General features: G+C 43.1%; 1 protein-coding gene across 1 annotated transcript; it reads left to right on the forward strand.

The window, feature by feature from the left end:
* Positions 1 to 16302: 16302 nt before the first annotated feature.
* LOC122712215 (transcription factor hamlet-like) lies at positions 16303 to 80699 on the forward strand. Its single transcript, XM_043931662.1, has 8 exons — positions 16303 to 16389; positions 53480 to 53863; positions 54344 to 54540; positions 68777 to 68908; positions 70273 to 70399; positions 76270 to 76369; positions 78420 to 78576; positions 78675 to 80699. The coding sequence occupies exons 1-8, from the start codon at positions 16353 to 16355 to the stop codon at positions 80697 to 80699; spliced, it is 3159 nt and encodes a 1052-aa protein (XP_043787597.1). The 5' UTR covers positions 16303 to 16352.
* The last annotated feature ends 63480 nt before the right edge of the window (positions 80700 to 144179 follow it).

Here is a 144179-nt window from a genome sequence, read left to right on the forward strand (position 1 = left end):
TGAGGAGGCGGAGGAAGAGGAGGAGAGAAGAAATGGAACGAACGGTCGCAGTTAAGAAACGGATCTTTTGTTTCTCGCCGCTCTCCTGCTCGAGATGGTCTTTTTAAGTCACGTCGAGTTCTCGTGAGAGGCCAGGTTTATGTCCGCTATGACGATCGATTGTTAGATCACTCGCGCAACGCACGTTTGCCCCTACCTTTCGATCGTTCGCAGACAGAGAGAGAGAGAGAGAGAGAGAGAGAGAGAGAGAGAGAGAGAGAGAGAGAGAGAGAGAGAGAGAGAGAGANAGAGAGAGAGAGAGAGAGAGAACCAGGGACTCTGTGGAAGTAAATCGAAACACGACTGAATCTAAATACGGCCGATAATAATTCCATCCGGAGGAGTCTCAAAAATTTCTCTGCTCCTCTCGCTCAGAATATTTCGGAATACGAAAAGAGTTTCGAAACAGCCAACAAACTTTCCAACACCTCGTTCGATACTTATGAATAAATATATATAAATATATATATATATATATATATATATATATATATATACACGTACGAGAATCAAACGGTTCAAAGACGAAATTCGTTACGAACGAGTTCAGCAACGGCGGCAACACAGGGAGAAGGTACTTCAGAGAAATTATCTCGCGATGCGTACCAGGTAGCAAGTACAGTCTACTCACAGATAAAGGGAACGCGTACATACACCGATATTCCAAATGGGTAGGTAGGTATCCGTACAGGTGTATGAGTGCGTGGTAGCTTTGCCAGAAGTCAGTGACACCTCTCGCATCGTCGGTGGCGGCGGCTGTGGTTTCTGGTAGCCATGGTAACCACCTCCTGCTCCCCTCATCCTCCACCTTTTCCACCTTCTGAGGGGCCTCCACCACCACCTCCGGCCCCCACCAACCATGAAACAGCGCCTCCACCTGCGCTACGCTCTTCTCTGTCTCTCCTTTCCTTCTGCCCCCAACCCGTTTCCTCTTCCAATTATCATACTATCTCGCTCAGTCTCACCCCCTTCTTGGATGTCACTGTGTTCTCTTGAACTCCGTGGGTTCACAACGGAATAAGAGAAACGAAGAGAGAACCGGAACGAGGGACCACGGGGACCAGAGAGGAAGGTGGAACGTGGCTGAAGTGGCCACTGTTGCCAAGCTTGTCTTTTTCTTCCCTCCTCCTCCTCCTCCTCCTCCTCCTCCTCTCTCCCTCTCCCTCTCCCTCTTTCCTTCTTCCTCCCTCCCTCCCTCCCTCCCTCCCTCTCTCCTCCTCTCTTTCTCTCACTCTCCTCTTCCCTCGACTCTCCGTCGCGGTCTTCCCTCGTTCAAGTTGGATACACGCAAGCTGCGCGCCGTCGGCGTGGGTGCAGCCGCTTTCTGTGTATGAATAGATGCAGGCAGCGTGTTACTGGCGTCGCAAATGAACGCTGCCAGTGCATTCTCCGTTTCTCGTTCCTCTCTTCTCTTCCGCCACCCATTCTCCGCTGCCTTCCTCCTCGTAAATGTCTTTACTCTCCCCCGGGTTTCGTTCCGGTCACGGTGCACGTATCGCTTCTCTCCGCGTGTCTGCCATAATGGCGTTGGCCCGTCACAGACGCCAGTTATAGCCCGATCTACGACGGGATGTATGACTAACGCCTCCTTCTATTCTTGGAGACGAGCCCGATCTTCGAAGCTGTGCAACGGAGGGCACTTCTCGTTTCCTGTCCGTGAAATGGAAAATTATCGGCTTCTTCCTTTCTACATCGAATTTCGCCATCAAAAAAAGAATCTTCCGTTCCGTTGAACTTCGTTCCTTCAACTTTCTTTTTCTTTTTTTTTTTTCGCAAATTCACAACTCAGAAAACACATTGCGAAATCAATTCAACTTGTCAATCTTTCGATTCAAAATTTCTATTCGAGGGAGGGGAGACGATATTCGATATTCCCCCCTCCTCACCTACCGATCTCTTTTTTTCTTTCACAGGAAAGAAAGAACGAATCTCAAGATCCGTCCACCATTTTGGATAACGCGACGGGAAGAGAATATAAACAGGGAGAGACACCAGGGATCGTGGGTAGACGCGCAAACGCGACGATGAGCAGAGATGCTCTGGACTACCCAATCAGAAACGGAGGATGCTCCCCTCGGCCCAATCGGGATAGCTCCGAGGCGCGTGCACACACGCACAAGCTTCATATCCTGAAGAGACGGGTTTGGGAACACGCAGGACGGTCACGATGAGCGAGGGAGGCATCGCAACGAGTGGGAAGATCATCGACCAATGGGGAGTCTCGTTGTCGGAGATAACGATGGGTCGCAGTTATAACAGCGTGGGGCCGCGAACAGACTAGAGAGAGGCGACCAGAAGTCGAATCGGAGTGGGAGAAGATAGCAAGCAACTTTTGCACCAATCGTAAACTCACGTTCATCGCGTGGAACTCGCCTCGTTATGGAGGACACTTTGATTTCCATACATAATCTCCATAGATAAGATCACTCGTATCGTTATACAGAGATAATATAAAGAACGGGTGTCACTCGTAAGAGAGGGGAGGGGAGAGGGGATGGGGGGGGGGCTAATTACAAGGAAGAAGTCGTAAACCTTCATGAAATGAAGGCATAGTATAAGTCGTAAAGCTAATGAGGCTAATACATCAAAACTGTCCAACTGATATTCCAGTGATATATGAGCGAACCGTAAATACCGCAAGTGCATTGGTCCACGCGTGTTCTCGCCTAAGAATGTTAAATATAAACATGGCGAAAACGTGTCTCTATCGTCGATCAATCATCTCGGGGCGAAAGAGTTGTTTATCCACCTTGATCAAATAAAGGGCGATAAAGATTGAGGATAAATTTTATATATATATATATCGAGAAGAACCGATGTAAAAAATATTTTCTACGCGACACGAGTGTTGTAACAACGAATCGAATCCCTCTTTTTAATCGCGAGATCGAATAATACAACGGAATTTGTACAAGTAATTGGGAATACGCTCGATTACAGGACTTCCGGTGCAAAGATGAAAGGATCGTTTGATCCAGACACGCGGCAGCTATACACAATTTAATAAAATGCATGGACACATGGAAAGCTGCGTTCGTCGATGCGTTTTCCCAGGCTTGCAACACACAGGTCGAGCTCCAGAGAGAACTGTTCTCTTTCCCTCTGTCTCTCTTCTTCTCCCGTCAACTACATCCTCTTCCTCGTCGTCGTCGTCGTCGTCGTCGTCGTCGTGGTTGTCGTCGTCTCTCGGAGCGTAGGGTGGTATTGAGGATGAGGTGGGATGGAAGACGAGGTGCGCGCGGCTCCTCCTCGGAGGATCAATAGAGACAGGGAGACGAGACCTCTTTCCCTCCCCTCCGCGCCTCCTCCTGGCTCTCTCTCGTCTCTGCTCTCATCCCTCCATACCGGCACCCTCGAGAACAACCCCTCCCGCTTCTCTGCAGCGTCTCGACATCCCGGTATCCTCCGCCTCTTCCCTTGCTTTGGTGAACCTCCTCCATCCTGCTGTGTCGAAACCGAAGCTCGTGGGATGAAAGAGGATAACGCGAAAAATGGAGGATGAGTAGGTAGAAAACCAGAGTGCGTCGCGATACGAGCTTCGTCTCTTTTTGTTTCCAGTTGGAAAATTGTGTACAGCGCAATGGATCGTGCTTTCTTTTTTTTATCGGAATATTCATTATCTTCAGTTTCAAGAGAATGGAGGAATAATGGTGTAAAACGTGGGTGGATTAAATAAAGATCGGTAATGTGTCTGGGTCATGGAAACGAGTCGAATCCGTTTCGAAGGAGTTTTAATATTCTGAAAGTTGAAGCGGTACTCTGTCCACAAATAAAATAAACTATGAAAAATAGGGAATAAAATGGAGGAGGAGAAGGAGGAGGAAGAGGAGAAGAAGAAGAAGAATTGCACAGAGGTCCGAGGAAAAAATGGAAAAGAGAGTAGGCTTGATGTTTCGGTGGCCAGGATGCAAGGGGTTCCTGTCGGTGGTCTGGCTATGCGGGTGGGTTGGACAGAGGAAGGGGATGAACGAGGGTGGAGAAAAGCAGGAGTCGCGGAGGCTTGTGGGTAATGTTGCGTGATGAGACGCCTCGCGGATTCATCGAGGAGAGGAGAGGAGAAAAAGAAGAAAGGGAGAGAGGAGGGAAGGAGAAGAGGAGGAAGAAAGAGGAGGAATGCAGAAGCTGGCTCTGCTCTAATTCTAAAGAGCACTCTCGGCGGACTCTCCCCCCGCTTTTTCTCCTTTCCTTTCTTCGTCTCTTTGTCTTTCTCTCTTTTTCAATCCTGCGAAACGGGGGCTCTGCAGCGCGGCGAAAAATCCAGCAGGCCACCGGTAGTCGTGTCATGGGGATGAAAAACGCATTTTCTTCGTCCTTTCTTCTCCTTTCTTCCACCGTCTCCTCCCCCTTTTGGTTTCTTTTCTCCTCGACGAGTCTTCGAGCTTTTTTTTTTCACCCCCCTCTCCTCCCTCTTGTCGTTTAGACGCCGATGGAATCACAGCGAAAATGATTCCACGCGATTTCGAGGCACCTTTGTTTGACGAGCTTTTAATGCCCGTGCTCTGCACCGTGGAACGCCGAACGTACTTATGTTACCGCAAAAAAAACTTTATGGAGGTGAAAAGCCGTGCATTTGATTCTCAGTTATTGTACCAATGGAAATCATTCCCATCAGGATTACAACACACGATCCTAGGAAGTTATTTGCCGATTGAAATCCTTAATCGATTCTCCGATCGTGCGCCCGGCATCTAAGAATTCTTATACTATTTACGTCATTGCTTTTATGATCCTAAGTAAATATAGTTTTAGGAATTATTTTTAGATATATGCTTTTTCGTACATGAAATATATCTTTAGATGTTGTATTGTTCTTCGTATGCTCCGTATTATAATGCTTCCAGTTTTATACATTTTTTTTTTAAATGTTAACTTGACGTGAAATATTACGTATAGGAACATATGTATAGGATCGTTTAAAATAAGTTGGAAAGGAGAAGTTAAAAAACGCAAATGATTTTTTTTTTTTTTAAATATTCGATAAGGAATAAAATTTGATTGAATACAGAATACAAAATGAATTTGTCGATAAATTTTTTTCACGAACTATGAAAAATTGTTCGAGCAATCAAAAATGTAACTTGACACGAAAATTTTATAAATTTTCAAAAACGACGATGAGACGTGAAATGGAAAAACAAGGATGTCGAAGAGAACGATTATAGGTGTTTGCTCCATCCGGCAGATTGTTGGTGCTTTTCAACCGGAGGAGGCAGGATCCAGAGGGTTGGGCAGGCTACCTCGGCTGTGATTAATTTGAATCAGCAAATGCCTTCGAGGGTTTACACTGACTGAACTGAAGGCACTGCCATGCCGGTAATATGCTACGGTCGAGAAGCTGAATCGAATGAGAAGGAGCAAGGCGGATGAAACGGTGAACGAGGGAGGATATAGCGGGAGAAGGGAAGTCTATGGATATGTTCACAAGGGAAGGAAACATCCCCTACACAAACCGCAACGAAAAGCCAACGGCAGCCACGAAACAACCCCCTGCTGCCTCTCCTCGGGGACGATGCATGTACATAAGGATGGAGAGAGATGGAGAGAGAAAGAAGGAAAGGAGAAGAAGGCGGGAGCAGGAGGGAAAATGTACAGAAAGGGAGAGAAACAGGCGAAGAGGGTGGAAACCATGGAAGTGAAGACAGAACGGAACCAGAATCACGGAAGGTTGGAGAGACCGTCTTAAATCATTTCTCTCTCTACTTATCAAATTCTGTTTTTGTACCACGATCAACTTCCACATAATGGCATATTGAATCGATCTGACGATAAACCAGTTTGGTAAATTTGATACGTGGAATTTGGATTTTTAGAATCGAATTGTTTTAATCTCCTTTATTATTTTTAAGGTAACTTTTTTATGTATATTAAAATGTCCGAACATTTTTAGGCGATAACGTAAATTTTTGAGAATATAAAGATTTTTCTTCGGGTCTACGGAAACTTAACGGTTAGAAGGATTTTACGATCACTTGGTTACCGTCGAGGCATGTTGGAACACGTATGATAGCGGGTTCATGGTTGAAAAGAATTTTGTTATGGAAACATAAGTAATGAAATTCGAGAGGTTCGGTTTTACTGACCGACGTAGACAGTCTTCGTGGAATAAGGACGGTCATTGAAGAATTTATCGTTTCGAAGTCTGTTACTTGGAAATGAGAGCACAATTGACGATTTGAAACAATCGATTCTCTACGCGAGACCGAAGGCACACATTAACAGAAAGTATTTACGCAAAAATTCTGGAGCGTTTACCTTTTGTTGTTAGTCGACGGATCAAAAAGGGAAAAAAACAAGGAAAATCTAGTAAAACACAACGGGGATCGGTTGCATGGAGAAATTTCTCTCGTTGGCGAAGAAAAAGAATTGGAAACATATTAACGATGACGACTGGCGCTCACGTTAAACGTGAAGCAAGGTTTGACACGAAATTCTTTTTTCTCTTCTTCGCGAGCTTCGAAAACTCCGCCAGGGCAGCAGTTAACAAATTTAAAAAGATAAAACGAATCCTCTAAAAATTATCGTTTTCGAAATTATTATATCAATACCATAATTTACTAAATACAATTCTTTTTTATATAATTTCATTTATATTATGAGAAGAAATCAACTTTAAATTTTATCATTTTATTCATTGATTTCAAAACAATTTCTTTTATCTAATCCCATAATCCTTCACACATGCTTGCGAATGTTATGAGATAAGTGGCGCCACCATCACGCAATAGGATGAACGTCGTAAATAGGAAACTCGATATAACAAATACGAAGTAAACATTCAGAGGAAGTAATAAACGGGCATGGATTCGTCCCTGGCGGAGCAAGGGTGTCGGCAGACCCAGTGCCGGCTCGAATGTACCCCCCTTGGGCTTCCAATTACTCGCGTTTAGTTGCGTTTTTCCGCTCGAATGCCCTCTCTATGATACACTCGCACACTCGACCCGCGCTTGGCTTTTAGTTACCCAAACCCACTTACCAACACGCGCGCTAGTTCGCTCGCTCACTCGCGTACACCTGATCTGTATATATGTGTATATATGTTGAAACGGTTCGAGCACGTACATACGGACAGAAAGACGAATGTCTGTACGAGCCCGGTAATATGACAAGGGGTAACGATTGACTGGGTGCCACGCCAAGGATTACCAATCAAATTCTCACTACAAAGCTCATTCGAGTCTCGACTAACCTTTAAATAGCGACGCGATAACTTTCTTGTCAATGAGATTGCCGGTAATCGTAATCTAATGGTAGACATTTTCCGAGGAGAATAACAATTTCTTACGAGTCTATATTGATTGAGAATCGATGATTAATAAATACTATTATAATAATAATATTATTAATTATGAAAAAAATTTGTTTTAAATTACAATCTGGAAAAGATTTTTCGATGTATCGAAACTGACGTGAGCAGAATAATATTAATGACAACATAACATAACCTCACACTGATACCGATCATGCTTTGAAATCTTATTGATACTTGAGATTGAAAAATATAATATAAATTCGCGAGAATAAGCACACATTCATATGATATGTATTTGCGTGAACGAAAAAATATATTCGAAAGTAAGAAATAATACGTGTCGAGATGAATCGACTTACCTTCTACTGAAAGATAGTAAGCCATGGTACACTATTATAACGAAATAATGAAAACTATCTTTCTTTCGTGATATGTTACATATATGAAACACTAAAACTGCACTAAAAACTGAAGAAAACGGTTACGATAGCACTATTTTTAAAATTAAACACAGAGCATTATCTATCATGGCTTTACGTGCACTTACCGGAACAATACTACAAAAAGACGTTATACTGTACCATGATACTACGTTTATCGGTAATTATACAATTTTTGTTAAGAATTATTTATTTTCTTTTTATATTTAACTAATGACCACATTATAAATTATCAAATTTTTTTATTAGTTAATGAAACATCAAAATAATTTATAGATAAACATTTTAATTATTGAACCTTTCAATATTTAATTCCGATATTGATTTATGTGTGACATCTTGCGCGGTAAACCAATTGAAAGGCATCCGTACATAAGAGCTGTGACATTTACAACACATGTTAATTACATACTTTTACTTATATAGTGAAAAGTTTTGAGTGATATATACTATATTGTTGAATCAAGAATAATCTTTCTTAGACAGTTTCGACATAAAGAAAGGATCTAATCGTTTCATCGCAACAAGCATCTATAAAAAGGCTACGTGGGACTACGTTAAAAAACTTCGATAAGGTAAGGTTATGATATTCTACGTAACATCAAATCTTCTTAATTCTTTTTTAAAAATATCGAATACTACATTCTATCGCGATCTAAGACAAATTCCTTACCGTTTTCTCGCCAGTTGTGCACACAGATGTAAGTTGAAATGTCTGTAAAAATCAATGATACGGTAGCATATGCTGATTCTGCGAGCAATCGATCAAAGATTTGGAACGCGATCGTCGAAATAAATCTTCAGTTGGCTACACTTAGATAGAGCACGTCGTGTGTCTGGTATGTGATACGATAAAAATAATATCCGAACGATAAATATATAATTCTACTTGCCATCCAGCTACGTAATAATATAATAACGAAATATATTGTCTTGACCTGAAACGTAGAAGTCACGCTATACTTCTCTGTCCACCTTATTGAACGCGCATAATTTGTGCGGTGAAATAACTGAAAACATTATGCCATAATGTCATGCGGGCTTCAAACGTAAAAGGTAGTTAGGTCGAACGATTTGTCGAGTGACGAAGCTCGTGGATATCCATTCGTATTTATCGTTCAAAATTTTCATCCAGGCAAAATACTTGACTTTTCAACTTACATCTGTGTGGGCAATCGAGTTGATATCGAGATACGAATTCTTAATCAAGAGGGAGATTCCGATTCAACGCGAAATACGTTTTGTTTTATATCGATAAGCTATCGCTTCCATCACCCTTGTTTGGTTGGAATAGTAAACCAAGTAGACTTATTAATACGCGGCAGTAAAGGTCACTCTGTGTATCTCGTTAATCATTCGGATTTAATTTAAAATGGTTAGTCGACGTTCTAGGCGTCTCGTAATTATCGTGAAAATTTATAAATTAGTCCTACATTTTACGATCGAATTACGAACATAATCCGAGAGGATAGATACCTTTTAGATCCTCGCGATGAATAATACATACGTAAATATGACGGAAACTTTTATTGGATCAACGTTGATCACGATGCGATTACAGAATGACAAAGACAATTGCTTTTACGATTGCGTTCGTTTCGCGATTTTTGCAGTCGGCGCTCAAGGATCCGGGATAACGAGTTAATTTAAATACGAAACATCAAAAGCTTTTAATCTTTGCACGGCTTAGCCAGCCAGGCAACCTACTTTTTTTCCCCGCTGATACACGCCACCCTCATTCATATACATTGTTACGCGAATATCCACCACGTATATCTGCGCGATTATTGAACAATCAGATACGTTAACGACAGAATGAAAACGGTACTTAATCCTGAAGAACGAAGGAAGAAATCACTACGTGATCCCCTCGTGATTTCCCTCTTTATTCTTCTTCAGAAATGCCTCGTGTATTTTCAGATGAATGTTCCTTTCCGTTTCGTGTCCGTTATCCAATATGAATTTCTTTCCTCGTCGCGATCGCTTCGAAAATCTTGTATCGATATTATTTTAACGGGCGAGCAAGATTATTGTACGCAATTATTACGCAAAATACGTTCGTGTATACTACCGGGCAGACGCACGTTTCGCAGAAGAGAAATTGTATAAACTGTGAGTTAAATACGTAAAAACCGCGATCGAGGAACATTTATGATATTTTTTTGCGGTCTTGGAAGGCGATACAGAGTCTCTCGTACAGGTCGGTTCGCATGTCTCGACGAGGCGGTCTCCGTGGTCACATCAGTCTCCGAGCATGCGAGGGCCCTCGAGCTAAATCCCCGTAATATACACACAGAGGCACCGTCGAGGTACTATCGCGGCATTATACAGACATACCTATATCCCAGTCCGATGACTGCTGATATGACATGCGACCGTCTTAGATATAGGCTGCACGACATGCCTCGCTCTCTTTCTCCCTCCATCACAATTTCCTTTCCACACTCCTTGCAACCCTTCCCCACCTTTCTCACCCACCTCCGCCATCAAGTTTGGAAAACGCTTCGCTCGAACGAGGCGTAATCAGCTCGTGTGGTCACGATCTTCTTGAAATGCCAACTCCCATTGGTTAATTTTCGAACGAGATTCGTCATAGTGTATTATTATTATTATTATTATTATTATTACTATTATTATTATTATTATTATTGATAACACGATTAATAAGAAGAATGGAAGGAGTTGATCAGATAAATTGGACGGAAATAGGAGAGCGGGGATGCGTGAAATTAAGTAGCAGTTTTCGTCTTCGAAAACAAAGTGCAAGGCGCTTCTTTGCAATTCTTCTTTCCCGGCAATTATTGCTGGTACTTTACCGCGGGTAAATGCGATTCGATTCGTCTTGCTCGGTGTGCTATCCCGGCTGCGATCTGCATAGCTGTGCGTCACGCACTCGAATAAAAAAAAAAAGTTATGTACTTATGGTACTCCAATGTTAATGGATGTTAAGAGTAAAAGCTCATTCTTCTTATTCAAAGATACTTTTAAGATAATCGCTTATACACGCATGAGAAACATTATTTCATAATCTGAGCCGCATTACCGGCCCCGACTAATAATATATTGCAAAATTACAACTTTCGAATCGATGCGGGAGATCTCGCTTAACTTGAAACGTTGGGAACGTAATTGAAAAACGTGAGTCGCGAGTCTGAGGCATGATACTACTCCCCGTACAAGGCGGAAGGAGTGAAAAAGTGGCGAGTAGAAATTCGCGATGAATATGGAGAGTCGCCTCGATAAAACTTTTAAGCGCGAGAACGGTGTGTACAAGCATTTGGCAGTTTCACACTTCCGCGAGGTCGTACGGGAGCGGAAAACACGCGGATGTAAACCGCCTCCTATGCAATCTTCGTCGGCTAATGTCTCAAGCGGTATCGATTAGCGGTGAAAGAAAGCGGACACGTTGAAAAAAAGCTCGGTAGAATCTGCACCCAGATTTCCCACCCATTTCGTTCGTGTTCGACTATTAATTAATCGTTAAAGCAATTTTAAAATTCACGGAATAATATCGTGCATTAGATCGAAATTATACGTTTAAAAATCTTGGTTCGCGTTAAAATTATAAAACACTTAAAACACTTTTTTCAAAGTTAATATAAATAAATTTTGTCTTCCGAGTGTTGATCGATATATTATTAATTCTTTCGAGGAATTATAGAAGAAAATTGTAAAAGTATCTGTAAAAAGTTTCATTCTAATCTATTAAATTTTAGCACGTTACAATGGGAAAAAAGCGGTAGACCGTTAATTACACTCGCAAAGATGAATCTATAGGAGACTATGGGGGGTACAGCTGGGTGGTCGCGCACAAGAAGTCGGGATGAAGAGTAACCGAACAGTTCGTTCCTTTTGGATCGATAAGGGTAGTAGGGCGGATTGGCCTTTTAGCTGAGGGTCGAGAAGGAAAGCGAGTGGTTTTTATAGCCGGCAAAAGGACAGGGAGGGTGTTTGGTATCCTCGGGTGCCTTACTCGACCAGAGTATCCCTAATATACGTCATCCGTTAGCGGTACTTTCCTACATCCCTCTCTCCACCGATCTCTCCTCCTTTTGGTCAGAAGTGGCCAAATCTACTTCCTCCTCCTCTTTATACATTTCGAGATCTCGAGTAGCCTTGTACAACTACTACACCCATAGATTGGTCCTCGGTTTCTTTTCCCTTTTTATATATATATATATATATATATATATATATATATATATATATATATATATATATATATATATACATATATACGAACATTACATATTTTTGCTCGATTTTTGTCATCGTTCATACGCGAGATCATTGAGAAACTTTTAACTCCCGATGGAGACGATCGATAAAATCGATCTTACTTACACCTCCCGTTACGCGGGTTTATCGTTGTACGCGAACAACGAAATTGGAAAACGTTTCCCAGACGTTTCGTCACTCGTTCAGAAATTCTCTTCTCGAAGAAGTCGGCCGAAAGAATCGCTACACTTGTTAAATCCGCATATACTTACGAGGTTATCGTCGGCTCCTACGCCACTGACAGGCACGTATTCAATTTGCGCGGTGAACGTATGCACGTTCACCTCGCGTAGATACGTACAACGTACCGCATGCCTCCGTTCCACCCCCTTTCCCTCTTTCGTTGACCCTCGCCAACCAGAGCGGCCAACACCTGCCCCGCGTTACCGAGCGTAGCGTAACGCGAGCTTGCACACTCGCGTGAATCCGCGCGAGAAACACTATATCCATTTAAACATGGATGCCTTGTGCGGAGTCGCGCGTATCCTTCGCCCGCGACTCCGCCACTTCACAGGCTGTGCTCCTTTTTTCTACTCCTACCTACCTCTTCCCCTCTCTCCCTCCCCCTTCCCTCCCTCCCTCCCTCCCTCCCTACCTCCCTCCCTCCCTCCCCTCGCGCTTGCTTGCGTTTTTATGCGTGTGCACAAACGCGGGTGGAGCACGTGCAGCACGGGAAACAAAGAATGTCTCGTGAAAGAAGAAGGCGTTATTGGAGGAGGAAAGCTGGAGGAGATGAGGCGGGTGCCGGTTAGAGAAACTGCGCGGTGAAAAGAAGGTGACTCCGAGAGAACGAGGGGAACGAGGAGGGAGGGAGGGTGGGAGGGAGAGAAAAGAGGAGGAAGAAAAAAATGGGAAAAAAGGGAAAAAGAATGGAATGGAGAGCGAAAAGGAACGTTGGAGCGGGGACGGATGAAAATGCGCGAAACGGTCCCGCAACGCGTGCAACACGCGGTAGCGTCTAAGAAAATGGAGCGGAGGTGAGAATAAAGGGCACGGATCGTCGCGAGAGAGCGAGAGAGCGAGAGCGAGAGAGAGAGAGAGAGAGAGAGAGAGAGAAGAATTCGTACGACCCGGCGCGCGTAACGAATTGTAAGCTTCGTAAACTTGGGTTTGAGTGTCGGATACGATGAAGACGGTCAAACGAGCGTTCGATATCGATCCGGGATTGATTTGTTACGCTGTGTTACGACTCTCTCGTATCGGGAGAATTGGTAACGGAGAATGATACGTGTTGCGCGATATTTTTGCGCGAGGAACATAGGGCGATCCTTTATGATTTCCCGTGATGAAAATAAACGTTGGACTATATTGGCGAGCGGCTCGCATGTATATAGTGATATTTCTGCACTTCGCAGACGTCGTTACCAGCGTCTTGAAACTTAGGATCTTTGGTTAAACCGTCACCAATAGGCAGATCGCGCGAGCTGCACGTAGATGTCATTAAAATATTAGTTATTATTATTCGAGTTGCTTAGAAGCTAATCAATTTCGTAATGAAGAAATTTTCAGAAATATGAAATATTTAGTTCTTTTTCTTATTTGAAAGAGCACAATAAGATGCTCGTTCGTTTTTTAAAACTGTGACGTGTCGTGACCTAATTAACGGACTATTCGAGAAACGGAAGGATATCGCACAAAGGATGGAGAATGAAAAAAATTCTTGAATCGCGTTTCCAACCGAATCGTATTCCGTTATATCGTTGCTTTTTTTTCTTTCTTCGCGCGTGCCGCCTAGTTTCCACGTTCCACGCGTATACCTACCTACGATGGAAACGCGCGTGTTGAACAAAAAAGGAACGAGAGAGAAGAAAGAGAGAGAGAGAGAGAGAGAGAGAGAGAGAGAGAGAGAGAGAGAGAGAGAAGAAAGAGAGAGGAAGAGGTGCCGATCCCGGTTTCGAAAGGGCGAAGAAGCAGGGCGGAGCTGCGCTCGGAAGGGTGCGCGGGCGCGTTTCACCACCATCCGTGGGGTCGGAGGTCGCGTTCAGGTGCGACGAAGACGGAAGAAGAGGGGCGCCTAGTCGAGCGAACGCACCCAGAAATGCAAAGTCGAAGTGTCGGTGTGAACCGAGTTGGCAGCCAGCAATCCTCCAAGTCGACGCGCTCGCGGGCCACGAAACGCGTATTTCCTCCTTCGTCGATTTCCACTTTCCTTCGGTGCATACGTGTGGCCCTCGCGGCCTTTCTCGCCGTCCATCGAGATTCGCGCTCGAAAATCTCGAACAGCAACTCTCGAGAGTCTAAATCGATTCGCGGATCGATCGTTCGTATACGCGCGATATACGAAGTTATGAACGTGTGCTACGAGTGTGCTACGAGTATTTGGCATGTACGGTACGCGGAAAGTGTTCCATCTCTCTCTCTCTCTCTCGTTGATCGTGATATCGATCTGGCGCCATTCGTCACCACCACGTGTTTTCGGCAACGTGGTTTCGGTGATTCGGCTGCGCCCCCACACCGGCCTCGTAATCTTTTTTAAACACTGTTTGTTGCGGTCCGAGTAATGTCAACGATCGGATCGAATCGTTCGACCACCGGTGGAGAGTTGCATAACGATCGTTCCGAATGTTGAACTCAGGCCGAGACACAACCAAATTATCGGACAAGAATGTTTATAATCGGTGCACACGTTAGATACCTCGTATCGAACCGCTACAGACTACACGTCAGCAGCAGGATGCGATAAGATCACGGCGGCCGGGACAAAGTCCGTGAATCGGTGGATCAGCATAGTCAGCGAAAGAGACCGAGCGTGGCGAACACCTGTTTCTCTAAGGTGGCTCGGGATCGTATACCTTCGGATGCATTTTTTCAACGAGCGCTGGAAAACCGTGGAACCCGCGGCATCCGACGAATTAACCCCGAATTCGGGTAACACGGTGGCGGGATGTTCGAAACGTGGCACGTTAGATCCAGCCGGTAATCGAATTACATTGCCCCATCGCCGTATACACAAGTTCTTCGAATTATATAACATTATACATCGATAAACATTGGTATCGAGCGTCCATCGACGCGTGTTCGCGCACCCGAAATTCTGCATGGGAGGCCACGTCCGCTCGAAGCCTTCCACCACCCTCCCTCCCTCCTGCCTCCCCGTCCCTTCCACCAAAGGAGCATTATCCACTCCGATTAATTAGAATGCCCATAAAGAATTATTGCAATTACGACGAAACGTATAGTTTTATCTTCGATACACTAGGCTACAGTAGCTCCGGCTAGACGGAGGATTCGATAGGAGAGGAGCCCAGAAGCGAAGAAAACGAGAGGTTGCGCTCTCGTAGGAAGAGAGGAACGCGGTGGAGAGACAGCGGCTGATCATTGGTGGACAGCGGAGCCGGATTGCTTAGGTGGTGGGGTAAGCGTGCAGGTCGACTCGGCAGGTGGGGAAGACCAGGAGGCAGAAGGTGGAGAAGGCGGAGGTGGAGGCGAAAGAGTGTAGTCGGTAGTAGTAGTGGCCCGTGGCGGTGGAGTAACGCGAAGCAACACGGCCGGGAGAAAGAGAGGAGAAAAGAAGGGGTGGAAGAAGCAAGCGGTGGTGTAACCGGCGGAGGTAGCGGCGGAGCGAAAACCGTGGCACCGAGGGAGAGACGAGTGAAGAGCCGAGGGAAAGAGTAAAAGGGTGAGAGAGGAATCGTGCGAGAAAGAGAGACGGAGACGGAGAGCGAGAGAGGAGGAAGAGGTGGAGGAAGAGAGAGAGAGAGAGAGATAGAAAGAGATTGGAGGGAGTGGAAGGAGAGAGAAAGAGAGGAAGAGAGAGAGAGAGAGAGGGAGGGAGGGAGGGAGAGAGGGAGAGAGAGCGAGCGAGGGTGGAGAGGGAGAGAGAGTCGCGAGGGTGGAGGACAAGGTGGTGGAGAAGAAGGAGACGCGGAGGACAGGAGAAGCCTCCACTGTCGGAGGACAGATCCAACGCACGTCAGGATCCCAGTCGGACGGACTGACGCTGCCGTCGGATCACCGAGGAACCGGGAACCCGGTGTACCGGAACTCGCGTGCCGGGATATGGACTCTCTTTGTGCCACCCTTCGAACCACGAGTATGATAGCATAGTGTACGCTTGGAATCACGATCGGGTTACGATTCGGGTTTTATCGTCGATCTGAAGTGAACAAGAAGAGGGAGAGAGAAAGGAAGAAGGGAGAAGAAGAGAATTTGTGGCAGAGGGATCAACGTTGATCGGTCTCGATCGGGACTGTTTTTCTTCGGAAACGGGGGAAGGGGGTGGGATAGAGTGAGATATAAATCGAGAGGATAAGATAGAATCGTGCATAAACTCGCATGGCTCGGAGGACTGTCAGCGTTCTTACAATTAGTGTTTTGTTTTTGAATTCGTCACCCGCCGTGCAGCGATGAGATCCAAGCCGGTGGCTAGAAGATTGGCACAGGGTGAGTAGTGAACTCAACATTTTTTTTTCATCTTCGTTTCTTTTTTCTTCTTCTTCTTCTTCTTCTTCTTCTTCTTCTTTCCTTCGAAAGTAATTATAATTTTTACAATTAACGGAATGATTGGATTTGGAATCCGGTATGGAACTCTCCGATATGGAACTTTAATTATCTTATTAATGATAATTATAATACGAAGCACGTGTTTGTATTTGAATAATTTTCGAAGCACGCGAACGATACGTTATTATTTGTAATAATTGAATTTATTATCGATCTCCGGTTTCGATCTATGATTCGAGAAATAATTTTTTCCTGCGAGATGAATGTATTGTCTGTTTGTTAAATTCATAAGGAGAATTCGCAAAAGGGAAGGATTCGTTACATCATATTTCTGGAGACTGCCATATTAAAACGGAAGACATTACGAGTTTTTCCGCGGAACTTACTTGACGAGGCTATAAAACTACAAGATTACGGCAAGAGTCTATATACACTAATTCTCAGGATTATCGTTTTAAAACGTACTTGTGTCTTTGCAATTCGCAATTACCTGATGTTAGCATCTATAATTCAACTTTTATTTCTACCGGATCGCGTGACCAGCCTCAAATGTTAATATTAAAATGTATCCCCAATTTGTGCTTACATTGTCCGGTAATTTGCAGCTACTCGACCCGACTCCACTGCCCATTCTTTTGAAATTTGAATTGTGACGATATTTAAATCTTAAGAAGTTGGATATTTTTTTTGAAAATTTTAAATACAATGAAACGATGCCTGAACATTATCAGTTGCGAGCATTTAACTGGACAGAAATAAGTCGAGCAATTATTGTGGCACGGTTCTGATAACATTGTCACATGCTGTTAACGTGTCATTGTTCACAATCGTCCGTGTCGTTGGAACGACACAGGAAAGACTAGTAGGCGGTCCTCGCGCTGGCGCACTCGCAACGTCGATATCATTTCTTCTTTTCCTGTATTGTCTAGTCACTCTGCTCGTCCTCTGCCTCCACCTCCTTGTTATCTGCTTTCAAAAGTCCCGCCCATTCTTCCCTGTCACCATGTTTGCCATTCTACGCATAGTCTCTCGCCAATATTACGCGCAAAATTGATCACAGATTGGCCTTTTTTATTCTCGCTTCCCTGTTTTTTTTTTCCCTTCTTTCAAAACAAAAATTACCCAAAGTCGAACTCGTGTAACTCAAAATTTGTAACTCTCTCTCGAAAAAAAAAAAGAAAAAGTCAACAAGTTCGTTCGGTACCCGCGAAACGTGGTCACAGGATGTGTGCGTCCTTTTTAATCAAGGGTCAACATTTTGAATAGTTTTCGAACGGTCAACGAATATTTCCTCTATAAGAATCGCGGATCGATCTTCTTTTGTTCTATGGTTAACAATACAAAGCATCGCTTCCCGCATAAAAGATTCGACCGTACAGGCGAGCCAACGTTAATTTATTGTTATATATTGAATGGCAGCTAACTTTTTCGACTGTGGATGGGACGATAGGTAAATTGGTGAAAGACGGTTGCGCGTCTCTCTCCCTCGTGCACGATATACTTGACATTGATAGCTCACTTTAGGCGAACAAAGGGTGTACTTTAGGTATTTCTCCCTACAATTCTCCACATTGTCCTGTATTTACCCCGTAAGATCGATCGATAAGAGAGATTATTCGATTTTCTCAACGAAGAGTATCGTTCGAGATTCTTCTATATATATATATATATATATATAAAAAACCCCATCAATGTCGAGAAATTCAGAACGAAATCATTGTCGAGGAACAAGGAACGGCGTCGTTGATTGTCTGTCACGATTGTCGGGGTGAGCATTTTGCACGGGGGATGATTTATATCGTGTTCGCGATTTATAATAAAGCCCCCGCTTCCCACGGTCTGCCACGCTTCAAAGACGGTAGGCACTTTCAAGGGATCTAGTAATCTGTAAGACAAAATCCGTTAACGCTTGACTCACGAGTCGGCGAAACAATAGACCATCCATCCACCAACTTACCCTCTCTGTTCCTTCGAGACACGGGTGGAAAGAAGTGGAAAAAGAGTGGACTCGGGGCCAAACGTACGGGGACAATTGACTTCTCACCGTGTACTTTTTTGCTATAACCAGCTTATGCATGAAATGCATCATCTCAATAGAGAAAAGGAGTTCTTCTCTCTCTCTCTCTCTCTCTCTCTCTCTCTCTCTCTCTCTCTCTCTCTCTCTCTCGTGAGAATCGCGACGAGGGAAACGACGGCGAAGGAAATCTTGAAGAAAAACCTTATCCCGTTAGGGATAGATTCGATATTTGATCTATATTTGGTTTCTGGATCTATCGTAGTTTCTTCATCGTTGAACGGAAGGAATCTCTCTCTATCTTTCTCTGTCTTCCTCGAGAGACGCATTGTGCTTGGAAAAACAGGCAGGAAATTTTCGAAACTGATAGGGAAACCGGGAGGGAAAAAGAAGAAGAAGAAGAAAAAGAAGAAGAAGAACAGTCCACGGTCTTAGAGCGAACCGCAGGAATAATCGCGGAATCCACCTACCACGCGTTTCAAAGGCGCATCATCCCATTGAGGGTTTGAGTCTAGCCGCGGCACCGGAAGTCGTATCCGAGAGGAGACAAAGCCAACGAAACATACGCGCAGAGTGGCGTGTAATGGGGTAGGGTGGCGCGGGGGAGAAAGAGGTTCTGTTTCATCGGTGCTTTTGTCTCGCATCCTGAGAGAACGCGGTTGAATAAGGAGCATGAATAGATCGGATGATCCTAAGGTAGGTCAGTCCATTCTCGTCTTGCGGGAGACTCCTGCTACCTCCGATCCCACCTCTTCTTCTTCTTCTTCTTGTACTCCCGTGCAGTGTGTATTCCACCCCCGGACAGTCCCAATTAAATACGTCTTCCTCCTCCTCCTCCTCCTCCTCCTCCTCGACCTACGTCGGCAAATAATAATAAGATCGCTGTATCTCGGAATGTCGACTGAGAAGAATTTCCTTTCGCATATTTCTGTTATCGCTGCTGGCTAGCTAGCTGGCTGACTGGCTGGCTGGCTGGCTGGTTGGCCAGGTTGAAATAGCTCGGCACAGGGGATGGATTTAAGGACACGTTATTAAGCATTACGGTTTCTCTCGAGTGACATAGTATTCTAATAATTTTCCGTCACGTACCTATGCTTTGCATACAAATACAACATATGCATAACACACGTTTGGAAGTCACGCGAAACACGATTTCAACTCGGTTTTAAATTTTTTCCTAACGAACTCGACGGTTGATGAAACGATCGCTTCGTGCGACCAAGGTATTGACCGTTATAAGTTAATTAGTCACGATCGTGCACAGAACGTACACAGAGAAGGAAAGAAGGAAGGAAGGAAGGAAGGAAGGAAGCGTAATCGGACAGTAAGAGGGTGCGAGAATGACAACGAGATCCTGGTAGAATCCTAAATATATCGTGATGTGACGTCACGAGTTTGGGAAGGTAGTGCACGGTTATTGGACGATTGGACGTGATCGATTCGAATCGTATGAATTAAAATGCCAACAATAGCCTGTGAACAACTGTGCACGCGGCCATGCAAATCCGATAACAGAAAGTAGGGAACAATCGTCTCCGCTCCTTCTTCGGTTTTCCTCTTCACCCTTTTCTTCCAGGCCCCCGCCTCCCCCTCCCTCTCTTCTCTCCCTCCCCCTCCTTCCTCCGCCCCCTCCGCCTTCCACCAACGCGGCAATAATTCCGCAAGTCTTCCTTGACTCTTTTCTTTCCCGCCTCTCGCCTCCGCCAATTAACGATAAGGTCGCTGTGTTTGTCATTTGTTTGTCGTTTCCGGTGGAATGCAATCAGGCCGGGGTGAAACAAACACGGCCAATCAGCCGCGACGGACAAACGCATCGAGAGCGGCTAGATCCCTCGGCATCGAGCCACGTTTCCACTCACGATAATGCCGATAATTGGTCGTTCAAGGTAGAATTGTTTCCCACCAGAATTTCACCTCTTCTGCCCTACGCCGAGGAACGAACAGGATTAATCGATATATGTATAATACAAACCGTGTAACCCGCCTCGATCTCGCCTGTATATACGTATATCCCGCGAATACTTCTCGATCGAGGAGTGTGTGTACACAGTGATAATTTTTTCCCTCGATCGAATCGAATAAGAGAGAAAAAAAAAAAAAAAAAAAAAAATCATCTTCCGCGCTTTGCCGCGTAATTTAGGCTTCGACCGAGCGTGTGTTGCCATCCAAAAGCACGCTCGAGCGATAAGCGTTTGCCATTGTTGCCGGAGCTGGCTATTGAACGATTAATCATCTAATTAGGCATTCATCGTGGCCGACCGGTATCACGATTCCTTTCCACCACAACGATCGTTTCCCTTGATAAATATCCACCTTCTTGCCCCTCGCCGGGAAGAGAGAACTTCTGCCAATTCGACGTCACCTCGTCCACGATTGGTCGACGTGAAACGAGCGAGGAGAAATCACGGAAGAGCGCGCCGCGTTAACTCGCGCGATTGCAAATCGACTGGTCCGGCTCCCCTGCGTCGAATCGCGGCGGCAGACAGGTATACTCGCGCCGCGCCTGAATACGACTGACACGTCGTGCCGGCGAGCTACGCGATCGCTAGGGCGTTAGAGCGAGAGCTAGAGCCAACGTTTATCCGCCTCGATATTTCGAGCTTGTACGAAAGGGAGCCGTGTCGAATACAACTGCTTCTTGTCCTTTTCTTTTTTCCTCTTTTTCTTCTTCTTCTTCTTCTTCTTCTTCTTCTTCTTCTTCTTCTCTTTTTTCTTTTTTCGATTCGAAAATTATATATCGGAACGGGCTAGGATTTTATTGGATCACTTTATATCTCTTTTTATCGTGTTACTTTACGCGTGTGTTTCTTCGTCGAAAAGAGATCGATATGAAGATTTTTTCGAACGAAGTCTCGGCCACATCAAATATTTCTATTAGAAATGAGATTGTGATCGCTTGAATTTTTCTTGATAATTTATCTACGTACAATGGAGAATTGAATCGAATTAATATTATATATTATTACATATTATATCACTATTAATTCAATTGAATTTTTTTTTAGAAAAAATATTGTCATAATTAAATTATTCGTAGATTGGAAAACAAATTCAAAAAATTTTGTAGATATTTAGAATGTTAGAAAGATCTTCTCGCGTGTAATAATATTAACAGTGTATAATTTCCTAGCAAATTATCAATAACTTCACAGACTGTCTTTTCCAAGTGACCGCATTTACGATGGAGATACTAAAGCTAATACTAAAGCTAAAGCTCCCTTTATTTCGTCGGTTCTCGGTACTTCATTCGCACGTGTGAGGAGAACCAAAGAGAAACGAGCGTTTGGCGGAGGCGTACGTACGCGAAGCAAGAAAGACTCGAATACCGTAACGGATGAGCACGCGTGTTCACGCATGAACTTTCATACATTAAGAACCATCCTCGTCGTTTTTGTCTTTTGCCGTAACAAACGTCCCTTCTTCTCGGTTTCGCACGATTTTTTTCGTACTCCTCGTCGCCCGACGCGTCAACTGATACTCCTCCTTACCTCCGCTATAGCCTCCTCCTATCTCGCTCGAGGATTCAATGCGTTTTCTGCGTGAAAGAGAAGATTTTTTTTTTTTTTTTTTTCAGTCAGTAGAGTCGCATTTATATACGTGTACTCGAAATGCAGAAGGAGAAGGCCGCACGGGGACACGCAACGCGAGGATCACGATGATAAATCGATAGGACATTAATTATTGTCGAGGACACTCGGGCCGAGATGATATGAAACGTAGATTCAGAAGCGAGTTCGCGATCGCTGGAAGGGTGAACTCGGGCCACTTTCTCGAGGTGTTCGCGTGTCTGGCATTGTTTTACGAGACTCATTTCCCGCAACGTCATTCCGCTACCACCACCACCACTACCACCACCATCACCACCACCTTCGCTCCCGTCAACGTTACCATCGCTTTTTGCCGGTCAGTTCTCGGCGATCTCGGCTCTCATTGAACTGGGACAGAATTCCAGGATTATAATCGATCTTTATAACGCCTCCCGTGTGACTCGTTGAAAAATTCTCGTTCGAGATATACAATTCTCTTACCTGCCGTAAATTCGTCTCGCGGGTTGAGATTCTCGAGGTTGGAACGTATGCATGGAAATATCATGGTATAAGCGAGATAAGCGAGGTTAAAAGGGTATATATTTCACTTAAACGAAAGCACAGCTAAGCTACGTTAAAAAACGTAGCGTTCCATCCTTTCGATGGAAAATATAAAATATTACGAGGATAATTCTCGGGTATCTGTGAACATACCGGTGCCCGTAATTTAGACGTAACATTCTTTTCGCTTTGAAGATAACTCGAACTACAACGGTGGAGAGGCGGCCCTCCTCTTCCATCAGATAACAGTCTAATGAATCTAGTATTAAAGGGAATCGAATTCTCGATAACGTCAAGGCACCACCCCCCCTGTTCCGTAACATAATAACTTCCATTCTCATTTCCTTGGTGTCCAACGTAAGCGTAAGATTTTCCCTGATGACAATCGCCTCTCGACCATGTACTCCGCCGGTTCTCGTGCAGCGCGAAAGTGTCCCTACCCCACGTGGGGAAGGGGGGAAGGGGAGAAAGAGAAAAAGAGAGAGAGAATACACACGAAGTCACACGAAGAGCCCTTACTCCTCGGTGTTAGTTGGACTGAGAAGTAGGTAGTCGATGTAGGAATGACACGACCGGTTATCTCACTGGCCACGCGATATTGTCATCAGGGGTGGGGAGGGGATAAAAGTAGTTAGCGAGAAGGAAGGAGAAAGGGGTGAAAGAAAAAGGAGGATGGAAGGAAGGGGAGTGAAAGGTAATAGTAGTAGTAGTAGTAGTGGTGGTGAAGCGGAGGAAAAAATGAAGGAGGAAGGACAGGAAGAGAGAGAGAGAGAGAGGGGAGAGAGCGAGCGCGATAAGATCATCTTACCACCCCCTGGCATAAGTCGACAGTGGCCTTTCCCTGCCCTGGCCAACCCCCTCCGTGACTCGACGGAGACCATTTCAACGATAGCGCACACAACCTTACACGGCCACCGCGTTATCTCGCACGCGAATTAGCTCTACAGATTTCCTTTTTTTCCTCTCTCTCTCTCTCTCTCTCTCTTCCTTCTTTCCCTTCCAGCCTCTTCTATCTCTCTTCCTCTCGCCACCACCCCTCGTTACCTTTCCTTTCCGTGCACCACGACTCTCCCCGTCTTCGTCACCCTCGCGCTGCCACTTTTAGTCGACGACGACGACAAGGAGTCGAAGGAGGAAAACCTCTTACACACGACACACGACACATCGCGCACGACCAGCAACCCCTCCTACCCGTCCTGCACGTCTATCGCATTAGCGCGGTGCCACGTTGTTGCCCCGCCACGTTGTACCGCATCGGTTACGAAATGCATGACGTGTGCGTAGGTATGCGAATTTTCATTGGAGCAGGATCGACGCATAATTTTGCATAAAACCCAGACCTGGATCGTAACGACCGCGAGGCAGGCGATTAAATTACCGGTCGCGGGTTAAAGGGAAACGGTTATCCCTCCGCCTTGTCCTTGTCGAAGCTGGGAGCCACGCTCGGGAGTGGTTCGATCACTCGCTCGCTCCACTATTCCTCGCTCGAAGGAAAAAGAAGTGGCCGCCCGCGCTCGCGATTGTAGATCTTGTTTAGACAACTTGGAAAGATTTATCGATAGCGACATTCGGTTTTACGATCACTCCCCGGTCAGGCGGCGTACAATAGTTGTGGCTGTGCCCTCGCCTGTTTGTGTATCACGACCCCAGACACTTTGGCTTTTACGATCCTGGAAATTTATAAGCGCGAAGAGGATGTTACGCTGCCTTTTTAAGATTGACAGACCTCCTTGCCTTTAAAAATCGATACGGTACGATTTCTTTAATAAACACCGGTCTGAGTCTTCGGCTATTGCTTCGAACGTTACGAACATTATTTTTTTAAATGGAAATCGTAATGGTATCCCTAGTTTCTCATGCTCACTTCTATCGCGATCTCAAGTACTTGGTTTATTACCCTCGAGGAGGATATACCGAGGGAAAAGGGGAAGACACGATCGAGTTTCTTCGAAAAAAAAAAAAAGAAGATCCTCGTATCTTTTCTTTCGTTTTCGCTTCAATCCTCAACATTCTTTTCATCCTCCCCGCCCCCCTTTTTTCTCTTCTGCCAATTCACGCACTCTCTCCTCGAAAGATTATATAGTAGTAGCTCGCAGTATTTAAGCCAGTGTAGAGTGACAGAAGAAAGAATAAACATGTACCGAGAGACATGTTGCCATTTCAAGGCACGTACGGCTGTTGCGTTTATTTTGTCCTCCCGGAGGTACGTGCACGAGGGTAATGCTCCTCCTAAGGTAAGGTGGATACGTATGTACAATGGAATTCAATTTGATTGATCGGTTGACGGACAATTCTCTCCTCGACGATCCATTTCCAAATTTATTCCAAAAAAAAAAAAAAATTTCTCGTGCACATCGCCTCCCTTCGAAAGGAATAACATCCATCTCGGAATTTCTTCTCCAAATTCAAGAGTTCAAGAAGTTCAAATTCGTCCACTCGAATATATTCGAGAAATCAATCGTACGTATATATTGTCATATCGTATATATATATTTTCTCGTGAAACGTATTAACACTCAGGATCGACGGTTTCTTACAAATAAGAAGCCCCCTGAGAGAGGAGTAACTTATACAAAAGCGGGTTCATTATCTTCTATGTTTGGTGGATGTCTTTCGGCACCGAATGTCTTTCTAACCCTCTACACCACGCTTCTATTCTTCCCTGAATGGCGGCCTCCTTATCTTCGCCCGAGATTCGCGGAGACCGCTCGTACAATTGAATTCCGCTCTGGGAATCGTGATCACCCGCCTCTCGCAGTTTCGTACACCCGTATGCATGCGTGTTCACACGCAGGCCCACCGAATACACACTCATCCCGTGTATTTTTCGCACAGACTCGCCGTCCCAACCCTCCTCGAACGTGGGCGGGTGTTTTCGTCCACGAGTTCCTCTTTACCAATACCACAGCGATTCAGTATTTACGCATACTCGTACGTGCACCATGCTTGCACGTACGCACATACGTGCTTCTGGATTCCTATACGTGGGCACACATCATCGGTTATGTAAATTCCTGTATATATATATATATATTTGTATATATATACGTGTGTATATATGTATACGTGTTGTTCTGTCGTTTGTTCTCCGCTTGGGAACGGGAATCACGGGACAAAAACGCACAGTTCGCAGGAGAAAGAAGGGTAAGGGTGAGAGAGTAGAAGGAAGGAAAGGACACGGAGAAGAAGAAGAGGATCGGCTTGTGGCGCGAATCAGGTTTAGGACTGTGTCAAATGACACTGGCCAGGACACGACGATGTTCTCGAAAATCCTCATACCTCGACACCTCTTCCTTCCTTCTTTCTTTCTTCTTTTTCTTCCCACCTTTTTCTTCTTTTTCATTCTTTTTCTCTTCCTCCTCTTCTTTTTTGCCACTTGTTCGGAGCCGTGATGGGACTGTACGAGAGATTCGTGGAGGTCGTAAGTCGCGTGGGAATGAAGAGAGCACCGTGAGCCGAGGCTTCGTCGCCAGATTACACGGCCTTACATGCTTCTCTCGCCTTTTCCTCTTAATTTTTACGTCTTTTACATCGGTGTTTAACCGATAATGAAATTCAAAGCATCTTTGGTGGTTTCGATAATCGATGGTTAATTTTCTTTAGATTTACACCGACAAGGGATGGCGAAGAGGGGGAAAAAAAAAAAAGAAAAAAAAAAAAAAAAAAAAAAAAAGAAATAAAAAGTAGGAACTCGTATTTTCGTGATACTTTTTCTCTCTCGTTCGCTCCCCTCGTCCAAGTAAGATAAAGCGGCGCGGGGTGAAAACCAAGAAAAAAAATATGTGACTCGAAGGGGACACGTGTGTGGGACGAGCTCGCGCAGGACACATGTAGAGCATTACGTAATCGTAAACCGGCGAGGATGTGGGCGGGATCTTCTTCGGAGGAGCAAGTAGCCGTGTCTCGCGCGTGTTCCAACGATCAGATGGACGGGACTTGACTAATCGAGCGGGACATCCGAGCAGATGTTACCATCTTCCGTCAACCGAGAGAGGGGTGGGGGGGGGGGGCAACTGTCCGGCTCGATCCCTTTTCTCGATTTTATCTCGCCTCGAGCATCGTTAGCCGTTTCCGGAAAAAAACGAAAATTCGAATTCCAGGAAATCGTGGAGATCGCCTCGAATAGGAGAAGAAAGAGGAAATCGGGGGGAAGGAATAATTTTAAACGAAATTCGAGCGAATTCGTTCTCGCAGCAAGCGACAAATGTTGTATTAATTTGTGCTCGTGGAATAACGATCGTCGTCGTGTCTTCTCTCGACGCGATCATTCATCGGAACAGTCATAGTTTCATATTATGTCACGCGACACTGTCGACTGTCAACCGTGAATATAGGTGAATGGGCACGAAGCGGGCGGACATGTGTGAAATTAGCTTAATCTTTCAGCTCGGATGACAATGGTGATACAACAAACGTGGTCCGTGTACGACACGTATCGTCTCGTGTACGGGGTGACAAATCTCGTCCCGTAGACGTTTCTCCCCCTCCCTGCCTTCACCCCGTGTAAATACATTAGAGGATGATCCTTGCATTGGCGTCGAAACCGTTCCCCCTATCCCTGGAACGCTCGATATTTTCACGAGAGATCGAATAAACCACATTATTCTGGAACAGGAACTCGCGAGAAAAAAATCTCGTCGATCTCGAGAGCGTCCTCTATTAAATTCTTCGTTCCAAAAACGGCGAGGTTCGAGGATTGGAATATTTAGGGTTGATGACGTACGATGTTTAAGAAGAAAAAAAAGAAAACTTAATGGACGACGCTCGTGTCGCGTTATCGTGCTACACAGAAGAGGACAAAACTGAGTTAATAAATTTTTACGAGCTGGAGATTCTACGCCGTTGACAAACAGATATCGGTGGGGCCGTAATTTAACAATGAGCCAGCTGGCGCGTGCTACGGGGGAAAGGTTGCGACCCCTAATGTAGTTATATAGTGTACTTTCCTACACGCAGACCAACGTATCCGGGCACGCACACACGCGTGGAATTTCACGCGGTGCTGGCGACAATAAGCGGGGATGCCTCAGCCCCTTTGTCACGGTGGTTCTCGCGTCAATGCTCATTCAATCTCCTGGCCCCGTTTTATCATCCCTCTGTCTCGTTTCCTGTCTCTCTCGATCCAGCTTCCATGTCTCGTGTCGCGAAACGGCAACACCACGAGTCACCCCTCCTCTAACCTTTCAATCGGGCTAATTGAGTTGTTCGCCGTTTCTTTTTCTTTTTCTTCTTAATTCTTTCAAGGGCGAGGAATACGCGTTTCGGGACACCGAGTATATATCTCGCGCGAAAATCACCCCTCGCGACTCGTGGACGATTCGATTTCGCATGTAGGTCACGAGTTAAGGTAAGAATCGTTTATTGTGAATGTTTATGCAAATTTAAATTTGCATCACTATGAGCGAAGAAGAAATTAAAGGTTAAATATAAATTTGATTCATCGTTTAATTATCAATTATGACGAGTACGAGTATTTTGTTCGAAATATCTTACATATTTTTGCATATATTTTTCTAAATTTTGAAGATCCTTTTTTTTTTCTTTTTCTTTTTTTTTTTTTTTTTTTTACATTTAAATTCGCAAACATTCGCAATCTGATGATCGAAACATTTTTTTTAACGAGCTTTGATTTTTTTCTACTTCCGCAACGACGAGAAAAAAAACTTAGTTAACTGATATTAACTAACGTATCATACCAGTTGTATCGATCCAGGATCTACGAGTATCGCACATACATCTTAAATAGAGATAGAACGGAAAGATAGAATAATTTTTTTTCTTTTTTTTTAGAAAATAAAGATTACAAGAAAGAGAAAATCATGTAAATCCTGTAAAGCGCAGGTGCAGGTAATAATGAAAATCGTACATTAGCATATATAAGTATATTACCATCGCGGGTAATAAAAATCCGCAGTGAAATATGTTAAACGTAACCACGAATATTATAATTTCCTCTTTATCAAAACTAGGCTCTTGAAAACATTTACCTGCAGGATGACCTAATATAAATTAAACTCTTGCGCGTTGTGTCCGCGTTGTTCGTGCCACATTTTCCTCTTATCCCACGAAATATCTCTCTCATGATTTATCGAGGACCTTATCCTCCTACCCTCCATTCGACACGTGTGAATAATCAGGTCGTGGAATAATAATAATAATAATAATAATACCAACTATTCTCACCCTCTCCCTCCCCTCTCTTCTCCCTCCCCTCCCCTCCTCCAGTTTTACGCTTCCTCGTTGCCTCTCCTCGCGCCAGATTCCACCTCGAAAAAACCCGCCCCCGGGCGTTATGATTAAGTAATAAAACATTTAGGCCCCGAACTGAAAAACATCCCTCTGCTTGCACGAATTTGATATGCATGTCGTACGAGAGCACGTCGAGCATGTGACTTCGCACGTACGAGCGCGCGCGCACGAGCACCAACACGTGCACGTACCCGCGAATATATATGACGGACGCTTATACAGGAGGAACGGGAACAGGGCGTGACGACAGATGCAACGCAACATATCTACCCTCCGCTGGGCGGTTCAGATTCTCCGCTGATTTTTTTCTCTCCCTCTCTCCTTCTCTCTTCTCTCCTCCTCGTCCTCGTGCCTCCTCCATCCACGATCGTATAGATAGCCGCGCAAAGCTTTTTCAGACTTTGATCGTGATCGTAATTTACGGTTAGACCGATCATGAGATGACTCCATTGTTGGCCGCGCGCCATTGTTTATCGGGAAAACGTGCGCTTCCGGGGAACGGTGGCGAACGGTTACCCGATACCGTGAATCGGGAAAGATTACGTAAATCGTTTTGAAGAAGAAATCGAGTTTTGAATTGTTTCGTTTCGAAGTCCGAATTCTCTGGTTTATTCTCTTTCATCGTTTATCGAATAATCCAGAATTTCTATTATTATTATTTTCTTCTCGAATATGATATTTCTAATTTTTTTTTTTTTTTTTTATATCATTGTCACTTTTTTCGATAATCCATTTAATAAACAATTGGTAGTACAAGTTTGATTTATCTATCAAGAGTTATATCTTTATAAGGTGTACGATTATAATGCGATTAAGGAAGGTCAGCCATCCAATTCCACGATCGAGAGAGTTAAAGCAAAGATATATACGCAGGAATCGCGTGATAAAATCGGATTTTCCCGAAAAACGTCCCTCGACTTTTCCCAATCCGATCGTTCCAACATTTTGTCAGGCGATATTGGCCGAGTCGAATCGGATCGAATCGAGTCGAGTCGAGTCGAGTCGAGCGATTCTCTTTCTCTCTTTCTCTCTTTCTGTTGCGTGTGCCGAGCCAATGGCACGAGCAGCCGGATGCTCGTGCTTCCACCCTTGATTTATCGGTCCTTCGAAGCTCGCGGATTGCCCGTAATTCCAGTTATTTCGTCCTAATCCGAAAGTTCGTTCTTGTCCAGTTATCCAGAGATTCCACCCACACCCCCTACTACCTCGAATCGCGAATTTCTTTTCCCCGTGTCTTTCTCTCTGCTGCGCGGCGAACAAATTTCATTTCACCCCGTCCGCGTTCATTTCACTTTCCCCTCCTCCTCCTCCTCCTCCTCCTCCTTCTCCCCCTTCCACTCCCCTCCCTCTTCGATTCCAATTGGAAACGAAGAGCGAAATTGTGCCGAGCTATTTACGAGCTATCTCGTTGAAATGCCTCGTCCGAGGAAATTGAAATGTTGATGAGCCAATAAGGCGCTGGAATTCGAGGCTCATTTTCTCGTACGAGTTGACTTTAATTGAATTCCATTATCGACAGCTGACGAAGAATGGGAAATTACGCTTGAAAATGATACGTTGTGCATGGTAGCTGTTAACATATGCGATCCTTTGTGTCAGGCACGTGCCGTTTTTAAAGAAACGTACTTTTATTAGGATGGCATGGAATTTGAATTTATCGTCTTATTGTTAATTCTCATCAAGTAATTGAGTTATCAAGAGAGATTTGTAAATAAAAATAATTAAAATATTTGTAAATTGTTAGTGGAAACTTGAAATTAGCGTTTGAAAAGATATATATATATATATATGTATATATAAGGTTATAGCCTCTATTTATATAATTTTTTATCTATTCTCTATTTATTAATTGTTTTACAAAATTTGGAAACTCTAACGAAACCGTTCCCAATAATTTCTTTGCGAACAAAAGCAAAGTTTCTTTTATTTTATCAAATTGAAGAAAAGAAAAAATATCAGATTGAAGATTGCAAAAAACGAACTTCTCTCTCTCTCTTTCTCTCTCTCTCTCTTTCTCGCAATAAAGCAACCGTTACATTATTTTTCGTACCCCACGATATCCAGTTTCATCGTGAAGAAGGACTCCTTCTTCGAGTCCCCCGCTGATCTCTCGTGGGCGGATCTCTCTCTTTCTCTTTTTCTCTCTCTCTCTCTCTCCTCAAGGGTACACGCGACTCGGTTACGATAACCTGAAAGATCGAATACAATGGCGTATGGTTACCAACATCTGACCTCGCTCACAATGTCGTCTTATTAGAATATGAATGCGGTTGAAACTCGCGTGTCTCAACGGCACGCGACGCATTTCGAAATATCAATCGGCGGACCCCGAACAGATCTCCGAAATTTTCCTCGAATTTGTCGAGTCGGTGTGTTTCGCGGCAAACGAATATTTACGTTCACCAGATGGAGAGATAAAGAGGAAAAAAAAATATTGTCCAATAGATTCGAAATCGTTGGAGAAAACCATTCCTTTATTGTCTCCTTTGTAAACTTTTTCCCACCTTCGGTCGAAGGAGGAGAGATATTTTCCTCGGCGAGGAAAATTGTCGCCAATCCACGGACGATGGCCGACCGTGCGAAAAACAAACAAGTTTTTTCCCTCGGGGATCCGCACGAAAGAAAATGCAATCAGCGAAACGGAATAGATAGTGGCGTGATCGGTATGGTGCCGTGCCGTCACTTCCGGCGCGGACGATAGGCTGACGCATAATTTCCGGTCCGAGGCCCGACGATCCATCGATCAAACAAGTTTTGCAACTCGAAGAAGCTACAAACTTCCCGAGCAGAGATATCCCAATGTTCTCATTAACACGATCGATCTTCCTCGAGGAAGATAGAAATCGATAGGATGGGGGCGGAAAAAAAAAAAAAAAAGAGGAAGGAAGAGAAGGGAAGTGAAAATTTTCCCCTTCTTTCCCTTTTTTTTTTTTCCAAAAGATTATCGATTTATCTTGTTTACCATTTTTCCAAGAGCAATTGCCGATCGCGAGGTTTAATAAAACCGATCGTTTCTCGGTTTCCCTTTTACAAACGAGAATTTTATTGGCCGATGTTATTGACTTAGGATCTGATATATAGCCGCTAGTCAAGAAGGAAGGCTCTTTTTCTTCGAGGAAAGGGGAAGAAAAAAAGAAAAAGAAAAGAAAAAAAAAAACGTTTCAGTGACTTATCACCATAGCTGAGGTAGTGCGCTCCTTTCGGCGACTCGTACCCCCCCTTTTCGACGACCCGAAGAGTCGGTAATTATTTGGAACCCTTTGATGGACGTCCTCTTGGACTCGTTCGTCTCTACGGTCTCAGGTTGCTCCATAAAGAACTCGGACATTCATTGGCCCAACGAACTACTGTGTCACCGAAGAGGCCAGCACCACGAGGCCCTCTCAAATTCGAAGCTTCATTTCACGCCTGCCTGCCGCACAACTGCCCCGCCAGGATCACTTCGAGTCCTGCGTGTCCTTCGCATAAATCACCGAGTAATATCGTACCCCTCAAACGTGACTTCGACACCGATGTGTTCGAAAGTGTGCTCGTCGAGCATACGGATGGACAGACGGCTCGTGGATTGTTTCCAAAATTATTTTTTTCCAGCAAATGTTTGCCTTATTATAATATGCCGGTTTACAGGAATATCGTTATCGGTGTTGGCGCCGAAATTTTTTATTTTTATCTGCAGGAAAACGGAAGTCGATTGTCCCAGAGCGAAGATATATTTCCTTAGCCACGATTCCGCTACAAAAAGATCGATAGAGATAGACTCGATCAATTCTATATTTCGAAGTCTTGCAAACGTATCGCGAAACGACATAAGCTGAATAAATTTGACCTTAACTAATTAGCAAAGTTATGATAAATATTACAAGTATTAGAAATTATCACGAAATATATCTTGTACGCGTGAAAGCTTTAACACGGTTCTAATCATTTTTCAACGATTAAAATTAAGAAAGGTTCTTGTGGAAGAAGTAAGGGAAACCATTCGAACCATGAAACGAAATTGTTGAAAGAGGAGAGGTGAGCGAAATTGCAGACGCGTAACAGGAAGCCGCACGATATCTCCAGACAATGCAGGTCATTAGGGGAAATAATCAGGAAACCGGACCGATGTCCACGAAGATCCCCGGATGTCACCGACTGTGGCCTCTTCAGCTTTTATCTGGCGGCGCAGTGCAAACAAGGGCAACGAGTGTCTCTGAAGGCTTCTCGGAGGCGCACACCAGTCGGTGCTTCTTTATCTCGCGATGTCGGCCCGGTTGTTTAGGCTGGTGGGGCCCTTGTGACACATTCAGGAACATCATACGAGGGAATTCGACTATCCCACGCTGCACAGGTGGTCCAAGGATTAGAGGTTCTCTTTGGAGCGATTCATTTGAAGCCGCGAACGTTGGCTTGGATTATCGTCGTTCGACTGTTTGCTCTAATCTTTTCAAAGACACACTTCCTCTGGCTCGAATACACCGCAATACACAACCACGATTACGCGCGTCGTATACGCGATTGTTTTATTTTCCCGACTAGCGGCAGGTATATTGTTGGACTTCGATCGATAAATACTCTCTCTCTCTCTCTCTCTCTCGATACGATCTAGATATATTTCTAGATATATATATACATGTATATATATATCTTCATTTTTTTGCGATACAAGTCGTGTTCAGTCGATAGAAATTCGGGTGGAAAGTGTGTTGGGTTTAACTACGCATCAAAGAATGATATCAAACTGATTCAGAGATCGATATCTTTTCCCATAGAGAGAGAGAAAGAGTGTATTGTACACAACGTAGAGGTTGAGACGTGTTGCGAGCCACTGACACATTCGACTCGCTATCATATCTCGTTCATTAGTTGCCATTAGCATACGTGTCATAACAAGTTGCGGTTACGACCACACCACCGCGATACAATTTATCTTCACGGTCCAGATTCTTCTCTGAGAAATTTTATCACTACCGTGGCAACTTATTGAACGTCTCTCTACCTCTTTGAGTATATAAATTTCATTTCAATATCGACGAAAACCATTCTTATATTCTTATGATGTTATATATATATAGATTCTCTTTAAGGAGAGAAGTTAGAATCGAATAACTCGTTATAGATTTATATATATATATATATATATATATGTGTGTGAGAGAAAATTTTAAGGTTGGTTTTTCGATATGGTTTTCTTATCGAATCTTTTCGTGCAAACAATAGAGGAAAATTGGTACGAAGTCGGCGATCGAGTTACACAAGAATTCTTTTTTTCGACTAATCTAATATGACACACGCGTGAATGACGTAACACCGACGACAGGTGTTATCAATCATCCGGTTGAGCGTCATTCGATGAATTTACAAATGGATGGAGTACTTATGTCACCTTCATCGTGTACCGAGCCGAAACGAAAATGATATGATGGCAAAGGGTGGCCGAAAAGGTGGAATCAGATAACGCGAGCGTGTCGTCATCTCGATTCGATTTCGAAGTGAAAAAACGATTTCGGCTGATTCCCCAGTAAACATTTGAACGCTATGCACGCCGTTCTCGTATCTTTTCCATCGGACACACCTGATTCCAAGTGTGCCTCCAGCTCTAATAGACCTTACGGAGTACACATCTTTCGATTGTTACCTGTTCGGATACGCTGTCTGCTAACATGATATTCGAGAGGAATCGTGAGTACCTTGTTTTCATCCTGATGTTTCACAAGTATCGTTTTCTTTTCTTTTTTTTTGAAAAATATTAGATACACGATATTCTACGATATTCTTTTTCTTTTTCATATATAAAAACGGTTAAATTTATCTTGTTAAATCGCCAATTTTTAATTAGCAGAGATGATATTCGATGGTATTTTATTTTTAATCTTTCTCCGAGAAAAATGAAATTTTATTACTCTACACTATATTCTTTCGCGTTGAAATAAAAAATATATATATTTTTACAATTCCTTGTATCCTTAAAAAAAAAAATACTCGATGAGAAATCGACTCTTCAACTCGATCACGAGCGCTATTTCGCTTCGTTCCAAACGAAAGTGTGATTTCGAACGTCGGACTGTAAAATGAAGTGAAGAGAAAGAGAGAAAGAACGAAATGAAGAGGAGAATCGTGGAAAGGGGAGGAGGGGAGTGATAGAAAGAAGCAGAACTGTAATTTGTGTTCGTTTCTTGTTCGGCGAACTTTAACCAAGTGGCCATTTGCCTTATCGACTCTCACCCTCTATTCCGTTCCTCCTTCTCGCCTTGCTCGCTTTTTCTTTTTTTCTTTTCTTTTTTTCTTTTTTTTTTTTTTTCCCTCAACTCTCCTTCTCCGCTCGGCTCGACGCGTCCTTGCCCAGGAAGAGAACAGGCCGCGACACGCAATCTCTGAAAGCTACGTAACTCGCATGCTTCCACTGCGTTTTCACGTGGAAAAAAGAAAGAGAGAAAAAAAAAAATAACTCCATCATGGGCATCTTGATAATAGGAGGAAGAATTATGCCGATAATCGCCGCGGTAGATGATCGCTGATTAAGGTGCCCACCTTAGATGCCCTACATTCTTTTCAACCGCGGTCATATGCGGTCCGCTTTCCAACTTAATTCCTGGTATCGCATTCCACCACCCCTTTCAACACGATCGAGACTTTTTTATTCCTACGTTGCTACGCTTTGTTTCGTTTCGATGATGTCGGAACGTGTATACACGTGTATACGCAAAAACGTTGCCTCTTCACAGTTGAAACATTTAATATTTTTGCGACACTGAACAGTATTTTTATTATTTCTTTTTCTCTCTCTCTCTCTCTCTTTCTTTAGGAAAAATAAATTTGATCCGATTTTTTTTTTTTTTTAAATAAAAATTAAAGCGAACGGAATTTATATAAAGTATTTTCAACATATTTTAAAAATAAGAGGATTATTAGAAATTGTTTTAATCGAGGAGAATAAAGTGGGAGGTAATAATTAATAATTTTTTTTGGAATATAATTTGAAGTCTTTTCTTTTTTTATTTTTTATTAATCGCTGGCGACGATTCTCGTAATCGCGCAATTTATAATCAAATGTGACGGATGTCATAAATCAGGCATCTTTCCATCGATATATATATATATATATAAAATAACTTTCGATTGTCTGCGTTATCGTAGCATCAAACGTTTATTTCGGGCCTGACAAGACAGATCTTGATAGAAAGACACGTCTGTGCGATAAGATTATCTTTTCGCGATCGATTTAAAAACTAAAAAGGATCGAATTGTATTCGCTAATTGTAGCCAACGTGTATTTTTGGTCGATTATTAAATGGGATTTTATTGGCGGCAGTCTGAAATAGTAATGAATGTTATCGAGATAACGAATTAAAACCAAATCATTTCCGTGTTACGCGAAATTAAATTTGACAAAGAAAATTTCATTATCTGATTTATTGCAATTATCTTAATGATAATAATTGTGCAACGAAAAATCAATAAATCTTACTTGATCTTTAATGCTTTTGACCGTATTATCAATTTCGTTAAATTTTTCTATCTTAATCAATTAAAAGAAAAAAAAAATCGAAATTTTGTCCTTTTTTTTTTTTTATAAATCAACACCTTCGTTACTCTCTTACTTTTCGAATCTAACTTAACTCAAACAAATCCATTTAACGCTTCGTTATCCAAATTTTATTGTCAAAATTCCTTAGCCGTTCGTATTATTCATATCTGCATGGAAAAATCGAGAAAGATAAATATTCGAAAACGAATCACCCAAAATATTCAATCTCGCGCCAAAGTCGATAGCCTCATCAACCTCTCAATTAATTTATCAAGCGCAAAAGAGAAAAAAGAAAAGAAAAATTTCAAAGAACCTTGGCACGATCGTCGCGGAAGTTCCTTCTCGCTCGAAATCAAACGAATCAAAAGGCGTTGGTAGATACGTTGGCAGGGGTATGGCGGGGGTTGATGTCGGTGGAGAAAAATGAGTGAAATCCATTAGAGGGGAGATTCGATGGGCGCGAGCTGCGCCGATCCACGCTCACACGTCTCGGCCTCGTGTCCCCGCGCTCATACGTGTGAATTCTAAGTCGGAGGCCGGGCTTACGTACACACGGTTGACGGGCATGGAACTTTGTCACTGTAGTTTTCCCGTAGCGAGTGCAGCGTCACGTGCATCGCTAATGCGTTTTTCGACTTGGAGCAATCGGGAGAAACGAACGACTCCGGTTACGCGGAGGAGGACTCTTGTTCGCACAAGAGTGGAAGAGGACGAGGGCACGATGGGTGGGCGGTGTTTCGTTCATAGGCTCGCGCCTCGTCGTTTTATCTATGTTTGTTTAAGGAGAAAGAAGCTCGTAAAAGAATATACGAATATATCACGCGTGTATAACGGTGTGGAAAGGCTTTCGATGGAAATCGATCGTAAAAAACGATGATCGGTCTTCAATTGGTGCGCGATAATGGCGCGCGGGATCGTTTACACTACAGTCCAAGAGTATACATAGTAAAGTTTGGAACGTGACACGGGTCTGAATGGTGACGTTCATATTTTGTTTATCGTAAATGTCAGGTTCGGGGGAAATTAGTTAGGCATTCGTTAGTACCACGGGGACTGATAGTGGTTTAATTGTTTACCCAAGCCTCGAAATTTCTTTCCCATTTTCTGATCTTGACTGAAACTTGCTATGAATTACGACTGTTTTCTGATCGATAAGCCACGTTAATAATTCGTACAAGTCCGCCTCAATCTCTTAATTTGTACGCGAAAGGATTATTCGCGAGAATATGGATCTGAATCTAAATATAAATCCTTGTTTCCCCTCGATTCGATTCCTTCTGTAATTATATAAAGAAACCTATTTATCGAATGTTTTTTTACGTCGATATTATATATCACGTTAGGATATATCGATATACGCTTTCGAGAATCTCGGACGCGGGATCGTGAACGAAACATATGCGTCGATTGGGCGGCGGAACAATCGGGAACGATTACACCCCGATGCAAAGACAATCGGATCAACGAGGCTCCGTTGCACTTGCAACAAGCGATATCGGGTACAAGTACGCTCTTAGGGAACCTTAGTAGTAGGAATATTATTATTTGGCGGGCCGCGTGCTCGGCCAATCGGATCATTGTCTATGCTCTAGCCAATAGTAATAATTCTTCTCTTTCTCTCCGTGTCTCTCTGTTTGGACATGTGGTGCGTGCTTCTAACGAGATGATATGGTCGATCAGGACTTCCTGAACCACCAACCATCGTATCCCTCCTCCCCCCTCCGACCCTCTTCCACTCGAGCCTCTCGCAGCTTTTCTTTCTTTCTTTCTTTCTTTCTTTCTTTCTTTCTTTCTTTTTTTTTTTTTTCAAAGGACCCGATCGGATCGAGTCGTTTTGTTCCGGTAATGCGACGATTGTTGGCGCGAGCCTTGAAACAAAAACGCGGCCGAGCCATCTGTCGGATGGTGGACGAGTAGTGACTGTGCGCGGGACAGAGATGGTGGTGGCCCGTGGGAGCGAGGGTGGGAGAGAGACGGGGCGAGGGCGAAAAAAACACCGAGCGACGGGAGGGAAGAGAATGGAAGAAAAGAGCATCCGCGAATGCGGCCGGGGGATTGTTTTCTAGTGGCTCGTCGTTTAACCCCTCCAATTCTTCTCCTCGCGACGAGAGTTACTCCCTCCCCCCGTCTCGACAGGGTCGTCGATAATATTTCTCAACTTTGCCTATCAATTATCCAGTATCTTTTCTCTAGATTTTTTAGAAGGTTCATCGATTTCTTTCAAATTTTCAACACGCGTGTATACCTTCGTTTAAAATATGTAAATAAACTGTCTTACCTATTCGAATATTTTGAATCGATCTTTAATTTATTTATTTATTGTTCGAGCAACGATGCTTCGGGAAAGAATGTAGAGATATTTCTTTATGGAAATTACGTACCGCCGATCTTTACTTCGAGATCGGCAGGGGCCAAAATTTCCGAGACACCCAGTAGGTGGTCGATCCACCGAGCCAAACACGCACCCCGCATAACGCGTGAATACGGTGCGGTATGAGCGGGGCCGTGCGGATTCTAGCAATTACACACCCTCAAGTGCCCTCAGAGACGGGTCCCCATTAGGATGAGAGCGGAGGGATGTTTTAACGCGGCTTAGCTCGATTTCTCGAAATCGCGAGTAATATCACCGATCGTCGCCAGCCATCGCTCTGAATTTCATCCCGCGATTTTACACGGCCCTCGTCTCGCAATACACGCGCCCCAGCTTGCAATTAACATTTATTAGAGCAGACGAATTAAGTCGGCGACGATAAAAAATTGTGCGCGTGAATAACGTTGAGATCGCTTTCGAGGTCCGGAGAAGAGTCTTTTTCTCTCTTCAAAACTCTGTACGCGATCCAGGTCAGTGCTAAGAAGTAGACATCTCTTCTTCGCGTGGATGTAGTCTTGTCGGGTGTCGGGTGGCGATAAAAACGGCGAACCTGGTCCCTGAGTGCTTCGCTGTGTAAGCCATTTTCGCCGAGCCGTGGGTATCGGCCATTGGCATCGTTATATCCAGGTACACGTTCACGATACTCCTTATATATCATATATATATGGATGTATATGTACAGTGTGTATATACACACAGATATTACACGAGCACGGTTGGAAACGATTAATCGTCCACGTCGAGACGTCATTGCCATCTTTGGTCGCTTAATCGGAAGTCTCCTTGAGTCCCTTGAGGGGGAGTACGTGGCGTCGACGTAATCGAACTTCGGTATCGCCGCCTCTCTGACCAACAGTCAAAACTTTGCCCTCTGAAAAGAAAGTTACGAGGGAGAACCCGATGAAACTCCGGGACTCGGCTTCGTCGATCGCCGCTTCAATTTCTGAGACAGAAATTCTCTACCCCTGGCGTCGTCCAATCATCGCCCTCCGAACGATGAATGTTAATGATTGCGGACAGGAGAGGGGAGGGTTTGAAAGTCATCTCTTCTTCTATTATAAGGGAGAGGGTCGAGGGTAGTTTCTAGGTAAAGAAGCGGTATTTATGGATTTTCGGGGGAGGGAAGGAAGGAACGACGGTGCGTCCAAGGGTGTGTCCGTTTGGCTGGACGAAAAAAAAAAAAAAAAATGATGACGGGATCAATTGACGGGATCCGCCGCGCGCGCTTGACGAAAATCGTCAATAGGTATTCACGCGGTGCCCATGACACTTCAATAATCAATTTTTTAACGCCTGTGCCGCGTGTAGTGATCGGGCCACGGTCGACAAGAGTCATCTGAATGACAGAGACTTGATCAAAGGGGCAGGCAAGCCGTTTGATGTCTGACGCACGCGGGTAACCATTTCAAACCGTCCACCCACTACTGACTGAATTCAAATTCAACGATCGAAGTTAAATTTGCACGGGGCACCATCCAGCCGGTGTACACCCTTTAACAGATATTTTTTCCATCGGCTCGTTACGTCGACACGTTGCCTCGTGCCGGTTTTTCCGTCGATTCTCGACGACGTCGAGAGAGAGAGAGAGAGAGAGAGAGAGAGAAATTCGTTCGCGAGAAACGAGCCCCCCAAAACTAGTCACACCACTTGCCGTTGCGACATTGACGACGGAAGTCACGCGAGAGATCTTTTTTTAATAAAAAAGTTTCGGCGGGAACCTCTGCCTATCCTCTCCCGTGTCTGGGGTCTCGCGACCCCTCCGCCTTCGAATATTCGTATTTGATGAACGCTCGTTTCGAATCTGCCCGATGAAATTGAATCTTCCCGTGCTTCCGGCGTGGGTGGCGAATTTTTTATTCGCAGCAGTTCGATTCGCATCAGTTATTTATCGCGCCGGTTTGTCGTTCGAGCGAGCTTCGTCGCGATGAAAATCGAATTAGAAGGAAGGAAGGAAGGAAGGAAGGATGGGAAGGAAGAGGCGAGACTTCTTCCCTCCTGTGAACAATTACGGATGAGTTATAGATCCCCTGTTATTGGCTTACGAATCATCCGTGTAAAGAGGAAGCGATTTCTCACGCCTCGAGCCGAATCGGTCCCGATTGTGCCGCAACTTTTTTAATCGAAAATTTTTCGGAAAAGGTCGACGACGGGTTAACCGCAGACAATGGTCGACGAGTAGCTGTTGTTGCGAGATGTACGAATCTTCGAGAGAGAGAGAGAGAGAGAGAGAGAGAAATAGAGAGAAAGGAAGGAAGGAAGGAAGAAAGAAAGAAAGAAAGAAAAAAAAGAGCGGAGAGAAACCCTCTTGAAGATTTTTTTTCTTTTTTTTTTCTTTTTTTTTCACGGCTTTGTGCTCGAGGAAAATTTGAAAAGGGTGACTTGACTTCTCGACTTCCGCGTTGCGACAGTATTCTATACTGTTTTCCGCAAATTTTACACGATGCTCTCCTCGTTCGCGGATAGCTTTCGGAATTTGATCTTTAGATTTTGGAAGTCGATCCTTTAAATCACTAATAGATCAAGGGTGAACAATTGGAAAATTAAATGGAAAACGTTGAACGGAAATAAATTTTAAATTAATCAATCGATCGAAGAAGAAGCTAGCTTACTTTATCCACGATCTATAAATTGCCAAGCGGTTAAACACGAATCCTTCCTTTATGAAACTTCAATTACATCCTCGATCCGTATCACCGCAGAGCACGCCTCACCCCCGATCGTCAAGCTTCACGGCTTTCGCCAACCCCTCTCCCTACTATAAAAAAATTCCACCCTATAAAAAAATGTTCATAGTACAAAACGGGCGCAGGTTAAACTTGCGAGGCGCGATCCTCGCAAAGGGGTGGAAAAACATCTTACTCGTTTCTCGCCCTTTCATCGGCCTTCACCTCACGCGGGAACGTCGTGAAAGGGTGGATCCGTGACGGGGAGAGATCTCCCCGTTCGAAACTGTCGCTGTCCATCGATTACTCTTCCACAATTGCGGATATTTCGACAGAGAAACGCCGTTAGATCGAAGATATTCGATTCCCAGATGGCTGTTACCCCCTCTTCAGATTCCCTTACCCCCCTTTTATTTCTCTTGTCCCGATAGTATATATATATATATGTGTGTGTGTGTGTGTGTGTGTGCTGTGGAGCTCTCTCCGCGCGTTTCGACGTCTCTCTCCATCCGTCTCCCTTTTCTTTTTCTCTTTTCTCTGAATAGAATCACGGGGCTATTCTTCCAGGCACCGTGAATAGAGCCGGAGGCAGTCTATTCGCACGTGATGGAACGACGACTGCCTCGAGATATCTCGACTCTTATCTTATGCCGGGTTGCGAATGCGACTGGATAGGATATTGACGATTGTCCTGATAACAGTTCCAAATTCTCTTTCATATTTTCCATATATATATATATATATAAAAAAAAGAGAGAGAGAGAAAGAAAAAAGAAGTAAAAAAAGTGAAAAACCATCAGAAGACAATCGATCGAAACTTTCCATCATTCGTTGTTACTTTTTTTTTTTTTTTCTTTTAATAATGTTATCATAGAAACGAAGGAAGAAGGTGATTACGCGCTTAACGCTTCCACGGATTATCGAGATTCGCTCGCGTTATCATTCAACGGGAAAGTGAATCAAAACTTTTTTTTTTCGGCAGATAACAGCAGAAGATACGTTTTGTTTTTGCGCGACGGATTCAACAACAACCGGATCCGATAAGTAATAATGGTAGTCAAGGTAAATAATCGATAAACGATAATGATCGATCGAAAGTCCGTGATTGCGAGGTATTCGCGCACCGATTCTCCTCTCTCACGAGAATAGAGGGGGGATGGTTGACGATCGTCCGTTTTCGTCAAATGGTAACCGACGCTCCTCAGCTTTCACGTTTTAGCTTTCCATTCGTAGCAGCCACGATTCCTGTAAAACGGGGGTGTAAACGGTCAGATCGTATCTATCTCGAGGAGAGTGGCCACCCTCCTGTATAAGTAACTGGTCTCTCAGTGCCCTCCGTTTTTCCCCCTCCGTGGTGGAAAAGCCGAAAGATTTAAACCTCGAGATCCGCTTTATCTCGCGCGCGCGCCACGATCCGCACCCATACGGGCTGGAAAACGATGCGTGAGGGGAGGGACGACGGACGGTCAGCAGCCAGCATTGTTGCGAGCTTGTTTACGAGGCGGGCGTGAGATTCGAAAACGAAGATTCGATTCTTTCCGCTTCGATTTATATAGCGGATAGGAGAACTCTTATAGGTGGATAAGCGCGAGAAAAAATTCAATCGAATTCGAATTCGAATGTATTCGAAGCCGAGCGGAATGGATATAGCCAACGGATTCGATGAATTGTCGTATCTCGACGATTAGATAGATAGATTCATGGGGAGGGGGGGGGGAGAGAAGTTCTATTTTTCCTTAATTACGATGTTGCGGGACATAGATTACGATGTTGGCTCGCGCTCAAAAACATCTGTTCCCCTTCCTTCCGACGAGTTCTACCCCCTTGCGCAGCTTGCTAAGGGTTGATATCCGCAGGGGTTTTGCCTTTCGATCTTCTCTTCCTCTCCTCCGAGCGAGAGAAGAGCTCGTCGAGGAGAATTCGTTGAGGACGCGCGCCTCGTTTAAACAGCCCCGAGCCCCGAAACGGATGCGAATCTAATTAGAGTCTAATCGTTCGATTACCATTGTACCCTTCGGCAAGAAAGAAGGCGCTTTGCGCTTTTGTTTGTTTTTGCATTGTTGCAAAATTATCTAAACGAAAAGAAAAAAAAAAAAGGAAGAAAAACGAAAAAGAAAATTGGACGAATTTAAAAACTCTGTTCCATATAATATTTTTTCTGTAAGAGAAAAAAGAAGAAGAAGAAAAAAGGGAAAGAGAAAAAGAGAGAAAGTTCTTTTCCCGTAAAGCTCGCAATTTTCATAGAAAACGATCTGCGAGTGCGGAATCGGCGGAACGAAGGGTGCATAGAAATCAAAGAGTAGAGCGGGGGAGAGGGGGCGGTCAAGAGGCAGAGCCGAGCCGAGCCGCGGTACATATATACAAAATTAATGCCGGACATGAGATAAAATTAATTTAACGGCGGGTTACGCCTGTGAGCCAGCCTGAGGCTGTGTGCCGAAGGCCGGATCACAATGGCGAAATGGCCGGGCTGGTGGCCACTGCAAACTTCACCTACCACCACCTCCGTCCACTCCGCTATCGTCGTCGCCGCACCATCGCCGGTCCCGGGAACGCCATACCCGTACCAAAACATAATTAGCCTGCATTGTTAATGCATCAATATTTGCACGCTGTCCTGCCTTCCCCTCCCCCTGTCCCTCCACGCGCGCCGCGTTTTCCAATAAGCTTGCACTTTGTTGCGCCGATATTACGCGAATATCGGCTGTTGATTCCCTCCGCTATTGCTTTCCCTCCTGTCTCCTTCTCCCTCCCATCCTCCCGATTGTACGGGAATACGAATTGCACATTGTTCATCCCTCTCTCGATCGTGTTTCGCGATTCGCGCTTTACGACTCGGACGGGACTCGGCCACCTCGTTGTATTTCCACCTCATGATGTAAACTTGATGCACAAACCTTCCTAAATTAATCGAAGCTGGCCGACGAATCGTGCACCACGAAACGTTTAATTCGCCGGTTGAATTTTGACCGGGGCGGAAACTCTATTTGTCGATAACAATCGCGCCGTTGGTAACGGTGGTAATTTCGTTTTGCTTTTCGAGCGAAATTATGCGCGATTACACAATGTGTGCCGTTCATCGAATACACTTTTTTTCTACGATTTTTGTGAATAATCATTTTCGAATTGGGCGATTGGGGGATTACTTTCTTTCTTTCTTTTTTCTCTCTCTCTTTTCCTCTCTCTCCACCCCGTCTGGATCTGGAAAGAGGAAGCGAGATCTCGGGGCTGGAGGAAGGGGCTGAAAAGGAAGGAGCGCGGACGCGAAGGAACGAGGGTGTTGCACGCGCACGAGAAAGTCCTCCCTCCCCTCCCCTCCCCTCCCCTCCCCGACCGTATATACCGGATTTTCCCCAGTTCAGCCCGTGTTCCGGCCGCTCGCGTGCCACAATTCTATCGTCCACATCTGGATCTTCTCCTACCGGTTGCCTCGCCGATCTTGACCCCGTAACCCGGATCTCAGCCGGGAGAACCTCCTGCCTAGCTTGCGATTACGTGCAACGCATTTTCAAACGGTTGGATTAATTTTAGATCGGCAATTAAATCTGACATTACTTTGCTTTGTTTCGTGACACGAGTCGAAGAATGCAAGCGAGACCTTTCTCCCTCGTGTCCTAGAAATTAATAAAAGTAATAATAACAAATAAAAGTAACAACACCCGTCTGTCCATTTATTAAACGTTTTCTTCATATTTATTATACGAAACTTGGAATGGATCGAGTCGAGTCGAGGAGCGCGACAAAATCTTTGTTGGCCATCCATCGAACGAGCAGCGCGTTGAAAAATCGTTAAGTCGGTATAAAACGTGACGTCTCCGCGGGGGGAGGGGGCCAGAGACAAGCTGCAAAGCACGAAATAGGGAGGGCGTCGGCAGGAGGAGTTGGAAGGTAGAGGGTCTTCCGTTAGTTGATCGTCTTCCGGTGACTTCCGGTGGCCTCTAACGAGGGACAATGCTTCTGGTACACGGTGTGCACGCGGCGCACAACAATCGCGTCTCAAGTTCCTCGAGGCAGGAGGGCGGTGCTCCTGAGATTCATAGAGAGTTCTCTCTCTCTCTCTCTCTCTCTCTTTCTCGTCGTTCTCTTTCTTCCTCTCCCGACTACTTATGCCGCATAACGTGGCTCTCAATGGCACATTAGAGGGCAGCGCGCGTTCGAAAGGCAGTGAAGGCGTGTGCGTACGCAACGCGGAGAACCAACTCGACTCGAACACAAATTATAGACTCCCGTCACGACCGTTGAAGCGACTCCATACGACGCTGTGGATTCACCAATCGCTATTTCGGGCACTCACGGACATAGAGCGAGCTCGTTGCTAAGGGTACGCGCCATTCACGGACACGCACGTCTCTCGATCCTTTTTTTCTTTTTTCTTTTCTTTTCTTTCTTTCTTTTTTCTTTTTTTTTTCTTTCCACCTTAGTTCCATCGCGCTCCAATTATTCCATCCCTCTGTCTTTCTCTCCGTTCCACCATCTCTCCGACCCGCCACCTTTCTCTCGATCTCTCGATTCTTTGTCGAGCGACGCGCAAATCGCTTTGGGGTAGATCAAGAAGTCGACCGCGCGGACTCTCTGGCCGAGAACCACTCAACAGCAACGGCCGATTGTTTGATCGCATCGAGCGCTCGCTTCTTTCTTATTTCATCCCCGAGGCTCCTCTCGAGTTGGCTACTTCTTCTTTCTTCCCGCGACCACGACCGTTAACGGTCGACGAATTCGGCTGACAATCAGTCTCTTCGTCCACTCGTCCACGCGATCTCGAAATTTCGTCTATCTCAATCTATACGATATACCCTTATCGAATCTCGTGATAAAATCACTCGAGATAAATAATTACGAGATCGATCGAATACGAAATTATATATTTTCTCTCTGAGAAATTGAGAGACTTTAAATTATAAATTTCGGCAAATTTAGAAGATTCGATAAGAAATTTGATGGTGTTGGTCGTGTTCTCGTGGGAGAATGGGACTGGTCGAGAGAGACTTGCCGCGTGGTGGTATCTTGTCGTGGCCGTTTTGACAGCGACAGGCGGTGACACGGCTGTAAAATTGCTTCTCCGATACAGCGAAAAGTTGTCGGTACGCCGAGCACACAGGAGACAATTTTCGGGGGTGTGAAAAATATTAATAACTCCGGTGTTGCAGTAAGGGACGAAGGGCTTCCAGAGTAAGGGATGGCATAGAGTCGGAGGTTGGGTGAGGGGGTGGCCTGGGTCACAGAGGAGGGGGTGGCAAGTGTTTCTGTCAGTTTAATAGCTTCGCGCGCCTCCCTCCCCTCCCTCTCCTTCTGCCCTACGGACTCACCCCACATGCGCACACTTTGCCACCGACATTACGGCATCGTCACTCTACGTGTCAGAAGTTGCGCCAGTCCTAGAACCTCTGCTTAGATCTGATAACCCTTTGATACTCCCGTTATTTATTAGCCCCTTCGTCCGAACGCCATCATCGACAAAGACGACGTACCGCGTCCGACGTCCTTCGAATCGATCACCCTTCTCTCTCTCTTTCTCTCTCTTTCTCTCTCTGAAACACGTACGGAGAGAGGAATAAATCGAGCACGCGGACAAATTTTCTCGGTCATAGTTGAAACGATCTAGCGATCGATAGTTTTGAAAGGAAGCTTCTTTTTTTTTTTTTCTTAAGAAATGTCGATTAATTGTATTGCTGTAAAGAGTGTTACAATTATCCATTTGTCAAGACATCGGTTGTTATGTGCTTTCATTTTACATTTCACAATTTATCGAAATTATTTTTAAATTTTTGAAATTCTAGATAATGGTACGATATGGTAGCAATTAAGGAAAGACGCGTTGTAATTAGAAGCCGATACGATTAATAACAGTGTATCTATTTATATTCTTTTTTAGAAAATATTAGGTTCGCATTATTTTGCAATTTATCGAATCAATCGTCGTTAATAAATACTTTTATTACGCGCGCAAGATTTTAAGGAAAGAAGAGAAGAGTCTTGATTCGTACACGTATACGCGAATCACTACATTTTACATCGACATTTACCGCGTAAACCAATTTTAACTTCGCAAGTATCAAAATAATTTTCGCGACGAATTATCAAACTGAACGTTCTAAACTCATTTTCGAAGTTCGTCACCGTAAACAAAGGGGGCGCAACAAATTCACGAAATAAACGAAGGTGGGCGGGCGGCACGAAGGAGGTGATATCTACACGGTGGCGGGGCGGGAGGGAGGATTTTTATGCCTGCGTGTAAATCAAGCCTCCCGGCCAAATATTGCGCGGACGAGGTTTGAAAGTGAACGAGCGAAGGGTATAGCCGGGGCCATAGCCGCCCATAAAGAATGATATAACTGCACGCGACACATGTCTTCCCGGGCCGTGGAGCGCAGTCATATCGCCTCTGCGGCCGTCTTTCTCGCCCGATTTTCGCGGGAAAATGAAGATTTGTTTCGACGTCTTTTTCGCCCAACCCCCCTCCCCCATTCCGCCATTCATTTCCACGAGCGTTTCACAACCCCGTCGTGACGTCGGGCCGCGCGGCTGATTTAAATCGTTGCAATTTGAACGCCTGGGGAACGCTGATGGAAACGGCGAGCCGGGAGAATAACTGACATTGGACATTTTTACAGAAACGTCGGATCCGTGAAACGGAGTAACGGAGAATTTTCTTTCGCGAGACGAGCGAGCGGGTAGTTCTCGCTGAGACGTTGAGGCGTTAACGAACGTTGGCAACGACCTTCGAAATAGATTCGAACAGTTACACGAGTTTTTCCGTTCGGTTGGAAAAACTTATTCAAAACGCGAGGGAAAGAGTGAAGGGGAGAGAAAGGAGGAGGAAGGAAAAGAAAAAAGAAAGGAAAAAAAAAAAGGAGAAAAAACGGAAAGAGGAGAGACGAAATTTCTGACGAAATTTTTGATTTCTTCGAAATCAATCTGTCCGCGTTACCAGACCGCAAAAAGGTTATTGTGAAAACGATGATTGTAAAAGAAAAAGAGAAAAAATTTAGACGGCCTCGTGACAGCTACTTTACGAAGGAAAAGGTGACCGAGCCTGTCCAATAAAGACTTCGATAGGTGTTCCACTGACCCTGACTCTGCGTGAGGTCCTCTACAAATTCCACGAGCACCGCCATTCTTCGATCGGAGGGTATAGCGAGATGGAAAAAAATTTCTTCGCACGATGACATTTGACCCTTGGCCACCACCGAATCGAACATCGAACTTCACTAACACTTCGTACACCGTCGTTGAAAAATGTTGGAAAACCTTTAGAAAGTTAAAAAAGAAAAAAAAAAAAANNAAAAAAAAAATTACCAAACGTCTCGTTTCAAGAAATACTTATTATATTTCCTAAAAAAAAAAGAGAAAAAAAAATTCAATTCAGTTTCATCTCGTTTCATTATAAAAAAAAAAAAAGAACTTCTTCTATCATTTCGCCTTATTCATTCGAATAAAAGTGACAGAAAGAAGGAAAGAATAAGTGAAGGGGGGGAAAGAAGAGAAAAATAAGAACATCGTTATCGTTAGATCGAAGAGATTAATCGATAGAAACCTTATCCTATAAGAAACTATGAATCGTGCGAAGAAAGGCCAGTCGGTGTTTAATGTTGAGCGTGTTTCTTTCGTTATCAGAGTCACGTTTTCTGATTCTTCCCCACCCCCACCCAGAGGCGGCGGTCCCTCAGACTCGCTCAGACACAGCCGCAGCCTCGTTTCCTCTACCAACGTGTACACATACCACTTCTCTCGGTTCCACTCGAGCCTCTTGCTCGCTCTCTCGAGGGATGCTGTGGCGAGCTGGTGGGGATCTGAATGCGATAGGGGTTGCTCCGCCCGTGGGCCAACCAGAGGTCTCGATGGAAGCGGCTCCGCCACACCCCGTGGATCGTCCCTGGCTTCCCTCGGGAACCCTCGTTGTGCCATCCTCTTCTCAACAGATTTCGGATCCTCTAGTCTGCCAAGAGCCAGCTGACACGGAGCAGCGCTCTTCACAGCGTTTCTTATTTCGCTCGCCGCGTCTTCTCTCCGTGCCAGCACGCCTTCCCGGAACGCCGCCGTTCTTCCACGTCGAGCTTACCCCCTGCGACCATCTCAACCCCCCGCCGCCCTAACTCGTGCGCCTACATTCCTCCTCTGCCCTTTTCTAAAACACCCATCATCATGCGTATCGATCGGTCGATCGTGCACGAGATTTTCCTACGAACAATTCCCGTGATTTTTATCATCTCGATTATTGGATCGTGTCATTGACGTTGTGTCATCGTGAGACTGTTCAGTGACAGGCATGTGTGTTCACGACAGACAGTGATCTCTTTTTCTTTTCTTTTCTTTTCTTTTCTTTTTTTTTTTTCCTTTTCTTTCGATAAACGTTCCAACGCTCCAACTGATCGATCTGGAAACGAAACGATCGACGAGTAATGAACGGTCTCGATTTGTCCCGGCCCACGCTCGACTACAAGATGAACGGTAAGTTTTCGATAGTTTACGGATTATGTAAAAGATAAGAGAATATATACGGAGTAAATAATAATACGGATCTTTACTTTACTCCTCGGTGTGAAGGTGTGTCGCCTCGATTCAATATCGCGGAAAGCAAACGCGGAGTTTGACTTGCGGTTCCTGCATGGATGAAGCGAAGGTGAAGTGGCTCGATAAAACGAGACTGTTTACACATTGTGAGATATAAGAAAATTTGTATTCATTTTGCGCGTCTATTTTCGTCGTTTCACGATTAGATAGAATCGCTCAATCTATCGATCATTGATTCGCCTCATTCGGAAAGATAACGGCGCGATACGATTGTGCTTGACGAAATATTATTCGATTTTTCTTTTCTTTTTTTTTTTTTTTTTTTTGCGGCCTGCTCCGACGAGATGTCAAGTTTTTTTTTTATTCCAACAAAGGAGCGAAAGGAAAAAAAAAAAAAAAAAAAAAGGTTATATCTATCGACAGGAGGAAACTGAACCGCAGACTGTCCGGAAGCTTGCCTGCAGAGATTCGTTCTAATTTGATTTCTCCATCATCTGGTAATTTCCAGACAAGTATTCGTAATTATTTTTATTACCAGAGACAACGATTCTTAATCCATTTAAAATCTCTTCCATCCATCGATAATTTAATTAATAATCTTTCTTCATCGAGTCATCAAGTTTCTCGATGATGATCGAGGAGTGGAGGGAAGCGTTGTTGATTCGTTTGATTTGTTTTCGCTTACGATATAATAAGCGCTAATGGGATCGTGTTCCTTTTCCATCAGGATCCCCGTATCGCCAGGACATCCTGTGCGGTCACAGCAATGCGATCTACGCTCGTGCGAATACATTCCGTACGATGCAATCGCTCTTCCGAGCAACCCGTTCCTCTCGCCTGCCAATTTGCTTAATTATCTTTTTCCGGGATTCGTCGTCGAATATCTTCAACGACCGTTGGCTAGTTTCTTATTTTCGCGCGTACGACGCGCTCGTCAAGAGTTTCATACGTGATTTTCGTATACGTGATTCAAGAGAGACAATTTGTGGTGGCATCGATCATCATCGGGTACGACAGTTTGTCAAACTTGTTTGCTTTGAAAGTAATTTTTAACTCGTCGATCCGTTTTCACTTTTAACAATGGAATAATACGAACGAATGATTTCTAATTTTCTTCTCTCTCTCGAATTCGTTTATCTTTTTTAGAAAGATAAAGATATTAAATAGGAAGGGGGAAGCTGGATCGAAAAAGATATCTTGATATCATCGGTATAATAATAGTAGATTTTCCCGAGCACCGTGAGTTTACCAAGTTTAATCGAAAAACGAAAACCTGTGTTCGACTAAATCGAAAAAAAAAAAAAAAAGAAAGAAAAGGAAAAAAAAGAGGACAAGGAGAGGAAAGAGAAAAAAGAAGTGAACCAGTCTTCCCACGAACAATTTTCGATTCTCTAAGCCGTGGCAAAGCGGCACTTTACTCTCTAATCGGGTTGGAAGCCTCTCGAGCCGCTATCATCGTGGATAATATCGTGTATGGCCGAACAAGTACTCTGTCAAGGGAAAAAGTGCTCGAGTACTCGTGTCCCACAGGAGTCAAAGACCCCTGGTGACGTCAAGAGTTTTCCAAATATTATTGTTGCATCGTATCGACTGGTAGCGCAAGAGACGTGTACGTCGACCCTCCTCCCTAAGTCCTCGCACAGATCTCTTCTTTACGATCGTCCACGGAAACCGAAGGAATCCACGAAATCGTGTTTGCTCTATCGATCAGGCCGGATTTCGATTTACGTCGATCCACCGATCCATCCCTTATACCCCTCGAAAGCCTCTCGTATCTTTACGATTATTTCGCCTCGAGGCAAGCGAGAAAGATTATGTTATGGATTCTCCTCCACGCTCTATAATTTTCTGCTTAGAAACAACACACGCGTCCCTGATATCTCTCTCAAAGTATTAAAGCCCGCCACTGAGTTTCGTGTCGATCGAGCCAACACGCAGGATCATCGTTTCCTTTTTTTTTTCTTCTCTCTCTTTTTTTTTTACGACTCTGGCTAACGTAACGTAACGTAACGTAACGTAGTTGGAATCCTTGATCCGATGTGTCGACGCTATCGAACGGAATCGAAGCTCTCGTAAAACGAACGTAAACGTTAATCTCGATCGAACGAAATTTCTAAACCGGATCCCCGGCTCTGTGTAAATCGTTGTCGCGAGTTTAATCCAACCTGGACGAAGATAAATTTCATCCAGCAATGAGATCGTAAAGGCGCGACACCGAGATATGATTCGTCAAAGCCTGGAGGATACACCTGCAACACGTTGTCGGCAATTCGCTTAGACGATGGATTCATCGCATCGCTTGTATATAAAACCCCCTGTTTGCAGAGGATCGTCGCAGGTCCCTCCGTGTCATTCCTGTACACGCCCGGTTCACAGTTTGTTCTCAGATAGTTCTCCATAGAACGGAGATGGAGATATCTCTCGATTCGAAGATAAGTATCGGGTATCCATCCCTCTCGTATCCGGTCCCGGAGTTATACAAATAAATCCAGATTCGACGTGTCCTCGCGTGGATAGGAGGGGATGGACTGGAATGGAGAGTGAGGGAAGGAGAGGAAGGTGTCGCGTGTGAAGATAAGAGGGAGATGATCGGTTCGCGAGAATCTGCGAGAGAATAAAAGCGCTCCAAAAAAAGTGAGTGTCGCGATTCTGTTGGGTTAGGTTAGGTTCTCTCTCTCTCTCTCTCTTTTTTTTATTTTTTTACGTAACAACATCACCACGAGGCCGTTTCACGGTGTATCAAAAGCCGGGCCTGTAGGGGGAACAATGAAATTCCTGGCTTATCGCGTCAAACATCCTTGACTCTCGGGTGTCGCATCTCACACTCGAGACTCTCTGAGAAAACGAGCGACGGATAGAGGAGATAGCGCGTCGCTCGATCGCCACTTGTCCTTGTGTGTCTAGGATCTCGTTCGGTTTGGCAAAGGGGACGGAGAAATTTACTGCTTCTCGGAATTATATTTCCTCTTCATTTCTTACCTACTCTTTGATAATCGATTTTGGTGATATATATATATAAGATATGGTTTATAATTTTTGTTTTATAATTTTATAATTTTAATCTTCTTCGATATTTTGGAGGTTAAATTAAATTTATCATTCAATCGTGACTCGGCGCGTTTGAAAAAAATTGTCGACCGTTTTTCTCGAGCCTATAAATCTCACTTTCAAATTTTATCTAGGTCGAAACTCAACCGTTTGCGACCCTTCCTTGACAATGTGACCTCCACCACTGGTGAGCACCCACCCAGTGGTACAACTTCGATCATCATCCTAAGAGAAAAAGGAAGAAAATTATTTCCACGAAAATGATCACCATTTCAAAATCCCAAAATGAATCTTTTAAAAAAAGGAAAAACTTCACCGGCAAAATTGAATTTATTATACACGTGTATTCCAATTTTCTCGAATCATCTCGTAAACGTAGGCGTTCCGACCTTTCGATTTCCCACCGATATTCGACGGGAAACGAGCGTGGGTCGAGGATCGATTTCCACGCTTTTAATCTTCCTCCGCGAACCTTTTTTTTTTTTTTTTTCTTTTTTCTACCCTTTGACTCGAACGCACTTTTATTAAAAATATAGGAATTTGATTCATTTCCATAATTCTCGTTGGGCATTGTTTCAGGAAGCAGCGACGAAGGCGAGTCGACGTCGGGCACGCCAGCCGGAGGAGGCACGGGGGGTAGCGGGGAGAACCAGGAAATGGATGAGAACGGTACGATCCGTGGCGGAAGCAACAATTCCGCCAGCAATCTGGTGTACAGGGATCTGAAGACCCTTCACCCATCTAGCCACGACGTGTCCTCCCAGGATTACAATCCGCAATCGAGGCCGTATCAGCGTGGCTACTCGCCAGCCATGGACAAGCCGAGTTACGAGAAGGAGCAGCACAGACCGCCCTCGTCCAGGGACCCCGAGGAGAAACCTTCCTCGTGGGAGTACGGGGAGAAAACCGAGAGAAAGGAGTACTCGAGATCGCGGGAAAGCCTGTACAGGAGCGAAGCGTATCGTGAGTGAAGGAATTTCCATTTTTTTTTTCCCCCCACCCCTCGCTTCGCAATTTTTTTTCCCTTCTGAACCACGTGAACTGTGCCACTGTGTTTGAACTGTCGTGACAGCTAAAATTGACACTCGATCGCGTATAATATTAGAATACTGGGTCAATCGTTGCTCAATGTTACGAATTACGGGGTAAATTATCGGAGGCGGGGGGAGGGGGACGTGGGAACGTTGGTTCGTTAATCGTTCAGACGTGTGGATTAGAATAATAGGTTATACACCGTTCTAACCTGGTATGAACGATCATCGATTGGATTTAATCTCGTAAATTGCTCTTCCCTCTTACCTCCTTTTTTTTTTCTTTTTCTTTTTCTATTTAACGATCACCTTCGTTTATCGCGTTAGAAAAGAAATTTCTGTCCGAGATGTGACGATTTGCTGATCGGTTCTTTTTTTTTTTTTTTTTTTTGTTTCCTCTCCTTCTTTGCAGAGGACGCGACGAAGCAGGAGCAGAAGGAGCACGCGAACCGCGAATGGGTATCACCGGTGCCGGAAGTGGAGGTGGGCGGCTCGGCGCCGGGCGGACCTCAGGTACGAGCGCGCAAGGACATTCCAAGGGGCGCCAGATTCGGCCCTTTCCTCGGCAAATGGGCCAGCGAGCCTTTCAACCCCCGTTACGCGTGGGAGGTGAGTTGTTATCCTCCTCCTTACGTCGCTTCCGTTTGAATGGGATTTTGTTGATTCGTGATGAAAGCGGTGGATAGATTGATAAATATCGTCTGTCGTGAATTTTATAGTTTATTTTGTAGAGAAATCGTTGCTCTTATTGTCATTAACATTCAACATCAACATCATTTTGAGTTTTGAAACTGAGTTTTGAAGTTCAGATCCTGAATTTAAGAAAAATTTTAGCCTAATTTTATACTTATATTATTCCACGACTTTGGGAGTATAAATATAAATAGGAAAATTATAAATAACTCCGTTTGAATTTTCTTGATTCCTGAAAGCGGGGATAGATTGATAAATATCGTCTGTCGTGAATTTTATAGTTTATTTTGTAGAGAAATCGTTGCTCTTATTGTCATTAACATTCATTGGTTTTGAGTTTTGAAACAAGTTCAGATCCTGAGTTTGAGAAAAATTTTATACTTATATTATTCTACGACTTTGGGAGTATAAATATAAAGAGGAAAATTACAAAAAACTCCGTTTGAATTTTCTTGATTCCTGAAAGCGGGGAATCGTGAATAGATTGATAAATATCGTCTGTCGTGAATTTTATAGTTTATTTTGTAGAGGGATCGTTGCTCTTATTATTATTATTATTAACATTTGTTTTGAATTTTGAGATGTTTGAAGAAAAATAGCTAGTTTTAAACTAATATTATTCCACGACTTTGGGAGTATAAATACAAATAGGAAAATTATAAATAACGATTGAAAATGAATGATTTAGTGCAGATCAAGAGATCCTCGCTGAAAAATTTCTGGCCTGAACGTTCAACGTAAATATCTATCCTAATTTTGGATATTTATATTCCATCGTGGAGATGGAAGACGCGGGGATTTTCCGCGAAATTGAGGGATTCACATGCGATATCATCTCGCAGGGGGGTTCTCGTGGAACCGTTTGAAAGATGATCGATCTGTTTATGGTTCCGGGATCCGGTGGAGGAATACTTTTGCCCGAAACCAGTGTCAGTGGGCTCGCTATCCTTCTGCTATAATCCCGGGTATTATCCGGCAGATGCCGAAGGACAGGAGAACGAGGAAGAGAGAGGAAGATAGGGGAGAGGAGAAAGGGAGGAACAGACAGAGAGTCGTCTCTTCGGTTGGAAAGGTAGACACCTGGTCGGCTCGTTCGTCGAAGGTGTCATCCATGTTGACAGATCTGTCAATTGGCTCGCCTCGGACAATTTCCCTCCCGATTCCTTTCCAATTTTCCGATCCTCAAATTCTTTCGAAGCCGAGATGAACATCTCCGTTCTGCTTCTTCAACTCGACCGTGAAATCGGTACACCGAGTCAAAATCGAAGAAACAGTCCGTAAAATTCTCCGTTCACGCGATTTCTTTCTATTAGAGATTAAAACCATCTCCGAACTCTATATATTTTGTTTGCAATAATCTTTTAAAGTCGAAATCTATCACATTTCTCATTTTTCCTATCAATACGAATCGTCTTCGAATTCTATTCCCAATGATAAATCGTTCAACGGATTCAAAATCCGTTCGTTATTTCCAGTCAAAGATAACTCGTGCCTTCTAAATTCTATGAACGATCGTATGGAAGATTATTCATCCTCGAGATGGAAATTTCGATTTAAAAAAAAAATCTTGCTCTGCCTGCACCCTCGCGGAAAAATGATTCTGAAACGATATTACGGGATACGGGCGCAGCGGAATCGGGAACCAGGCGTGTACCGGTCCAGAGGGTGTGATAGATATGATAGCGGCAACGTTACGTTACGTTAGCGCATGTCGCACTGACAAAATGTAAATGGCGCCATCCATCTAACTGCCGACAAAAAGGCAGCCGGGGCCAACTGTCGGACCGGCGATTACAGGATCGATTAAAGCCAAACTACCCCTTCGTTTCGTCGGCCCGATCTATCAACCCCACGCGCGTAAACGTGCGAGAGTACGAAAACATCGCGACAGAGAGATCTCTCTTGCCTCCGAGTTCTCACACAATTTCGAATAATGTTCCCTTCCAATTCTGGGACTCGGTTGGAGTTAAGGGGAAGATCGATCGAGAAGAATTTCAGGTATTTCCACTTCTCGTTTCGTTATTTGTAAAATAACCGGGAAATATACGGTATATATATATATACACAGTACAGTTGGTAACGAACCTATCGAACGGTTAACAAACACGATCCTTTTTCTGAAATTGGAGAAATCTAGGAGGGATCCCTTTCGATCGATTCGCACGCTATCCCCTAATCCTAATCCTTTTCTCACATTCTCGGGGAAAGGCGTTCCTCGAATGGAAAAGGGGGAGAGATAGGGAAGATGGAAACTGGATTAGTGATAAACTATCAACGGGCTTCGATATTTCACTTCGTTCTATCTTCGAACGATAAATAGAACAAGAGAAAGAATAAAAAAAGAAAAAAAGAAATATTAAAGAGACTCGAAGAAGATTTCGTTTTATATCACAGAATGTGAAGAATATAAAAAAAAAGAAACAGACCTCAAACCGAAATTTTTCCCCAAATTTCGTGAACACCTCGTTCGTTACGTACCGTGCACACATACACACACACCTGAAGCGGAACGAAGGGAAGGTCGTGGTATCGAGGGTTGTTGTTCGAGGTATCGGTGGTACCCCACCTGCCACGCTGGCCGAGTCTCGTTTCTCGGATCCACCCGAATCCGGGGACGGGAAGTGGAAAACCGAAGGAAACCGAAGGGGCGATCTATTCTTTCCGGTTGCGTTTTGCTCGGTGACGCGTGATCCGCAGAACGGCCGACTCGCGGCGTGCCTTAGTGGCAACTAAACCAATCTTAGGCTTAGCTCGCTCGGCCGTGAGACCCTCGTGTCGAGGGGTACGGCTCCAATTTACCGAATGATCTCGAGAACCCGCCTTAAATGATCAATCCTGTCGCGTTTATTGCATCGCGCTCTCTTGTCTCCCCGAATCTCGGAAGGCGCGATGTCGATTTAATTAATCTCGAATAAAAGGATGTTCCTTTATTTCACATCGAACCGTATCCCATATATTAATCCAACTTTCTATGCTTTGCAACCCATCTATGATGTATTTCCATATGGGACACGAGGAGGGTTCCACAGAATCCACCCCCGTCGGGGGCCACGTTTGCCCTCTTTTTCCCCGTGCAACTCGCTCATCGACATATTGGAAGCATCGTCAATTTTTCCACGTGATCGCTGACGGCCCCACTCGCCCTCTCTCGAGCACGAACGAGTGCACGAGTGTACGAGCGCCGGCTGGTCTCTCTTTTTCGAGCGGCCACGAGGGAGAGGAGATATATATATATATATATAGAGAAAGAGAGAGAGAAAAGAGCGGAAGATCGGTTGTTTTTCATATCGAAGCAGGCACCACGCGCCTCGTTGAACCTCGTTGCGGGCCACTTTTTCGACAAATCGGGTGGAAAGCTGCGCCATTAGCTGCGCGTATGTCGCTGACAAATCATATAAATGACGACTCTCGACGAAACGTGTCCTAGCCGCGGACCGCAGCGACCCGACCAACCCCGATGCCCCCGTAATCAGACAAATTGTGACGCGAACCGCGAACAGAGGAGGAATCCCGCGTGCCTCCCACCCCTCCCCTCCCCATTCTCCACGCCGAGAACCGTTTTCCAAAAAAAAAAAAAAAAAGGAAAAAAAAAAAAGACGTTACTCGATCGTCGCCGCCTCTCGACCCTTCTCGAATTCGCTTCGAGAAGAGGCGATCCTCATCGAGATAACAATGTCCTCGCTGAATACCCTTGCCCTTCCTCGCGCACGCCTACCACTTAACCACCTCGGCGAAAAGCATCGACCAGGATGAAAGAATTCGCCTCCCTATGTAGGTGGTGCCGACGGAATCTTATTGTGGATGTTATTAAATTCTCGCTCGATCTCGAAACCACGTATTCCGTAGACAATCGACGTGTCCGGCACAATGGCACGGGAACGGCACTGCCCTATTATTCGTGGACATTGTCCAGGTGAACTGGCCCTTACTTGGGCGTTGCAGGAGGTCAAGCCCCGGAAGTGATTCGACAATGAGCCACATTATGCTCAACCCTCTTCCCTCCATCTTCTCTTCCTCTCGATCCTTACGTCGACTCGGCCGCGTTTTCCATCTTCCGCTTTCAATTCACGAATCCAATTCGTGAACCATCTCTCCTGCACGCGAATCTCGGGGGCACGTAGGAAAGGTGGCACGGCGACCTTCGCTTTCTCAAGGCGTAGAGTTACCCGATGATTTTCGTCGCATTTGAATATGAAATTGGAGAAAGAGACGGCGCGGAGGGAAATGTTTCGTGGGGGAAACAAGTGACAATCAGCGGCGCGGGGAATATGCGGGGCATTGTGAGGCCGGTCGGGATCCGAGGAGCCCCCCTCGGCAGGTCGGTGGTCATCTATGCGAATTTACCGGTCGTGACGAACGAACGGGGTGGCTCGGCCGTGTAAACGCGAAATTTCGCACCCCTCGCATGGGGTAGAGCGCTTTTTCTTCGAGGAAAAGGGGTAGCGCAGTTTGCTCGAGAGCGGACGAACACTTGTACACTTTTTTCCCTCGAATTTTTCGTTCCTTGCAACGAAACGAGCGAACAAAGTGCGATGAGTCTTGGAAATGGGGCGACGAGAAGGAGAAAACCGTGTATGCATGATGCATGCACGGTTACACGTTGGCCTAAAATGCGAGGGACCATTTTGGCTAACTAGCCCTTTTCTCGGGGATCGAGTTTTTGATTGATGGGATTGGCCCAGGCTGCACCTTCTCCTATTATGTTAATAAAGCTATGATACAACTTGGCACGGTTTGAATAGCTAACGTGTGTATTTTGACATTTAAATTTACCGGCAACGAGTTTCTGTCCCGCCCCATACGTTGATACGTTGACTTAATTCGGTTTTATTGAAAAGTTGTGAAGGTGCTCACAAATTGCTCACAAATTTTGCGAAAGGAATTCGATTAATTATTTCTTCGTATGGGTTCAATGCCATTGTGCCAAAGATGGAGTGCCAATTGTGCACGATTTAAAAAAAACAATCTACTAAACGCAAAAGAACGAAATTAAGAAAAGATTTCTTAAATAACGTAATATTTCATCTCGATCGTCTTAAATGAGATCTTTACACGTGTTGTACAACGGGTCGATAAATTTCCTTTCCTCTGTGTGTACTTTTGCCGAAACGAGCACGCGTCGCGCGAGATTCAACTGCTATATAAGGCTCTAACTGGCCTTTCTTTCTGTCAAACCAGCTGTAAACCGGCCTCTTCTCTCGCTCGAACCACCCCATCTCCCCGCTTCTCGTTTCTCTTCTGGGGTGGCGAAACGCGGAGGGTGATAAATCTCGTCCGCTCGTTACCCCACTATCTGTCGATAATAGACATAACAGACACGTGTTGCCCGGTCGTCAAGCTGACCCCGCTGTCCCGTACAATGGAGACTCGTCGTCGGAATCATCGTCTTCAAAGAAGAGCTATCGCTCCTTGCACTCTCGTTTTTCCACAGTCCTTCCTTCGACCCGCTACGATTTACCATCCCTCGACCAAACGTTAAAGACCGTCTAAAAAAAAAAAAAAAAAAAAGAAGAAGAAGAAGAGAGAGAAAAAGAAAATCCCTCGAAACCATTCTCGAAAACCTTCGCATCGGAATAACTCGTCGAATAGGTTTGGAAATTTTCAACATCGATTCTCGACTCGTGATCTGAAATTCCGCGAATAGTCGCGAGACGATTCATTGCCAAGCGCAATACGTTGTCCACGTACGACGAACGAGAATTAAAATTTTACGATTTGATAACTAACTTCTTGGTTTCTCATTGTCGCCGCTCGTTTCACCTTTCTCTTCCCCTTATCCTTTGTTCCCTCTCTCTCTCTCTCTCTCTTTCTCTTTCTTTCTTTCTCTTGGTACAGCACGTCTTTCTCTCCCGTTCGGGGTTGCAGTTTCATGGGGTTGATGGCGCTACAGACGCCGGATAGGGCCTCCGCCGTGTGTAGGAAGCCGTTCCTCGTTCTCGTCGGCGTGAACTTAATTGAACTTGTTCGCTAACTCATAACGAGAAGTCGAGCAAGTGCCCTCCTGGTTATAATTTACGGGAAACAATCGCCGCCTTTGATGTCCCGACAATTGTCCCGGATCCACACCGGAGAAACTGTGACACGGAGGAACGAGTGGTAGATCTTTCTCAGATTTGCCTTTACCTTGCCCGAATAACGTTTGCCAAATCTCTCCTTGCTTTCTACTCCTTGTTGTTTCGAATTTCCAATTATTATTCGATGGAGGCAAAATTTTGGAAGGAGAGAAAGAAAAAGATTCGGGGGAACAGCGGAGAATGAATTTTTCGAGAAGAGGATTTTACCGTGGAATTATTTAAAAATTCGGTCGTTGAAATTGTTATATTTAACAGATCGTTATATTTAACCCGACCCGAAGTTTCCTAGCTATCAATTAAAAATGAGCAATCGCACAATGAACGCGTACGATTAAACGCAGCCACCCACGTTATTTGTAATATTTATCGATGACGCGCGTCCCGTTCGCCGCATTGAAAACGTAAACTCAATATCCCAACCCTGAATCGACAAGCAATCAATGGCAATCATTGTTTTCCACTAGCCTAGAAAAAAAAAAAAAAAAAAAAAAAAAAAAAAGAAAGAAAGAAAGAAACCGTATTTCATGGCTTCGATACGCGCTCACGAATGTTTAATCGCTTCAATGATTTTCGGCTGCCATGTTGAAATTACATCGTCGAAATAAAACCGAAATCATTGTCGAAACGTCATTCTCGAAAATCATTCTTTCTATTCTATCGACATTCCCTCTCTTCCTCTGGATTATTTGAATATCACTTAAATTCCTCTTGATTAATTAAATCGTTCGTACGTAAAATTACAACAAGTTGCGGATATTTCCTTTTAACCTAAGCTTTTAAGTCGCTCTTAAGATTTTTCGAAAATTTCGTTCGATCATTCGTCTCAAGGAATCGTCTCAAAGAGGTGTCCAATCCGATCCTCGTTTTTTCACCACCATTGTTGAAAATCACAATATTAGCCGATACACGAAAACGAAAGCGATCACCGTCGCTCGATTGCATCGATATTTCCTCCTCCCGGTTACGAGGAGCTTTAATACTCTGGATTATTGGGAATCGGTGGAAAATTCAAGCGGATCCGGGTGAATATCCATGGAACGATTTCGCACGTAGCTCTACTTAGTCCCGAGATTGGCAGAATTTGGTACACGGGAGCACGGTTGACAGATTGTGCATACGGGCGCGCAGGTCCCGCCACAATGACCGAACTAATCTGGTCCGGTTCAGGAAGGTAGTCTAAGTTCAATATACACAGAAATACACCGAGGCCTGGAGGCGTTTCGTGTGTGCCTTCCACTATTGGCTTGCATTAATCACGAAGCCGTTCCCAGCCGTGGGCAACAACGGGTTCCGGCGTCAACTTAATTGTCCCGCTCGTTTCGCCAGGGATTCATTAATTGGGATGCACTTTGCATGAGCTCTCTCTCTCTCTCTCTCTCTCTCCAACAATTGTCATCCCCTACCTTCTCCGTCACGTTGTAAACTTTGTCCTTTGAATGTGAAATTAATAAAGTAATGAAAATCCGTGGAAAGGAAAGAGAAATTTTCGTGGAATCCAACGTTTCGTGGAAACGTGGAAACGTTTCGGTCGGATCTCCTTGCGAGAACTGTTTCGCAGAGGAACGAGGAGTGGAGCGAGAGATTTTGGCAAATTTTCTGCCAGGCTAGCCTCTCTAATGATCGATCATATAAAGGGGCTGGCAGTGACGCGACTCGGATATAATTTATACCGCTAGATAGCGTGGAGGGTAGCTTCCCTTAGAAGGCAGGAGAGAGAGAGAGAGAGAGAGAGAGAAAGAGAGATTCTGCAGAAAGGCCGGTTCGGGGGTGGCATCTGCTGCGCGTTAGACACGGGTCGGAGGGCACCGTTTGCTTCGTCATTACTTGCGTTAGTTTGCCGGCACGAGTCAAGTGGGTCAAGTACGGGGAAATATGTATCTAATCGGGGAGAAAAAAAAAGTCTGTCGTGCTTCTTTGAATTGCGTATGAATCGACGTAAAATCGTATAATGGAGACCAACCTTGAAAGTATGTCTTCTCGTTCGTTCTCGGCTCTTACTCACCCGTGTGTATTCTTTATCGTTTCCCGTGTTTGAACAGAAAACTCGATTGTCTTTGCACGTAAGTGGACACAGCCGCGCGATTAATCACCGATATCCCACCGCTTGTATAATTGCAAACTCTGATTTACGATTCGTGACTCGTGTGCTTCGTCTCTTTATCGCTCGCGCGTTTGCCTATCAAAAATGTAATTAAACGTGGTCTGTCGGCTCGATATCGGTCTCGTTCGAATTTCATTTGGAAATTCTATTGATCGTGACGCTGGTTTTTCCTCCAACGACAAGCTCGATAAAATAATTCCTCGACGATCGAAGGACTCCGGTTTGACAGAGGAGCGCGGCCCATTGACAAATTTCTGTCGTTTCACGATTAATTTCGCTCGATGTAATTTCCCTCCCTAGTGTTTTATTTTCTTCCTTTTTCTTCCGCTATTATTTCTCCACATATAAAATATATAATAACGAATCAAGAAAATATCTTAGAAAGATTTGCAAGGAACGGATGAGGAAAGAAATTAATAATCGCGGGCCAATTAAGGGTGGCAGGGGGGCTTCGACAGTAGGCGTGAGCCGTCTACGATCTCCTTGGGGAGAGGGGAGGGGGTGAGGTTTAAACTAAGAGGAAATTAAGCAAAGATGTCGCCACGGCTAATTCGGGTGGGGCGCGGATACGACGACGTCTGGAATCGTAAACAGTCCTGTTATTTAGGGGATGATAATTGACCGTTTCGCTCCCTCCCCGCCGCGCGACGCCCAACGAATTTCTCGAAACTCTGGGAAATTCACCGGTGCGCGCGCGGGGCACACGATGTTTACGAGCCTCTCTCTCTTTCGCCCCGTTGTCGATCGACCGGGGGATGAAAATGGAATTCGATACGCCATTGTTGCGTCACACGACGATAATCACGGCTCACTGTCGCCAATTTCGATCTACGTGATCGTGGCCGTGACTCTGCTCGATTCCAGAGGATTCCATCCTTTATTGTCCGCCGTATAAATATTAGTTGGTATTTTCTGGAATTAATGAGCGACGAACGCTTGATATAATTTTATCATTATTATTTGAATTAATCGGTATTGGAAAATAAAATTAATTGGTTGTTAATGGAAAAATTTTTCGCAAAATTATATTAGAGAACGAATTCTCACGAATTCAAGAAGATTAATCTTTCGTTAAATTTGTTTGAAATAAATTAAGTTTGGGATTAAAAGTTGCGTTATAAAAATATTGATAAAATTATATCGCGAAGAATGAAATTTGTGGAAAAAATTTTGACGAAATTATATATTAAAATGAGCTCTGGTGAACTTATTTAGAAGGGTTTATTAATCGCTTATTGTTTATTATAAATCGGTTTTTGTTCTTGTTCTTTTTTTTTTTTTCGAGAGTTAAACGAGGAGCAATGTTATGGAAAAATTTTGACAAAATTATAGAGGGGATTGAATTGAAAATATCGCGATGCCTCGAAGTTGACGAATCAGGAAAGTTGCGAGGTCGGTTTCCCAGGAGGTGGAGGACACGCTGTGTCGGCTAAAAGCATTTTTGCGTCGGCCATCACGGTACTATCATATGCTATCGATCCACTTTATTCATAACTTTCGTCCCTCGTTACCACGTTGAAACGGGCCTCTCTTTCCCTCCGCCCATTCTCTCTTTCTTCCTTTCTGCGGCTGTTATAGTTTTACATTAAAATTACGGGAGGAAAAATTACGCTTTTCATTTATTTTTACATTCGATGTACGTCCGTACCGATATATTTTTCCTTTCACGATTATTGGACCATCGAGCCATTAAAAATACAAAGTGTTCCATTTGTAACAATTATTCCCAAATCTTCTCGTTATTCCGAAAAAAATGTTTCAAGTAAAATCTACTTTCGTTTCGAAAGAGGGACGTAATTTCATTTGAATCACTTTTTTTTCTTTTTTTAATGCGAAAAATTACTCATAGCGAAATCTCTATCGATTCAAAACAATTAAAAACACGCTCTAAACTCTAATTTTCTAACTTTCACCGAAAGAAAACGAAAAACTGTGAAAATTAATAGATTTACTTTCGTCCAAAGATTCAAATCACATCTCGCAAAATATTTCAAAAAAAAAAAAAAAAAAAAAGAATCGACACGAGGAGATCCAGGTGACTTGGACACACGATGTCTTAATTTGTGAATGGACACGTTCCACGTCGTGAATGGCGTCCCTTCGAAATCGAACGAGCAGATAGAAACGTCGAATTCAAGGATTGGAAGATCACGATCGTTCGAGGAAGATCCTGGTTGAATCCTCGTGAAAAACGTGGAAAACGACGCGGAACCTCGCCGATTATGAGGGTCCATTGAGAAGAGGGAGGATCTGCCGCGCTGTCTGCCCAAGTCTCCTTTCTCGTGCGGATATTTTGGGTAAAATCCAGCCGACGTGGAAAGATCTCTCTCTCTCTCTCTCTCTCTCTCTCTCTCTCTCTTTCTCTTCCTCTCTCTCTCGTCGGCTCGGTTTTGTTGGAGGTGTGAGGTTACAAAGGATGAAAAAGAGGAGAGATCGCGTCGTGTTTTGTGCGAGGACGACCCGTGTCCTGGCCGAGCGGGGCCCCATGCCGAGGAAACCCTCTGGAACCGTGTGCCCCGCACAACGGTTTCGAACGCGTCTTGTCCGCCTCTTGTCGCCTCTTCTTCCGAATTCTCCTTCCCTTCTTTCACTCGCCGGCGGATTCCCTGTCCGCTCGAGCGGACAAATTAGATCCCGAAACATTTTCTCGCCGCGAATACTTTAAACGAGCACCAACTTGGGAAACTTGAACTCGAGAGGAAAGTTTCAATTTACGGGGATGGGTTTGTAGGCATTTGGGTCGGGTGAAATATATATATTTTTCCTCTTGTCTTTAATTAAAGCAAGGTAGTGGAGAAGTAAGAAATACATTGGATATACGATGTACGAGCTACTTTTTTTTTTTTTTTTTCTATTGCGATTGTATTTAAGAAAGAATTTCATTCACTTGTATGTTATTGCATAGAATAATAATTCATTCCTTCTTGTTTTCTTTTCTTTTCTTTTCTTTTTTTTTTTTTTTTTTTTAACACGAAGAAACGAAATCTCACGCATCCATCCAATATATATTTTCTTCAACTATTTTTCCCCATATGAAAGTGAACGACGCCGACATTCAATTATCATCGTTGCCCTCGAGCTGCCGTCGAACTGTGAATATCGCTCAGTGTTCCAGAGAGGATGGAAGGAAGGTTCGTGGAAAGAAAGAGAGAGAGAGAGAGAGAAAGAGAGGAGAAAAAAAACAAGGAGAAAAAAAAAAAGAAAAAAAAAGAAATCAGCAGAAACACCGGGGATGTAATTAAAATGGTCGCGCATTTCTGCCAATTTTAGCAATTTCGCGGCGACGCGCGCGGCGTGCCGTTAAAGAGGCTCAAGGAATCATGCAATTATAATTTATTCGCGTGTCGACCGTCGACTCGGTCTCTCCCTCTCCTCTCTCCACCATTCCTCCTCCTCTGCCTTTTCCCATTTAACTCGTATTTTCCTTTGACTCTCTTTCCAACCTTTGCCGGTGTTCCTCTGTTATTGTGCGGAAGATAATGCGCGCGGCCTCGTAATTAATTCCTCCTCGATTCGATAAAGAGGAACAAATGTACTCCCCTCCCTCCCTCTCTCTCTCTCTCTCTCCCGGTCGAAGTCAGACGTCCAAATTTCTCGAGTGTTTCCTCTCTCGGATTCGTCGGTAAAAATGGACGGTGTATTTCGCTTTTAATTTCAAAGAGGCTCCGATCCTTAATGCCCGTTCCGGTTGCGAGCGGAGAGAACCGCTCTTGGAACCCGCCGAAGGGAGCCCGCCGACGCTTTCTGCGCCACGATTATGGGAATAAACGAGATCCACGAGGCTAGACAAATCTGTCCTACGAATTGTTAGCACATGTCCGTGTCCGCCGACAAAGAGAGATGGAAATTCCCGCTGCGAGGTCCGCCGTGTGTCGGTTGACACACTGGCTTCTTGAAAATTCAAAGATCGATGGAGCCTGTTTCTTTCTTTTTTTTTTTTTCATTATTCCAATAAATTTGAAACGATGAATTTTCACGAATCAAGCAATCTTAAGTACGCTCATTTCTCTTTTGTATAGAAAATAATTATCTTTTGGTCGAAGGTTTTTTCCCAAAATAAAATTTTATAGAAAGATAAGATTAAATGATCGTCAACTGTTGGATAAAACGTAATAATGCTCTGTTGAATCGACATCTCGTTCAAGAGAAAAAAAAAAAAAAAAAAAAATTGAAAAGGAAGCATTTACGCGTTAGAGAGTGAGAGATCCCTTAAAGGCGAAGTGGGAATTTTAACAAGTTTCCATTTTCCTCCCGCAAAAATGCTCTTTGCCGCGCGAATAAGTAGCAAAGTTGGCTCATCGTAGTGAAAGGTGTCACTCGCGTGAGATCCTAATCTGTCGCGTTGCACAGCCAGAAGTCCTATTGTGGCGGCTCGTTCGTGCCCATCTTCGAAAAACTCTCCTTAGCCCGGTAGCTAAACTGGCCATTATGAGGAATCGCGCCATCTCGCTTTCCTTTTCTTCCTTTCTTTCCAAACTGTCCCACTTCTTATTCAGGCATTATAGGGTATTATTAGTCGGCCGTCTCTACCTGAACCGATGCGACGATCAATGATACTCGTCTTTGGTAATCGTTCCAGACATCAAGAAATGGAAAATCTGGCGCAATAATCTTTCTCTCTCTCTCTCTTTCTCTCTTTCTCTCTCAGAAATCGTATTAAATATTACTTTTACGAAATCTTAGAAATATTTCCTTCATCGAACGTACGTTTTAAACTTTACGTCGTTAGATTACGTTCCTCGAATTTTAACAATTTATCAGAAGAATTGGCAAAGAATTGGCAAACGTAGGAATATATAATCGAAAATATTGAAAATTCGGTTTGGTGTGCGAGTGTGACAATGAGAAGCTTCAATCAGAGAAAGCGTCAAGGCGTGAATAAATATTTCTTACGAGTTCATCCCCATGTTTCTCTACAGTTTACTCCTACCTGAGATTATCCGGGATGAACAAATTTTTCCTTGGGAAGCGACACTTCTCAAGGCTGCTGCTACTAGTACTACTACTACTATTACTTGATAATGCGTGCATTACTTACCTGCAAGGTAGACCGCTTTATCCACCTGCGAGATTCATTGATTTTTATGGGTGCACCTAGTTGTACTCGTTACCGGCAGGTGGTAGGGTAAAACCGACCAACGGACCCCTGCGGCGAAACTCACTCAGATATCTGTGATAAGGGAACGTTGAAAATACCTCTTCTATTTTTAGACAGAGAAAAAAACTTCGCGTTGATAAAATATAACTAAAAAAAAAAATCTTACTGATTTATAATCCTATTATTTTGATTCAATTTTTGATTTCAATGACAAAATGATATTTTCGATGATTTCTTTTTTCTTTTTTTTTTTTTAAGTAAAAAAAAAGTAAGTATAAAAGTAACTATCGAAATTATTTCGAAAGAAAAGATTAATCGAGGATCGATACGTGATATTTTCATACGCATTTCCTCGAAGTACAATGGACAACGACATCCCCGATGTGGAAGTGTGAAATGTGTTTAGAGCCGGGAGGGTGAGAATTGGCCGGGGAAGGTATCGAAAGGCGGGCCGTCCAGGGGCGTATCAGGGTGAGACGCTTGGCCGGCCAAGCGTCTCGGTGCGTATCGTGGCCGCGCAAGACAATTGAAAAAATCACTTGTCTCGCCCTAAAAGTAGGGAGAGTGAGAGAATACACCCCTAGATGGATGCTGGAGCGACGCGACTGGGTGTGATGAGAGGGCGATATATATATATATATATATATATCCGTTAAACGCAACACCCCGGATCCAAAACATTGCGGTCACGAAGTTCTGAAACTGTTTTCCGCACGTGCACCGGGCCGCGTTGCACCCTGAATAGAAATGGATCGTTTCTTAATGACACTCGAACGTAGCGACGTCGGGCGCAAGGTGGATTGAGTTAGAGAGAAAAAAAAAAAAAAAAAAAAAGAACGTTTACAGGGGGTATACAATAAGAAAAATAATTTTTTCCAGGTTCGTACGGCTGGAAGCGGGGTGAGGGGGTGGTTGGACGCATCCCACGAGACGAATAATTGGTTGAAGTATGTTCGAAGCACTAGCAGCCCTCACGCGGTTAACATGCGTCACGTGCTCATTGGTGGACAGGTATATAATATTTGAAAAAGAAAAGAAAGGAATTCGTTAAAGCGAATTATTATATATGATAAACTCAAATCGAGTTTCTCCCGATTTCCATTTCCGAGCTTCGATAATTGTTTTACAAGCACGGTATAGTAAGTTGGCGCGTGGCACGTTTGGTATTGACCACTAACGTATTCGGTTTTCGAGCGCAACTGGACACTGGATCGACAGTTGCAGTTAATAGGAAGGAATAATTACACGGTGTCAGACACAGTCGTAGTTAATTCCACGTGTGCTGGTGAAACTGAATATAAGAAAAAAAAAAAAAAAAAGAAAAAAGAAAAAAAAGAAAAGGTGCAGCAACGCTGCCATGTTTCTCGTGACTCGCTAATGAGACGACGATGGAACGGAAACCAACGCGGCCAAGTTTGTAGATTTACGTTTAGATTTGTAACTGCCAAATGCACTGCTTCAAAATTCCAACTTTGCTGCTCTTTCGCACGCAACTTTCCTATCCGCCAATTTCATCTTCTCGATAATTCACAATACACAGAGCAAAGAGATTTTCATTTGCGAATTTTTATATCGAACTACGTTCTTTTCAAAAACGTTATTCACTTTTTATTTATATACGTATATAGCTCGCTTTGGTGTCACTTTAAAAAAAAAAAAAAAGTAAAGAATAGGCATAGAGTTTCAAAGAAGAATAATTTTTCTTAATTATCGAGAAGCCGTATGTGTGATTTTTAGATAATGATCCCATAAATGGGAAAAAGACAATGGAGGTCACGATGTCAATTCGGGGTATGATCCCATCCTTTGGACTTTCCATCCATGTGAACCACGGCACATGGTGTTGGGCCGCGTTGTGGGCGCTCCCTAAGCTGCGTGTATACAGGGTGTTTAGTTATTAAGTCACCCTACGGGGTCGTTTCGGTGACTTCCTATACGCCCCGCTCGCAATCGGTGTGGGAATGGGGAGGGGATCCTCTATCAGAACCCTACAGAATCGCCGTTGTAATGACTTTTCGGGGGCCTCCTCACGACACCATAAAGATCCTTTCATTGCTTCCGACTGTTATGGACTCGATGGAAAATTTGTGTCGTTCAAAAGCGCGATATTTAACGAACGATATTTAACGATATTTTTGGACGAGCTCGAAATTATTATCAATTTTTCCCGTTTGATTCGAAATATTCACTCGCCAATTTGCTTCAACGAATCTCAACATCTTTCCATTCGTAATTATTAAAGTGTCATCTCGATGTAGTTGTTCTTCTTCGAGCGTTACTCGAGATTATTATTCCAACTAGGCCGAGATAATTCGCGATGAAAGGTAACAAAAGTGATGAGGGGTCGGAGGATTCAAGGGTGTCATTGTCCGCAGATGGTGTACGAGGCGGTGAGGGACATTGCGGCGGGTGAAGAGCTTCTTCTCGGTGTTCGAGAACCTCTTCAACTTCAGGACATGCTCGGCGAGAATACGACCGAGGATCGAAGCGACCGAGAGACCGGTGAGTATCAAACGCGATGCGATCACCAATTATCCTAGTTATTAACCTACCTCTCTCTCCCAACATCCCTTCGATCGATCATCTGTTAAACTAAGAACCGGTTATGCGAACAAAACGTAGGTTCAGCCGGGTGTTGATCGCGATACAATCGTTTGTTTATTATCCAATCTTTTCAAGATTATTCGATCTTTTCGCGCTATTTTTTTTAACACTTTGATTGAAAATAATCCGAATGACTTCAGAATTCGGAATAAGATATCGATCAAATTAAACCGATTAAATCAATTATACAATTCATCGACTTGAATTAAAAATTTCTCAAAAAAAAAAAAAAAATGGAACGATTCTCCTGCTCTCCATAATTCTAAAAATTTGTATTTTCGTGAAACGAAAGTTTCACCACCGAATGTTCGCCAACTGACGAGGGGCGGAAGCACGGAGCAATCGAACAAATGATCAAGCCCATTAAAATATTCCCGATCGTGGTGTACACAAGCTGGCTTTACGACTTTTCGGGCCGATACACATCGTGACTCGTGCCCACTTGCGTACGCAGAGAAGGGGGAGGGGGCAGGTGTCTTCGAAAAAGCCGGAATTATCCCTCTGTGATGCGAGGGAGGGCAGAGGGTAAATCGTGAATCGTTGACTGCACGAGCTGTCCTCGTCATGCACCCGTGATTCTGGCGTGATTCACCTGGTCGGCCGTTGCGTATTTAACCCCTTTTTCGAAGGTAATAAGCATTGATTATCTCGAGATAGACGCACTCGTGCCGCGTGCGTTGTATTGTTACCTCGCCTCCACCCTCCTCCCCTAGTACGTTTAAATTTCAATTCAGATCCTCATTCGTTTCACATTCCTGTCTTCGCGATTCCCGAAGGAGAAAGTTTGAAGAATATTCGAGGAGCGGTGGGGAGAGGAGTGTGTTGCCAAACGGGCATCGTTTATCTTCGATTTTCATTAGGTGAAGCGCGATGAAATATATATATATATATATTCGAGACATTTGCAAGGAGGGTTCCCACCTCAGCAGTGCCCGGCTGCTCGACAATTATCTGGTTGTAACTCGTGCACGATGGTCAGGACTCGGATGACTGGCTGAGATTAAATGGGGAGGTATATACGCGACTCCCCGCCCAGATGTCGCGGTAATTAAAACCGGGATTATTATGAAAGTTGGAGGCGGCGAGGTGTCTACGGTTAATTCGCCCACGATTTTTACTCGTAATTTTCGCCTACCAATCGTAAACGTCTCCTCCGAAGACAGAAGACACGTTCTTAATTAAATCGGCCTTCCCCTCCGGCCAATTAAAATTTCCCTTGATCTCCAACCTGATATTTTCCATAACTCTTGTAAATCGTTTTCCTACGAGGAGAAGGAGAAATTTCTCTCAATTCGTTCGGGAAATGGTTTCAACCTTAGCAAGATAAAATTTTATCACGATAATGTATGCTTGTTGTAAGAAATATATATATTCACGCGTGGAAAAATATATTTTACGCGTCTAATAATTCGAAGGTACACGTGTTTTCCTCCTTCCTCCTCCTCCTCCTCCTATCAAAAAATTGTAGAGAAAGAATAAGTGGTGGCCATAAAACACGGGAAAAACGGTGGAACATTATCGCTGTTAATCCGAGGGAGCCATTTTTACGAGAAATCCCTGGCAATCTGGTGCGTGCAGCGAGAATAATGATGTCAAACAAACGGCGTACACCCCGTGCAACCCTTGCGAGGGACATCTCCGCTCCTCCTTCCGTCACCCTTGAGCGGATCATTTTTTTTTCACGTGGCGCGGGGAACGAAGGGAATCGCTTTAACGCGACGACTGAACGGGGGCGAGCGTATGCATGGGATCGCATTAAATAAACGGTGACAAAAATCTTCTTTATGCGCTCGGAAAACAGTTTTTTTTTTTTTCACACGCTACCTCTCTACAGAGCTAAAAAAAAAAAAAAATATCGATACATCCAGGGATGGTTTCGGGCATATAACCGGTTTTATTTGCTGCTCCATTGTTCTCATCGTCTCTCGATAAGCGAGCGAAACTGGCCTCCGTTTGACGCGTATTCATAGCGAAAACGATTTTCTTCAATACGAATCAATACGATTTGAAGAATTTACGATTTGAAATTATACGACATCGAAATTATCTAACTGGTTAAAAAATCGATCGTTAAAAATGTACAACGGTGCCTTTGGCAAAATTAATACAATTCTCTCTAATATGTGATTTTTCTTTAAAATACTACTTGATTTTACTCGTGATAATTGTCCAATTAATTTATGGTGATTTGACCCAACGAAAATATTAAAAATGCTATTTTTCGTTTATCCATTATAAAAGGATAAGGATTAACAAGGATCGATCCTTTTACATTGTATCTATGCAGAGTGTTCTTTCTTAAAAATGATTTTATAATAAACAAATATGAATAAAAAAAGAAATAGGGGAAACGTCGAGTCTATAACTCGATAACAGTTACGCGTGATTCTTGGCCGAATGACGAGCTATAGGTCGTTTTATGACACCGAGACAGGCGCATTTTTTTCGCCTATTCGGTAAACCACGTTTGCACGAGGCAACAACAACGTTATCGAGGGGGGAGAGGAGGGGGGCGTAGATACAACTGGCGACTGGCAGTTAACAGTGAGTTATGGTTTTGATTTTTCGCGGCGCCCGATTTTTCGCCCTTTTACAACGCCACTTTTTTCGTCTCTTTGGCCACGAGACGCATCTCTTTCCCGCTTCGGATGGCTCTATTTAGGGTCGTTGATAATTTATGGCCTGGTATTGTCGATTAACACGCGCGTAACCTGGCCTGAGAGAGAAGAGAGAGAGAAAGATAGAGAGAGAGAGAGAGAGAAAAGGAAAAGGGTACAGTTTGAAAGAAAAAAAAAAAAAAAAGGGGTATCCGTGCTTAAAAGGGCACGCGACGCTGTTTTCGAAGGGGGTGGAGCGCGCGTGGAGGGCGGGTGAAAATGGGTGACAACCCTATCTGATTCACCGAACTAATGACACGTCCTGTTTGACGTTTCACTCGCGTTTCAACCCTTGTTACAACAATTTACAATTCTTCTGGAATTTGTAAATGTGAATTGTCGAATTGTCTCGAGAGTATAACTTGAGAGTGAAACTCTCGAGAACTGTATTTTTTTTTTTTTGATAAATGACACAAATGACACAAATATTGTGTTGAGAGAATAAAAATGCATTCTCAGTGGATTTGCAAGAAATATATTAATCAACATCGAATTATTCGCATTCTTTAGTATTGTTCTTCGTTGAACCTTCATGAAGTTGTACCATTATTGCATCAAATTGATGATGTTTTGATCTTGTCTAATATTAATTTCGTTTCCATCGTTGCAATGATCGTATATAAAGTTCGTATAAAATTCCTTTGAAATTTGTAAAATCATGAAGTTTTATACTCAGAGATGCTTTAGAATTTTCTTTCTTTCGTTAAAAAGTTTGATGGGGTATAGAAGATTAGTATATTTTCGATGGAAGGAGTGTTGCTTCCGTTTCGAGTCAGTGTTTCGCATCAGTTCTTCGGGTCATCTACTTGATCCTGGTCTGTCACGACGCCACGGAAACATTGATTTCCGTTACTTTTTCCCATGCAACCGCCAACTGACACGGCTGCAGGGGGGTGTTACCAGTGAATCCCACCTGTTGACTTTCCACGACGTCGCATTTTGCCAGGTTTTTTGTAATAATGTGATCGATATGTAACAACGTTTATTCGTATTTTCTTTGTGAATATTACAATTATTCTATTTACTCTCAAATTGTAAATTTAACTTTGCCACGTGAATATGTTATTGAAGACTTTTTAAATTTATTTATTAATATTAGACGTTCAAATTTACCATATGAAAAACGATTTTTTTGATTAAATATGGTAGATCAAACATTTTTATTTTAAAAATGAACAAACATTTAAAATTGTGCAATTGCCAAATACACGAATCATCTATTTTTTCATTTCGCATTATTAAAATTTTTGAGATTCTACAAACGTGACGTGATTTAAATTTGCAAAAAAAAAAAAGAATTCTCATTCAAATTTTTTCTCTTCTCGAACCGTTGACATATTTTTCGTCTCTCTCTATCGATCTATAGGAGGTAGGAGTTTTTTTTTTTTTTTTTTTTCTTTTTGAAAGGCCTCGTTTAGCAGATCGCGAGGTCGACCGCATCCTTCATTGTTTAAATTCACGTCGTGCCGCTTCAAATTAGTCCTGGATGGAGGAACGATTAACGTTCTATGGGGGGGTTGGTTGCGTGGCGAGGGGCGTAGTTGGTGGCGTAGGGGCTGTGCCCGGTTCCCATGAAGGTCCGTTGGGGGCCATCGCTCGACCATATGGTTGGGACAAGTGTAGCGGCAGATTTAAATAACCGTTGGTGGACGGATATCTTTCTCAATTTTATAAGCCCAGCTAATATTCCATCCACCATACGTCGATTGCCTCTATTTTATCTTTTATCAGTTCCTATATTAAAACCTTAAAAATCGTTTTGATCATTTTGTATAAAATATTTTTTCAATCCTTCGCAATTTTAACGTAAATCGATCTCTCGATGAACGAATTTATTAACTTTATTATTGAAAAATCGACACACACATTTTTATGCAAACAAAGAAATTTTAAAATTGTCTCCTCTTTATCTTTTTCTATATGAGGAAAAAAATTAAATATCTTATACAGCTTTCTATCTGAATGTCAGTATACAAGATTAATTGGAAATAACCACTGCTCGAAAATTCACTTTCGAACACTACCTGTCTCGTCACCCTTTAGAGGGGATAAATGAAGGTTTGACCGTTGGATCGGTCCGGAATCCCCGTCATTAAAAATTACACGCTGTCCCGTTCACGGCCTCCTGATTTTACCTGCCTGTCGGGGGTGAAGGGAGTCCGCAGGGGGCATAGCGAGCCTCACCTGCGATTGGTCGGACTCCGGCCTCGCCGTTACCAATAGGAAGCGGTCCCCGACACCCCGTTCCTGTTTTCAGTTGTGGGATAACGTGCCACCAGCTAACCGGTGCATCATTGTACCCATTGTCTTCGTCGACTGCAGCATCGTGACCGAGTTGCGCGAGAAGAAGGCACTTTGTCGCGATCTTTGTGGCTTGTGTTCGTTAATCCTCCTCTTGGAGGGAAATTTTTTATCGAAAAGAAATTTCCTCCATTTATTTTTTTTAAACAAATAGCGAAACGGCGTACGATAACTTCGCGCGTGGCGTAAAAATTATAAAAGATTCGTTTCCTAATTTTCCAAAGGTATTATTCGAGTCAATCATTTGACAACAAGTGCCGAGATAATTTCTGCCTCATCGATTCTCCTTTTATCAACTTTTCTTTCATCGTATGGAAAAAGTGATGATGATTGAGTTTCGCGCGTAAAATTATAAAAGATTCGTTTCATCCCCTAATTTTTATTATTCGAGTCAATCATTTGACAAGTGTCGAGATAATTTCTGTTTCATCGATTCTCTGTTTCTTCTATCGTATAGACGAAAAATAAAGAAAAAAAAAAGGAAAGGAAAGGAACGATTTAGGACGGAGAAGGAAAGAAGAATGGTGAGTTCTTCCGAGCGGATAGATAAAACGATAGTGCCGGTTTGATTTAATAATTCAGGAACAATCGTGGCGTCCACTTGTCACGCCACTCTCCTCTGCTGGCTCCCCGCGCGATTCTCGATCACGTAATTCGCCCAACACCAGGACGGGTCACGTATCATCGTTCTCGGGGGTGTAATTTATAGAGCCGCAGCCGGTCACAATGTGGGACGGAATTATGACTTCCCAGACTGTCTCTGTTCCTCGCTGCCTCGTTTCACGTGCCTTTTCTTCTTTGTGCTTATAGCCTCGCAACACAGTGGAACCGTAGACGAGGACAAGGAGGACGAGGAGGAGGGCGAGACTAGATGCACCGTCTGCGACAAACCGTTTCAAGATATCGAATTGTAAGTAGCATAAAAAAAAAATTCCCAATTTTTGTTATCTCCCTCAATCACAAACACCAGTTCAAAATTTTAATTTAAAATTTGATTCTTGTTGATATCCATGCTTATTTTCGAACGCTTCTTTTTTAATCCTTGACACCTTTTATCGAGAAAAATTATTATTATTACGAATTGATAATCGTGGTGAAATCAATGTTACAAAGCTTACAAAGGATTCGTGACTGGTCGTCACGTGTTTTTCAAAATCAGATTGCGAGAATCGTCCTCTCTAATGATACGAAATCGATGAATCGCGATCGAGATCGATTAGATATAATTCTTCATAACCGCATATCGCTTCGAAAGCTTAATCTACGTATCGATGCCAGATACGATTTTTCATATTTATAAATTAAAACGTTAGAGGGGAAAAAAAAAAAGGAAACAATAAATGGATGGAACGGTGTTGGGGATAATCGGTTCGATCGGTTTGATTCGACGGATAAATTGTTGGGTAATGGACGAGATGGAGGAACCGAGAGGCGCGTTATCCACTCGAAATCTGAGCGTTAGCCGTGCACGGAAAAGAGGGGCCCCGAGCACGCAAATCATTTCGAGGGTTGCTTTCGAGAATTACGATAGCTTTTTCAGGGTTGTTCGAGGCTGTTTGCGCGCCACCATTAAACGAAAAGTCAAATACTTGACCGATGCCCGAATCGTCGCGTGAAAGCTCGTGTTATTTACCTTCCAATCTTTTCCCACGATACGAAAGGATGCAGTTCTAATTATATCAAAATCAAATCTTCTTTAATTAAAAATAAATATACATCTTCCTCTTTATTTGCACTACCCTTCAATTTTCCTTCTCCTAGACAGAATTTGTAATTAAATCGATCTTACGATATTTTTATTTCTATTCAACTCTTTCGAGTGTAAAACATCCCCTTCTTCTTAATAGAACTTACTTTTTAACTTGATCTCTAATATCCTATTCGATTAAATTAAACGTCTAATTAATTCATTTCTTTAATCTTCCGTATCATTTTATATTCACAACGTAACTTATTTACTTCCTTTCATCGCCGAGTGATATCTCTCGTCTAAAATAAAATAAGAATAAAAAAAAAAAAATAATTATCTCGCGTTGCATAACCGGAGGGGGAGAGGGAGAGTGGTCCAATTTCGGACATCCATTTCGTCCCGTTCCGGCATCTGTTTCCCGGTTTGGCGGCACACCGCGACACCAGCCGCTTCCGTGAGCCTCGGCTCGGCAGAGTCACCTGTTGTGGCACATAAAGTACGCGCGAGATCCGCATTCGGTTGCATCGAGCCACCCCCTTATGCATCATCGAAGGCGTCGCGTGCCCGCAGCTCATCTGGCACGGCGCACCGTCACCGTGAACCTACTATCTCACCACGAATAGGTTTCACGCGACACGTGTGTTCGAGGGTGTAAAATCAATGCCGGCCACCACACCATGGCACATCCTGTGACCATAACCCGTGCCCAACCTCGCGACACCCCGCGCTTGCAACCAACCCAGCTTGCTCCGTGGATACGTGTGTGTGTGTGTGTGTGTGCGTGTGTGTTCACCAACCCCCGACTGCCCGTGCCGCGGACACCTCTCTCTTTCTCACTCGCGACCCTTCCTTCGTTCCCTTTCCTCCCCGTGTATGTGTACCTACGATCACCACCCTCTTCCTTCGGGGGCGTGTGACCGTTATTACGCGAGAGCTTGTCCGCTGCCGCGCTACCGGAGTCACTTAGTCATCATCCTCGACTGCACCGAGCGCAGTCTTGGCCGGTGCCCTGCCCCGGATCGATTATATCTCGCCAATTTTCTTGCTCCAACGGAGATTTCCAACGGATTGTAGAGAGGTTTTTCTCTTCTTCTTCTATACCCTTTAAGACGGAGTGCCTCTCTTTCTCTTGGAACTGTCGCTCTTCCGGGTTTAAGAGAGAGAAAGAGAGAGGGAGATAAGATAATAGAAGTGATAATCCAGCGTTGGGATTTCGATAAAAGTGTTACGTTTCACGCGTGACGATTCTCGTCGACTATTCTGGTTTCAGATTGGACAGTCACCTGATAACCTGTCACAGATACCCGGCGGAGCAGCATCGGTGCGACAATTGTCCCAGAGCGTACGCCTGGCGACCGTTGCTGGTACGCCACCGAGCGATCGTTCACGGTGATCTTCGAAACTACCCTTGCGAGAATTGTCCGAAGGTAAGCATCACCTTTGACATGCGACTAGCCACGAAACGACACGTTTCCCCCCTTGAGTAACATCTTCAAAGTTTCGCTAACAGTCGGACAAACCGCAGGTCTTCACGGACCCGTCCAACCTTCAGCGCCACATCCGGACCCATCACGTGGGCGCGAGGAGCCACGCGTGCACCGAGTGCGGCAAGACGTTCGCGACCAGTTCCGGCCTCAAGCAGCACACCCACATCCACAGCAGCGTGAAACCGTTCCAGTGCGAGGTCTGCTTCAAGGCGTACACCCAGTTCTCCAATCTATGCCGGCACAAACGCATGCACGCCGATTGCCGCATGCAGATCAAGTGCGTGAAATGCGGCCAGTCGTTCAGCACGGTCACCTCCTTGTCCAAGCATAAACGATTCTGCGACTCGACGCCACCTACCGGCCCACCAGGCGCCATGCCGCAATTGCCCACCCCGGCCCCCAGCCCTTTCCTCGTTTACCCCAGACCCCCGGTCAGCCTCCCCGGAGGTCTGCCCTTCTACCCGACCAGCCTGATGGGCCCTTATCCAGGAATCTTCCCCAATGCCCCCAATTTCTTGAACACCCCCCTCCTGTTCCCGCCCAAGGTGGAGGAAGCCGAGAAGAGGAGCGAGAGCCCGAAGAAGGAACGCTTCACGCCGCCGAGGGTTCTGCCGCAGCACAGCAAAGTGTCGCCGTCCACCGCCGAGGAGGCGACCTCCTCGTTCAGACCGTCTCCGGCCAGACCGCCTGTCCAACCGACGCCGGAGAGCGACGACGACCCGTCCAAGAAACGGGAGATCGGGAGAGCGGGCAACGAGAAGAAACCGGACCCCGAGCATACCGCGTCGACGACCACCGCGTCGTCGACGAGCGTCGAGGAGACGACGGATCAACCGTTGGATCTGAGAGTGCAAACGAAGAAGCAGAGTTTCTCGAGCGCGACGGCCGAGAGGAAGCAGCCGAGCCGCAGCCCGTCGCCGACCCCGGCTCGGGTCGAGGACGTTCCACCGCCCCCCGACCCCCCCAAACCGGAGGAGGAGGGGGCCGCCTCCGTGCCGATGGAGGTCGATCCCAAGGACGTGGCGAGCAGCCCCCAGCTGAGGACCAGCCTGCCCGCCGAGCAACCGCCTACCAACACCCCGCCGCACATGGCGTACCCAAGACCGATCCACCCTATGTTCCTCGAGGCGATGTACCGCGGCCCGACCGGCTCCTTCCCCGGGTTCCCAGGCGGGCCCCCGCCCCCGGGTGGCGCCGCGCCCGAATCCAGGCTGCTGCCGCCCCTGCCACCCTTCGGACCACCCCGCGGCCTTCCTTTTTTAGGGACGCTTATGAACGGGCTCAGCGGCGCTAGGCCCGGAGGCGGAGGATTCGACCTGCTCGCCAGGCCGCCGCTGGGGCCGTTCCCCGGCGTGAAACCGTTTCAGGAGGCGGTGATCGCGCCTCACCACCACCACCACCACCACCACGCCCACGGTAAAATGAAGGATCGGTACTCGTGCAAGTTTTGCGGCAAGGTGTTCCCCAGATCCGCAAACTTGACCAGACACCTGCGCACCCACACGGGCGAGCAACCGTACAAGTGCAAGTACTGCGAACGATCGTTCAGCATCTCGAGCAACTTGCAACGGCACGTGAGAAACATTCACGACAAGCAGAGGCCGTTCAAGTGTCCGCTGTGCGAGAGATGTTTCGGCCAGCAGACCAACTTGGACCGGCACCTGAAGAAGCACGAGGCCGACGACGGGAGCGGTGTCGTTTCGGTGGCCGACTCACCCGGGAGCAGCAACGAGAACGAGCGCGAGGACACTTACTTCGACGAGATCAGGTCGTTCATGGGCAAAGTGACTTACGGGGGCGAAGCTGGTTACGGATTGCCTCCCCATCCGGCCTATCTGCCCAGCCGGCTTCACGAGATGCACGAGTCCAAGATGGAGACCGAGTACGACGAGGACGAGGACAGCGAGGAAGGCGTGTCCCCCCTGGACGAGACGGATGGCATGTCCCCGGCCGAGACCAAGGAGTCGACAACCCCGCCGCCCCAGTACGATCTGAAGCTGAGGGAGAAGCAGGAGCTGCTCAACAACAACACGGCGGAACCCGTGATCGAGATCTCCACATAGCTCGTTGGCCGGATACCTTGAAGAGGATGAGGATGAGGATCGTTTATCGAGGATCGTGTTGCCCCAGTCGCACCGTTATCCGATACGAACTTACGAAGATGTCTCGAATGTAACTGTTACGTTGTATGATCGTACATATATATATATATATGTATCGAGGAAAAGGTCTTCGAAATCGTGTTTCGAGGTAATAGTGAAAAAGAGTGATCGATCGAGTCGGACTTCCTTTTTTCCGAAGAAACGATGAAAAAGAAAAAAAGACATTAAGGACGCTGAACAAAAGCGCGTTTGCGATGATCCACACAAGACATTCTCCAGTCCCTCTTATTTTCCAAGTCTTTATTTTTTCTTTCTTTTTTTCCCCCTTTTTTTCCTTTCGCACCGCAAAGAGTGAGAATCCAAGCGAGATCGAACGAAATTCACTGTACTTTCTCATTCACACGAGCAAAAAAAAAAAAAAAAAAAGAGAACACACGTACACGTACACACATACACATACATACATACACGTATTCACGTTCGTTACGGGCAAGTTGTTCAATAGTGTAGTTCCTACAGGCTCGTTTCCATTCTACACACGCGCACGTAATTAATAATCGTTCGAACTTTTTCTCCCATTTCCGCTCATCGACCTGAAAAATCGGTCGATCGTCGTAGTATTATTTATTCATATTGCGAGTTACTTTGCGAGTGAAACTGTCTCGTACGAGAAGACAGGACCCGGATTCGAGTTTCTAAAACTCGATTTCCCTTTCCTAGTGGTATATATATGTATATATATATATATATTCGCGCAGGACGATTTAATCGTGAAGCGAGATTCATGGATATTCGAGATCAGGCCTCCGTTAAACCACGGAGCCACGAAATGATTATTCAACGAATGTTTCTTATCTTTTTTTTTTGTTTTCCTTCTTTCTTTTTTTTTTTTGTTAGCTAGTAGCAATCGATTGTTGCAATCGTCGATCGAAAGTGTGAATCGGATAAACCTCGTGCTCGAATAGATAGGAATGGATAACGTAAATTCTGGCGTTGGTCGACGCGAAGCCAAAGCGACGAGGATGGATAATTAGCGAAACGAGCGTGTAATTAGAAGAGAGAGTGAGAGAGAGAGAGAGAGAGTAACGTTTTATGAGAATTTGTGTACAAATTTCTATTAGATGATAATAACGTTTGTAAAAAAGAAGAAAAAAGAAGTTCTCCGTGATTTTTAATATATATATATTATATATATATATATAAATAGATATTATATATATACATATGCATATATTATAAATATGATTGCGATCTTATCGATTTTATCGTGGCACGTGAAGGATCACGAGAAGTACTTTGCGGGAAGGGCGCATAATTGTTACGTTTATTTCAGTGGATGGTTGATAAAAAGATCGCGTGTTCACATCCTGTTCTCGATGTTCAAGAATGATACTCGTGAATGTTCAACGAAAAAAAAAAAAAAAAAAAAAAAGGTTACAAATTTTTAATTGCGTATGGGTTTAAAAAAAACAAAAAAAAAAAAAAAAAAAAAAAAAAAAAAAGAGAAAAAAGAAGAAGAAATAAAGTTATTTCCTTTCTTTTCTTTCGATCATTCCCAGGCAACGTTTTTTGTGAATAGCGTTTTCGTAAATGGCGTTGACGAACATAGAATGTTCTTCTGTTTTTTCACATAAGGTTTTACGAATACGTGTTCTACATATCTCTCCCTGTCTCATCCTTCTCTCTGATTAATAGACGATAACAAACGTTACGGATTGATTAAGCATACTTATGTCGATCATACTAATTAAGAGCGATTATATTATGACTCTATCTATACATACTGTATAAAAGCATCCTGTAACTTCATTATGATTACTATTAAAATATTACACTTCAACCATGGCGACGTTAGATCATTGATCATCCAATAGTTTCTTCTTTGTATTATTAATTTGGAATATTTATAGTGGAATTTAATAGAAATTTTGTGTAATTTTTTATATTGAACGTATTCAATTAATACTTATAAAATAAAAAAAAATATATACATACATATGTGTATATATATATATATATATATATATATGGGATTTTGTGTCCCATGTTTTAAAACATTGCGTAAAAAAAATCACAATGTTTGTTATACCTTCTATTTAGAGCATTATTTTCAATTCATGATTCATAAAAGTTGATAAAGTTTTGATAAACATTTTACAAATTGTAACTTTATTCTTCTAACTTTTTTATATATTGAAAGTATAGTTGCCGAAAATATACACAATTTCGCCAAGTATATTCCGTTCAATATCGCACATTTTACATAGCATAGGTAATCATATTTTTATATAGTTGTAAAAAATAGAATAAAAGTTATAGGAACATATAAGAATGAGAAGAAAAACGCGTCATATATATATATATTTTATTTCATATATATATACATATATATTTTCTAAGTGCTTTATTCGGTATAAATTAGAAAATAGATAAAGATTTTTAATTATTTTATCAAAAAAAGATAAAAAATTAATTAGATATTGAAGCTTTTCGAACGCGTTGCATAGCAAGTATAGACAAGGAAAGTAAATAGAGAGAAAAGGACAGAGATAGAATAAAAATTCGGGAATCAGCGCCATCTTCAGAGTGCCGCAAATGAAACTAAATGTAAATAAAGAGGGCAAATAATAAGAAAAGGATAGAGATAGATCAAAATTGACTATTAGCGACATCTTTCGGAATTATTAGATAATATAGAATAAGTTAGAGTAAGAATTGATAACCAGCGCCATCTCTAAAAAGATAATTTTATTCTTTAGAGATGGCGCTCATCTTCACTTTTTATTCTTTAGTTTACTTAAAAAGTTACTTTGACACATCAGAGATGGCGCTAATAGTCACGTTTACTATATCTTTATCCTTCTCTTTCTATTCTCTATCCTTATCTATTAGTTTCATTTGCGGCACTCTAGAGATGGCGCTGATTTTCACATTTTTAACCTATCTCTATCCTTCTTCCACTATATCATTTTCCTTGTCTAACTTACTCTTGGCGCGTCATCACGTACGAGATATGGGATACCAATTGAATACACTTTCATCACTCGTCATTTATCTTAACTTTTTGAAATTCAAATTTAGATATAATAAATGGTTTATAAATCTTTATAAATCAATTCTTATGAATCTATTTAAAATCTTCATTGTTTCAAATGGCATAATATATAGATATATTAAAGATAACGATTGTCTCGCGAGCGCATCGCGTTAGAAATGACAAAGTTTCACAATGACGAGTTAATTGTCTCCTATTGAATTAACGAACGCTGAACTTTGCCTTTACACGCAATTTGATCGTCTGAATCGAACTCTTATGCCTATCCAATCTTCATTATAGTATACGCTTCGACTTTTCATTCAACAACGTTCGATTCATATCGTATTTGATCCACTGAGAGGGAAAGACGATTTTGATTATTATTAAAATTTTATTTAAACGAAGAAAATATTAGAAATTGGAAATTTGATTGATATTTAACATGCATGTTTTTAATATATTCCACGATTCTTCTTTGAAGATTTTTCTATGAAATTAACGATAACAATAAAGAACTTTATTATTTCATGGTTCAAGAAGCAAAGAAGGAAAAAAAAAAAGTAAACGATCTGTTACACTTGAAGTAGAAAAAACAATATGCAAATTATTGCAAATTGGATGATGATCTTTTCTGCGAATCCGTTTAATTGATTCCAATTGGTAGCGCGATTTTTCCCAATTATATAATCTAATTTATTATCTTACAAAATTCCTTCATTTTCAATTATTATATATTTATTATCATAAATATGAATATCATAAATATTCGTAGTATTTGAACAAGTCTTATTCAAATGAATTTACAAAATGAATTTTATCGTAACGATAAAACTAAGATTTTTCCTCAAAATTCTTTTCTTCGATTCAATTTTATTCTTCCGAAACTTCGATCGGAAATTCGATTTTTGACGAATTTCATTTCAACTTCAAGTCTGGATCTATCCATAAGACAGAAAATTGCAACTCGAATAGTTACAATTTCCAAACATTCAACATTCTACTCGGTAGAAATGACCGAATCGGTCGTAAAGATCGGCTCAATTGGCTCGAGAAGTCGAAGAATGTTGGAGAAAAAGAGGAGCGTACCGTTTTCTTCGGCCCTTTCCTTGCGAAAGGGGATCGCGAGGAACACGATCCACGGAAAGATCTACGGAACGGATGGTGATCCACGAAACGAGCGATCGGCGACCGATCGCGACGCAACAGATCGAACGATGAGGCAATAATTCTACGCGCGAACGAGCATTACTGCCAACGTGATGCTTGACAAAAAACGGCTGAGCCAATCGCAAAATTCCGCGCGCTCCTCAACCGCGTTTAGAAAGTGGAAAAAATCGATCATTGCTGCCGATACGCCGATTTCGATTGGCCATTGCTTCCATTGTTGTCTCATTTATCGCCCCGTATCTCCCCGATCAGAGATATCTCGGGATCGAGATAATTCTACCTCTCTCGTCGAATCGCAATTAACCACGCTCCGCTCTTGTCGATCATCGAGATCTTTACGTTATATTACTCTGCCATCGATCCATCGCGTATTTTTCAGATAACAATACAATTTCAATACTTTTCCATGGATCGACTCATCCTTATTTATAGAAATATCTATCTCCCCCGACCAGCCAATTCGGATTTTATTCATCTCGAAAGAAAAAATGAAAAAAATGACATCTCGCTTCACCCGATTCTTCTCGATTTTCGTGATGGAATCCGATCGTTCGAAACGTTCGTCTCCTTTTTTTCAGGAGCAGCTCATTCCTCGTTCGTTTTTCTCGTTTTCTCATCTGGCCAAGTCGCGCGCGTCTCTCCTTTCATTTTAACGCATGATCGCGCACCCGATCCGAACGAGCAACACACCCACCGATCTCTAATCCATTCCTCTACGCACCGATCCGCGTAGAATAGAAAACGTCGCTTCTTGTTCGTCGACGTTTCTTCGATCCGTTCATACCGTTCATAGATCGTTTATCAATCGATCGACTTCATTCGGATAATATCGAAGCTGGGGGAGGAGAGAGGTGCTTTAAAAGCTCTATCTATCACCGGATCGATGATTAGGAAGATTTATGAAGAAAAAAAAAAAAAAAAAAAAGAAACGTCGAAGACTTAATTACCGATTGTCCCTTCTTAAAATGTGTAAAATGAATCACCACGATCTTTATTGAACCCTACGCCTACACGCGTTGGATAAGAACGCGTAAAAAACGAAGGATTTACGATCTCCGGATTCGCAGATCCGTCTCCTCCACTTGCTCTCCACTTTGGCCAGGTGTGGCGCACGCACACACTGTTCGCGTCACAATACCGCTTTCCAAAGGATCGTGTAACGAGGATCGCGATCGATTTCTTCTTCCGTCCCGTGGCAACGATCGATCTCTAGCGGATGTAAGCAAGCAAGTATAAGGAGTATAAGGAACGGTGAACGCTACACCGCGCGTATGCACGAGCGAGCTACGCGCTCGTTCACCCAAAAGGATAAATTTAGATTACTTTCACTGTTTGACGAAGCTCGGGTATACGAAGCTGCGTGTATATCGAGATCATTCTTCTTCTTCTTCTTCTTCTTCTTCTTTTTTTTCTTCGATGATAAACGAGCGAATGATATTGCTCTTCTTTCTTTTTGGAAGAAAGTAGTTTTGTGAAGAAAGACTTGTGAAAAGCATTAGATATAAGTATTAGATATAAGTGGATGTGCGAGCATTCTTCTTTCTCGATTTGTGAATAATATTCGTTATTGCTCTTCTTTCTTTTAGAAGATTTGTGAAAAATATTGAATATAAGTATTCGTGAATATGCGAGTATTCTTCTTTCTCGATTTGTGAATAATATTCGCTTTTTTTAGAAGAAAGTAATTTTCGAGTTGTGAAAAAGCATTGGATATAAGTGATTCGTGAATATGCGAGTATTCTTCTTTCTCGATTTGTGAATAATATTCGTTATTGCTCTTATTTCTTTTAGAAGATTTCGCTGTTGCTCTTCTTTCTTTTAGAAGAAAGTAATTTTCGACTTGTGAAAACTATTGGACACAAGTATTCGTGAATAGTATTCGCTATTACTCTTCTTTCTTTTAGAAGAAAATTTTCAATTTGTGAAAAACATTAGATATTCGTGGATATGCGAGTATTCTTCTTCTTCGATTTGTGGATAATATTCGCTGTTGCTCTTCTTTCTTTTAGAAAAAAATAGTTTTCGACTTGTGAAAAGGACATTGGACACAAGTATTCGTGGATACGACATTTTTGGAGGATATTCTTCTTCTTTGTATACTTTAAAAGTGTTCCTTTGTTCTTCTTTTCTTCGAATATTATTATTGTTATTGTTTTCATTGAAAATTTTAAAAGGATACACGATACTCTGATTATTGATTGACTATTTTCCCTTTTTTCTTCAACTATTGAAAAAAACGTGGATATTACTTGTATTTGTTTCGTAACGTTTCACGTAGGAGGAGACGTCGAACCGATTGAAATATCTTGCAGGAACACGACAAATTGTAGCTGTTCGAATATGAAGAAGCCCGCGAGAGAGGGATCGGGCCTGCCCTCCATTACCGGCGTTCCCTCGGTTGTACCACGTCGAGATAAACAAGCCGATTAAGCGGAAGATTAACTATCTCGCGCTAAAACAAGCTTATCTGCGCGTCTGTTTCGACACGAGGCCGACGTCATCTTTCCTATCCCAGATTCGCAGTTATCCTCGATCAACGATCAACCGATCTCTTCCACTTCCGGGATCCTCTCCTTCCCTTCCTTTCGAAGGAATTTTCCAATTTTAAGATTCATCCAAATAAAAAAAAAAAAAAGAAAGAAACTCGTCCAATTGCACGCTTTTAAAATTTTCATCGAGCCAAGAAATTTTCCAACGATTCCAATCCGCGTCGCTGGTCGTCCTTAAGCGCATACCCGTAATCTCATGCAAAGTAGGAGGAAGAAGTTTTTACTTTATGTAACGAATTCATGTTAAGACGCGCCTATATAATAATAATACACGTATATATCCACTCATCCGATTAACGAATCGGAAAATTTCCATTATCTCGTTATAACGATCGTTACGAATGCGCGCGTATCGATGAAGAAAAACAAAACAAAAAAAAAAAAAAAAAAAAAAAGGAAAAAACTCGAACGAGAATCCGTCGACCTATCACCTCGCGACGATCGAGGTTGTCCTCGCCTCCTCCTCGATCGAGGTGACGATCGTTATCTGCTCGCGCGTGGGCGTCTCGCGCGAACCCATACGTTACGGGTATACCGTTTCGCGGTTTATAACGTCTCAATAATTGCACGCGGGAGAGAAGCAGGATTAATCGAAAACTTAACCCATCCCCGATCTTTTCTCGTTCGAAACGTCGAAACGTAAAGGGATGGATAAGAAACGGGAGGATTTGGATTATTTCTATCTCGATCTATCCGATCGAGGATTGAAATTGAAGCGGAGTTGCGTTTCTACGCAAGCTTCGAGCTCTCGCGATTGGAGAGAATCTCAAGTGTGACCCGAGTGTGGGAGTCGATGGCATTGGGCGGAAGAGCAGGAGGATAAGAAGACACGTGTGCGCGATCTACGCGCGTGGATTTTGCGCTACGCTGAGCGAACTGGTTGGCGAAGGATCAGGCGAGAATGTATATATACCGTGTATTTACGTATTATCGTGGAAGCGATAACAAAAGAGCAATTGGATATTCATCGATACGTTATTAATGATTCGTGAATTGAAATTAATAATAAACTTGATTGGTTAATCATATGATAGAAGCGAATCGAAAAATTTGAACAAAATTTGTATCCTTAATTATTGTGGGAAGGAGTATGAAAAATTTCATTGAAAAAAATCAACAACGAAGAGTTCAAGACTAGAATTTCTCTCGAAAACGATCCCCTATATTTTTTAATTTAATTACTTTCAAAATGGAGTCGCCAACAAATTATTTCTGTCTTCTGAATTTGGGAAGGAGTATGAAAAATTTCATTGAAAAAAATCAACAACGAAGAGTTCAAGACTAGAATTTCTCTCGAAAACGATCCTCTATATTTTTTAATTTGATTACTTTCAAAATGGTGTCGCCAACGAATTACTTCTGCCTTCTGAATTTGTCTTGAAATTTGTCAATGAATTAATTTCTCCCCCTTTTCTTTAAAGGAAAAGTTGAATCCTGAGCGTGTATTAAGCAACAGATTTAATTTGGAATCGTTTGTGACGACACGTGTGAACGACGTGGAATGGCGTGTCGGTGAAAATGTCAGGCGCGTTTGGTGAATCGGATTCTAGTAGTAAGAAAGGAGAGGAGTTCCCTCCATTCAGAGGGAGCATCGGTTGCTTGACGACGACATCGACGGTAGCGGAATAGGATAAGCTTCAGGGCTACGGTGAACAGATCAGATAAATGGCTGGCTCGATCGTACTTGGATGGAATATAAATCTTCGGAAGACGGTAGCCTTGTCGATATGAAGCGTTTCAAGGAATTCGTGCTACCGGCCGATCGAATGGAAATTAGCCGACTCGCTTTTGCGTCGATCCTCCGATAATCACGTATGATGAGTAACGATCAACGATATTATCCATGTATATATAATGTTTGTCTCGTCAAGAAACGAGATTCGTGCCAATATCTAATTTTAATTCACTCTTAAACGCTCCTCTTGCAGCACGCTTATCTCGTTATTATTATTATTTCAATTTTTCATTCACTTCGTTCTCTCGCTTTACTTTTTCTAGCTCACCGTAGAAAAATGAAACGAGATCTGTTGATCCATATATATATATAAGACGGGATAGTTACGTAAGGTAAGAGAGCGGTTCGTCAAACCGAGGAGGAGCATAATTTCACTTCTCTCGGTTCGATTCTTTTTCGCGAGACGAAGGGAAGGATCAAAGGGGAAACGATCGTGGGTAGAGGAGCACACGATACATGGGCGCGTGCACCGTAGTACCTGACACACGATCGCGGCCCTCTTCCACATTTATCAACGGGTGAAATGTCAGCGGATCCCATGAATCGAGCCGGCGAACGAAGATCATCCCATTCACATGAGGGGATCGAGCGACATCCTTGCCTCGCGGAAATGTCAATGTATACGAATATATCTAATCTAAATTATCCATATTAACTTTTCCTTCCAATATTCATTATTTCGAAACGAATGAAACTCTTTCGTGTATCGTCATAAATAAACTATAAATCGTTGAACATTCGTAAGGAATATCGTCGAAATGATCGATACGAATTTTTCGTCGGATCGTAGCAGAGCCTCGACTTTGAGATCGTACGTGGGAACGCGCTTTAAAAGGAAACCGATGTACCCGAGTTTAGCACTCGAGACAAAGCCAACAAATTAGTGGCAAATGTCGTGGACGAAAGTGGAACGAGTGCAAGAGCGAGAGCTAGCCGGTTTCGTTCCGTTTCCCAAAGAATAAAAATAAGAAAAAAGAAAAAAAAAGATAGAATAGAAAAGAAAGAGAGAAAGAGAGAGAGAGAGAGAGAGAGAGAGAGATAGAGAAAAAAAGAGGGAGGGGAAAAACGATCGATCCGCTCGTTAACGAGGCTCGTTAGAGGCCGAAGCGCGGGAGTACGAAGTCGCTTCGAGATAAATCGAGAGGGACCGCGAAACAGGGTGACGAAAAAACGTGTACGCCTTACATAAACCCCGACCACGCCCTGCCAGACTACGTTTCAGGTTTACACGTTGGCCTAGTCGCGCACCTACTACTGCACACACACACACAAACATACAACACATAGGCGGTGGAAGAGCGTTAAACGTGGCCGATTCGAGCGCTTGTATTTGCGACCGTTTTGCACGTGCACCGACCGTGTGTACACAAGCGTGTGTACGCGCACTACTCCTCCTATACTCCTACCTCTCCTCCCTGTGCTCCTCTCGGCGAAACGTGTCGATAGCCGCGCTCGATCTATGGGTAACCGTGCCCTCACCTATCGATACACACAACGCGGCGTTACCTTACGTGGGTGTTCGTAGGGCACCGGAACGAAAGTCTCTGCCGGCAGCTTGCTAAATCCTCGAAACGCTTCGAGAGATCCTATCTCGACCAATCCGGACAGCTGACCTGGTATTTCCATCGCGAGCGTTCCTGTCGATTTACACGGCCAGACGCTTACGCGCGTCCATTTCCCGCGCGATTTTCTTACGATCTCACCTTCTCCATCCACGAATAATTTAAAACCATCTCTGAGACACTTTCTTCGCAGATTTTTTTTTTTTATCGGGATATGTACCATTCGATCGAGGCGTAAGTAGTTTAGAAGATTCCGCTCCCCTATATTTCTTACGAATTTTATTTCATTAAGAAAGGGGAAATAGTCTTATGGGATTAAAGATCTTGAAGGATCTTTAATGTGACGGCAAGATTTGATTTCTTTCTTTTTTTTTTTGAAAAATAAATAAATCTTCAAGATCACCTTCTTCGATACGTTCTTTAATACAACAACCCTGTAATTCTCTTTTCATTGGATGAAAAAAAAACTGTTTGCCGTTAAGATGCCTGTTAACCGATAGTTAAAGGGAATTATAGAGTAATATATAAGAAAAAATATCCTTGAAAATTGTGTCCTGATACGAAAAAGAAAGAAAGAAAGAAAGAAAGAAAGAAAAAAAAACGTCGAAACTAATAACGACACAACAATTCAGTTCGGTTACGCGGTCCACACTGTGGATAACTACACTATATACGAGTATCATATGAAACGAATACACGGGATTCGAGGACGGGTGCAACAAGGCGTCCTCGAAATTCGACGATGGATTAATCGAGCCGCCATTGCGAAAGTGAAACGAAGCGCGCGCTTCGTCGCTCGGAAGGTCGGACCACGATTGCACGAGCCTCCCTTCCTCGATCGGGGACGCGATTACGGAAGATTTCCGATCGATAGACCGTGAAAAATAGTCCAGTTCCACGAAATGTTTTTACTTCCTCGCAACACGAGGAAATTATTTTCATCCTCCCCACTAAGAGACGAAGACTCGTCGTCAATCATCATCATTTTCGTCTGAAAGACACAAGAATATGTTTCTGAACGTTTTGAAAGAATGTACCATCACGATGGGTACATTCCACAGATATTTTTCAATTTTCTTTAAACGCGATATATATCATATTTTTCTCATCATCATCATTATTATTATTATTATTATTATTATTATCCATCCGTTCCGATAATTAACGAATTATCGAACAGGTAACGTCATACCTATTTACAGTTAATCATTATCGTTATCGCTCTTATTGCGCGCCATCGCCACGAGGGAAAAAAAAAAAAACTTAGTGCCAAGTTCGATCGCCATCGACTCTCGTGTCAAAGATCAAATCGGCCGTCCAGTTTCTCACGTGTACCGACCACGATCCTGATCGGCTTGGAAAAACAACAAGCAAGAGAATCTCTCTCTCTCTCTCTCTCTCTCTCTCTCTCTCTCTCTCTCTCTCGAAATTCCCAAGAGGTATTAATTCGTGCGATTAACGCAAGTGTTGCAGGGGTCGTGGCGAGCCGCACGCCTCAAATACCGAAGAAACACCGCTATACTCATCCTCGAAAGAGAGAATCCTCGAAAGAGAGAGAGAGAGAGAGAGAGATCGTTCCGCAACGGCTGCTTCACGAAGCAGGCTTCGCCCTCGACCTCTCCAAACCTGAACCTGAATCCTCTCCGCTGATCGGAGCGCCACGCCTTTTCTGACCGCGGTTGAAAATTACCGCGGCTGTTCGCATAACTGTATCAAGTCAAAGATGCTGTGAGAGAGAGAGAGAGAGAGAGAGAGAGAGAGAGAGAGATGGACCGAGTTGGCTACCGTTACAGGGAGCGTGGATGAGATCTCGTCGGCCGGACGGCGAAGCGCAAGACGTGTTCGCGGCTTTCTTAGGCGGGATGGATGGTTTCGGATCGGAGGGAACGGTTGTTCGCGCCTTCTCCTCTTCCGGATGGAGCGCGGCACAGCTGGTCGCTCGCTCGATCGAGGGGCGAAATTGGAGGAGCGACCTTGATCCGTGGTGAACCTGTCGATCAATCCTTTGTTCCGCGCGGATATACACCGTTACGTACTATCGTCGATCCTTCGACGCTCGCTTCGACGCCACGTTCTTGACATTTGCGAGCCGAGGGAGAACAAGGCAAGATATTGGATTGAGAGTGGTATCGTTGCGTTTTTCTTTTGGTTTTTGGAGAGATATTAGCTTCTTTTCGCTTGGGAATAATCTCGATCGAGCATCGGATCAACGGTTGGATCGTTCGAGTCGAACGAGAAACAATTGTTGTTGCAAAGTTGCAACAGTTTTCATTAACAATTTATTAATTGTTAAAGAGCCACTTTTTAAAAAAAAAGTGTATACATTTTAATTACACATCGGTCGAAATCCTTGAACGAAATTCTGATCTACAGAAGAATTCCGATCTAACGATTATTAGCGAATTATTGCGTATATGAGATGAGATGGCGCAACAGCGCTTCCGGCAAAGAGAAACGGATGTGGACGGGCTACGGATCACCGATGCCGAACAATAACGAAAAAAAAAAAAAAAAAAAAAAAAAAAAAAAGAGAGAAAAATAGGAGAAAAATGGAAAAAGATACGCAATTTGTGGGAAGGAGGCGATAATTAAGGTCTGACCAGTGTGCACGAGTGTACGCGGCTTTTCTAACGGTTGTACGCGGCGTTGCTTTCTAATTATAACAGTGCAGCGTAATTACACAACCGGCGCATAAAAGGAGCAATAATAAAGCGCGCATACGTACGATATAAATTTCTGATAGTGTCGGCACGCGGTCCACGGCGTCAATAATGGCGCTAGCCGTTGAAAGTCTGCCGGTGTGGGGAGAGAGAGTAACAGTACCGTCGGTCATAAAGCGCGTTACGATAAATCACTGGTAATTAATAAATCCCGCCGTTTGCCCCCTTTATGCCTTATGGACACGATCCTCTCTATCGAGAGAGAGAGAGAGAGAGAGAGAGAGAGAGAGAGAGAGAGAGAGAGAGAGAAGAAGGAAAAAGAAAAGAAAAATTGGGAATCTCGAGCAGAAAGCAACGATGGATGCGATCTTGGTAAGGGTTCGGTTAATTACAGTTATCGTCTTCGAGGTTAATGCACGATATGTGCTCTAATAAGTGATAGATGCGGTAAATAAAAGATATTTAAAGTATCACCTGTTTCGATACAGCGGAGGATAAATATATTTCATTGGTTCAATTTAGTTGGATGGCGTTAGAGGTTTGGATAATTATAGTTATCGTCTTCGAGATTAATGATAATGTTCAATTTATAAGTGATATATGTAGTAATTAAAAGATATCTGAAATATCATTTGCTCCAATGCGTTGCGAAAGCAATATAAATCTTATTAGTTTAATTTAGTTATTAATTATCGTACCGTTTGATTTATACGATGACGAGTCAAGGAAGCGTAAGTCCTATCGTCGATATGGACGATAAGAAAAAAATTGAAACGACTTATACCCTTTTGCATAATAATAAATTGAACGAATCTGATGAATCTTTCCACAAAAAGATAACAAAAAGAATTATCGCGTAATAAAAACCTTTTTTGCGCTTCAACCTCCCTGCTTCGAAAAAAAAAGAGGTTCGTTAGAGTACCACAACTATCGATACGATAATATTATTACAATTCCGCGAGAGATCCCGAGTGAAACTGACAAAACTTAAAAAAACAAAAAGTCTCTGAAAGTCTCGTATCGTAGAAATCCAATTCTCTATTCTGGATTTTCGAAAGCTTTCAACGTGAAACTTCAAGATGCACGGAGGAGAGGCCGGTCCGTGTTCGAACGTTCATATTTCACTTCCTGCGTGGCGGAATTGCGAGACGGCCTATAGACGATCCGACTACTTTCTACTAATACGAGCTTCGCTCGGCCAGAAAAACGCGCGATAAGCGAAGCAGATTAAAAAGGATCCGCGAGGAGAAACTCGGACGCGAGAGGCGAGGATATCGACCCACGATGCGATATATCGCTGCGGATACGTTCCGTGAAAAATTCCGCAACGTTTCCGCAATGCGTCCCACCGATACATATAAATACACCGTCCCGTATCGATGCTCGTTTAATCTCTCAATACTCGTGGAACATCGAGAGAAGAAATATGGCGACGTGGTATCGAATGACACGAAAACGACACGGCTACAAGACCGGCCGCCTCTGATCCGATGGAAATGGAAAAGAAACAAGAGAGCAAAGATGCGCGACGATGGACGAGGATACGTATAACCGTCACACAATTTATCATTCCCTATCCTAATATATATATATTTGTGAAATCGTCCGATCTCGATTAACCATCGAGATTCCAAGCAAAATGCAAAATAAACCATTTACCAATTTTGAAGCGATCGCTCGAGTTTAACAGACCTTCTCTCTGGTGAGCAAATCTCCACGCAACTGAGACGCAATAAGGGAGCGAGACAGCGATAGGACAGGGTCCGTTATCGTAAAAAATCATATATATATATATCGGAACGGTGAACTGGATGAGGGGTCCTAAACGCGTACACCGCCTAGGTGGTCTTGGCGCAAATAGGAAACCCGTCCTGGGCCCCGATGGAGCGAGGCGAGCGTGGCTTTGGAGAGGAGAATTTCCTAGCGACGATCGCCCGCCACGACGACGAGCACAACACTCTCCCGCGGATCGGCACCGCTCGGCCACGTTCTCGCCGTGATCTCGGAGGGAACCGAGGAGCGGATCCAGGCCGAGAGTGTGTTGGTCGGGCGTGGTCGCGGTGGCCATGGAATGCGCTCACTTTCACCGTGAGCGCGGTACCAGACGAGGATCGAGGAGAGCACGCGGATCGAGAGAAAGAGAGGGGCGAAACCTCCGAACGTGCACACGCACACACGCCCCGCTCGCGACCGAGAGTGCAACACACTCCGCGACGTCGCGACGGGGATCGAGCTTTGTCTACGTGGATGATGGCCTCTCTCGGAATCTTATCCTTCTTGGAGAGATACAGCTTCTTGGAAAAAGTGGCCGCAGGGGAAGTTCGTAGCAGCGATAATGGTTTCGATGAAAAATCGATGATTCTCTTTTTTTTCAAATATTCCGCTTCGAAATTTGTTTCGGTGTAAGAGAAGTTGTTTGAAGTGCAATTTGATAATAATAAAATTGTCGATAAAATTGTTGATAAGAGTTCTAAAAAAGAAAAAAAGAAAAAGGAAAGAGAAACGAGTAGAAAGAAACGAATTTGATAATATAAAAGTTTCAATTTAGAAGTTTTTTTTTTCGAGGTCGATGGGTATGATATTTTCTCGAGACTCATTCGACCGTTTCTTCCAACGTCATCGACTCGTATCGAAAGGGAAAAGGATCACAGCGGATATCTGACGCGATTAACAGGATGAATTATAGCCAATTGAAAGCGGTTGAATAGCAAATGGTAGCCTCACTTCCGTTCACCGAAGAAGAACGCCTCGCTACCGGGGCCTCTTCCTCGTCCCAGGCCCGTCTCAGGGTTCAGATACAACAATCTTGGAGAATCTTGCCTCGATAGCGCGACTCTCTCGAAACGAATTCAATAAGATTTATATTACCGTACTCTGCAACAGAGTAGCATCAGATAACGACGGTTTTATCTCTACCTCGCATCCCCGTGTGAATCCAATCACCGACTTGTACATCTTCTTTCAACTCAACGAACGAAGAGGAAACGTGATACGTAATTGGTGTATTTTGACGATTCTTGGGTAACGTTCAAACGAGTCAAACAGAGTGTCTGTCCTGCGATGATGTTTCGACGGTTGGTTGATATCGCCCGTCTTGTATATTGCGTAAACGTTGCGATTTTTGCTTCGAGAATTTTGCTTGGTGAAAAGAGAGAAGGGAAGCGACCGTAATTGGCTGTCGTCCACGAGATAATCAGATACCGGAAACTTTCCACCAAAGATCGTTCTTTCCACGTCGTTCCAGAGAGCTTTAATTAACGGTGCTCGGTGTTATTACGTAAAAGATTGGAAACCAGGGATGGGCAAAGACGTTACCCAAACCCTCTCGAATCGGCGCAAAGGAGAGAAGGAGAGAAGGAGGCGCACCAAACACCACCATTATTGCCACGACCGCGTCCCAGTTTTATTGCATACACGCTGCAACCGAATGATTCACTCGCGAGTAAAAGTTTTAGCGGGAATACGTTCGAATATATATATATATATATTTTCTTCTTCTTCTTCTTCTTCTTCTTCTTCTTTTCTTAATTGCACGATCTCGTTGGATCGAGGGAAGCGATATTTTCCACGCGACTCAGAGATCAGAATCGCTTGAACGAAAAGATAGGTCTGCACGAACGTTGTTTCACGTTTGTCAGACCTTTGACGAGTATTATTCTTCGAGGAGGCGGGTTTCATTCATCGTTACGCAATTAAACTGAATCGTGGTAATTAAAAGCGGTGTTTATCGTGCGATTCTTACTTATTAGTTACGATTGTCCACGGTTCAATTATTCTTGTCTACGTGGAATGCGCGGAATACCTTGATTCACATTTTTGGAATTTAACATTTGTCAAGAATTTAAAAAGTCTATGAAATAACTGCTTCACTCTGTAGAAAAGAGTTTTGAAGATCATAATTAAAGGCTAAAAATTTTAATCGATTACGAATTTCTCCTCGTTCGTAGCATGTAATTTCCTTTTCTATCGCAAAAGTGACTTTAAACTTTAACATTTTGCCTCTCGAAACGAAATATTTTCTTCAAAAATTTAAAAAAAACATTTAAATAACTAAACAACTTAAGATATAATAGCTATCGAGACATTTAACGCGAGTGAACACATTGCGACGCCCAAACAACAACGAAAAGAAAAATCGTGGTGGTCACTAGACTTTTCCATCGGCGAGTGGATATATCGGATGGACGGTTAACCAATTGGCATTTTGCTCGAATAATTATACGTTATATCGGGCCGTTCAACCGTGAACGCAGATAGCGGCGAAGAGAGCCGCTAAAGTGGCCGAGGAAGGAAGGAAAAAAAAAAAAAAAAATAAAAGAAAAAGAAAAGAAAAAAAAAAAGGGGGACACGTTGCAACGAGAGACGTTGCAACCAACGTCGACCAGACTGCAATTAGATCGCGCCGCAGTTGGACCTCGTAATCGTCGCCACGGTACATAGATCTTCGATTTTTCGGCTCGAATCCGTCTTACTATCCGATAACCGAACGTTTTACGATCCTTACGCTTCGTTTCCTGTTACGACGGCTCTTGCTGGAGCGCGCCTCTCGGTACCGTTTCGTTTACTTTCGATGTTTTACCAGTGGGAACGTAATAATGGATGCGGCGTAATAATGGACGGAAGCGGTTTTACACTGTCTCGTGTCTTGGACGTTCTTGGCGTGGTGAAAAAGGAGGCAAATTTTCCGTGGAATTGCTCGCGCGTTGTGTATTCTTTTTTCTCCTTTTTCAGAGCGAGGAAAGTTGGCTCAAGATTCTTCATCCGTTCACACATCCGTTGTTACAACTTTTTTTAAATAAATTTCGTCAGATATATCCATCGAAAGGGATTGGGGATTATCGATAAATACCAATTTCTATTCCTGAAAATTAAACTGAATTAACATTGGAAAATTTTCGATATATATAAATACATTTATAACATAAGTAAAATACGATATCGAATTAGATGTAATAAAAAAAAAAAAAAAGAAAATGATTTGCCATCCATCTCAGATTCATCCCAACGTATAAATCTATCCAGTAGCCTCGATAACCAGCGTGTATAACTCGATGAATCGTCTTGAGCCTCTCGATAAAGATCCAAAGCGCGGGGTATCGAGGATGAAGGGGCCCGGCGTAAAATCGATACACGTCCGCGTAAAGTTGTTGCACCAGGCGCGTCGAATCGGACGCCTGGAGAAGGGAGCGAAGGTGACCAGCCACGAGATAAAGGAGCAATGGACGAAGGTGGAGGAATGACACCGGATGACAAAGTAACGCGTGCACGAAGCGGAGAGGAGCGGAGAGTGCCAGGGCGACAATGGGCGGCTGATTTGTGAACTGCCAGCTCGGATATCGTCGCTCGGCCCACTCGGTTTCATCGAACCTCCATAAATTTCTATGGTTCAACATGGGAGGCTCTCTTTCCGGGTCCGTGGTCCGGCGATCGCAGCTGCGCCGCCCGTGTCCTTCCTCAACATTCCACGGCCCGAGTTGCTCGTCCACCTTCCAACCACTCCTGTCACCGTCTTTACCACCGTCCGTCTATGCTAATGAGACACCTTTCTTTTTCTCCTTTCTTAAATTACATCCTTCCGCCCCTTTCGTGCAATTTAGAGCACCTTTGCTGGATCTTTCTCTAAAATCTTTCTCTAAAATTAATTTTTATTCGCTGTATATTCTATTGGGAATTATTATCCCGTTCAATTGTTTTCTATTTAAATATCTATTTAAACACGATTTTAGATTCTCCCGTACATCTCACATCTCGGAAAGAATATTATTATTATTATTATTTTTCGAATCGAAATAGAATCGAATAAAATAATTTCTATATATTAGTTCGTTAATTCTTTGCAGGTGAAGATTTTTGAGATCGATATTATATTTCTATGTAAAACTTTATTGGCGAATGACATGTTGAAGAATTGAATTAAAATTAGAAAAAGCGGAAGGAAAGCGGATTGATTTTTTAGCCAAGTAATCGTGACCTTTCTCAATCTAAGTGCCAATGTGCTTGCACGTCGAAGTAATCGAACACGACAAAAGGGGATAAGAGCGACAAGTGGACAACACGGATCATATGTACGACCCACGAAACCAGTTTCGCATAATTTGGCGCGAACGATCCTGGAACAGGGCCAGCTTGGTGCGTTCCACCAGGTCAGAATACTTGCACGATCAAAACAATCGTGTTCACCAACCATCACGCCAATCCGAATTATCGTCGTTTTCTCGTTACAATCCCTTGGACCATTCTCGACACCATTATCGCTCTGCGGTTTCGATTGATTTGCGCAATGCGAACAGATTGCGGTCATCACCGTTGCCTCGAATACGATTCCACCCGAATTTTCATCGTTCCATCAAAAACACTTTATCCAACTTCGCGTCGTTTCCCTCTCTCTCCCTTCTCCCCCAAATTACAAGGAAAATTTTACCAACGATCGAGATCGAATACTTTCAATTCGTTTTGCAACGAATCCCGGCGAGGCAAACGAGTAAAAAGAAGAAGCAAGAAGACGACCATGATGATGATGGATCTCGCCCAACGATTCACGTAAACGAAAAAAAAAAAAAAAAAAAAAAAAAANAAAAAAAAAAAAAAAAAAAAAAAACGACTATTAAGGTGAAACTCTCCGAGCGGAGATGCATGGAGCCTTTTCATCGCGAGCCACGGGAGATGCCGTCACATCTGTAAATAAACAAATGGACAAACGAAGCATGCAGGGGGCCGCCCAATTGGACGTTAAAGGAGGGCGCCCGAAAGTGTTTCGAAAGGGGGACTTAAAGCGAAACGGCCAAAGAGGGGATGCGTTTTAATCAGGGCGAGGACTGACCGATGACCCTTGGAGAACGTTTCGCGAAATAATGCAATAATGCCTCCGGTTAATTTCACCAGTGCTCGAGTGGGCAGATTTAGTGGCCAAGTTTAACATAACGCGAAAATTGTATCATCGTTCTTCTTGGATTTCGTCGAATGTCGATTATTCGCCACGATGCTTAATATACGATGTAATAATTCGAGAAAAAGGGAAGGAGTTGATCGAGCGTTCATTAATAACGTGTCCATTCTATGATGAAACTTTTGGACGATGACATGCTTAATCAACCTTGAAGGAAATTTCGATTTCCAAATTTAATCAAACGATTTCTTTCCAATCGTCAGTATATCTGCGTCTTACAATTTGTGTTTATTTTACTTAAAGAAGATAATCCTTAATCCGTTGCATTAAAAATAATTCATTGATAAATAAAAGGAGATTAAAATAAAACACATTTGTACGTAACAAGTCGCCTTTCCATCCATTGTTTCCTTTTGCACGATGCGCGCAGCTACGCCATCGAGCACCAGCAGTGGATGAAGTACCGTTAGAAACTGCAGAGAGACGCCAAGTCCGTTGCAGCACCACCGGTACAATAATCGCGGTAGGAAAAGATAAGAGCGCGAAGAGGAATGCGAACGTGCAATACGCTCTTTGTCCGTATTTCTCGCCTCTCGTGATTCAGGCTCGAAGCTATTTTTTAATGCCGCGCCATTTTTTTACATTCCTGCGAACGTGCTATCCTTCCTATTTAATGTTTAAATTACCGCGACCCGTTTCGTTTCGTAATTTCTTTCTGCCTAGGCTACCTGTCCGGGGGAGGGGAGGAGGGAGGAGAGTTTTAAAAAGAGAGCGCAACCTCTTCGCTGGACGTGTCCGTTTCTTTTACACGTACAGTGGGACCCACCACGTTATCGAAACCGTGATCCCGCGATCCCTAATTATCGCGTCGGAGAAAGTGAGCCGCCATGAAAATAAACTCGATTGCGTAATTAATAATAATAATTCAAAACGCATCTCGGAATTCGAATTTCATCTCGACTCCTCTGTAATAACAGGGTTACGTCGCAGAGGCGTACACGTGGCAAATTTCGCCTCGTGATGAATATATATTTGTATTGTACCTGTGGATAGAGATCGTTTCTATCTATTGTCTCGTGGAATTTTTTCTTTTATATCAATATCATACAATTAGGCAGGACAGATATTCTAAGATTATCGTCTCGAAATTGTTCTAAAAAAAAAAAAAAAAGAAAAAAAAATTAGGTTAAGTTAATTTGTTTTATAAAATAAAATTTAAAAAGAAACTTTTAATATACACATATATTACGACTTCCTTCTAAAAGAACGATATTAAAATCATCAGCTTCGAGAAAATCGAGGTATTTATCTCTCTTTTACACATCCGATAAACATTAAGACATTCTCCCCTTCACGCCACGCACTAACTTTCATCACGCGAAATAATATTTCGTACGGGGAATAATTTACGAGTTATTCGTACGGTTACGTTACACACTCGGCCATTCCGCGTATTCAACCGGTAATGTACTCCATATACCAGCGATATACGTACATATAATCCACACGGTCATTTACTTAACGATGCGCTCGCGAGGACGCAACTCTTCCTCGTTTACCTCTCAGCTACCTTCGCTGCCTGATTAATGGGCTCTATGCCAAGAGGACGAGACCGATCGATGATGGATGGGATATAAATGAGTGATTAATCAGTTTACGGTGTCATTGGGTAGCCGATACGAAGCGGTTCCACTACGAGTGAACGTAGCACGCTACGCCTACTGTGTCTATCTTCCGCGCTCTCTCGCCTGCCTTCGTATACGTAAGAATGTCGCTTAAACTGTGTACGCCTAGACCGGTCGCGCGACTAATATGGGAGTGTGCGCCCGGCTGAAGCCTCAACTGGATCACTGATCCAGCTTGCCAATCGAATCGCTTCCCTTGGCCATTAAGCTCTCCTCACAATCGTCAAAATTAACGTGATCTTGATGGATATTGATCGTCTCCTTATATCTTGAAAGAAAAATCGTTGTAGTATTTTTTCGTTTTGGACGATTACGGTGAGAGTATCTGCAACAAGTTTCAAGATCTCAATGCAGTTATCCATATTGGCGAAATGTTGTGAGAGTTTTGAGATTAATTCTCGGTTGTTTCATTGACGATGAATGTATTCGTGTACAGAAGATGAGGAATTGCACGATATTATTTAATAATGATATCGATTAATTGGAGATGTTTAAGGTGAATTCTACGTTTAATAATGAAAAGGCTAATGAAATGTGGTAGCATAGTTGGTATGAATGTGCTTTCTTTTTTATTGACCCATACTACTCCGGAATGACGCAACTTAAGCAGTGAATGCCATAAAAAAGCCATTAAATCGATCATCCCTTGAATTGTATATTTGCGTTTGCATGTAAATTGTTTTGTTGAAATATAAAATGGAGTTCGAGGAGGAGAATTGTGAAGGAGGCTTAAGGGCGCTTCTCGCAATTGCCGAGAGTAGGCAGGGATACCGAGGGATCATAAGGTGATCGAGGAAGTATCTGATCTATGGCACGGGTCTGACGACTTCGTGAGCTTCCGTGGCTCACTTTTTCATATTCCACGAACCGTAGCTTGCGAAACCTCGTCTCGCTCCAGTTGCATTTTTCTCCCCCTCCGTCCGCCTCGGTTTTCCTCTTCCCTTTGGCGACAGGCTTATCTTCTTAACTTTACAGAATCGTGATTCTTGAATCAATCATTATTCGAAAATATAATTAATTATGTTTGAACTTTCTTAACGCGTTCCAACAAATGATATATAAAAATTGTAGAAAAATTTTTCTGTCGAGATTCATTCTTAAAACTTGACCAGATATCGCAGGCTTTCCTTAATTCCTTGTGGAATACTTTTAAGAAAAGTGAAGATCGATTAGATATGGAACAGTTTCGTTACCAATCTATTTAAAAAATTCGGTTTCGTCGAGATCGATTTGATCGATTGTTCGTAGGACCATCCACTAGATTTTTGCCGGATTGGGAAAGGCGAAAGAAAGGGTAAAGAGTTTTACAACATGGGAAATCGGCGAGGGGCCGAAATTGGCGTTGCAATAAAGAAAAGGTCAGAGAGACCGTAAAGTTAGCGAGATAATAAAACAAGGCTGGTAATGATGCTGGTAACGTGTGGGGTGTAGTTCGTGTTCGGAACGAGAGAAGAAAAGAGGAAATTGCGATGAATTTCTCAACTATCGGCCGCACCATCGGAAGCGATCCGCTTCTAGGAATCGATTATTACGTCAACGTTGCTTGGACAATACTCGGATCGAAGATCCAGACTTGGAAGGGTTGCAAATTGAGGGGAATTGAGGAGTCTGTGTAGAATGTAGGAGCCCTGTTGCAACGAAATATTTTGAATAGAATCTTCTGATTCTTGAACAATAAATTTTTGTCTTATAATCTTGTCTAATTAATATTGTAATTTAAAAAAGGATAATACACGTGAAAACGTGGAATTCTCTGAATCTTCCAATCTATCTACATACAATTCCAAAAGTACGACTATGAAAATTGTGCAACAGTAAAAAGAAGAGTAACTCGGCATCGATCATTGATATACATGTATATCAACATTTCATTCTTCGTAATAATGTTCAGAGTTATTACTTATAAAGATATTTGTAATAATGCGAATTGAATCCACGATCCATCAAGAAATTGCGCGACATACGACGTGTTAATATCATTGGAAGCAAGCAGTCGAGCATTTCGAACCTGCCTCTGCGAGTTGCTATCCATTTCCACCTCGTCGTGAGAGATTACGTTCCCATTCTTTTTTCTTCTCTTCCCTCTTCCTTCCCTCGACGAATTCCATCGTACAACGTGGTTGCTCGTCGTGTGCCGTGCGCGTACCTAGTGTTTCTCCAGCTTGATAATTCTTTCCTGCAATTTCTCCGCGATCGCTTTTATGGTCCCCATCGGTCAGCGGAGAGACCGCTCTCGACACCAGGAAGAAGAACGCGGCTGTGTCGCCGCGTTCCTCTCCAAGGGCTTGTTTTTCTCCGCGAAATTGCACGAGTCGAGGGAGCACAAAAATCCGGAGCAGAAGAAAACGAGGCGTACGTTCGATTATCTAATAACCGATTCGCCTTTTTCTCCTTCTTCACGACGATGTTTGTTGAACATGGAGGATGTCTAAATAATTCTATAGAAAGCGATCTAAATTACTCGATCGGCTCGAATAATAATAAAACTCCGATCCTCCGATTTCTACGATCGTAACTTTGGGGGATGGTCTCGGATCTAAATATTTTAATCCTAAGTCGAGTTTCGATTTTCAAAATTTATACACGTTGCACAAAATTTCCAAAGTAAAAATATTTAGCAAGCGGATATCCACCCATCAAAGCGAATGATCGAAGGAAACACGTCCGATTTCACTTTCCCCAAATCCAGATCGTACCGCCGCCGTTATGAAACCCGCATTTAAAATACAATAGAATAATTCCGTAAGTGGCGGTCGAGTTGCGGCCGGCCGAGCGACGTGTCCCGCGCTATCTTCCAGGCATTCATCGCCGCGCCGCGGCGTCGAAAAAGTTACGCAACGCTTCCGCGTGTGCCGCGCGGGGGAAACCGGAAGCGGATCGAGTCGATGCGACCAACGCCCGTTCGCGAAAAATCCGACGTATCGATCGGGTGGAAAACCATCGGAAGTCGATACGCGAAACCGCAACCCGGGGGGGGGGGGGAATCGCCGCTTCCGCTTGGCCGGCAACCTCTCGATTGTTTCCGCGAGGCAACGGACGTCGTCGATGATCGAAACGACGCGAGGGATGAGGAGAAGCGAGAAGAAGAGGAAGAGAAAGAGAAGGTGGTGGAACTCTAGGTGGTCTCTAGGAAATGGAGGAGGAGAGCGGAGGCGATACGACGGAAATAAAAAAGAAAAAAAGAAGAAAAAAAAAAAAAGGAGAAAGTAAGGCTGGAACGCGCGAGCGTTCGCAGAGGTTGATGGATGGGATCGTGGGATGAGATGGTTCGGAAATCGAAAGCTAGTCCTGGAAAAGATTTCTTCCATCAGTGGTTTTTATGGAATTGTTATGTTTACGCAGGAAGCAATAACACGATCGTCATGGTGTTCGACTCGATCATTGAATATCAGTAATGGGCTGTTTCGCGTACCATTTAAAATGGTGTAATTGATCGAGCCCAATAGTTAAATAGTTAGTTCGTACGATCAATAATAATTATAATGGATAATATTGATTAAAAAAAATGAGATAAGCGTGCGGAAAAAAGGAATATAACGTAGCAGAAAGAAAGCAGAAAGGAATAAATTATACGTATACGGTATAAAATTAGTCGAGCTAGACGTAGATATAATTTTCACGTGATTTTTCAAAGATATCTTTCCGAACTCGGGATCAAAGAGAAAAAAAGAAAAATATCCAATAACGCGATCCACGAGCGTGAATCATCGGCTCCAATTATCCTGTCCTCGAATCCTGTTATCGGATCTCTATCATTCGTTTCATTCTCATTCCCATTGGGGGGAGGAGAGGCGAGGATCGAATATACCAACGTCCCCCACCACCCAGCGAAGTGAAGGAAAACAGGCGAGCAAATCTAATGAAATTAAGATGGAGCAAGCTCGTTAATCACGAGCTTTCCCTCGATCAAATCTATCCTCCCGCGCGAAATTTCGCCCGATAACGATCACGTTGTCGGTGGTTGAATCCACGCCGTTCTCCTCGACTTCCCGTTCCGGAAGCTCCTCCGCCCGCCCGCACGGCCACGTTCCCCTGGAAGCGTGCGCGGATCGATAACGCAACGTTCCATCGAAAAGGGAAACGGGCCGAGCTACTTGATCACGGGGACACTCGATGAAACGAAGCGACTCGTGGAAGTGGTTGGCCGGTGGTGAAAGAGGCGGTGGAGGAGGAAGGGCGAGGAGGGAGGAGGGGATCGGTGAAGGAAGAGGAGGTGAACGTTGAGAAACCGAGGCGTAATCCGAGGCGTAGATGCATCGATAGCGCGGCGAACAGCCCGGCTTGCTTACCCGACTACTACCACCGACTTCCAGGAGCGTTCTCTCTCGGTGCAGCCTCTCTCGTAGCGAAGCCAGCCACGCACACACGACCCAGAGATTCTACCACCTTCTCCACCTCCACCAACTTCTATCCTCTCTCTCTCTTTCTTTTTCTCTCTTCTCTATTTCTTCTTCCTCGAACGCGTGCGTGCACGCGAGCGCGCACGGGAGAATGCGAGCGGACGTATGGGCGGTCTACGCTGGCCGACGTCTTCAAAAATGTGGGGAGTGGACCTCGCGGCTCAGCGTCGCTCACCGGATCCGTTTCCACTTTCGCGCCTAGAACGCGTTTCGATTCGAACGAAGCCGTTGGTCAAGGTTGAATTTGCGCCTCTTAAAATGATCGAAGGACGGATGCTCGTGGATCGTGTCCATCGCATTCTTTCTCCCTTCTCTTTTTCTATCAATCTTTCTGCGAATCTTTCTGCGAATAGGTAGATAATCAATATCAAGAATCATTGAATTCCGACAGAATTGAGAAGAGGAAATGGTCAATCAGCGAATGATTCAACCACGAGTATCTGCCAACTATTTCCAACTTCTAGTTCGTCCCTGTATGGTGGCAATTTTATTATTATTAACTATTCGTGGCGAGGTTAAGAAACGTTATCTTACAGGGAAGAGATTGGGTCCTACGATAAGGGTTCGGTGATAAGAGATGGTGGCGGTGATAGGCGGGGTCGCGATGAGAACCACTGGACGGGGAGCGGACTCTCGAAGCACTTTATCTCCGGGATGTGGGTCGCGACTGCCGCCCGCCACGCGAGCACACCGCAAACGCTAATACTATCTTAAGGCTCGTCCACACCTGGCTGCACGTGCGCGCCTCGACAGTTTCCGAGAGAGCGTACACCCGTACATTAATCGGCCGCCAGAAGGGACCCTTCTCTTCCTCGAGTTATTATTAGAAAGGTTAATTCTCGACGAGGATAGAAGAAGGAATATCATCCGACCGATTCCGAGGGGGGAAGTGATTTATCGTCTCGAAGGGATTTTCTCACTTTCCATTCCCGAAAAGTAGGGATAGGAGGCGCGCTCGCTGGAAAATAAGCTTGGTTCTCGCGTTCTAAAACCACGCGCAAAACTACGCGAAACTACTTCCGAGTTGCGCGCGATTTGAATGCACGTTAACCGCTCATTCGAAACGATCTCCACTTCTTCACTAATCCTCTCGATCTCCCTAAAAAGTTTTCTCCTGTCCGCATACCGCAAACTCTTGCGCGCATACCCGGACGCAACCGTGTATTCGGAGAGAAGAGATCGGATTGTACGAATCGTACAAATTATACTCTAATGTGGATGGAAACATCAATTAACGTCTAACGGCCGGTTGTAAGTGGCTTTAACGACCATCGTACCGGTTGATGGGCCTCAAACGCCGCCCTCTTTTACGCCGCGGCTGCACCTGTGTGTCTCCTCCGTGATTGACGTCCCTCCGTGAATTTCTCTCTCGCGCGAGAAGTTTCTACTGAAAGGGGATAAAAGATGGACACGCTCTATCGTGCGTTTATCGAAGATCGGGAAAAATTACGCGTGAGAGAGAGAGAGAGAGAGAGAGAGAGAGAGAGAAAAAGTGGACTCTCGTTCGTCTCATTGGTTGGAATCGCGATCGATTTCGCCTCTGAAAGCCTTCTCTCTCTCTGTCTCTCTCTCTCTCTCTTTCTCTCTCGTTTATTTGCCGAGGAACGTTCTAATCCTGCGCGGACGAAAATAGATGATCGGAGAGTATCGGCGGAGACGTTTTTTTTTTTTTCTTTCTTTTTTCTTACTCGGCAGCTTCACTTTCGATATTACTTTCGAGGCCGGCGACGTATCCAGTATCAGCCGATCCTTCCACGGTCGGTCGAGAGAGTCTCTTCGCTTTCATCGAAGGCGAGGCGAGGCGAGGAAGAAGAAACTAGATCGACGAGGCGATCTCCGCTTTTCCAATTGATCGAGTCGTCTTTGATGTTTGGCTTTTTTGTCTTTTTATTTTTTTCTTAGAGGCAGAAGGAATACAATTCGAGTTCAAGCTTGAAAAATTGGAACGATTCGATCGGGATCGGCGAGAAAATTTCTCGGTTTGCCTCGGAAGCGATGGATTTAGACGATTTCGTTTAGAAATTGATTCCGTAACTGTTATTCCATTGGCTATCGCTTTCTTTCTCCACGATACAATTGCCGTAACATACGGCTCTCAGATGTGAAACCTGTTATCTAGAAAAAGAACTACAACGTTCGGTCTGATAGTGTATCGGTACAGGACGATCGTGTGTCTCTGCCAAAGAAACAAGCTGGAAACGTCGAACGGTACGTACACCTAAGCCTTCGAGCTACCTTACATAACCACGATATTTCATATTTCAACAGTTCCGCCAAATCTAATATCTACAATTAATCTCAAAAGTATCCGTCCGTGTCGATATAAATATTTTATGAAGAATCGTTTCTCGCTGAAAAAAAAAAAAAGCAACCGTTAATTAAAATCGAAACCAGGATATAGGATATGAAATAATCGAATTATAAAAATCTGCATAATTGAAAATCACATTTATGATAAAAATTATAACATCGTCCCAAGTAAGCACTACTCCAAGAAAGCACCGAGCACCCGATACACTTTCGGTTAATATACCTATAAGGGGTTGAACCAGTTGAATCCATCACTTGTTGCGCGTACGCCTCCCAATTTCCCTTCCTTCGGCCACCATAACCAGATCGAATTGCGTTATACAGCAAGATCATTAGCCAATCTCGGTCGGAAGGCAGCGAGTGTCTTACGTAAAAGGGCCAGACGGGAGCGATAAGCGGCCGTTTCCAATCTCGACGTCTTCGTCGAGATCGATCCGGTCTCCCCGTTCTGCCCTAGAAGAAACCACCGCCAGCCGATAAAAAGATGACCGAGGGGTGGGGAGGGAGAGTAATGACATTTAAGTGGGCACTATTGCGACGTTATCTTCGCGTTTGGCGGGAGTGTAACTTCTCCTTTTCCCCTGTGCGCGCTCTGCAAATGGGGCGGGGAGGGCAGCGAGTAAAAAAAACGGCACACGCCTCGCGGTGGCACCGCGAACGACCGGCCAGCCAGGCCGAATAATACACGCCAGGCTTGTATATTTTCCGCGGCGAGCGTGCAAAACCGAGCGGAGCGGGTCCAAGCGAGTCCAAGTTGCCGAGGCTTTCTCTGGGACCACCCCGCCCACAATCCGTGTACACGCCGCGCCGTGGTGTACGAGCTTCGTGCACAGCATCATCGTGTAAGATGGAAATAGGATGCGGCGCTAGCCGCGTCACCGATCTACCTGTGTGTAGTTTAAAGATCGTAGTTAAGAGCGCGCGGCATCTTTGGATCGATGTTTGGAATGGATTGGCTTGGGTTGAGGCTTGGATTTCTCATTCATGGTTTTAGAAGAGAATCGAGAAATTGAATGTGGAGGTGAATAGAATATTTTTCTTTTTCTTTTTTTCGAACCCTCTCTTCGTTCGAGATTCGAGTCGTACTTTGACGATATATCGAGAGATATTCGATGACAATTTCACAGCTCGAGCGGAATGTAAAGGCATTCGATTGGTACCAGGATACGCCGAGGATGAAAACCTTGTTCCCGTTTCCTATATATAGAAACTTAAAGCGCGGTAACGCGATAAACGTGCAGAGTCGCACCTCTAGAGGAGTAGTAAATTTATACGTACCCCAGAACTTTATTTGACCAAGAGATCGAACTTGAAAAATTTGAAAAATTCTTCTTCCACTTCGCAATTATTGTTCGTTACCATCCATCCTATTATATACACCGTCTCGCTAACGATTTCACGTTAAAAGTATCGACGGATCGGTAAAAATGGAGAGAGAACTTCTCGTTCGCTTCGATTTTACTCGAGAGATAAAAAGAGGGGAAAGATACAGTAGCCGAGCGAGTATGGAAGAAAAAAGAGTATGGCGGGAAAAGGAACCGCCAGTCATTGCGGTGCGTTCATCGGAACTTTCGATCTTCACGAGCAAACAAGCGAGCGGACAAGCGGTGGAAGACGAAAACTAGATCACTTCTGGACGTGGTCGCCTCGGCCACGCCACGCCACGCCACGCCGGAACGGTGGCGATACTGTGGAAAGAGAGAAAGGGATCGGTGTTATTGGCGGCGTTCACACCAGGCGACCCGTTAATGCTCGAGAATCGAAGACACTCGAACGCGTGTCCATCCTGTCGTATAAATATCGGAACATAATCGCGGCATCCGGGTTATATACGGGCCATATTTCCATCGTAAAGATCGAAAGGTGGTTGTACGGTCCCGGATTTTATGCAGCTTGTGCGTAGGATTATTAATGGACTCGGGACAGGTGCGATTTTAAATAAGTGAAACTAGTTGTAATATTTATATAGTTGTATAAAATTTCCATATTCTTGATGACAATAATTCTAGCCAGCGAAACAACTCTGCGAAGCGATAAATAAGAGGATTCTTGATGCCAGGGGATGACGATTTCAACGATACGTTATTCGAAAATGTTGAAATCGATTCGTGTTATTCTCGTTGGAAAAAGGAAGAATTTGTATTAAATACATCGATATTAAAAAATCTAATTTACCATATTCAACGCTTGGACATTTGATCTCAATCGAGTAGAGAGAAAGTAAGGGAAAATCGGCCATGACAATAACCTAAAATCTAATTTTCCCTTTCTCTTTTTATTCAACCTTATGTATCATCTCACCTTCTCTCTCTTAAATTCTTAAACAGCCACGCGTTCATCTTCTCGTACAACCTAACCTCTCGATTTCAACCGTTCAATTTCAATCTCCGATCCTTTCCCATAACGCTCGAATCTCTCCACTAATTATCGTGCCTTCGAACATACCTTCGATCCTTCTACCGACGATTGGAATTTAATCGATAAAAAAAAAAAATATAAAATGACGTAAAATGACGAATGTGTTAATCGCGCATATCGATCTGGTAAATATTTGATCGACACGAATTAATTGGCGCGGAGCGCGTTCGGCGAGCGCGTAACACGTGCACCGTGTTCCGATAATCAATTAACCGTCGGATTTCACCGCGAAAACGTTAAATAGAACGAAAAGTCGAGCGCTCGAGATGAAAGCTGTAAACGGTCGACGGCCTGCGCTTCCGTGGACTGCGATGGCGCGCGCGTCACACAGGAACAGAGAGCCGATGTAATTGAGATTAACACGCGTCCAACCGAGCCGAAATCCAAAGTTACGCCGATAAACCATTCCGTTCGGATCGTGGACAATTTTATAATATCGTTATTTATCCGGATGGTGTATAAATTATATCGTTAAACGGAAAGTGTTTTCCATGATTTTCCTTTTTTTTTCTTTTTTTTAGCCATACTTTACTGTATACTGTGTACAACGTGTGCGCAGCGAGTGTCTTTGTCGAGACGTCAATTAAAATTAGATTTTGCCGAACGGATGACAGCGTTAATTGGGATCGAAACGAGAGAGCTCGGGGCGAAAAGAAGAACAAGCGAGCAAGAAACCAGTGAAAGTAACGCTCGGCCACGCGTCCTGCCCGAGCATAACGCGGCTTTTCTGCCAAGGAACCCGTGCACACGTGCACGCACGTGGACGTCCCGTCGCTTCCAGGTATCCATGAAAACTTCTAATTACCCGGTGTAAGAGACAGCGGCGATCGGTCTGGTTGCATATGGAATACTGGTAGGAGTTTCGGTTTAACTGGCTTAATAGGGAGATAGGTAGTTGGACAGGAATAAATTGAGGCCCCCGCTGAGTAATCGAGAGATGTGTTATTAAGAATTGTTCGTATTTCAGAATAACCTCTTCGTACGAGTGTGCCATTCGTGATTGAATGATCGAAGAAACGTTTGAAAAAATGAAAATTTTTGGAACGTTTGAGACGTTAGGCATAGCGAGAAAATGAAGAATAAAATTATTTAATTTTAATATCGTACGTTAAATCGAATATATTTAAAATAGTGACAAAGAAACTGATCAACTCGAGGATAATTATTTAATTTCAGAAAAATTGATCATAGTTCGGAGCCAAAATAAACATTTGATCACCAATCTTCATTCAAGAAATCGCAAAAATTTTACTCACAGAATCTCGAAGGTATTACGACGATGTATCAATCGTAATCGTTATTTTGGGTTGTCGGCTGCACGAAAAATCTCGTAAAAAAAGAAAAAGAAGCGAGAGAGAGAGAGAGAGAGAGAAAGAGAAAGAGAGAAAAGTACAAACCGGTGCACTTAACGTGCCAACGAGCGCGAAAGGCACGAGCATAACAAGCTTGGTTTCGCGAGAAAGCGAGAGACTTGAGGTGAAACAGGTGAATTCGTGGTGATAAGGGGCGCGCGCGTGTTCAGCTTGTCATATCGTAACGTAATTTCACGATTTGATAAACTAATCTAATATTAAGGATACGGCACGCGAACTGGTTCCACACACTATAACTTCTTCGGCATCGAACTTTCATTCCCTCGATTTTCTTCCTACCCAGGCTTCATCATCTATTTGCAAATGGTACGGTTAATTAACACGTACTCGTGCTAATTACTTTCTTTATTCGGAATCGAAAGTCGGGACTTTTTTGCAGATCCGAGAAATAGGGTTCGTTCAATATTTTTATCGGTACGCTTGTGCTCATCTGGAAGTGGAATTTTTATTTCCTCCTCGATTAACGCCGATGAGATCGGATCGACGAAGATCCAATTTCTAATTGATTCGAGTCAATGAAGTGGTCTTTATTTCTTTGCCCTGAAATTTTATTCGAAATTAGAACGGGAAATAATTATTTTGAATTTTTAATTCAATCAACGCACGCACAGAAAATTTTTTTTACATTAACATAAAAATGTTAAAAGTTAAAATAGAAAGTGGATAATTATGGGGATAAAATAACGTTTGAAATAATATTTTAAAAAAATGACCAGGTCTATTAGAAAGTGACTTCAGTTTTTTCAAAAAAAAAAAAAAAAAGAAAGAAAGAAAGATCGACGTTACTTTTCTCTTGACGCCCGTCACGAACTTTTCGTAACGCTTCGAATTTTCATACCAATCAATAATATTACTTAACACATGTAACCAAGCCTTTGATCCGTCTACATTTCTTTCGATTCATCGACGCGGAAGATCTCGCATTAGCAATCTTGCAAAACTGCCAACTGCACAATCGAGTGGATTAAGACGTAGCTCTTAAGCATATACCGGAGTCTTAACGATCCATTCATGAATTCCTCGTGGAAACGCGTAGCTAAGCGGCAGGCTTGATTTCGACTCGTCCCCCATTGATTATTTCATTCCTTCCGAAACTAATCCCTTCCTCGCCTTGAATCGACACGTTAAAACGGCCGATCACTTGGAATCAATAGTTTAAAAGTGAGAGATAAACAAACGAACGAAAAAAATCGAATTACCATATCTCCTCATCCATATCGACGTTGCTCATACTACCGTGTTATTAATATAATCTCTTCTTTATCTTATGAATCATTATTTTCCTCGGTCTACGCAACTAAACCGAGTACGCTGTATTTAATTATTAGATTACTCTATAATTATGAAATTTGAACGTAATCTGACATGGTACGGCGATAATCCTCGCCGAACTGGAACTTTCGATCGCGTAAGAAGATAGACGCGTACCGGAAAGATGGGTGAATGAAACGAGAGGCAAATTCCGGTAGTTTTATATATATGTAAAATCGAATATAAATATATCAAAATCTAAACTGTAAGCCTCGCTTTCGAAAAGTGGATGATGAATATTCATTCGATCTTCGAAACTTGGCGTTACGGGAAGGAATTTTCGAAAGGTGGGATTCGATAAATGGCGGAAGAGAGAGAGAGAGAGAGAGAGAGAGAGAGAGAGAGAAAGAGCTAACTTTTTAACTCGGCGGACGGCCAATTTGTAGAATAATTTCTCAACCGACTTACTCTTCGTTTCCTCTTTCCTTCACTCTTCGCTCGATTCTAGCCGCGAGAACGGCGCATACCAACGCTCATTCTTAGAATCCTTGGCGAATACCGGAGCGTATCGAGCTACATGGAGGAGCGCGCCTGTTAATAGGAGCCACGGTGTGTAAACCGAGCAATTTCAAAGGGCAAATATTCTCCATTACTCTTGCTCTAAGTAGGAAAAGTTGGCCGAAGTGGAACAGCCTTAATGGCTTTATTCGATCATAAATTCGATCAGAAATCTTATTTTCTAACGTTACATTTTTCACGATAGAACCATATATACGTATATCGAAACTATTCAAATTTTAAAATCTCTTTTCAAAAAACAAACGAGATTCGACAATAAAAGTGATAATAAAAATGAAACTTTATATCGCAGATTAATTTCTTCAAGAAATTGCAACCAACTTGCGAAATAATTATTTACGATCTCTGCGTTTACTTAAGAGGGGGTGGGTGGATGTCGAAAAATAGACAATGAAAATTTCACAATTTAGGGGCGTGTAGATCGGATCGAGGCCAGAGGCGAAATCGAGCGGTGCTACGCCGCTGTATTTCGAATCGCTTTTAATTTATAATGGCGAACGATGTATATATGGGACCCCAACAAGGAAGCGAGAACAACTCGTGCTCCGTGTCACTATCACTCGCGTTCGACGAAACGAAACTCGGCCGCAGTGGTCGCAAGATCCGTTCCCGCCATTCCTCCATGTGTCACCCTCGCGTAATAACATTCCTTCATCCCTCGAATCCTACCGTTCGAAAATCCTTTCCCGTCGTGCAACGAATTTTACAATTTTTACGAGGAATGATACACCATGTTTCGTTTGATACACCATGTTTCGACGATTTCTCTTCGAGCACGCTAATTCTCGATCGTATTGGGATATCTGTATTGGGACACTATATACACTATAGGAACATGTTAATCGTAAGAGACGCTAGGACTCTAAGTTATAGGCAGATAACGTCGTGGCCAGGGTTCAGACACTTCCTGGTTATACTAATCCTAGTTCATGCTCGGCCACGGACCGATTCTGGCTATCTTTAGATTACACCGGACACTAGCACCGATCTTAGATTGCGCTAGACCTATAGCCACGGGGATATAACGTTGGATACAATGTGCAGTTTGAGGTTATATTAATTCCAGGTTATGTTCGGCCGAATGTTGCAACGGTATGCCTTCGATCCTGGTATTGGGTTAAGCCCAATGAGCTTACCGTATAATTTGTCGGAGATAATCAATCGGATATCGGTGTTTCTTTCGGGAAATTTTCGAGCGATGCGCATAGAATCGCGACGAATAGGAAAGTGGATACAGGAGGTTTAAATAAGGTTAAGGTTTCTCTCCGTCTAATCTAATTTGTTGATACAAAACATTCCTTCTGAACGCTTTGTTTTCATCCACAGTATCACAGCACTCTCCTTTTAAGCGAGACCTGTAATGCCAAGTTGGATGAATCATCGAAAACTCGAATGGAACCGCTCTGTGTCTGATAAGGACGGTGCGTATCTACTGGCGCGGGCGCACGTGACTGGCACGCACGTTCACCAAAGCGGCCATTTCCTTTTCGTCGATCGAATCCCAGTCAACAATTTTTTTCTTTTTTCTTTCACCTAGTAAGGGAAAGTCGGCGTGTTGAAAATTGAAGTGTCATCCCATTTTTACGAATTCGAATTCGAAGGAACAATTCCTCCCGAGTTTGATTAAAATTTTTTAAAATTTGAAAAAAAGGAATTAAATAAAATCCTCACGTTAAACGTCCAATTTCAAATTCGATCTACACGGGAGAGAATCGAATCTCGCGGACGATTTAAAATCGATCTACCACGACAATCCGATCTAGGATTTCACCTAATGCCGGGTTCTCCTCTTTTCAAAAAAAAATCTTCGAACGCGGGCGTGAAACACACGATTGGTGTTTCCTTTGAACGGACGGAAGCCGTAAGTCGAGCTCGATTCAGAAAGAGAAAGAGAGAGAGATCCTATCTTCCCACCCACGTGACGATTTGGAAGGCGGAGGATTCCATGGACACTTGGTCTCGCTTCTCTATTACCAGGCGTGGACATTACGATCGGTGTCCGTAGCATCCGATACCGAACCGATCGAGACGACTGACCCACGACTGCCTACACGATCTCCAACCTAGAGCTGTAGAACGGTGGGCCGGCCATTTTTTTTTTTTTCCCCCTTCGACCACTCGAGATTATCGCCCGCCACGGGACAACACTCGTGCTCGATCCCTTCGTTTCTGAGTCACTGCTCCGCCCTCGGAACGCGAGCTGTGCGTAGACCGGGGAACTCGTCACGGAACTCGAATCCTGAGAGGAGCGAGCCGAGGAACCCGTTACTCGTCCGCCAGTATGCATGGACGCGAGCGGATGGAAAATCGCTGCATGCACGAGGGATGGCACCGGTCGAGCGAGAGATATCTAATCTTGTAATGGATAAGCGATTACTCGAGAGCCAGTTCTTCGTATGTTGCCACGGCATAAATCGAGTTTGTTATTGTCGTCCATTCATGCTTTTTCAAGATTCGAGCTTGGAGCGAGAATTAGATAAAGAAGTTTTTCTTGTCGTCTTCGAGGGACGGGCGGATTTTGAAATATATATTTGTGAAATGAATAAGTAATAAAGGGATAATTTTGCTTTTGAGATTATTGTTAGTTTTCCAAACATCCTTTACATCTAAAAAAAAAAAGGCTTTAAATAATTTACTTTATACGTGGTGAAACGAGAATGGAAAATTGAAATCTACGAAAATCTACGAAAAACGCGAATTACTCGTAAGGAGAATAAAACGAATTTCTTTGCACTCTTAAATTAACGGACAAGTTTCGAAAACAGCTGGCGTCCACTTCGAGAGCAGGATACTCGAGCAACTTTTTAATCGAAGATATAAACTCGTAGCTAATTTGTATTAACTGTTGGTAATTTGTATCGGCCGGAAATGGAATCGTAACTCGATTTACTCGGGGCGGAAATGGAGGCGAGCGCGTTTAAATGCGCGGTAGCCGGACGAGATCGGTGCGCATCGTGAGCATAATTATCGAGCTTATCGATGGATTTATCGTGCCACCGGATCGACTCGAACGTCTCTCTCGCGCACGGTCATATCATAACGCGCCGAGAGAGTGAACCGGTTCCAAGCGCGCGAGTTTGACGCAAATGTGAAATGTGACGAAATTCCGGGTTATCCGGGCGACACACCTCTATCGATTGTTTCGCAATCGATCTCCCTATTCGAAGATCGGCTCGCTCCTTTCCTCGCCGATATTTAAACACTCTGTTTCGAGTATCGTTCGGATTGGATCCCACGATTTATTGATAAAAATCTGGGAAAGTTTCAAAAAGTTTTGTTCGCAGGAAGATTCGTTTTCTGCGTAGTTTTCTAATAACGATTAAATTTTTTAATGATTGAAATTTTATTAATTCGAGCTCCAATTCGAGCTTAAAAATATCGAAGCTTAAAAGAATCAAATTGATTGAGTGAAATAAAAGAAATGTAAAATATAAATCCATCGTTCGAACTTACAAATGAGAAAGAAATTTGAGGAAAAGAGACGTATTTATTTGGCATCGTGGCGACAGATATAGGCCTCCTACGAGCGCACGATCTTTCGACATCCTTCCGCGTTCCAAGACGACGCGTCGTCCTTTTGTTCGGCCCACGTTCAACCCTGACGATGACTCGAGGAAATCGACGACTTAATTAAATCGCTACGAAAAACATCGCCTTTATTCCCGAACGCGCGAGGACACGATCGAAGTGAGTCACGGCATTCTTCGCGATTCTCTCAGGTTAATTAAGGATGGATCTTGGCGAACTTGAGGCCGGTGACTAGACGCTAGGCCACATGTCCCTCTATCGATCCAATTGCGACCCGATCCTATCGTTATTCAAGGTATTTTGCAACGGCCCCGTGATCGCACACCGAGGAGGAATCTGCATTCTTCGCGTCTTCACGAGATTTTACGAGCTTGTTATTCGTAATGCGCTCGATCCACGGAAGGCAGTAACGAACGAGTCTATAACTTGTCTGAATAATTAAAACGGATTATATGGTGGTAGTCAAAGTGTCGTAAAATGGAGGAACGTTGGCAACCCGTTGAATCATGATAGTTGATGGATCTCCCATTCCAAATAAATAAATAAGTTGAATCGCGTGGATTAATATAATTCTCCGTTTTTTCTAGTTTCTTAACGTTATTTGAATTAAATTGTAACGTTGGCAATGACACTGGCTCGGTTCTCATCAAACGTTTCATCTATTCTCTGTTTAATTTACAGCACGAGCCTGAAATTTTCATTTTCCAATTAATAGAAATAGGAGAAAATTTTGAAGTTAAGAACAACTCGAAACATCGAATAACGATATTATTAGTCACACGAAGAACGAATTATTATTTAAATTATTACTTAAACTAACTCATTACCTTATTAATTTCGAAATTGAATTCGCAAACAAGTGATAATTTAATCTAATAATACGTATCTATAATAAGTATCTCCACTGGAAAATAAACTTGAAACAATATCTGTAAGGATAAATATAATAATACGTATATAAACACGACAAAAAAAGAAAGAAAAAGAAAAACAACGTAGAAGAAACGTTTAATTTTAAATCAAACGCAAACGCTTTTTACACGGAGGGAAACGTGAGAGAAAAACTTGCCAATTGACCTCATCGATCGCCGTTTAAAACGCGATTTCCAAATACAAATACATCCGCGCTATTTATTTATATTATTCGTCGCGCGGCACGATATTATTTTCCAACACCGGACACCGGATAATCGTCGTTTCCCCGCCACGCGTGTGCATCGTCCACACTTTCTCGACGCCCAGAGAGAGAGAGAGAGAGAGAGAGAGAGAGAGAGAGAGAGAGACGCGATTTTTCCGCGCGCGGATCGGCATCCGAGCTAAAAGGTTTCGAAAGCGAGCCGCCACCGGACGACGACATTCTTTCGCAGCGGTTCTGGAGCAAAGCGGCCGCTTCTCCCGCGTCTCGAAACCACCGCGTCTCTCATCGCGATGGAATTTGCATTTAAACGCCTCGCTTACGCAACGCGTTCAGGAAAGAACGGCGAGAATGATGATAGCACGATAAAGCGATTCTCCCTCTCCTGGAAGGATATTTTTATCTATGTTTTATTTGCAACAACAATCGATATTTGGGGCAAGATGCGGCTCGTTATTTCAAGTAGAAGTTCCATATTTCTTAATATTGTAATCAGTTTGATGAATTGAATAGTTATAGAAGAAAAATTGGCGAACGGACGAGGCTATCACACAGACAATGCAAAATCGCATGTTGCATTGATTGTAAGAGAAAAGAGATTGTTACGTGTTAATTGGAATATTCCATCACATCTTCTGTATTCTCCAAATCTTGCTTTATTCGATTATTACTTGTTATTATTGTTATTAAGAAATTCTCTCCGTAAGCGAAATAAGAAAGTACCTCGAGGAATATTTTGCAAATAAACCTTAATAATTTTGGAAAAAGGGAATAATGAGGCTTCCTGAGAGATGGAAGAAGGTGATAGAGCAGAACGATTCATATACAACGCAATAAATTAAACCTTAAACAACAAATATCGTGTATTCACTTCGTACCAACAAAAAAGAGAGAAACTTAAGGGACACCCTAATATTAAGGGATATTGTAAGGCATCTTCTATGTTGAAGCAGTCCTTTTATCAGGTTAAAAGATATCTAAGCGAAAATCATGATAATAAATATTCCAATAAATTGTTTCTCTTTTGAAGATTTTCAATATATAAATATGTAATCGTTGCTCGAAGATTAACTAATCATTCAAAAAAACACTCGACGTAGATAAATAACCAACGAATACTAACACATTCGTAGTGACAAATTATATTACATGAAATTATATTACATGATCGAGTCATCGTCAAACGATATCTCACATTCGATACTCGGATATCCGGCAAGATATATCCTTGTTCGAGACGTTCTCAAAGAAGAGCGACGAGTGAATGGAGGAAGGGGGTTAAAAATTACGATCAAAAATTACGAGGCCCAATTAGCCTTCGCGTCCAATCCCGCCAGAGACACCGTGACCGAACACTGTAATTATCGGGCATAACTCATCGGGAACGCCCGCTGGGCCAAGCCGACGAAAATTAATTAAAACATTACATCGTCCTTCGTGCCTTTTAACAGGGCAAATTAGTCAAATTGGGACTTCATCGATTGTCCAAACCTGTCGATTCACGGCAAGGACGACTTTCCCACGTAATTACCACCACCCGGCCAACGATTTTCAACGAAATTTCCGTCAGATTCTCGACACGCAGGCCGATGACGCGCGCAAGGACGCGCGGATTAGCATACAGGCGGACCACCCATGATACGACCCTGCCCGGCCAACGGACTCTTCAACCTCGTAATAAGCGGCCGCTCATGTCGGATCCTCCTCGGTACAAGTACCGCCCGTGTACCCATCCGTATATCTCGATTTATATCGTTATCGATCCTTTATTGGCGTCTATATATATTCCCGGTTCTTACAACGATCGCGGACGATATCTCTCTCTCCCCCTCCTCCGTTCCTTCTCTTCCTGTTCCGCTGCACAGAGCCGCGTAGGAGGAGTCTACGATGCTCGTAGATGAAACGTAGGTAACGGCCGAGTTTCGTTCCAAGATTCTTTATTATTCTTAAGCTTTCCTCGTCGAACGAAAGATTCCTTCGACAGTTGATGGATAGATGATAAGAAATGGTGAATATATATATATATAGATGTTATCGATTTTTAACGATCGAATTTCGTCATTCTAAGATTCTTCGTTATGGAAAGATTTTTTAGTGTTGAATTCCTTTTTTCGTAGGAATCTCTCTTTGGGATTTTTTTCTTGATATACATTTGGTTATTATATAATATATATATATTCTATCTTATGTTATCGATTTTTAACGATCGAATTTCGTCATTCTAAGATTCTCTCTTTGGGATTTTTTTCTTGATATATATTTGGTTATTATATAATATATATATATATATATATTCTATCTTATGTTATCGATTTTTAACGATCGAATTTCGTCATTCTAAGATTCTTCGTTATGGAAAGATTTTTTAGTGTTGAATTCCTTTTTTCGTAGGAATCTCTCTTTGGGATTTTTTTCTTGATATACATTTGGTTATTATATAATATATATGTATATTCTATCTTATGTTATCGATTTTTAACGATCGAATTTCGTCATTCTAAGATTCTTCGTTATGGAAAGATTCTTTAGTGTTGAATTCTTTTTTTCGTAGGAATCTCTCTTTGGGATTTTTTTCTTGATATACATTTGGTTATTATATAATATATATATATTCTATCTTATGTTATCGATTTTTAACGATCGAATTTCGTCATTCTAAGATTTTTCGTTAGTTCTTTATGGGAAGATTCTGTAATGTTGAATCTTTTTTTTGAAGGAATCTCTCTTTGGGATTTTTTCTTGATATATACTTGGTTATTCTGTTATATAATGAATAATTTCGACATTGATCTAATTTCGTTCTAAGATTCTTTATGGAAAGATTCTTTACCGTTGAATCTTTTTCATAGAAGTCTCTCTTTGGAATTTTTTTTACAATTGATTTTAATCTCTATGAATATACTAGCCCGTTCTATCCGTGCAACGAATAAAAACGATCTTGTAAGGGGAATGGATATGTATTTCAAATAATTTCCATACTCTGCCAACATCTTTAAGATAAATTCACCGTAACATGTATTCGACGATAAACCAGTTATAGACACGATTAATTAATTCCACCCGTAATTGTAACTATAACCCATAAGGATAGGGGACAGGCATAAGCGCATATACGAGAATAGGAACAAGCCTGTTTATCGTCGCCGCCGGTTTATTGGCCTCTGTACCCCGTGTACCGCGCTTATTAATTAACCAACCCCGTCAATTATTCCGAGTAATTATTGGAAGCATCGATATCCCGATAAGATGTACCCCGTGAGACGACAAGTGATTACGATTGGGTGTACACGCTCGTGGATCGGTTCAATTCGATGTACGATCTCGTACGATACTCTCGCGTGTTATCGGCGAGTGACGCGGGGCGAAAAGAAAACGTTGGCAGGATTTTTCGAGCTCGAGGATCCAGCCGTAGCGACGACCGTGATACGAAGGACACGAGCAGTGTCTTTCTCTCGTTGGTCAAGCAAGAAGTTGCTTGAAAAATGTGTTACGGCTCGTCGTTGGCCGTGCAAGAAAAATTGCATAAAAAGGAGTAACCTTCGTTTCCTAGTTCGTTGATCACCATATTGTCGTCGTTGATTTGCGTAACTAAGAATTTTTCTCCCGATCGATCTGCTTGATAGAACTTGCTGAAAGGAAAGAAAGAGAGAGAGAGAGAGAGAGATATCCGTGCACGGTTTCGGCCGTTTCATTGTGGCCGTGGTTAAATTAGACGTCTTCGAAAAACTATTGTACAACCGTGGTGATTTATCGAAGCCCCGAGCAACGATTAATTGCGCGTTGCAAGAGTGAACGCGAAAAACATCGTGTGGTCGATCGGTTATAATGTTACGGTTGGTAAAGTGATTGGAAGGAATCTGTCCGGTGATTTAATAAAGAGTAATTGTCGTTCTGAAGTTTCAATTCGTCCGTATACTTAAGAATTTCAATTTTAATAGTTGCGTGGAACGCGAAGCAAGGGTGAGGCGGGAAAAAAATTGATAAAAAAGCCTTTGATAATTCGAGATTGCAAGATTTATATCCATAATATCGTAGAAGAATCTAATAAATATCGAAAGAAATTTTCTATATGCTTACGATGGAAGAGGTAAGCTAGTTCTCGATTAATAAATTCGCTTAATCATCGAAACTATAAATTTCGTTCTGATAAATTAAATTCTGTTTGAAAATATTATACAGTATTCAGTATTCGATCTTTCCGCAATTACAATATGATCAATAGAAGCAATCATTCGGGATCCTTATTCGCTCCCCCCTTTTCTTCCTATCTTCGTATTCTAGTTTTCAAAGTGCATTGAGTCGTCACGCGATGGAGCACGCGAATCGGCCGAACCGATCCGCGATGAGCGTCGATGATTTCTTCCTTGCAATTTTCTGACCCCCCCCTTCCTCCACGAGATCGTTATCGGCTCCGATCTTCTGCACACGTTCGAGGTTCGGCTCGATCGGGAAACAATTGGCCGACTGGGACGCGACCTGTCCACGCGCGAATTCGGTCGAAAGTTTGCCGGTTGACGGGGCGCGAAAATAATTGACTGGTCGGCTCGGTCGGTAAGCGAATGCCTCGACGGCCATTAGTTTCTCGGTCGATCGGCCGTGATTTACGCTATCGTTAACGCCGCGTTTAAGGAGCTGCGACACCTTCGCCGAGAGATGTTTTGACGGTGTTTTCGGCCTGTGTGTTTATCCGTGGTACCAGGACCGATTTAAGAAACACGTAATTAAAAAGCGCGCCATTTAACGCCACCTTCCCCCTCTTACCTCCCTAATGATTTAAACCTTTTTTGAGGAGAGGGACGAGAGTGTCAATTTTCGTACGACGTTAATTCGTAATTTACCTTATCGAGTGGGCAAACGAAAATTTCGTGGCGATGTTTGCTGATCGTATCGGGTACGGGATGGATGATGAGAGAGGGATATAGCGAGGTAAAAATTAAGAAGGAACGACGTTTTTATAGAGGTCGTTTAAATTTTCGGTTACAAATTTTTATCGTTAAATATATATATATATATAGAGAGAGAGAGAGAAGTTAAAACGTATTTGATGCGAGTATTCGAAGTTTGGAAACACCGAGCAAGTATTTGACCCCTTCGATTCTTTTACACATTTATTCTCTCAATAACGATAAACCTATCAATTATTCAACATTTCGTAGTTTTGTTAATATTCATCTTTCTATCATGTTAATCGAAGCAGAATATTTTTACGATTGCGAAATTCCTTTCAAATTACGTTTAACGCGTTTATACTCGTCGATTCCTTCATAACTCTCCTTTATAGATCTTCATAACCGAGACGAACCTCGATCACTCGTGTCGAAAACGAAACGATCGATCGGAATCGGGGGTCTAATCGCTGAGTAACCAAGGAGATCCTTCCGCTCGAGTACGCTGTTAAGGCCGATTTCTAAAAATCGCAAAAAAGTCGATGGTGCAACTGATAAAGTCCTTGCCGCGAGTGAAAACTAAACTTGCCGATTCTTGGTGCCGTTTCGAGAGATCTCGCCTCGCGGGGACCCTCCCCCTCCGTGCTCCTTGGCGAGGATCGTGAAACCGATCGCTCATAAACACGAAATTACTGTAGTCGTCGGGTTTGTTGCGTGCAAGCCGCACTGGCGTAGCGAATCCGTTGAAAAGTTGCCCGAGGCTTGCTCGAAACCGCCCGATGTTTGACGTTTCTATTGCAACCGATTCCACGATAACCCGTGCTGCATGTGGAATTCAATAATGACGTAATGGCGGCTTAATGGCCGCAACTTCGTCGAGCGGACGAAGAGTACATGTCGATTCCAGTTGGATTCCGAAGCAATGGAAATCTTATGACAGTCGATTTGGAAATTTTATATTCTTATGGATGGAATTTGTTGGGGTTAAACTGCAATCGAACTCGAGTCGATTCGTTTCCTATCGATGATCCTATCGATATGTCGAAGCTTATATATCGTTTATAGATTGTAAAAAAAAAAATGGAGTCGTGCCAATGATTGGAAGATCGGAAGAAGAAGAAGGTAAAAAGATCTGGCCCGACCTCGTTGCATCGATGAATTGTTCCTTGGCACGAGAGAGACGATGTATATACAGACAGGATAAAAGCGAACGATTGAACGATTATCATTACCGCAGTTTAACGATCGTTTCTGTATTTTTCTTCTTTAATAGTCGTTTCCTTTTCTTATTGGAATTTTCTATTGGAATTTCGTCTCTTTCTCTCGTCCGATTCTTCCGGATTATATTATAAAAGAAATCGCGATCGAAATTAACTTCACAAATATCTTTTTTCTTTTTTAAATTCAGAAGATTTTTTAACTCATCTGTTGCACAGATACTCTGACAAAAAGAGGAATCGAACGGAGTAAATCACCGCCACCGGTTCTCTCTCTCTCTCCCTCTCTCTCTCTCTCTTTCTCTCCGTTTACAAAAAGCGAACTGGAGCAAACTTTACGGCTTCTCCTTTCGTTCGTTGAAAACTGTGAAACCGGAGAAACATCGCCGCGAAAAATTGTCTCTCTGGGCAATAGCTTCCTTCGTTTCACGATTTCCTTGGAAACGATTACGATTCAGCGAACGTGTCTAGAATATTATTACAGACAGTGATCTCGAAAGAGAGGGAAAGAGAGAGAGAGAGAGAGAGAGATCGTTAGTCGATCGCGCGAACAACCTGTGCCACCGATACGAAAAAGACGGAGGAAAGGGATTAACGTAACAATGATGGCGTTACATCATGGGCCTCGCGTTATAAAATAAAGCAACGGTTGCCGACATTTATTGCCCCGTGCGTCGACACCGTCTATGTGAAACGCGCATAATTCGGCTCACGTAATTTCACGCAATTCGAGGAACGAGCCGGCTTCGACGAGAAAGGGAAGAAGATGGTTTTTAGGTCAGGAACGCTGCTGATCCCTCCGTCCCTTTTTCCACGAGACGGCCTTCTTCTCATACCTCTCTCTCTCTCTCTCTCTCTCTCTCTTTTTACTCAAGACGCTCTCAGCTTCTGAACGAAACGAGGATTCTTCGCCTCGCGTGATAAATGAAGGATATTTGTAGAAATATAGGTCGTCGGTTGTAAATTATTCGAATGATCGACCGGAACGAACGTTGGTTACGTCGATGATACTCGATACGATTACGATTCTACGATTCGTGCTCTATCTTAATTCCAAGGATATCTCTCTTAATCTCGAGGAATTTTGCAAGGGAAGTTTGCATAGGATAAATATTCATCGAGAGATGACAAACGACGGAAATGATTTCAAATCCTTTCCTTTCGAATTGTTAACTTTCTACGCGTTATCGTATATAATATTCCGTGTGAATAATTTCTTTCGTTCAGATCATTTTCTAAATTCTTTCAAGATACAAGAAAAAAAAAAATCTTCAACAAATTCTTTCAGGTACAAGGAAAGAAGAAAAAAAAAGAAACCTAATTTTCGTTTCTAAATTTCTTCAACCGCGGAAAATTGAACGAGTTTCGAGAACGATCTATCTATTATCGGTTTCGAGAAATCGTATCGAATGGCGGGGAAACGGTTTTTGCCGATCCAAGAGCCAAGAGAGGGAGATGCACGCTGTCCTCGCGGATGTCGGTTAGCAGTTTCCTGGGAGAGCCAGGCGTGTATGGTACGTATTCGTCCTTGAAGCCGTTACACTCCCTTGCATCCGTGGCTCTCCTGTAAATCGGGTTGCCTCGGGTTTGCCTCGCCATTACACCCACCGACACGCCTCTATCGTCCATCCATCGATCCTGTCCATCGTTGTTGATTCATCGGAAGCATTCAACTGCGATCCGTTCTACTATTTCTTTCCAAGCTATGTGAAAGGATCGGATAATTCGTCCTTCTGCGCAAAGTGTTCTGCACAAGTCGGTTGAATAAAGGAAGAATCGATATCGATAGAAATCGATTCTACATATAATTATAATTACAACGAGAGAGGAGGAGGAGATTGATGAAACTGAAAGACGTAAAAAAAGGAAAAACGCAATGCTAGGAATGATAAATTTCGAAAGAAAGAGGCAATTCTCTTTTTAAAATTTCCGATCAACTTCTTTCCGATTCTCAAAGTCACGAGTTACTTTTTCTCGTTCCCGCTCTAAACTATTTCCCCCCTCCCTCTAAACTGTCCATAAAGTTTACAATTTTTCTAAATTTCGTTACACGAAATGCACGAAATATTCGAACTCCAATTATCGCGGTCCGCTTATAAATTCTTTAAAAACGCGGAGAAAATAAAAAAAATGTGAGATCGACGCGTTGCATCAATTTCGTTCAAGAACCAATCATTAATAACCACTGGACAGGTGCGAAACTGTCGCAACAGCGCAGAGTCCCGTTAGAGCGAGGTCAAACGGACGCAAGGTGCTCTGATACAATTTTAACGAGCGCGATCCCTCGGTTCCAATCCAACCAGTGAAAGTGATAGAAAGCGAAATAATGGAGGTGTGACGGCAAGTTGAAGGAGACGGCGAGTTGAAGCAAGATCGAGGAGGAAGGAAAAAAGGAAAAGAAAAAAGGAAGGAAGGAAGGAAGGAAGGATGGACGTTGGCGCGAAATCTCTACGTCTCGCGACTACTCCTTGCGAGGAGGGGAGATGGGAGGAGATGAATCGAGCGTAGAGAAATGATTAGTATCGGGTCGTTAAGGCGGCCATGTAAACGGATAATTGGGCAATAACCCAGAAGCGAAGATCACGAATATGCTCCGCATATGGAACGATCACGATCGTAACGAAGATCTAGCTCCTCAGATAAACATGTAACGAACGGCTGGAGGGGAGAGGAAAAAAACCGGTATAAGAAATCGCGGGGGGCGCGGCCAAGTCGACCCTCCTCCCCCTCCTCCTCCTCCTCCCCCCCGTGAAAAATCGCGGAAATCTCTCGATTAAACGACCGACGAACCTTTCGTCGAGCCTAACCTCGACATGCTACGAGTTTTGAATAATAATAATAATAATAATAATACTCGGATGTTGCGAAAAAGGGGATAATTTAATGTTTCGTTCTTTTATCGATTTTTAGAATTTTCTTTTTTTTCTTAACTCGAGTAACAACACCGTTTGGAATTAGAAATTTGTAGTAATTAACTAACCATCGAAATTTTAAGATTACTTGGATTTTTTTCGAATCGTCGATCTTCGAAACGTTCGACCTTCGCGTGTCCTCCACCTCCGCATCGAGAAGAGCTACCCAACACCATTGCGAGGGTTCATTGTAAGGAAATGAGATTCTTCAAGAGGAGAAGGAGGAGGAGGAGAGGCGCCTTCCAATTTATTCGAATTATTTGGAACGATCGGCATTAGGAGTCTCAGCTACGATACGATCGGTTCATTATGCATTTGGGACGATGCGCCGGAAACGGAGGAGGAGAAGGAGCGCAGAAGGAAGACTCTCAAGGGATAGGTGGACAATGCACGACGCAAGGCTGAAGGAACAACGGTTCCGCCAAGAATGGGAATATAAATTTCGTCTCAGGTTGGATCGGTTTCGAATCGGTTTCGAGCAGATAAGACGATACGAGCATAGATTTCGTATCGTTTCTATATATATATATATATATACGTATACCGGCGAATTCTTGGATCGATATATGGGCGTGACGACGTTTGCACATCGGGCCCCCTGTTATTCCTTCTTCCCTTCCTCGTGTGTAAGATCTGATTTCCTTACAATGTACAGTGTGTATCGTGTTACACAGTACCGTACCCACCACCCAGCGCACATTCGTTATGGTTTATGTAAATTGGCCGCGTGCGCGCGCGTTAAAAGCGGTTGTTGGGATGGTCGAGGAATGCTATATGGATTTATGGTGTCATCCGTGACACGTTAGGACAATAAAACGAAAGAAAACGGATAGGCGATCGAACGGTGAAAAAGGTTAATGGTTTTCCATCGAGCTGTAATAATTTATCCCTCGCTTTTCTAGAAACGAAGCTTGGACGTGCGACTTTGTGTACTCAGAAGAGATGTAAAGTAAAATTTTAAATTGATCGAAATAAAGTTAATTCATAATAATTAAGTCGAATATTATATAATTTATTATTACTTATAGTAAATTTAAGTAATTAATTTTTTTCAATGTCTAACTCTCGAAGAAGAGTTACATCTATGAATTGGTTTATTTATTTTACTGCACAATAAGAAATACGGATAATAGGATAATAATGGATAAGAATCAAACTTTAATCTCTTCAACGTTAATCGAGGCAACGACTTAATATCAGAAGTATTAAAAACGAAAAAAGAAAAACATTTAAATATCACCTATACTATTATTCTTAACGATAAGAATATCAATGCTGCAACGTCCATCTTCCAAAGCTCTCTACCTCGTCGTACAAACGCAAAAACACACCGTTATCTCCACAATAACCCGGCTCTCGAGCGAACCAACCCGCTGTTATTGAGCAGGTGGTCAAGAGGTTCCGGAAGCGGGTTGTTCGAAAAAACGCGCTCGACAACATTGGCGTGGCTGCACGTACGATATCGCGAGATAATCGCGAGCCAGTTCGTGCGGAATGGTCGCGCGTTCAGGAAAAGAAAGTGTCGTCGAAACCAGAAGCCGGATGACGATCTTCAGCGAGAAAATGTTAAATAATCAAAGACGAATTTGCGAATATTTTTGTTATATGTTCGTTCACACTTCGATTCGATCGATTCGTGAAGCATCGAATATCGAGTGATAGAGTTAAGGCGAATTTAAATTTTTCATTTTGCGAACAACTATTCATTTGTTCGTTATTACGCGTTATTCGTTTAAACCCATCGCTATGGATGATGATCGTCTATCCTATTCCTCAAAAATTAGAAACTGTCACTACTTTCTTAACTTTGGATGGGATTCACATACGAATCATCGTCAGAAGTGCTCTCCACAGTGAATCTAAATTAACCTTAACCGACGTAATGGCGTGTTCATTAGAAGCAGAAAGCATTTACGAGCGGATTGCTTTCGTTTCACCTTTCAAAGATTTTATTTCTCAGGAGGAAATCTCCGTCTCGATGTGCTCGTAAAATTTACTTACTGGGCGTGACCGCTTTTTTCCCCTATCACGTTGATAAGATTCTACGTTCCGCGTGGAACGATCTGACCTTTTAGGTCTGAACGGGTTGAGAATTTTGACGGACGGAGTGGAAATCCTGTTCCTTTATCCTGAGAGAGATTATGTTCCACCATGTAGTGCCACCAACATGTTCGTACGTGCTTGTATGGCTCGATGATATTATGATGATTGAATAGTGTGGAATTCCTATGTTTCCTGTGGAAACGAATATTAAAACATTAAATGAAAGATATTTGATCTTAGAGGTTTTGGATTTTTTTGAAAATTGAAAATTTTTATACCATCATTTTTATTGAATAAGAAAAAGTTAAAATTTCTGATATACCTTAAATATCAGATTATTAAAACAACTTATTACATAATTGATAGAAATTTGTTTATATCGTGTAATTCAATGGACTTAATTTCCCTTAACGGATCTTTCAACGAATATTTCTTAATGGAATCACAATTAGAAGATGAAATATTCGAGACGATCAAATTAGCTGGAAGAACATATTTTTAGAATCATCTTACGATTCATTCCAATCAAATTAATTTTACCATTTCAAATTTAAATAAAAAAAAAAACAAAAGAAATATTCTTCCTTGCGATCTTTAGAACGTAAAAATTAAAAATGCTTCTTCGTAAATAAACTTTACTCTATTCCAATCAATAATAACCACTCAAATTTTCCACTTCGAATGCGCCATTCGAATCCTTATCACCGAGGAACACGAAGCGGCGAGTGTGCGTGCACGGCTCACGTGCGATATTTCCGATACCGAAAGTTCGAAGTGCAGAATTTCGTGGCAGAAATAAATCCCTCCACCTTCGTGCCGTTGAACTTCTCTTCCGTACGTATAAACGCACGATAAAAATGTAAAACAAATGAAAAAATAAAAAAAAAGAAGAGGAGGAGGAGGAGGGAAAAAAAAAAAAAGGAAAGAAATCTCGTCTCGTTCTCCTTCTCGTGCGTCCTCCGTCTCCTATAATCCCGGCCGGAGGAGCGAGAAGGACGGAGAGAGAGGAGATCGAACGAGAGTCAGACGACTTGGTGTTCACCTACTCGCGAGGGTGTGTACCAAGGCGTGTGCAGAGCCCGTAGAAACGAAGAATTCGCTCTGCACGAGACAGCGATACCGGTGCAAGGAGGTATCTATCGCTTGTGCAATAGTGAACGTATAGCGGATGTCAAACCGAGCCGCGCACACGTATCGCACACCCCTGCACCGACTCGGCACCGCGTGTACGTGCATATCTGCATCGCGGTTGACAACTCGCGTGCAGCTTACGCGCCGCTTTCGTGAACCCTAGCCGTGAGCGCTAATTTGCAAACAGGAAGTGGAAAGTGGATAGAAGAGACTTTGACTTGGTTGGATCGGAGGTAAAACGAGATGGGAGAAGTTCCTTTCGTAAAATTTAGGAACAGTTAAATTGTGTTGCATTGTCTTTCATTAAATTTTGAAATTTGGAAAGAGTTAAATTAGGAATTCTGTCGGATCGTCTTTCATTAAATTCTGAAATTTAGAAAGATTTAGGAATTTTATTGGATCGTCTTTCGTAAAATTCTGAAATTTAGAAAGAGTTAAATTAGAAAATCTGTTGGATCGTATTTCATTAAATTCTGAAATTTAGAAAGACTTAAATTAGGAATTTTATTGGATCGTCTTTCGTAAAATTCCGAAATTTACAAAGAGTTAAATTAGAAATTCTGTTGGATTGTCTTTCATTAAATTCTGAAATTTAGAAAGATTTAGGAATTTTATTGGATCGTCTTTTATTAAATTCTGAAATTTAGAAAGACTTAAATTAGGAATTCTATTGAATGGTTTTTCATAAAATTCCGAAATTTTAGGGAGAGTTAAATTAGAAATTCTATTGGATTTTTTCGTAAAATTCTGAAATTTAGAAAGAGTTAAATTAGAAAATCTGTTGGATCGTCTTTTATTAAATTCTGAAATTTAGAAAGACTTAGGAATTTTATTGGATCTTTTATAAAATTCCGAAATTTTAAGGAGAGTTAAATTAGAAATTCTGTTGGATCGTTTTTCGTAAAATTCTGAAATTTAGAAAGAGTTAAATTAGAAATTCTGTTGGATCGTATTTCATTAAATTCTGAAATTTAGAAAGACTTAAATTAGGAATTCTATTGGATCATCTTTTATAAAATTACGAAACTTTAGGAAGAGTTAAATTAGAAATTCTGTTGGATCGTGTTTCATTAAATTCTGAAATTTAAAAAGACTTAAGTTAGGAATATTGTTGGATTACTTTTTTGAGAGAGATGCGAGATCGAAGCAAATCTTAGAATTAAGAGGAAAATGAGTAAAAAAATTCTTGGCGCGATAAAACAAATCACGAGTCATTACGCATAAATAATAATAACGAAGAATATTACAAAAGAGGCGAAACCAGTAAATCTAACAAATCTAACTTGTACCAAGCCGTATCGAACGGATATAGACCTCGTAGGCCTCGTTTATGGTAAGTTCAAGTTACAGTTGAACCAGGCAGTTGAGCCTACACCTACCACCATTATCCTATCCTCGTGGCAAAATCTGTTTGCAAAATTAATCTCCAGTTGGCACTTGTTGTACATTTCGCTTCATTATCCATGGATCGGCAATTAACAGTCTGTGTCTACGTGAGAACGATTCCGGTGAAAGAAGGCCGAGTGGGGGGTGTTTCGCAATCCAATTTCTTCGCCGACGCAAAGCGCGGCCGCAAAAGTGTGCGAGGTGTCGAGCGCGTGTCAATGGTGTGGGGAGGCGCACAAGCGCCTCTGGCGGATCGAAGGATAGGGGAAAAAAATGGGCACAATGGGATAATATTTCACGGGTGCAGATCACGATCGACCTTGGCTGGACCGATCGAACAAGATCGACGGATCGATCTCACGGTGCGCACGTACCGCACCGGTGTTACCTCGAGCCACGGCTGTGTTAACATACATAAGACCTGGCTTTTCGACCGTGTTTACAAATATTGCAACAAATCAAACGGGACTTCCAACCCGGCCTCGTCGTTGTTGTTCGGCTTCGACTTGTCGATCCGTGAATGAATTTACGCGCTCGAACCGGATTTAACCACACGAGATCCCAGACTTCTCACTTTTCTGTCTTTGGATTCCTCTCTTCGTCTATTTTCTTTCCCGTTCATGACTCACCTAAGAGGATTTTAATGTTTACATGCCTTAAATTACTACGTATATATATATATACAGTTCGTGCAAAACTACGTATATAATAGAGAAAACGAAGATAGAGAATGATGTATACCTATTTTGAGCAAGTGTCGAGGAAATAAATTCGATAGCGAAGAAGAAATTCCTCGAATTGATTGACCCAGAAGTGAAAATCGCAGGAATGCCTAACATGGAGATAAATATGTAAATTCCTCGTCGTTCCTATCATTAAAACTATTCATCCATCAGACGCGATCGAGTAGCGGCGAAAGAAAGGATTTCATACAACGTAATCCACGCGAATACCGATGTTACGAAACACGAGACCGATACCAAGGATCTGAAGAAAAGAAGAAAAAAAAAAAAGAAAAGAGCGAGGAGAAAACTGGATGACGCGAATTCCAGCGTGGAATAGCAGACGGTGTAATTTTCAACTGTGCGTGGAAAAAACAATCGACGATTTGGCTTGGTTCGGGATGTTAAATCGACGAAAGATATTATGTCGTAATACGGTCGAAAAACGTCGTTTCGTTAACCTGAAATTCGAGTATAAATCCTGGAGAATGTGGCGGCGATGGCGGCGGCGTTTTTCTGGTTAACGAGTCGTCCTTGTGAGAGAACACAGATCTCATCGGTAAATTGTATATCCTCTCGTCGATATTTTCACGTCGACGTGTTAAAACGCCCACCGTTTCGACGTTCGAGTCGAATATTCGAAGTAGAAAGCTAATTTCGCCGCAGGACGAGATTGAAAGCGAAGAAAAAAGGAAAAAGTGATTGCGGCTTATCGCTTTTGTTCTTGATATTGCGTGGAGGAAAGGGGGGATCGAGAGAACGATGAGACCGGTTCCCCTCTTCGATCGTTCAATTACGTTAGGTTAGTTTTAAAAGTAACGATAAGGTTAGCCGATCGACTCGTCAACCTCGCAACTCGTGGCCTTCGTAGTAGAAGGGTGGAGCTGTGATTCGATCAAAATTTTAATAAATTTCTCTCCTCTCCTTTCCTTGCTTCTCATTACGTACAACTTTAAATATGTTTCTTCTATACGAAAAGTATTTCCTTTTTCCATTCTTTTCCACCCATAAAACGTGAGAGAAACCACGCGATTTTCGATCCAACGTGTCACGAAGAACGAAAGTTAATCGAATCCAAATCCACGAATTTTCTACGATACTTCTCCACTAATCCCGCCAAAAGAAGAAGATAGAATTCGAGTCTCGCGTCCAAGTGAGAGGTCAAAGCGATCAGCTTTGGAAAGTACGTCCGCGGAGAGGAGAGCAGAAGAGATCGAGCAAGGTCTCTGGCTCCGCCGCGGGCAAGGTGATCCGAATTCCGCAGCCTTGCGAGTCGCAACAACTTGTAACCGATCCAGGGAGCAGACAAATCGCATTACTCCGCCGCTATCTTCCGACACATCCTCTCCAAGAGTGCAGAGCATCTCCAGAGCGACAGGTCCATTTACTTTATCGAGAGAGTTTACTTTAAGCAAAGACCCTGAAACGGTACGCATCCTCCTTCTCCACCTGTTGTTTCTCCTCTCCATCGAAAAATTTTTTTTCCACTCGCGTATAAATATTCACAAGGTTGGCGGAGCCGATTAATTCTGGACCGAGGACGCGCTCGTGGTAAAAACAGCGCGGATCCCGTTCCCCCTGTAAAAAGAAACAGCTCTCGAGAGACGAGCGGCGGATTTAATCGGTCTCGGGCGACATTAAACGGTTCCTACGCGGTTTCTTCATCTCTCACCTTCGAACGAGCGCGGCCCAGCAAAGAAGGTGGACAACAATGTATCGTTGACGTGTATCGATCTTTGTTTCATCTTTCTGTTTGGTAAAAGAAAGAAAGAAAGAAAGAAAAAGAGAAGGGGGGGAAATCCAGAGGGGAACCGATTAATTTCGTTGCTTTTATTCGAAGCGATTATTCACGTAATGGATGTTCCATGCGTCTTGTTGCGTATCTGTTTTATTAAGGTTAACGCAATTGCCAAATTCGTTCACGATTTGACGAGTGTTGGTGGCAAGGTGGAAGGTTTACGTTGGAAAATAAGAAGAACGGAAGAGGATGATCGAAGATTCACGTGGGCGTTCCTCCGAGTGCAAAAGCAATTTTCATCCACGGTTAAACGAGAGGCATTAATATTCATAACTTTTGTAAACACGGTTAAAAAGCATCCTTGTTTCCGGGTCGGTTGGAACGGTTAATTGGACGGCTCCATTTTGGGATGAATAATAACTCCTTCCTTCGAAGGAACGTAACGAGTCCGATGAGCTTCGATTTCTTCTTTCGATCGAAGAAGAATGTACCTTTTCGTGTTTAAACTTCGATATCAATATAAATGATACTTCTTTCTCAATCGTTGAAAATTTCAACTTCTTCCTAGGAACGAAGAATACCTTTCCCCATCTTTTCCAAGATTACTAAAATCGACTACTAAAAATTTCATATTTCCACAATAATACTTTGAGAAAATCGTGTTCGAGATCCAATAAGAGACTATATATATATATATCCCTCTCCCCAACTTCGAAACTTGCAACAACTTCTATTTCTTCCAACTTCATCCACGATGACCTTTGAGGAATGTATTTCAAGTTTGGAAACGCGATAAATTCTTCGACTTCTTCCACTATGTTTTTCACCACGGTGTTGCGCAACGGTAACGATCGATTGGAATCGACCGACTCTAATTTATTCCGGCCGCTTGGACGGAAACGCGAAACCGGAGTGATTTCATTAACGCGCCGGCGACGTTTTATCGTACGGCCGCCAGTTACGAAAACCAAACGGTTCTCACACACACACACACACACACACACATACACACAGGTTCGACGATAAGTGGCGAACGAGCGTGAATTCCGCGTGCTACACGTAGAACGGTCACCGGCCGATTACGAAAGCTTTGTGCCGCGGTGCCGCGACCTTTGCACGCGACACCGTGGTCGCGTAATCGTATCGAGGAACGAGTTTCCGGTCTTTAACGGAATAGGGCAAAGTCCTCGCAGCTGTAAACATCGACCTGCTCCTTCGTACCGTTTGCTTTCTTTTTTTCTTTTTGTTTCGTTTGCTTGTTCTTCTTAACGCGGAACGTTTCGCTTTATCAGTTGATACTCTCAAGAGGAATCTCTTTACGCGATTACTTATCGGTACGGTATTTTGTGTGATTTCAATTATTATCAGTGTAACATTATCCGTTGTAAAATTTACAGTAATTATTCATTAGATATACAGTTGTTGTCGATTGACGAAAGATTTTCATATCTTTGTGTTTGTGGAAACGTTTTTCACAAGTGATTTTCCAATTAACGTATTCGGATAATAATTCCTTTTTTGGTTATCAGCGATGCACAAAATAATTATGCAAAAGGATCTAGCTTAACTTAATACGTCCAATGTATTGTTCAATTGATTCTCTTATGTCGAGAGAGAAAAGTAATCCTCCTTTAAATCCGATCAAACCTAAAAAAAGAAAAAAAAATCGAAGATAGACGTAATCAGACGTAAATTTCATAATATCAGAGATATTTTATTATGGAAGATTTTGCACTGGATTTTGCATTGATTGAATCGAATGGAATCCGGAACAAAGACCCCACCCGGCGCCGTGCTTCCAAGATTTTCTTCTCTCTCTCTCTCTCTCTCTCTCTCTCTCTCTCTCTCTCTCTCTCTCTCTTTCTCCTCCGCTCGCAACGTTGCGTATGAATTTCTCAAGCGTTTCCACCGACAAAAGAAACGGGTCGGCGGAGGGAGGATCGATAAGCCGATCGATCGATTATGATCGTTGCAAAAAGGCCCGCAGTGTCCGCGCAGCCGGCCGTGTATCGGTAATTGCATCGTGGCGGCCTGTCGACGCTTATCGCGGCTCTCTCTCCTTGGCATAAACGCACGTACGAGGGCGTTGCAGGTTTTCTCAAGAAAGGAACAGTCGTCCATGGACCTCGCCTAGGACCCACCGCGTGGAAAAAGGATCTGCGATCGGTGAACGTATCGAGAGAGAGAGAGAGAGAGAGAGAGAGAGAGAGAGAGAGAGAGAGAGAGAGAGAAAAGGGAGCTCTCTCCTCGTTTCTTCCTCCGCCCGGATTTTCCCCCGGGATTCGGGGAATATTTGGGGTATACGATTTCTTAAAGAAAGTCTCTTAAAGAAATTTTTCTTCTAAGCTATGATCGAAGATCGAGAAGAGGAAGTGGTCTATTCAAAGGGAAAATATCGATGTGAATCCGAGCGGAGGATAATTTTATTTATAGTTCGATAGTTTCAAAGGTAGGAAATATTCAAAGGTAGGAAGAATAAAGATATTAATTTTTCTAGATTTCTTTAGATTGTTCGCGACAAACAATTTCAAAAATCAAAGTATATTAATTTCTAAATATTAATCGATCTAATTGATTTCTTTCGATTTGAAAAATTATATAGGTCTGGTTCGTAATCTATTATTTAGTCGTGCGATTCCGTTCTCCGAATGGATGCTCGTGACGAGACAGTCGAGCGGTCGTTGACCAATTAAACGGATCCAATTGGAATGACGAGCGGCACGTCCCTTCCTCCAGGCATCGATGTCTCCGTCGATCGAATCTCTCGAACTCGACTTGAATTTTTACAACAACTATCCCCAAAAAAGTATTTTCCACGTGGATTCGTGATTTTGCTAATTTTTAAACAACTCGAGTACTTTTCTTCCATCTTTAATCCTATTATCGTTGTTACATGTTCATTTTAGAAATGAAAAATCGAATATACCATTTCATCTTCAAAAGAAAAAAGAAAGAAGCTATTGCTTTCCTTGGCATCGATTGAAATCACTTTAATTGACATACGCTCGAACAATCGAATTATTATCTGTTCCCACAACACGAAAGACGATCCCAATCTCTTCGATAATACGAGTCGTGTTAACGAGTTTCCGTGGAAACGCGTTTCATTCGGAAAACGAAGTCTGTCGAGTTGTAACCGGAGGACGGTGAGCTCGTCCTCGCGTGCGGATAAATAATTTATGCATTACAGACAGTTGATCTCGTTACGATTGCACAAAGACGGGAGAAAAACAGCGCGGTGAGGAGCTCGAAAAGAGGGCTAACGAGGTCAACGACGTCACTCGAGACTCGGCCGTTCCGGCCTTCGTGACTTGACGTCCCGAAGCGCCTCGCGGGACCGGATTAAAACGAAGAAAGCAACGGAACGTTAAGATGCCCGTTAAAAAAATCACGCCGGCCGCAATCGTTGGAGAGAGCTTCGAGCCGAAGATCATCAACAGCGAATCAAATATTTTTCTTTCGCGGAGAAAGAAAAACACCCGATACACGCGAACCGAGGGCTTTCTCCGAGGACTTATTCTTTTCTCCATCGTCGCGAATTTTCCTCGCTCGAAATTTAAAATTCCAAAATTTCCCACGATCACGTCACGATGCGAAGTGAAAAGCGAAATAAAAATTTTCGAAAACGGAAGCACGAGCGGAACTTTTCAATCGGTTCATCGATCGATTCAAGACGATTGATCTCTTATTGTAATTAATAATGGGGGATGCACTCTGTCGTCTTCGTTTTCTTCCTGGCTGGTGCTTGGGCAAGGGGCATCAAACGTGGATCGAGCAAATTAGCTGGAGCCGAGAGACGAGAAGCGGTGCGGTGCCGGATAATTGACACGTCGTCCACGGGGAAAAAGAGAAAAAGAAAGGGAGCGAGAGAGGTCTTCAAGGATGTCCACTCTTCCAGGTGAAGGCGGCAGCGAGAACGCCGCGTAACGCCCCACAAATCAGCGGTGGTTTCGGTCTCGGTTCACCGAATTTCACCGGATTCCCTGCGCTCCCGTTCCTTCTCGAACGGGCATTCATTTTAATCCACCTTGCCTTTATGCTATACGCGCCTTAATGCGCCGTGTTTTCTCTTTAAAAACGAAAATTAGTATACCGTTGAAAAAAGTCCAAGTCGGTTTACTTAACACATTCCAACCGAACATGTGAAACCGTTCGTGCACGCTTTACTTTCCATTTAATGTGCATATCCCAAGATATTTCGTGGATAAATCCGTGATAAATTGAAAAATTTGTAAACTCGTACATTTTATACGGGATTAATCTAACCATCCGTATATCTGTAATAAGTTTAATTTTAATTATTACGTTGAAGATACGTGATAAAAATATTCTCAGACTCTTTTAACTTTTTTTAAGATTTTAAACGTTTCGAGGGAGAAGAAGGATCTTTAACACATTTATCCAATGTAATGAAAATTAAAAAAAAAAAAATTACGATTCCCGCCATTTTTACTCACAACTATATACGTGATAAAAATATTCTCAGACTCTTTTAACTTTTTTTAAGATTTTAAATGTTTCGAGGGAGAAGAAGGATCTTTAACACATTTATCCAAGCAATGTAATGAAAATTAAAAAAAAAAAATTACGATTCCCGCCATTTTTACTCACAACTATACATCGATCCATTTTATTTTTTCGATCAAAGCTTGACCGATACAAGTAATTTCGCAGGTGCATGTATAAGATAAAACGAACCTATAAACGCACGATAAGCCGAATGATAAAAAAATATCCCTCTCGATCCAAAAATAAATTTCGATTTCGAGCGAACCCGATTCAACCGCTGTTGTTCAAGCTTCTCTATTAAACGCGCGAGTTTCCGCGTTATGAAGATTGCCAGCTGACGAGGGATTCGATTACACGGGCTCTGGATTAAAGCCCGTTCGATGCACTTTCGATCGCACGTTAACGATCCCAACACGGGATCCACTATGGTGGCGCATCGACATTGTGTTGCGCGAACCACGCGGATTCGCCTTCGTTGCTTTCTATGTTTTTCGCACTTTATTCTCCAAGTTCCTCTCGATTAATCTCTCGATACCCGCCGAATGAGAAAAGAGATGAATTCTCGAATCCTGGAAAATCGACTTCCTCGTCCATCGATCGAGAGAGTCTTAGAACGGAATCAGTTCGAGTAGAATACGAAAATAATTAATATAATTTTTCCGTATAATCAAAAGATTTGATTCGATTGATATATATATAGTTGATCGTTAATTAATTTCGATTCGTGTTATATCTGTCACAATTGGGAGGAAATATCCAAGGTAAAAGAGGGGGGAGGAGGTTTAGAAATGGGACAATTTCATAGAGCGAAGTCCGTGGAACAAAAGCGATCGTGCACGGGCAGAGCACGGTCGATTGTGAATTAGCAACGGGTTGCTGCCGGATAGGCCTTTGGATCGTTTCACACTTTCCGCGATTAATCCATCGGCCCTGTTCGTGCCGCCTACTTAACGGCCGGTAACGCTCGTTCAAGTAGCGATCTCGACGTTCCACGGTGACCTCTTCATGTATCGTGAAACGCCACGGGTCACCGGTGTCAAGTCGTGGCTTCGAAGCCTCGACTTCGCCGACCGACCCGCCTTCCATTCTCCCCCCTCCGACACACCGGTTGTCCCTTAACGATCCACCATTTTCATCTCTGAATTAAAAGCGAAGCGAAGTGTTTCCACCAAAATCGAAGATTAATCTCGATCGTTAAGCTGTCGATCTTATCTCGAGATAAAGAAATTCAATTCCTGGTTATTACCTCAACACGTGCGAATGGAACCTTAATACGTCGCGCACATATTATCATAATTGCGCTCAATTCCTCTTCCTCCTCCCCCCTTTATCTCATTGCAAGCCGATCAATCCGATATTCGTTCGTAAATAACGCTCGACCGAGGTGAGGAAAAACGCGATTATACAGAGAAATGCGAGCAAGAGAGCGTGCGTTTCCTTCGTTTCTCGACGTGTCCTTAAAAATTCACCGGATATATTAATATCACCGCGTGATTGCATTCCCACGAGCGAGGCGAGAGGGAAGAGAAGGAGGCTGGCCGGAGCAAAAGGCGAACCGGCGGACATTAGATTTCACCCTTTTCCTTCTTTCCTTTTCTTTTTCTTTTCTCTTCTTCTTCGTTTCTTTCTTTTTTCTTTTTTTTTTTTTATCATCCACCAGCCAGTTTTCCTCTCGGCGACAGAACCAGGAACCCGGAGCCCGGCTTCGAACTGGCTTCGAAGATCCAGAAGTGATATTTACGTAAGCGGAGATCGGCCGGATACGTTTGCGCTCGCGAAACTGCGGGCAAAGTTACGACAGGAGCGATTACAAGAGCGTTATTAGGGAACGCTTTAAAAAAATCATCATCTTGGATAGGGTCTCGATTTCAAACTGCGTAACATCCTGGTGCGGATCGATTTTGCTCGTTTTAGATGATCGAAGAGATTGAACGAAGCAAAAGTATACTGATCGATGTTGAATTTGAATTAATTTCGTTTTCGATCTCTGGATATAAGTATTTGAATTAATGAATCGATGTTGAATTTGAATTAACTTCGTTTTCGATCTCTGGAGAAGAATTTGAAAGAGGAGGGAGAAATGTTCATAACTGGATTGCAAATTCCTTGCTTCGTTTCTTTTCGAGATAATAAAGCTTAGCTTAATTGTCTCTTCTAATAAAAGTATGAATCAATAATTTTCCAAGATAAAATCCAATGCGAGTTATTCATCGAAATTCTTTGACTTTGTCGTGGAACGTTTCTTAATATTCTCTCTATACTCTTCTTTCGTGTAGATTTACCTTTTTTAACGTTTGACCAGAAAAGTTTCGAGAGGCTGACATCTTCAAACTCTCGTAATGGAGGATCAGAATTCTCGTTCCACGGGAGCCGGTTGATAGGAACGGAAGAACGAGTCGTCGAGGTTAGATACACATTTCAGATAGAATCTCCAGTCTCGAGAGCTATATACGCACGCGTGAGAACTGGGCCGGCGAAGAGAAGACGAGCGACAAAGGATTATCAACCCGTTTACGACAAATAAAGAATCGCGCGACGACGCGGTGTTAACTTGTTGCTGCTGTATATATCATCGGTCGTGTGTAATCGACGATGGGGAAAAAGTAGATGGATTCGATCGCGCGAAGGGAACGCATTATTGCGATAGCTAATCGTAACGCCGATTATCGACGTGACCGGTTACAGCGTGGACGTTTTGCGAAACATCGGGGCAAAAAGTCATCGTGTCGCAAGCCCGATATCCTTTGAATCGATACGTCGAATTTTCGATTGCGAGAGAAGTGTCGAGAATTCGGTGGGATCGGAGTAAGGTGGGAACAAGTAACGATTGAGTATCCCATTTAGAATCGATGTTGAATTTGAATTAACTTTGTTTTCGATCTCTGGAGAAGTATTTGAATTAATGAATCGATGTTGAATTTGAATTAACTTCGTTTTCAATTTTTGGAAAAATATTTGAATTAATGAATCGATTCTGAATTTGAATTGATTTCGTTTTCGATCCCTGAAAAAATATTTGAATTAATGAATCGATGTTGAATTTGAATTGATTTCGTTTTCGATCTCTGAAAAAATATTTGAATTAATGAATCGATCCTGAATTTGAATTGATTTCGTTTTCGATCTCTGAAAAAGTATTTAAATTAATGAATCGATCTTGAATTTGAATTAACTTCGTTTTCGATTTCTGAAAAAGTATTTGAATTAATGAATCGATCTTGAATTTGAATTAACTTCGTTTTCGATCTCTGAAAAAGTATTTGAATTAATAAATCGATCTTGAATTTGAATTAACTTCGTTTTCAATTTTTGGAGAAGTATTTGAATTAATGAATCGATGTTGAATTTGAATTGATTTCGTTTTCTGGAGAAGAATTTGAAAGAGGAGGGAGAAATGTAAATCGAAGTTGAATTAATTTTCGATTTCGAATTTTGCATTTCATAACTGGATTGCAAATCCGAGAATAATTCGATGAAGAAAGAAAAGTAGGGATCGAAGAACGTTTTTGAATGGATATTCTGTTTGAATTTTGAACATTGGATCTCGAGAGAAATATCAGCTAGATTCGCGAATAATTTGGGGGGATGAAAATGAAAGGAAAGAAAAAAACTAAAGATTGGGTATACGTGATGGAACAGGTGTAGAATATGGCAGGTTCATCGAGAACAACATTGCGAGAATTAAATGCCGGACATAATCGGGAAACTAATTTCTTTGAAGTGTCCGTAATAAACGGATATCCTATACGGGGATATCGCTATCCCATAATGGCCGGTTATAAGTACGGGAGGATTGTCAGAGGTGTACGAGTTTAACAACTAGAGCGGTTTAGTAATAAGACATAATGGCGTGCACGAGCTTGTATACCTCAACCTGAATCACGATTGGGACTTTTTAAATCCAGACTGAAATTCTTACAATAACGCGCCGCATAATGCGTTAAGAAAGTTAAAAGTTACGAGAAGAAAGCCGTGAAAAGATTGAACGAACACAGAACTTTTTAAAATAAAGAAAACTCCTATTAAAAAAAGTATTTTAACAGTTCGAAGAATATTCAACACTTTTCATCTCGTCCCAAAATTTTTTCAAATATTCAAAGATGCAAATATTTTCAAACCTTGCCGAATCCTTATTATCTCTTATACATGCATACTCCTCGTTCAACTTTCCACCGCTATTAAGAGCGTCTCATCGAGGCTCTTGCCGAGCTAGGGAGGCGGCGCTCGAAAGCGGGCCCGTCATGGGAACCGAACAAAGCGAGGCCTCGGCCTCACGTATGCATGATTTTAGACGAACCAGGAAGACGGAGCGCGTTCGACGGGTTCGAAGGTCTCGACGTGAGAATCGAAACAACCGATCGAGTGAGCCACGCCGCGCGCGCGTCTTCCTCGCCCGCCTCTATCACTCGCCGGTGAATACATCAAAGGACACGTAGAGGCGCTCCCCATCGTGGTGGTTCCATCGTGAGGTCGAGCGAGAGAAGGAAGAAGAGGAGGAGGATCCGAGGATCGTCCAGGATGTCGTCGAACCGGCGCTCGTTCCTCGGTTTCCGGGACGAGTCGAAGAAGAGTGGAGACACGCGGGGTACTTGCGTGGCGGGTCAACGATAGCGTGCGGCTTA

The sequence above is a fragment of the Apis laboriosa genome, unplaced genomic scaffold, assembly GCF_014066325.1.
Source record: "Apis laboriosa isolate Shangri-la unplaced genomic scaffold, ASM1406632v1 scaffold1_cov151, whole genome shotgun sequence".
Lineage (NCBI taxonomy): Eukaryota > Metazoa > Arthropoda > Insecta > Hymenoptera > Apidae > Apis > Apis laboriosa.

Coding starts and splice junctions, on each gene's coding strand:
- LOC122712215 (XM_043931662.1), top strand. CDS start 16,353: ATGAGATCCAAGCCGGTGGCTAGAAGATTGGCACAGG. Junction 53,864..54,343: donor GTACAGGAGCGAAGCGTATC/GTGAGTGAAGGA, acceptor CCTTCTTTGCAG/AGGACGCGACGAAGCAGGAG. Junction 70,400..76,269: donor TCGAAGCGACCGAGAGACCG/GTGAGTATCAAA, acceptor TTGTGCTTATAG/CCTCGCAACACAGTGGAACC.